We start from the raw sequence: 130137 nt of genomic DNA, 5'->3' as shown, positions 1-130137 counted from the left end.
TATTTTGGCAGTCGTTGAAACTGAAATAAAGACACTTTTCCTCTTTTTAAGCAAGTCATTCAATGAGCAACCGATCTAATGCATTTCTGTGGGTTAATGATTTGAAGTCTATTCCCCACTGCTTTTTGAAAACAAGGTCAAAATGCTTTGAAACCATAGCAGAAAAACTCTTACACATAAGTTTAATTTATTTTGCATGTAAGGGACATTTACATTTACATGTCTTGCTTGGATCTTCCCTGTAGAGACTTTGAATTTAGCAAAGCAAAAGTTATCTGTAGAAATGTAAGTGTATTGAGCCATACTGGGAGGGTAGGGGGAGTACAAAGAAGATTTTGAAGTACTAAGCATAAAAATGAAACACAATTCAAAACCTATGTGAAAAAGGAGGAAGAGCATTTACATTTTTCTGTTCCAAGATACAAATAATTGCATCCAATAATCCCAGCGGTCATGCATGTTGTACATAGCATTGTAATTAAAAATAGCTTTAGATGAGACAAAATACGCATCACAAATTTTTAAAAAATTCCCAGTTTGTTACAGACTAACATCAAATAGTTGCTGTGTGATAACACAAATATGTAGGAGGTCTTTAAAGAAAATAAAATTATGTCTTCTGTGTGAGGCAAACTTTCAACGTTAGGACAAGTCATTCTGTTTACAAAAACATTTTTCTGTTTATAAGCAACATTCCCCTTACATTCAAGCGTATTTTCAGCTTTAATTTTGTGTTTGTCACATCCATCACAGAGGTACGTGCCGTTCAGACCAGTCAGATGAAATAATCTGATGTAAGGGTGGGGTTTATCTTCATATTTGCCTTTCATAGTATAATGTGGTTATCAAGTGTCACAGTCTTAGAAGAGGCTTACCACATCCGGTGAGCATGGGGCTGTGGCCTCCTAATAGAGCTTTTCTGTTCCCTGAAATACAAATCTATTATTTCCCTCAATTTTTTCTTTGTCACACACACCAGCTTGTTACCAGTTTCCACATCATCAGTAAGAACAGAACACCTCAGGAGTAGCCATGGCCCTGAGTGAGTCACTGTGCTACTGGCAGTAGAGCAGGTATGAGAGAAGGGAGCTCCTAGTTTGCAACTGTTTCTACTATGGCTTATGTTATTTCTGTGGGGATTGCAGTCTGGGAAGAGTTTCTGTGTCTGGGGAGGCAGCACCAGCATGGAGAAAACCCAGGTGCTTAGCAGCCCTGGCAATGGCTGAGGAATGGCCATTGACTCACAAACTACAACGTGGCCTCAGGAGGCCAGGAGGAGACTGAAAGGAGGAGTGCTGGACAAGTGTGAGACCTTCATAGCGTACCACAGCTTTTAATTTTTTTTGTAAATCTATCATAGATGTCAGAATTTTAATACCAATTTTCCCACCTTAGTGGTTTTTAATTGTCCCACTAGAAAGTAAATTTGACCTCTTTTTCTTTCGCCAGTGGATACAGTTTATCCTTAACCTAAATGCTGACAGCATTACATGTATGTTTTATGTTGCTTCAAGTATTTCTGGAAGATTCTGAGTTGCTTTATGACACAAGAATTAACAATTTTTGGGCAGAACAGATCAGAGCAAGGTAGCATTTGAACAGAGAGTTACCGCATGTGAGTTGTTCTGCAGTAACTGCACTGTTGGAACTGTCTGCTTTTTTAGCACAGCTAAGATACACATTTTTTTCTCTCAAGCTCCGAACTTAGCGTTGAACACTGAGGCTGCAGTGGAAAGGTGATAAGCAGTAGGTCACCTAAACCATGTGGCGAGGAATTGGCGGGGTGGATATCTTTACAAATTCTATGATGCTGAAGATGACTGAAAGTCCGAGGTTTTTGGTCACAATAGCTGTATGCTCTGGCCATTTAGATCTAGTTGTTCAGGGAAGAATTGTTAATAACTAGCATTCTTCAAGACAAAAATTTGCAATGCAGCATTAAAAGAGAGCTTTCCTTAATCAGCGGGAGCAGCGTCTGCCCTCACTAGATTGTGCAAAGACCATCTGCCAGTTGACTTCCAAGTGCAAATACAATCTGTTACTTTGTCAAAATAAACAAAGTATCTATTGACGGAGCATTTATAGACTGCTGACTGCCTAACTCTCCAGCTATTGGAAAAACAGCCTGTTTATGGCACTCTCACTTTTGGACAGAAGCTGTTATATCTCAAACATGGTAATGAATATTTCATAGCTTCAGAACCAAGAGATAGAGCTTTACTCTTGCTTAGGCTGGCAGTCATCCAGGGTCATGCTGGCAGTACAGTAATGTCAAGTACTCTGAAAGCTCTGTCTTGTGGGCACACATAAACCAGGAATTTTATCGAATCAGTGTAAGCGTTGTCATGTCATTAGGATGACCTAATACAATCAAATCTGATGTGTGTATATATTATGGCAGTAGAAAACAGAAGTAATAACTGAGTTCTGTAGATAACCTGTATTTCTGTGATGACTTTTTTCCCCCTCTTTGAGACATTTTTTAGCACCTTCTCCACCCTCCATACTGCTTATGGGGTTATTATGCTGATAGGCTCTGTACAGTGAGCTTTTCTTCTTAAAGAAATCAGAAAAGCTAAATTCTAACTTTTTTGAAGATTCTCGTAGTGTTTTTTAAATTAGATCATCCCATGTACTTTAGAATTAAACATTTTAGTGTGTGTCACATTCTGACATCGTGTTCAAGGTAGACTGATGGGTAGGGTGTCTTCAAGAGTGACAGACTGGCTAACACATCAGCAAGAAGGAGAGAGGTCTTTCCTGCCCAGACACCAACTGATTCTGAAAGTTAAATGCTGCTTATTAGCTTTAAAAAAAAATTAAAAATTGAAAGAGTGTTTTCATTCTTGTTATTTAAAAGGAGTCTTTTAGTCCTTGTTACTTATCCTTAAACACATCAGTGCAGAATGCAGAGATCATTGTCTTGATTGGACAACTTCTTAGTCATATAAGTAAAAATACTATTTTAATACAAATATTTGAATAATCATGGTTATTCACAATATTTTTTTGTCAAATAGATATTTACAAATATATGTTTCAGAATTATGGAAAAAAGAATAAGAGTACAAAACCCGGAAAAGAATACTGTGTTCAGTTGAAGCATACACTGTAGGATTCCTCTCTACCGCTCAGAAACAATAGCCAGAAATGGGTAAGGTATACGAAAAAGCGGTGTGGTGATCACATGTCAGGAATTCTAGCTAAGAAAACTCAGGGGCGATAGGAGAAGGAACACAGCTGATTCTCTTAGCTTGTTGCCCTGTGCCTCCAAAGGAATGCAATTTTGATATTATCTAACAAAAAACCTATTTCAGTTTCTGAGTTTGATAAAAGCTGGATGGATAAAGTGATAGATTTGTAAGTGATGCATTTGGCCACAGATTAATATGATAACCAAGCACTGCCAATCTAAGAGGCAGAAAAGCCTCCACCTCTGTAACGCACTTGAATTTCTTGACGCAAACCATTTGAAAGAAAACGTTTGTGCTTTTACTGTAACACAGTATTTTAGTGCAGGAAGTGACACATTCCAGCAGGTGTCAGGGTACTTCTGATGCGATTATGTTTTGGCATTTGTAGAACTACGTTTCTTTTCTAGAGGAGTAGAGATGTAGTACTGTCATTGCACCATTTGATCATCCAGTCACTCACCTACAGATCACCCCAGATCTGTACTGCAGGATACTTTCTTAGCAAACTGGCATCTCACGTATAAAACTAGACCATATTTCCCACTTCTCACAGTTTTGCAAAGGGATTTTCTGTGGTTGTGTCTCATCAGTTTTTTCCTGTGCTTGTAAAAAAGTTTCCCCCTTTGCAGTTACACTCTTTGGTATAGTTTGCAGCTGTGATACACATTTCCTTTGTCCTTTGGTGACAAGTACAAGCAAGTTGTCCTCCTTAAGATCCAAGTTCTTTTCAGAGAAACTTCACAGGACAGGAGAGCACTGCTTGTTTGTCTGCTTTCATAACTGTTCCTCAGTTTGATTTCAAACAGTGATTTAGAATCGTTAAAATAACTGACTATTTTTTCCTGTAACTACAGAGCCCTTGGGAAATGAAATAATATTTCAAACTGTGACCTATAAATAAATGAAGAGAAATTTAAATAAGCCTACCTTTGGGTCTCATGTCTGTCTGAGGCAGTACTCGGGAAACCTCCAAAACATTTATTTATTGCACAAGTGCAAGATTTTACTGCTCTCCCAAGGTAAAACAACATACATCCAGGAGCCATCATTTTGGCAAGACGAAAGTGACCTTAAAGCCTGAAGGAATGACGGAAATCATTCAAACACATTCTCCTTTCCAAGTCAGAGCATCCAAAAACATTCCTTTTTCTATATAACTTAATGCATCCATCTCTGATAAACATCCGGATCCTTGAGGATTCTGCCTCGTGATCCTAGGCTCATTATATCTCTCCCCAGAGGAGGTCAGGGGCGATGCACGCACTTTTGCTCTCTCGCAACTCAAGAGCTGAAGGTTTGTCAGCAAATCACTTTCATTATGAGGAATCACCTCTGTGTCAGTATGCCTGTTCCCTTCGGGCTAACACAGACACAGACCCAGGCATACGGGAGAGCAGGAGCAACCAGCAGCCTCTAAGCAGAGCGGGGAGGGAGAGGTGGATGTTCCTGCAGCTGCCTGTTTCTACCCTTTGGCTGCAGAAGAAGCCACGGGAAATCTGCTCCCATGCAGACGTCTCCTTTTCAGATATCTGAAGTTGGATGAGAGGACTGTACCACTGTGGGGTACGGTGCAATCATCGCAATAGCTGTCATGGCACTCTAAGCCAAAGGCACCTTTCCCCTTATTACCATGCCTTGCCAAGCCCAAGTCCACTTGACAGATTCTGCTGTCTCTAGACCATTTGCCAAAGGCTTAGTCGTCTGATTTTGTTATTTTCCCCCCACATTAGCAGGGATTCTTAGAAACTGAGCAAACATTTTACTTTAGAGAGCGTCCTTTAGCAAATAGCCACGAACACTTGGATTTTGAGATAGACGTACACCTAGTTATTGATCCTCTCGCTTTTGAGAAAAGCAAGACAATACACAAAGCTGATAATCATGATCATTTCAGCGTGGGGGCATAACTAGAGAGTCAGTCTCTACTTTCCTCTGGTCTTGGTTCAGTCCTCTCTGGTTGCGCTCACTCTCTCCATTCCACATTTGTGTTTTATGGTTTACTAATTGCATGTATTAAGAAACAGCTCCAATAAGGCTATTACTGCAGTAGGAGCGATCAGGCTGTCTTTCTCTCATGCAGATTCCCTGGTGTCCAACAGTATAGCTCAGCTGAGGTTGCTGCATTTCCCTTAGCAGAGGCACTAAGTAGAACTCTGTCCTCTATCCCAGCCATCTGTTTTCACAGAGGTAGTGATAACAGTATTTTTGAGAATTTGACGTTTGCCACCTAGTTCCGTAGTTACTGGGGCTGACTGGCAAACAGCAGATGGCGAGATTTCCTTAGGTTATTAACCTAAAAACCATCACCGCGTGGGAAGACGATGTGCAAGTGAATTTATGGTTTGTTGTTTGCATGAGCTGTCATTCACAAAAGACAGAAACTGTATGTAAGTAAACAGGTATTTTTATAAAAGGGAGAAGAAAGTATGTACATCATACATAACAAATGCAGATTGTACTGGAATATGTGTGGCACACAAATTGAAATAGAAACCTCACTAAAACAACGACCCAAAGGAGTAAAGCTTCAACACAAGGCACAGGGAATTCATCAAACTTCTCTTGCAACACGTTGGGGTGACACTTTTAAGTATGGTGTCACGTTTACCATTGCAACGACCATCCAACCAATTTTTTGTTACTTCCTGCCTGTTTTTTCAGCCCTCCTCTGGTTTTCCAAAAGTCCATTCCCCAAACTATCTTCCTCTTGGAATCTCTCATCATTCTTCTCATAAAGATGTCGTGAATAGGCGAAGGTGTTTAGAACAGCAATATATCGCTCTTATGCAGCACTTTTCATCATAATATAAAAGAGCACCTCAGAATAAGATAAGGACTATTTTCTTTATCTGATAAATGGATACTTGATGATTAAATATATGAAATTTCCATCTTTTGCAAGAAGGTAGAAATGCTTCAAAGGCACTATAACTAAGCAGCAGCTTACTTTTACAAAACTGAACTTTATTTACTACTGAGTGGGGATTCAGTGAGTTCTTTAAGCATACCCCTGTTTTCAAGCACAGGTGTGGTTTCATTGAAATCACTGGATTAGTTGATGAACACAGGAAATAAGTAACTGAGGCACAGTTTTTGTTCTGACATAAAAATTCATAAGCAATTTTTCATTCATATGGATGGAAATCATTAAACAATCCCTTTCCTTGTACATGTTAAATGTTTAATCCTTTAGTGTCTCTTCAATTTTTGTCACACTGAGAAAAGATTTGCTTAAAAACATAATAGAGGAAAAATAATTTTAAAGAAAAACAAAATAATGACAATATTTCAATTCTGTTATGATCAGTAACTCCTTATGGCACAGCTGTCTCTGTCTTTTGAAATATTGCTAGAAATGGTCAACATGGAATTCAGAATTTCCAGGATTAAAAGATAAAACACATCAACATTATCATATCACCAAGGAAGAAGTGGAAAAGAAAAAGCAAAAGCTCATTTTGGCTGAAGAAGTTCCTACTGAGGTTGAAAAGATTGTGGGAAAGGACAGCCCTTTCTTCTCTTAATTCTAGCAATTATTTAGTGTGGAATTATCTTGAAGGCCAAAAAATTCCAAGTAACTAAACTACATCAAAAGGAATTGAAATAATGTCTTAGAATCTGCACAATAACAGTAGTAATTACTGGTAACACAAAAGTATATTACAGCACTTACATTAATGAATGCCAAATAACATTGGGCATTCAATATACAGGATGAAAATTCAATATAAAAAGATATGTAAAATGTGTATTCAGATTTAAATGTCTCAGTCAATCAGTATTTATAAGAGATGTGTAGAAACAATGCCCTGTCAAGATTTACTCATAACTCATCACTTTACTACAGTTATATTAAATATTGTACATTCTATGTCACTAAAGGAAAAAAAAAGTAAAACCTCTCTTGCAAAATTCAAGGAAACCAGATATGTAACAACAAATTGCTTCAGAAATCATTCTTCTGCGGGGATTAGGTCATTAGTGTTTGCGCAGCGTTGGCTGATGGGCAGATCTTTGACTAAAAGTGTCCCAGTATCATAGAATTTGGTGTCCAAATTGTACAAAGATGAGAAGCAGGGGCAGTGCCAATGACGCAAGCATTCCAGGTGTGGGGAAAGTGCATCAGGGAGGCTTTCTGTTGCTGCGAGGTCTCTGAATGCTGTGGGGATATCTGATTGACACCACACAGCTTTCTTGGTAGAGCTGCTTCACCCGGATGAGGGACGCTCTCCCGCCCACCTCGCAAGCTGGGGCACTCAGAACAACGCTCCCACAGGGGATGGTGTGGTGCCTGGTGGACGTTCTCTAGAGCAGGTTGCAGGCTGTGGCCTGGCATGTCTGCACTGGCACCCCATTCCATAAAGTTGTACTTTTAAAGCAAATCTCTTGGTTGTGCCTGCACGCTGTACTTGGGCTCACAGCACAGAATAGTCTCTGAATATACAAAGTGGATTCCCTGAACTGGGAGGTGAGCTCCAGCAGCACCGCCTCATGTGCCCGAGCCACTAATGGCAGCCAGTCCACTGGAGCAGTCAAAAATTAAACCTCCTGAAACAAGGTAGGCCCTTGGCAGGACCTGTTTTGTTCTTCAGACCTACTCTTCTCATACTGCACTGACTGGTAACGTAGATATAGCCTGTAACTCAGGCACTGAGTTGTACTGCTGAAGAACCCATGTCGTCTGAAGGCTTTCCCCATAAATCGGAACCTCCCCTCCCATCACTGTGCTGTTCAACCTCTGGAGTCAATTTTGCACACTAAAAGCTATGAGAACATTGTGGAGTCAGGCCATTCCACCCTGCATCAGAGGGATGCTCAGTCCTCCTGTTATTGGAGAGAGGAATACAGCAATGACAAGGTTCGACTCCAGTTTCACCTGTCTTTAAATTTAAAACAGTGAGGGAGAAGAAGAAATAATAGAGTAATCCTGTTTAGTTAGAGAAGTGGAAAGAATTATTGAGGGAGAGTGTGTGCTGCAGCTGAGAAGCAGCCTAAATCAGGCCACTGGAGTCTTCTGATGTGGTGGGTTCTTGTTTGCTGCTTCTGCGCCACCTCCCTCCTACATGCTCACTTGGGTACCTCTGCTGCTGGGACGGTCGCGGACCATTGGTCCATGTGTGCTGAGATAGCCTGCTTCCTTTGGAAGGCTCCCCAAAAGGGTGTAAACTGCTTGGTTTGTGGCACTGCTGGTGGTGTGCAACACCCGGGTAAAAGCAAATCTTTGCAGGAGAGTAGAAGGGAAGATTTACTGAAGCAATATTTTGAAACATGACTGTGAGAGAACAATGGAATTATCACAAAATGGAATTTCACACTCCCAGCAAAGCCCCACCAGAGACAATGGACTGACAAACGGCGTGCCGTGGAAAGCAAGAATGCAAGTTCCGCTCCACAAGTTTCACCACCAGTCCTCTTGTACCTACCATTAATATGTCTAACCCACTAAATTCTGTGACAGCAGTTTAACAACATCATGTTTTGCAGTTAAAGACAAAAAAGTTTAGCAGTTTTTTCTTTAAAAAAAAAGATGCAATATTCGGACTAATTCTAAGTCCATTTAAAAAAAAGAACAAATTTATTTAATAACTTCAACAAGCAAACAAAATCATAAGAAAGCTATAAAGCTAAACTGGTCTTGCTGCCTAGCATTTTAAACAGTTAAAGCTTTACAGTCAACTCCAAAAACTATCAACAAACACCTACAATCTTAATTAATGTTTTGCCATGATATTTTCATCAGAAAATGTTTGACAAAGAAGGAGTACAAGAAGGGAGGAAGTATAGCAGAAAGGACAGATAATGAAAGTGAGTGGAAAAATGATCAATATGTGACCAATTTTTTCTGAAAATGCAGAAGAGCAAGTAGCCACTTTGTCTGGGATAAAGACATCTGGAAGCAGTAAGGACAAGAGCAGGGCAAGGGGGGAAAACCCCAAAAAAGTGTAAAAGAAGGGGAGAGCCTCATTCAGCAAAGTGTTTGCATGTAGGCTCAGTGTGAAGCAAAGCCTAAAGATAAGCTCGAACACGAGCGCATTGCTGGATTTCGAGGAGGGAAAACAGTAGCAAGAGATGGCAATACTTTAGTAGGTACCTACCAACACCTTGCAGTTTTCAGGAAAACATGTTTCTTTTAATTGCTGTTTCAGAGCTTTCTAGCTAAGCCTGAGGTTTCAGGCTACAGAATGCTACTGAAGAGAACACAGCGGCTCTTGCCAGACTAATTTCTTTACGACAGACAACCTAAGATTGGAAGAGACCATTTTCAATCTATTGGTCCCTGACATAGGCCTTTTGAATTTTGTAAATACAAAGGAAGAATTTTGGAGAGACCATTTTGTCTGGGAGAGGTCACTGGTACCTGGTCCCTAGGTGTGGCCTGTGTGGAAATATATATATACCCCCCACTAAAAACTGTTTTGCCTATGGAAAGCACTGGTTTACTACTGAACTTAGGGAGAAAAAACATGATAGGAATGTCCTTAGGACATTTCGGGTGAGGAACTTTCACAAACTTATTCCAAAACCCAGCCCGTTAAAAATATACCTAGAAGAAAATAAAAGAAAACAGAAAAGAGCAAACAAATTGCCCCCAGAAAAACCATGAATAAAAAGAAAAGTAACATTATCAAACTATATATATAATTGTTTTCATTAAAAAAGAAGGAAAAAAACACACCTACCGCCTGCAGTTCTGGTCAGGTTGTCCCCTCCTCTCCCCACAAAAAAAGTAAAAATAAAAAAAATACATATAAAATAAATTAACCCTTTCATCAGTCTGGTTCCTAATTGAAACAATTGCTTCCCCTGCTACTCTGTTTACTGAATACATCTGTTAGAAGCCTTCAGATAAAACTGAAAGCAGAACTTTTTTCCCTGCTCTTTGTAATCCTGGAATTATTTCGGCAGCAGACGTTCCCTGCACTGGTGAGAGGAGATGGGTGCCGGGTACAGGTGTCCCAATCAGTAGGTCAGGATTCTTCCAGCTGAGTTGGCAAAGGGTGTTTGAGTGAAGGTTATTGCCTTCCTGGGACTTGCTCTGATTTAAAAGACATCACTTTTTTCAGCCCTTTCTCTCTGAACGGTAATGTGAATTGCTTATCATTTAGTTCTGCCTAATAATTTAGATCATATCATACGTTAACTCTAATAATAATGGCCCTGGTTCACCAGAGTACTTAAATGTGCAAATAGTATCATTTAGGCCAATGGGAATCATACGCTCAACATTAAATGTGTGTTTTAGTGCTTGGGCGAATGGGATTCCAAATGCACTCGGTAAAGTAGAGATGTTGTATGTCGTGTTTGTAATACACGTACTTAATAATTAATTTTAGGGTTTTTTAATATATTGCAAGAGCTGTGGTGGAAGGACAATGTAGTGACCATGTGAACAGAACTTAACCTTCAGCAACGGCAGCTGAGTAAGGGGTGCCAGATTTGCATGGCAGTTGCTACGAAGTATCCAGAGTTGTATGTTCTGCCCTTCAGGCAGCAGGGAAACCTCCTCTGCACCCCTCAGCACTTTGCCAGATCCTTACTGCCCTTCAGTGAAAGTATTAAAGCAAGTCACAGCGGGATCTAACCCTCGCAACCCTTATTCTCCATGTGGAAGTACATCTGGTGAGACGTACCCACAAAAAGGGCTTTAGTGGGCCAGCAGAATAATATTTCTGGAGAGCTCCAGACAAAATGCATTCAGTGTGCGTGATGGAGACCAAAGCAGAAGTGCAGGAAGCAAAGGCAGTATTCAGTGAAACCAGATTTTTTCCACACTCCACATTTTCCCCCTCTGAAAAGGTATTTTGTGCCTTCAAAATCCAGTATGCTTTTCCCATTTTGGCACAAAAAAGTTTATTTCTTTCTAACTTAACAGGAGAAAAAAGTTTGTGATGAAAAGATTAAAGATGGAATCATCAATGATATAGGTGAAAGTTTGTCATCTGGTAACCAGAAATGGTAGCAAAAAGTTTTATCATGTCCTCTCTGAGCAGCACTCCAAACTGGGCATGTGGGGTTTGACCGATTTTTCTAAGGACAATTGTTCAAGATGGATTTCTTTGCTGGATCAAAGCATCCCCCCACAGAAACATTGTCTATGTCTTGCACTCATTTACTCAGCAGCTGCTGGAAAACGAGCCTAATTCTTCATCTGAAGAGTCTGACCACAATAATAGAATGAAGTGAAAATGACCAAGGAAAAAGAATATAAATGGTATCATCTTCAATCCCTGCCACTGGCCTCTGGGAGAAGATGGAAAGCAAAGCAGAAAGCATTGGCACGCTGAGCTCCCACAGCCCCAGCAGGCAGCATCTGGGCACAGATCCCTGGTGCACAGCTGAAGAACTCCTCTCAACCCCCAAGGAGGGAACTTGCAAAACATCTCCAGCACATCTTCAGTAAGGTCCTTCTTCTCCTTTCATTCCGGTTTCGTTTCACAAGATGCTCCACCCTCACTCATCTCACTTTTTGGCTATCAGCCAAGGAGTTTGACCCTTTAAGTGGCAGACAAACAGTTTCACATGAAAACAGCTAGGCAGAATTAACAGTCAGCAACAGTAATGGCAACCCAGTTGCAGGTTTTAGTAGAGACAGACCCTGAAACCAAGCTGTCAGATTCAGGGTGGTGCAAACCCAGCTTCTACCATTTGGTGTTTTCTTGAAATGCAAGGAGCTAATGTCTGGGGAGAGCAGCTAATCAGTGGAATTTCACTGACTCGCAACCTCTGGTTTATCCCCAGTGGCTGATGAGATTGTATCAATATGATGGGGTGTAGGAACCGCAGTCTGAACCGATTATCTGTCTACTTCAGTTAAGAAACCCAGGCTGTGGTCCGCAGCAACCACAGGGAATGATTGTGGCTGTTTTCCTACCTTCATGACAGGTGAGTGGTTATCTTACACATTACTTTTTCCCCGGTGCTCAACCGGTTGTCTTTCATCTTCTATACTTCAGTGCAACCGGTGCAAATAATCTCGGGTCCTTTCCCTCTCTGTGTATGCCACGTGAAGTGCTCTATTTGCTTGGTAGTCAGCCACACGAGACACTCATGACTCAGTGCCCAACAGAGACAAAATTGCACAGCAGCGCTGTGGGCTTGCCGAAATACCCACACACGCTAGGCACCCATCTGTCAGTGCTTACTGTCACAGGCTGAGCTCACAAAAGCATTCAGGTGTGCCGCTCCTACTCAGGTGCCTGCTTCCTAGAGAAATCTGTGGGGATGAGCTACCTCCCTGTCCTTGAGAATTAGGTCTGAGCTGAGTTTTCTCTGCAGCTGAAGTCTATCAATCCCTTTTGCCGAGGTGCAAAAGGAGCTGCTTGGTTTGCAAATGAAAGTAGAAATTAAACAAATTTTCAAGTCAGTAGACTCTACTCCAAAACACCAATCTCAAAAAGGTTTTAACATGCTTTATGCTGAGTCAAGTTCAGCTTTTTAAGTGAACCCAAATGGAAGCATTGAAGAAGTCTCTGCAGGGCACAAACTCTGCTGCCCACAAAAAGCACCTCTGGAGTCCAGCAGCTAATTTGAAGCCAAACCAACAGTATGAACAGAACGATCTAAGATGAAGAAGAAAAAGGTGATGAAAGCAGGTGCTCACACTGTGTGTGTGTTTTGCTGACAGAAAGTAGCCAAGTCCTAGGGAAGCTGTGGCACCAGAGTCTCTTATGGTTTGCCCTGGTCTATGTTGGGAGCATCTCCACCGATAACAGAAGAATTATGTCAGGGCAACATCGAAAGTAAAGGAAATCAAACCTCTTTTGCTCAGATTATCCCTCCTCTCCTGCCTCTTTGCTGACACAAGTCAGGTACCTTCAAGAGTTCTGGCAATTGCATTTCAAGGTCCCCTGTGCTTCAGACAAAAGCTTTCTCTCTCACAAATTTATCAGTCAAAAAATAGCCAAAGAAATAAAACAGATACAGCATCATCTCGAGACTCCCTTACCTTTCAGTAGCTGTGTCAAGACAAGGTAACAGACGCATGCTTTGGTTGCTTTTAAATCAGACAAACCCAAGCAAAGACGATCCCATGCAATGCCATCACATATAACAGTTACAAAACAAAAATACACTGCGGACACCGAAGGGAACAGGAGGCACTGGCAGGTCCTTCTAGGGATCCGTAAGTTTTTGAGGGTTAGAGCCAGCATCTTTAGAAGGGGCTGACGCATTCAAACTATGTGCCTTGTGGGCTGAGTCCTACAAGACCAGAGTAGAAATTCATTGCTGCCCCTACTATAACCTACCAAAACCTGGTTAGAGCTTTAGTAACTGTTTTGTGTTTAACAGGTGTGTCATTAAAACACCAAAGTTGTATGGCATTCATTTAAATAAGGGCTGTTCCAATTAACTTTCACAGCTGCAAAGCCTTACAACAGGGAGTGGGATCTTATATTAATGAGATATATTACTGAGAAAACAAACAAGAATCCCTCTCAGCTCTGCAGTTCATTTTCTTTCTGTGCCATTTCAGCTCTAGTGCCCTGAGCATTTCATGAAAACAACACGCATGGAAAAGTTTCATCCAAAGGACAATGTTGGCACGAGGAGAAATGGTTGTAAATATCATGAATTAGTTTAGGTTGAAAGTCACAAGGAGTGTCCTAACTGCGAAAGCAATCTGAGTTGGAAACAGCCTGCGAGACAGGGAGGCAAGGAACAGCAGGTAGTAGAAACCTCACTGATTTTCAGAAGATCAGTAAATTTCTGAAAGGGTGAGGTGACAAATGGATTGCAGCAGTCAGGGACTGGGCTGGGTTCCTCGGGCAGTCCCCGGCAGGCCTTTTCCTCTGCGTACAACGGAAGCGCATCTTTTGGTCTGTTTTTTTCACTCTGATGGTGCTAAAAGGTTGCATGGAATTGGTTGGAAAAAAATACCTCATTAATGAGGTGAATAGTTGAGCACAGGGGTTGAACAGCTGCGTGCAGGAGGTGGTGGTGACCACTTCAGCTAGCAGAGCTGTAGCTGGGAGAAGCCGCTGTGAACACAATGTGTGATCCACACGTACAGCACCACAGGAACTCTGGTGGTAAAAACCACACAGCCACCCCACGGGAGAGTGTGCCAAACTCCTTGTGTCCAGGCAGCACCACACGAAGGGCAGCACCTCATGTGTTTCCCCACTAGGGTCTTTAAATATGGACAGCTTCTCTCAACCCCCCTGAAACTTCTGGGTTGCAAACTGTCTTTCCCCCGTATGTGAAGCACCAGGGAAAGTGGACGTGTTTTAGGGAACAGATTTAGGCTTCCACTCCTTTGCTGATTTTCTCAGAAAAGTATATGTGACATTCATGTTAGTCTGATAGTACAGATTTTCTTGATGGGTACTTTAGACTTGAGACATTAACAAAGGTAGGTCAAGAAGGATAATTAAGATGTACATATGCAAATTATAATGACATGCTCTGCAAATTTGCATGTGACCTTTGGTTAACATTTAAAAAGGCCATGTGGATTGATTTATCTAATAAACATTCATTAGGATAACATCGAGGTATTCTGCCATATGCTTAGTTTTAAATGAGGCTTTAATTAAGCTACTTGCAGGCTTACAATTTAGAAAGATGTTAGAATTTCTTGCCGACCAGGGCTTGTTGTCATGAAGGTTATTCCAGCTCATGGGAGGTGCTCTATTTTATTTTTATTTATTATTATATTTATTTCATTTTAATTTATTAGTATTTCTAGCTTATGGCATGTGCTCTATTTCAGCCAGAGGCGAAACTGAGAAATTCTGTGTGTACATGCTAACTCCACAGCTCTTGGGGAAGGTGTTACCATTCCTGCAAAGCCAAGGAACAGCCTCTAAAGCAGCTGGTGGGAGGCTGCACTTGACTGAATCTGATCAAGAAACAGACCTCATCTGATAATTATTACTCATAGAATCTCTGCATTCCCAGTGTACCGTGGCTACTGCAAGGTGTTTCAGCAACACCCTAATTTAGTCACAACAAATTTGTTAATATTTCACTTTAATAAAAAATACATAATATTCTTGAATGATTTCAGGTTGAAAAATGAAAATGACCTTTAAATCTATACAGGGCCGTACCTTTGGGCACGTTTAATGCAATAATTTATTAAGTTCCTATATTCATCATGTGTGCACAAATATCATGTAAATATTACAGCTGTACTCCATGACAAGACAAGCATAATGCAGTCATAGAATTATACAGAGAACTGACAAACAGGGAATAAGGGAGATCTAGTGTTTTCTGTACAAAAAATACGCAGCTTTTTGATAATTTGTAAAAATGCATAACTTTTGGCATTTCAGAGAAGAACACTGTATAAAAATAAATATTCTATGTACAATAACACACACAGGCCAGTCCAGGGTTAGAATCATCACTGCAAAAGAAAACACAAACGGGTGTTAGTGACAATTCACTAACAATTGTTAGTGACAGCTCAGCAGGGGAAGGACCACTTCACGGGATGGAAGGACAGTGGGACAGTGATGGGGAAGTTGGCCCCGGGGTCTCCAGGAGGAAAAGAAGTGGTGCTGGGCACTTTTCACTTCCCCGGGCAGCGGGGATGGGAGGTTCCACCCATCTGACTCTCCACCTCCACTTCTTTCCTGTCGCTGTGGCTTGAGTTCTTGGCATTAAGGCACACAGCAGGTGCTGAAGGTGGGCTAGACCCTGGGGAGTGGCACAGGGTTCAGAGGCAGCTGAACCATCAGGAACAATGGGAGGGTGGAGCGGAGGGGTACTTACACCCCCCTTTCGGCGCTCGCCCAGAATCGAGGGACCAAGCCCGTTCCCTCAGAGCCGGCCTGCCCAAGCCCAGCGCTGCAGCCCAGCTGCCAGGCCACCCCTCAGCGGGCGCACTGGGGGCTCGGGTGTCGACAGCCCGGCGCGGGCGCACAGGGGCACCAAGCCGTGGCTCATTCGCTCTGCTGAAAGCAAGCCCTGGACCTCTGCCCCGCTCTCACAAGCCTCCCGTGGCACCCAGGTCCCTGGGGTACGCCAGCTCCCAGCCTCTGGGAACAGAGCTGACTAGGTGGAAATCTACTCTTTGCATGAGTATTAGAGCATTTCAAGGCCAGACAGCTCAAAGGCCACAATACAGTTCTCTGCTTTTTAGCCTACAAAGCTAAACAGCAATACATAAACAAGGGAGAGTTCTGCTTGCTGCTTTTCAGGGGTATGGTCCTGGAAGCCCCATGCATGTCTCCACACCCCTTTTGCTTTTAGCCATACTCATAAAAAATCATCAGCAGGACCTGTAGCACTGCCAGCGTGGCACAGCCACAACATTTCCAAGATTATTTTACCTTATTCCAGCAGCCTTGAACTGGAAGGCCGTCTTCCCCCTGCAAAAAAAGACGGATGAATTAGGACATGGGAAATAGTGCAGAGATCAAGGAAAGAAGTAGTGGGTTAGCTATTACAGCTGCAACAAACAGTCTGAAGCAGGGCTGGAGGAATAGTCAGAAAGATATTCCTCACCCCTCTGGGGTGACCCAGGCTTCCAGCTGACATAACCAGTGCAGCTTGAAGCAAGGGCCAGGGCTGAAGAGGGTGGTTGCCTGCAGGCTACGCAAGGAAAGCGTGTACATGAGGTCCCTAGGCTTGTTCTCGTTCCTCACTGAGGAGTGTTCAGCCAGGCTTCCCTGAAAGAAGGAGGGTACATGGGAGGTCCCATTCAGCCAGAAAAATATCGCAGGAGGTTGGCAGTGGAAAGCGCAAGATGGCTGGTTTATGTCCTCAGGCTTGACTCTGTAACGCTGAGGTTATAAGCAAGGCAGAGGCAGCATTAAACTGGGGTCCTGAGGAGCATCTGGGAAAAAACTCCATTTCCTTTCTGCCATGTTTGTTAAAGGGTTTGCTTTGTCATGTGAGAGATTGCCCAGCTGTCCTCTCTTGCCTCTGAGAAGATCCTGCTCCAGGGAAATTAGGAAGGAGAGCAGCTGGGCAGACCCTGTGCTTTTTGAGGATGTCTCAGCTGGCTCCCTGAGAGGGGACTTTTGCATCAATACAGTCAGTGAGATTTCTGTGAAAACCCCCTGGCATTTCTGCAACCCTGAAGACTTGGGCTACACGTCCCGAGGCGGGTGTGTGAATATTTTTTTTTCAGTGTTGAAGAAGACTGGATACTTTAAGGGCTGTGCTACTAAAAGATTGAGACTATATGGTTGGGAAATGCTTTTGTGAATAACTGCCATTAATTTCATCTCAGTGCAGCCTTACTTGACGTGAGAAAGCAGGAGATTATTTCAATGGTAAGGTGCTCTTGAGCAGGAGATAAAGTCAGATGTAAAGAGATACACCTCTGACATGAGAAGCCAAATACTTTTGCTGCATTTGCATGTCAGGTTTGTGGGCTGTTGTTATTCCCCAGGAAGACTCAAAAGCAGGGAGTGAAATTGTACAAAACACAAAGGCACATTTCTTCATTCAAATGACTCAGTTCTCACTTCTTCAAGTACTGCGTGAGAAATCTGCAGTGCATATCATCCCATTTGAGAAGGGGAAAGGAAAAAAAGCAAACAGAAAAACAAATGCACAGTAGTATACTGAGAAATAACCTATTAAAAGGAGATGCACTTTCAAGGGACTGATGCAGTGAATGTTGCCACGATGCTACACCCGTACTGCTTTTCGAATGCGTTTTTTAGACTGTGGTCTCCTTGTGATATTTCCTTCCCCCTCCACCCCCCCCCCCCCCCCCCGCCCCGTGTGGAAATACTGAGTTACATGTTAATTACTGGGTAAATTGTGGCGTTTGCATTGGTACATAGATGGTGGTAGGAATGACTGGTGTAGTGCATTGCAGGAGGAGATGGGAAGTTAGGTGCATGAAGGAATGGGAGGCCAGGGAGTTATAGCTTAGGAATCAAAGGAAGACCAGGGTCACAAGGAAGTGTTTGCTGCAGGCGAATTTGCCGAGAACGGAAATGCGGCATGCTTATTAGTACCAAATATCTCCTTCCGCATAGCTCAGATGTGTAAAGCGTTAGTTCATGGCCTCCATAAGTTACACTCATGGACATGTCAGCTGGATGCGAAGCTTTTAACCTAGTTGGATCAAAAAACATGCTTATTCACATTCCCAAGCTAGCTTGCATGCCAGAACACTATATATACCAAAAAAAAAAAAAAAAGGCGTCTGTATTTCACCAGATTTTCTGGCAAGTTTCCCTTAACAAAAATAGGTATGAAGAGAAGCATACGTTCTAATATGGCCATGCGGGGTGAATTCTAAGTGAAAGCTGAGACAAAAAAAGAAAGGTAGCCTACCAGGGCACTGGTAGAACTCTTGTGCCTGTGAAATCAGGTGCTTTATTCAGCCACAATTTATTCAGCTAAAATTTATTCCATAGAAACCTGGCTATTACCAGTGGGCGGTGAAACACATGGCTCAGTGTTTTTTCTCCTTTGTGGGCTGTTCTGGGCAGGTATTATTTCACCTGTGGGACTAGCAGAAGAGTTTCTTTCTGTTACCCAGAATTTACAGAGCAGCAAATGAGACTTTGCAAGTGGTCACCGTTACAGTCACTGCCCCAAAGAGACAATGGCAGCGCCCAAAGGAGGGAGTGCTGGAAGGAAGACTAATGTTAGCTCTTCACAAACGTCAGATAACAAAGGCTTTTAATGGCAATTTCAGGGCTAGTTTCTTCAGGAAACTATAAAAAACCTTGCAGACTAAATGTGGCTTTTTTCTTTGGGACACATTTCTCCAGCTAGTTGAACTAACCGATATCCCATCCCTTGTAAATGGCATCAAACACCTTTAAGTGAGCATGAAGCTTGGGATGACCTTCCTCAGGCAAACCTAGTCATGCCAAAAGGGGGTGGAAGGGAAGAGGAGTACAAGTTTCAGTATATTGTGGAGATGTTGAGACTGCTGTAGGAAGCAAAAACCTCACCTGAATGCTACGTCTCCAGAAAATCTCAGAGTAAATTAATAGATTGGTGATGTTTCATGGGATACGTAGAAATCAGATGAGTTTAAATGTTCCTGAATGTCTTTGTCTTACAATACTTAGGTTAGAAGAGGCACTAATACAATGATCATCCTTTAATACTTGAAGAGGCTGGGTATTGGGAAACAGGCAATGCCAAATCCAAGATTCTTGGGTGTTATGAGTACCATTTGGGCTGCTGGGGAGAGTCACAGATAGGAACTAACTAGCAGGAATCAAGGGAGATAAGTGTCCAGTTAATGTTTAACATGGGCTTGCTAACAGGATACCTGTTTTTTTCAGTCGTCTTAAAGTATAAGGTGACTGAGGTAGTACCGAGCAGTGTCAGGCTGTGCTAGCCACATGCGAACACTTAAATATAGAGTTAATGAAGGACAAGAGCATTGGAGCTCCTTGCCCGAAAGCCAAGCCAGTGCAGAGGCAGCTCTTCATGTGTTAGTCTACTGAAAGCTGCCAAAGTGAAGGCAAAGCAAGAATTGAAGCAGTTGTAAATAAATTCGCATTCCCGCTACCCTTTTCCTCATGCCATAAAGTAATGCTGACAGCAGCTGTGAATCGTAGCAGGAAGGGAAGGGCCTGTTTCTGACAACAGCAGCGTGAGGAAGGTGAGGTGGAGATAAGTAAGGAAGGAATTGCCACGGGTTTCTAGGGCATGCAGCTATTTGGAGGTATCAGAAAATAACAACTAAGATACAACAGCAAATGAGCATGCAGGAAAGGGAAGGTACGCCATACCAATGGGCATGGGGCATCCAGGCCGTCCAGCCCAGGTAACCCCGGCTCACCCTTCTCGCCTTTAAAACCTCGGAGACCCTGTTTATGAAATCAACCACTATCGTTATTTCAGTTAATGCCAGTCACCTCCATGTCACGGGAGGAGAGGCTGAGGCCCCACTGGGACCGTCGCAGGGCACTCTGCTGCATACCCAGAACAGAGAATGGCCCATGATTTCAGTTTTCATTTTGTTGGTGTAATCAGTAGTAGCAGTTTCTTCTCTGTTTTTCTGTAATCTATGAGTCAGGAGATACTTCTCTGAGTTAAATCCGAGAGCACGGGAATGGTGTTTCCTCTGTTCTGAAGTCATCCGTTCTACCTATCCTCACTAGCAAACCCAGCAACTGGATTTCTAGATTCATGATCCACAAGCACTCCTGGGATTTATGGCAGTACTACAGATTTTTGGCAGCTTTTGCTGCAGCATATGAGTTTAGATGAAAACATACACATATTCCTACATTTATTCATTTGTCTAGATTTATCGACAATATATTTTGACAGAAACATATGCCATTTAAAATAACTGAGATTTTTTTTCCCTCTGGGTATTGCAGCTCGAGTGCCCTGTGTAGCTCTCAGGCGATCGCATCAGCCGGCCGTCATTCCAAAGCAAGAAAAACAGCATTCAAGTTTTGCCGTTACATAGACATGATGACATTAAACATCTCCAGAGAAGAGCTGTAACTAGCAGCAAAGAAGACACAGGGCTCTATCAGCCAAGGAGAAAGCCCTGGGCTCCCAGCACATGGGACACCCCCCATGTACCCCAAACCTGTGTGAGCTCCAGAAGAGGAAGGAATATAACCATGGTCACTCAACAGCCTGATTGCTCAAAGGATCAGCGGTTCCGCACCGAAGAAAGCAGCTTTGCCATAGGCTGCAGTGGGAACCAGGCTGGGCCTTATCCATGTGTTGTACTTTTGCAAGACCATTATTTATGTTATGACTTCCTTCTTTCTTCCCCATCAACAAATCTTAAAATGATACATTTGATGAAACAGAACATACCAACGGACAGGGTGCATCTAATCCAGGCGCTCCTTGGTCTCCCTTATCCCCTTTAGACCCTCTAGAGCCTTTCTTGCCCCTCTCCCCCTGTAAATAATAGTTTAGTCCAAGAAAAAAAGAATACACAAAAAAGCTTTAGGATCATCCATTTCAAACAAATGTCAGCGATAGTTTTAAAAAAAGGATAAACATTTAGGAAACATTTTAAAATAAATCTCCCTCTGAGATGTTAAGTGAAAAACAACGTATGGAGCTGCTAACCGCTACTTAGCTGCATAAACACATTGGCCATTGCTAAAACCCCACACTGACAGACTGTAGGGGCTCTGCATCAAAGGGATTCCAAGTGCCTCTGAACCTCATGGGCAGGCCTATCGTCAGCCAGTGGAGCACTACTCCTCCTCCATCAGTACCAGCATTATGAGACCACTTCTCTGGGCTTCCTATACATCCAGCATAGCATGCATCCAGAGAGAGAGGCACCGTCCGAGAACTGGCTGACCCTAGACACAGAGGATGGGAAGCACTCCTCTGGCCGGCAGCATGCCGCCCCATTTCGGTCCCCAGCTGCCTGGGAGGGTGCCTCCTCTACCTCAGGAGCTCCATTGAGGTGCCTGGTGCCTTGGACGACAAGACCCACAGCAGACCCCGAGCAGGATCTCCTGCTGTAGCAGGAAGGCACTGCTGGCCCAGACTCCTTCTGCTGATCGCACTCTTCTTGCTACTCTGAGTTCTCATTCTTAAAAGAAATTCTCATGCACAGGAGTGATTTTAGAAGCTTTCATTTAAACTGTTTAATGAACACTGTGTTTGCTACCAGGGGTTGCTAGATTTTCCTTAAAAGCGGGCTGGGGGGGGGGAGCTGGTTTGTTGGTTTTTGATTTGGTTTTTTTTTTAAGATTTAAAACTACTTCTGTATCCCAGAGCAGCAAAGCTTTAACTTGAATGTTACACTGAAGCTTTAGGCTGCATCTTACAGTGGTTTGTGCACTGGGTTGTGTCAACATTTCTCAATACAAAAGAGCCAGAGAATGAAGGAAGGACTTGGCCCCCACAGTCTGCACAGCCTGGTTGTCCTTTGGGATGCTCCGAGTTGTGCTCCCCCAGACCAACCTGTGAGGGAAGGGACTGCTCCTAAGCAGCACAGCCATAGGGCAGCGACTGGTCCCTGCCCTCTTGGTTAGCAGCACAGACGCACCCCAGGAAGGTATGAATCTTACCACAGTTTGGTATTACAGTTTTTCTGCGGGCTCCAGTTACAACAGAGCCAGGGCAAGGGGGAGAAACAAATTAAAAAATCATAGCCAAAGAGGACACTTGCTCTCTTGTGGAGGGGCAGCATTTTGTCAATGAAAGCCAGCCACAAAACGGGCTGGGGGAATGCCCACGTGCCCTGTTGCCCCTCCTTACCAAGGGAGGAGACATCCCACCCGTAGCAGGTCAGCCAAGGCATGGTATAGTGTGGGTATCTGACAGTTACATCTATACCAAATCTTTCTGTATGTCACAGGAAATTCTCAAAGCTACTGAGCATAAAACAGGGGAAGCGGCTGCTGCACAGGGAATTGAATTTAGAGTCCTTGTGGGGAGGGTTAAAGGAATTAGGGGATAAAATCAGACAGCAGAGGTTGCTGTTTCTTCTTTAAAAAAAAAAAAAGGGTGTTAAACTCAAAGCTGGCAAGAGAAATGGATGGGAGAGGAGAGGCAATGAGGAGAAGTCACCCAGAACCAAGCACTGGAACAGAGAGGATAATCCAGGAAAATGCGGCATGGGTTGCTCTGGAGGAAGGAGGAAGGAACCAGGAAGAAAGGCAGAAGAGGAGGAAGGGATAAAGGGGACAAAGGTGGACCTGTAGGAGCGAGGAAGACGCACATACACACAAGAAAAAAACACAGGCATTAAAATAACAGTGAAGATATCAGCTTGGTAGCACAAGTTCAGGGTTTACACTTTTTCGGCTGGGTTACTTGCAGGGCCATCTGTTCCCATTGCTACCTGGTGCCACGATACTGCCTGCCTGTCCCCAGGCACAGCTATGCTGTACTCCCACACCAAACAAAGGGCAGCTGGAGCATTCCCGGGATTTAAAAAACACTACTGTGCCCAAAGGAACAGAGAGGATTTTGGCAAACTGTTTGGGAGCTTAACAAAGTGGATACTCATTTTTAACGTGCTGAACACCGAAAATCTTCGTGTTAAAGTTCCATGGGTACTGCCGCTGTCTAAAACAGAGGCATTTCAAATGAACACATCTCCCACTTCCAAAGTGCCCGGTGTTGTAACCCAGCCCCCTGGGGAACAGGTCAGAAGTGGAGTGTTGCCTTCTCTTTTTCACTTCACAGCTTTCTTGTTTATTTTGAAATCTCCTGGCTGAACAGCTGCCACAGTTGGCCAACAGTTAACCTGGGAGAGACTGTCCTACACTTGTGAGGAGGTTCTGACACAGAAGCCGTGTGTCCCACTGTAGGGGAGACCAAGCGCTCAGCTGGGAACATGGGGCTGCAGAGCAAATCATGGGGAACCGGCACAGTGTCCAGTTCTGCTAAACGTTACTTTAAAATGTCTATAATGACTTCAAAGGGATGGAAGCATTCAGACAAAACAGTTGTATAAAGGGGCACTCCAAAAGTGTTCTGTTTAACTCCTGTTCACAATTTTTGAACGGGGGCAGGAGTGAGGGGAAGCCCCTGTGCAAAGATGCAGTGGGAAAAGTGGTATTTTCTGGGATCCCAGCAAGTGTAAAGATATTGCACTTGCCCATTTATGGTCTCAAGTCTCTCAGACTTTTTAATTTCAAAATATTGGTTGCAGAAGTGCCTGCATGCTTCAACGGGCCAGCAAAACTCCCTACTTACACTTTCCAATTCATCCTCTGCAAGGAGGCACAGTTTCTCCCAGATTTCATTTGCTTTTATGCAAGAGCTCAGGGAAATCCTATCTACAGCTAATGAAAGATCCTTCTTGTAAATAAAATACCCAGTTTAAAAACCAGCTGAAAAGGTCTAGGAATTCTATTAAAGTTGTTTTTTGTTTAGAAGCCACACAAACAAAACAAAATGCATTTTAGTGAAGAGGAAGTTAAGAAGCAAAGCCAGAAACGCAATGATTAAAAAAGGGGAGAACTTTGGAGCTCCCATGAAACTTGGACCTTTCTCCCCTAGTTAAAGATGCCAATTGGCTACCGCTTTCCAAAACTGCCCATTCTGTGCAGAGTGAGGTCAGAAATACATTGCAGATAAAGGACACAGAACACTCACTGTATCAAAAGCAAATTCATATAATGAAATCACATGCACTATAAAACTTAATATTTTCAGATAAACTTAGGTGATACCAGAGCCTTATGAAGAGAAGGTGTATGTGTATGTGTGAGTACATGCATAAGGACATACACATGTGGACTGTTTTGAGCAGCTTGACATATTTATACAATTGTAATCTTACAAAGACTCTAATTCACTATATTTCTAAATATAAATTATATTCAACTATAGCTCTCAACTGTTTCTATCAAAAAGATTCAGAGCCTTAACAGGCATGAAATTCCTTACGTTGAGGAAAACCTGCTGAAAAAGCAAGGAGCTTCTCAACATGTGCTTTTTAGTAATGTTTATCTTTCTATCACACAGGTGGTATGACAGAAAGCCATTCACTTTACTGGTTTTGGCTCAACTCTTCACCATCACAATCATTCAGGACAATGCCTGAGAAGACTTCATGTCGGATTCTTTAAGGTAGGCAAATTTAATTTATCTTTTCCAAATTTTCATCTTCCACATTCTCTGGAGGATCTTTTGCTAGAGGGCTACCTTCTTTTTCATGCTGCAGGGGGAATTTAAAAGTAACGTAAGATTTGCTGACTCCTCCTCATCTAATTCTCATGGGAATCCCTACACACATCAGTAAATAGATATGCAGGATTTCCTAAAGCATGTCACGTTGGCCAAAATCTACTGCGCATGAAGTCCCATGCTTCAGCGAGAACACAGCTATGACAACAACAAACACATGAGAAAATCCCTCCTATAGCTTTCAGCTAAATGTACCACAATGTCACAGGTGATTATACGAGCTACAGGTATCACCTTCTAAAATACAAGTTTGTAAAGTTACTTATATGAAGGTCTCGCAGACAGAATTACATGCTGGCTACTTGAGGTTGCTCAGGGGTTAACCGGTCTATCACTGTGTGAAGACGTTAGTAACTGAATACAAGAAGTTTGCCTGGTAACTTACCCGGATCCCTTTGTCACCAGGTAGACCTTGTAAACCCTGAAATACACCAGCACAAGAAGAAATATTTTAAAATGAGTAGGCCCCAATGTATTCCCACTCAAAAAGAAGAATGGATGCCTAAGAGTTTGGTTTTTCCATTTGTACCAATTGCTCTCGGTAAAAAAAAACAAAAAAAAACAAACAACAAAAAACTTTTCCAGTAGACAACCTCCTCTTCACCTCCATTAGACCATCCAGGTTGTAACACCACTACTAGTCCTCTAACCGTTCTTCAGATAAAAACCAAACTAGTTTAGAGAATGCAGTCCCTGAAAAAAGCAGCAAGCTTCCCTTTTTGTGTTAAACAATGAAGCAGCTCCATGACTACACAAAACTAGGGTTCCCCCATTAGGGCATTAACCTCACTGAAGGCAGCTTTTGTCACTGCAATGACAAGGCAGGGCCCTCTCAGACAGCTGGAAGGCAAGTACCCAAGCTGTGGAAAGGTAAATGGAGCAGATGTGCTCAAAAGCAGCATTTTGGATAAGATACATAACCTGGGAGTCCCACACAGCTTCTTTTGGTAGTCTGAGGACCAAGGTGAATTAACAATTTCCCTCCAGCTTCGTCCACCTCATCCTGAACCATGAATCTGAAGCTACTAAGCTCTTTCTGCTGGTCCCATAGTGAACACAAGCTTGTAACTTTGGTTCTTTAACACCTAATCTAGCTGAAATTGCAAATACTGTGTTACAGCAGCATCTTAAGCTATCAACCGCAGCAAGGAAAGAGGCACTGTAGATAACAAATCCCTCATATTCCCATACTTACAGGAAGCCCTGCTGGCCCCATTGGTCCTACAACTCCAGGATCTCCTTTACTGCCCTGAAATAGAGACAAAAGAGCAGAAACTGTTACATTCCCTGGCTACAGCAGCACTACAGAAGAAATGTAAAGGATGCATTTCAAAGCATCTAAGAAGCCCAAGGATGAGATACTCAGAAAACCGAGGCCCAGCTGAGGGTCTGCTATGCACAAGGAGAGAGCATTTCCAGCTCTAGAAAAACCTAGAGCTTCTCTGTCCCAGGGAGCTGTGGTAGCCTCAAAACAGTTACAGAGCATTCATCAGTTCTGAAGCAAACTCACCCTTTCTCCTTTTGGTCCTGCTGGTCCTGAAACCCCAATTGGTCCTGGAGTACCCTGTAGTTGTAGGAAGGAGAACACATTAGGACATTTTTATTCTGAGGACTCATTAAAGCCAGGAGACACTGCTGCTCCTTTAGGAAAAAGCACAGCTGGGAAGGACAGTCTGGTGGTGGAAGACATCTAGCACCACTACAGCTTTCAGTGTTGATGGCGATGGGTTTGAAGTAGTCGTTAGAGGCAATTTGAAGAATGTGGGAACTGCTATGTTAGATCACACCAGCACCATTTTACAGAGCCTTATTTTTTAATTTTGAAGCTATCTCTTGACAATTGTTACAACAGTCATTTCTACCAGTTCCACAGGAAGAAATATTTTCTCTCTAGTTTATATCAGACAAGGCTGAAAGCTGTAGCAGAATAAAGGCTGTTTAGATATATGATAAGCAATTTTCTTTTCTTTTTCTTTATTTCCTTGTTTTCTTTTTCCCCACTGGAGTCAGTTGAGTTGAGCAAAAATGAAAGAGTTTACATACTTGGTGGCAGGCAGCCAATCATGCAAGCTGAAAGATAGCATGATGCAGAGATGAATGCAGATGCTCACATACACAGATGCAGACTAAGAGAGGTATCATTCAGCCCCAGTCCCTCTGTTCCATTTTTGCCACTTCTGTCACTCCACCAGGTCCTCAGTCATGCTACCAGGAAAACCCAGTCTTTTTGCCAACCCTTTGACACAGGTGCCATCTCCCACTAGCATGCCAAAGTTGCTTCCCAGTGCTGCTGAGCCTTGCCTGGGCTTTGGGAAATGAACCCAATCAAAGCTTGTCTTTCACATGGGCAATGCAGCAGTTAGGCTGTGGTCCTTCTGGCTAAGGAAAAGATGCAGGCACTTTCAACTCTGTACAGACTCCTTGAAATTGTAGAGCATTCCCTGTTGGAGGGTCTCTTACAACTCTCCTGGCCCACATTCTGCAGTCTAGCTAAAGTATAGCCTTGAAATCTGTAGCATGTAGTACACCCTCCTAACTACATAGTTTAGGTAGGCATTTACCTTCCTAACCCTACATCACATACTTTTAGATTGGCAAGAACTCTGCTAACCTTTCAGGTATTGATCTACAATTCCTTCATGGAGCCTCAATAAAGGGGCACTTCTGAGGCCCATTACTTGCCTTCTGGGAAGAACAAAGGAGGAGGTTTCTGGAACAGGGAAGTCTCTTTCTAACAGCCTTAAGGAAAAGGGTCTTCCACGTTTTAGTGTGAGCTTGCAACCCTTAGTCACTAAAGTAACCCCTCTGATGTGAGCAGGATGACTCATGTGGGTCACGAGAGCTTTTAAGACAAGACTGAGATCTACAGAACAGAAGTGGAGAAGTAATTCATGCAGTGCACAACTTTAATGCAGTGAAGGAAGTGAGAAATATCAGACTCTCCTTAGATCTATGCACAGGAGTTCACATAATGGAAATCTTAGTTGCCTGCAAATATGCATCATATTAAGATCATTTAGTGCCATGAAATACATTGAGATCACACCTGTACTTTTATAAAATTAAATCTACAATTTTCCAAAACAAGTGAGTGTAAAAGCTGCCATTCAGATTGCGTTCGCAAGTTACAGAGCAGCTGAATTATTTCCAGTTATTCTTTTTAAATAGCCAAATGGATTGTACATGGGTGATACATGATTTCCCAAGAGGAATTAAAAATATTTGGCTCTTATTTAGCATCTGTTGCCCCAGAATAGCAGAATGATTTGCAGAACCAGGTTAGCATTACTTGCCTCATTCTGAATTTGACAGACTGAGAAACTTAGGCACAAGTTGTTAATTTCCCTCACATCTCACAGTAAGTTAGCAACTAGAGGTGGGAATCCTGCATCTTCCTTCTCCACTATCAGATGTTGCTACCTCTCTGATGTGCATATTAGACCAGAACACACCCCACTGCCCCCACCCCCAGGTATATGGGACTAAGGAAAGCATGTTTGGAGTTGCTGAAGTTGCATGGCATTCTGCTGCTGAGAGGTGATAGGCTAGTCCTGCTTGCAGAAGGTCTTTTAAACGCAACTTCTCCCCATGGCAAGGTGCTTACCAGGCTATGGAGAGACTCCTCTAATGCATACCTGCAACCCATGGCAATGCAGCCCTAAGTGCCATGTGTGAGAACAATGCTCACAGGACAAAACACGCTGGCATTATTATGCCTGAGAAAAACCTGAAGAGCTGCTGTTGTGAAAAGGCAGCAAACAAGGCTACCATGGAGAACAACAGGATGGAGACCCCTCATGATAAAGAGGACAGGAGAACAGAGCATCATGGAACCATGCAGAGATTTCATTCATCTTGTTATTGAGATAAAGTGGAACACATAGGCTGTGATCCCAGGATCCGGACAGACTTGTAGCATCAAAAAAGACAAGCATGTGACATCACTTCTCAGTCTAAGTTTAAGCCCCCTCCCAAGCCTGCTTTGGAGAAAAGCAGGTTATTCCTGGTGTAAACAAGACTCTGGTGGAAAAGACAAGACCAATCACGATACTGGGGAGGAGGAACATAGGGTAATGGAGAAATGGAACTCACCGGTGGTCCAGGCCTGCCGTCTAAACCTGAAGCACCCTGAACAAATGGGGGAGGGTTAACAAAAACAAGGCAAGAGGAGAGGGGAGAAGGGTGAGGGGGAAAGGAGAGGGGAGGGGAGACGTGAGTGAAGCAGTGACATGAGACAAACATATGCTTGCAATAAACAAAAACTGAGGTCTCAAGGACAGGTGATGGTACTTACAAGCAAACCAACAAAAACATAGAAACACTGAATACATACAGTGTTGACCTGCAACTTTCAGATCCCCTCAAAATGCAAATTTCCCTCTCTTGGTGCCACTAAGAAAATCTCTGAGGAAGAAGCAGTTCTGTGACAGGTGATGAAAAGTCCAGTGTGACAGTGGAGTTGAAACCCACAATGCCTTAGTGGCAGGTTGGGCAACACAGATGAGACACAAGGCTCAGGGGCTCAAAGGCCTGTGGTCATGGAGGCATTTGCAAGAAGTGCAGAGCCATCAGCAGTTCAAGTTCCTACCAAGAAACCCAGGTCCTGTAGGTGCACACTTAGCCAGTTGCAGGCTGGCTCCACTCGGAGTCTCTTGGCCGGAGGAAGAGGTGAGGAGCTAGCTGTTTGGAAGTTTACAAAACAGGTGGCTCATCTTCCTGTGTCACCAGTGCAGACTTAATGCCAGACAAAGTGTCACTTTTCTGTCCCTTGGCTCTTGCCCTGAATTTTCTCATCCATAAAACCTAACAGTGTTTCTGCCCAAGGCCCATCTAGCCCAGTGTCTTGTCTCCGGCAGTGGCCAGGAGAGAAAGGTTTGGTAGAATATAAGTACAAAATACTGAGTTTTCCTCCACTTGAGTATGACAAATTCCTTAGCTTGTTGGCCATACAGAGACCACCAGTGCTGAAATGTGCTGAAAATTCTGGCACGGTGTCAAGCCGTAAGTCACACATGAAAAGGCAGCAGATCCATCTCTGGGGTTTTTAGAGAGACTGTCTTTGAAATATGTCAGTACCTGTTTGGCACTTATTAATACAACTGCATTTAATTTGACAGGCTGAAAACACACTGGATCAGGCACGGAGAAGCTTGTGAAGAGAGTTAGGTAGCTCTGAGGAGGAATACAAGGTCCACAATTCTCTCTGATCTCACTAACAACTCAATAACTGTGCTTCCTAGTTGGCCAGCTGATAGTGTTGATCCCAACACAAAACATTTCCTAAGAGGACACTTCTGAGGCAGTCTTTCCCCCCTCACAGCTCAGGAAGAGTGATGTGAAAAGCCAAGGGACCCTGGTTTCTCATGGGGCTCACTGCCGCAGGAGAACCAGCTAGCGCATTCCTTGCCACACTGATGAGCTTGCCAGGATAATTGGTGGGGCATTTTCTGCTCAGACTGTCACAGGGACCTCCTTCCCCTATCCTGATACCACATAGACTTGAAGGAATAACTGTTTATTATAGCTTATGAGCTTCCATTTGCATTGCTCATGGCAAAATGGGACTGGGTTTTTACTTCTCACTGCTTCACTGAAGCACAATCCTTTGCATTTGAGCCTTCTGAAAGCGTTGCTTTCTTCCCACTGGCTCTGCATGGACCCATGGTGATACACTCATGGTGAGCTCACTGGAGTGCCTAGAGTTAGATAAGATGCTTCCAGGCCCTGGAAGGTAAATGCTGTATAGCACAACCAAAAGAGGAAAACATTTTACAAACGAAGACATGCACATTTCAGCCAAAGTCAGGGACAAGGGATCTGGGTAACCAAACACAGGCCGACAAAATCACACAGGACACAAGATGCACTTTGCAGTGCTTGTTTCCAGGTAGTACGTTCAGCAAAGGGAGAGGGCATGCTCTGCCACTAGTGCTTTTTGTGAGGAGAGAACTTGGGTCTGGCAGAGCAACTGAGTGGAACGGAGTTACCACTGATTCATTAGCAGCTGTTAGCTCAGATAGAAGGGGAAGAGGCTCTTAGCAGATGTGAGCTAAGAGTTTCACAAAGTCTTCATGGTTGTATCTAAAGCTTCTGTAATTTCTTTATAATTCTACCACAGTTGCTCCTTGCTAAGCTAAGTAGTGCACTAACACTAGTCTAGGGTGACCGAGTTCACATACAAGAGGGAACATAGCAGGCTTCGACCATGCCAGGGATAGCATCAATTCCATTGCAGAAGTAATAGGAAAGTATTGACTAGTGAAGAAGCTGGACGCATTCAGAGCCACCAAGCTTTTGTACAAAGCCTGGCCCAGGTGACAAACAGTTGGGAATGAGTTTCCTTTGCCACTTCTTTTTGCCCTCTGTTTCTGGTCTTGCGCCATTGCCCCGAAGTGCCAAGAACTCACAGGAAAGCTACTGCTGGTTTTTCCCAGTCCTGCTAGAAGCGGGAAGAATTAAACAGATTACTGATCTAATTTAACAGATCTAAAACATGAAGGTTCTGTACACAAACTTTTAAGTTTAAAAAGCAAAGGCACAATTATTTATAGATCATCTCTTTCTTTGATTTTACATATCAAATCCCTGCGTGCGTCTCCTATTGAGGGATCTTCTTACAGCTGATATAAGTTTGGCTCATAAAGTGCTGCTTGCTTCCTGGATACTTACGGGTAATCCCAGTGGCCCTCTGTCTCCTTTTTCACCCTGGGCTCCCTTCTCTCCTTTCATTCCGTCAATCCCTGCTTCCCCCTAAAGGAAGGATGGAGCAGAAAATAAACCCACCATAACACCACTTACATAACACACATTCCTCCCTTCAGAGAGTGCCGAAGCAGCAGAGACAACACAAGAGGCAGCAGAGCAATGCTTTAGCCTGATTCTCTGCCCAGCCTGAAGAAAACCAGTATCAGTCCAATGACCTCTGTGTGAGCACCTGTTTGAAGTCAACGGCAGTAAGAGGAGATTCAGGCCCAGAGGGTAAATATGGTCAAAGGGGAACTGAGCTCAGTTCTGTGTTGCTCTCTCTGCTATTGCAGGGACTGTCAGGTAAATATAAGTAACCAGACATTATCTGATAGAGGGGGTTTTATGCTGTAAGATGGGGATTCACTAGAAATGAATGACTGGTGTCTACAAGCTTTGAAGAAAAAGGATGCTGAAATATTTTGGAAAGACTTAGGTCTTTAGGTTTAGGTTCAACAAGGGCAAGTGCAGGGTCCTGCACCTGGGGAGGAACAACCTCATGCACCAGTACAGGCTTGGGGTGGACCTGCTGGAGAGCAGCTCTGCGGAGAGGGACCTGGGTGTCCTGGTGGACGACAGGTTAACTATGAGCCAGCAGTGTGCCCTGGCTGCCAAGAAGGCCAATGGGATCCTGGGGTGCATCAAGAAGAGTGTGGCCAGCAGGACAAGGGAGGTTCTCCTTCCCCTCTACACTACCCTAGTGAGGCCTCATCTGGAGTACTGTGTCCAGTTCTGGGCTCCCCAGTTCAAGAAGGATGAAGAGCTACTGGAGAGAGTCCAGCGGAGGGCTACAAGGATGGTGAGGGGACTGGAGCATCTCCACTACGAGGAGAGGTTGAGGGAACTGGGCTTGTTCAGCCTGAAGAAGAGAAGGCTGCGAGGGGACCTTATAAATGCCTACAAATATCTGAAGGGTGGGTGTCAGGAGGATGGGGCCAAGCTCTTTTCAGTGGTGGCCAGTGACAGGACAAGGGGTAATGGGCACAAACTGAGGCACAGGAAGTTCCGTCTGAACATGAGGAGGAACTTCTTCTCTCTGAGGGTGACGGAGCACTGGAACAGGCTGCCCAGGGAGGTTGTGGAGTCTCCTTCTCTGGAGATATTCAAGACCCGCCTGGACAAGGTCCTGTGCAGCCTGCTGTAGGTGACCCTGCTTCGGCGGGGGGGTTGGACTAGATGACCCACAGAGGTCCCTTCCAACCCCTACTATTCTGTGATTCTGTGATTCTGTGACTTTTGTAAATGCAAAGGCATCAGTTTCAAAATTTGGGAAAAAAAATCCTCATTCCTTTTCCAATGGAGTTTTAAGAATTCTTATAAACCATAAAGCAGTATTAAACAAAATACTCTGTTTTCATAAATTTAAAATGCAACTCCAAGGTTTTCCTCCCCCACTCCAGTTCATAGGGTATTTCAAAACACTACCGTGGTTGCATTTTGAAGCAGAAGTGTCAGAAGCACCAGGTTTGCACAGGAACAGTAAGCCTGCTTGCCGTGCTCTGCTACAATTGTAGGACAGCACATTGCTGGCTCACTCCACCAGCACTCCAGTTTCCCTACAGCCAGGTGTCACTGCCCACTGCTCTACAGCACTATTTGCCTCAAGCACATACCTGGAGGTGTTGCTTGTTTCTGACATGTCTGCAAAGAATATAAAATGCTCTTCCCTCCCACCTACTGGAAGCCTTATTACAGAAAGACTTATTACAAATGGCAGGGATGGAACGAAGACTTCCACATTCGGGACATCTCGTTGCACCTGCTCGTTAAGCCTACGTGGATCCTCTGTTCAAGGAGCAACTGGTGCAGTACTTCCTCTGTCTCCCTCCCAGTCTGTGCTGTGCGAGACTGTCACCTGCATTTGTTTGGCACACACTCCAAAGACAACTGCACCTTACGGAGGTTTCCCGGACACTTGACAGCAGTGGATAGTGAGCTACAGACAAGAAAGGCAGATAACCGTATCTCTAATCAACTCTCAGGGAAAAGATGAATCAGGATAAATATGCTATCCTCCTTAGCACCCAAATAGCACTGATAGCCAAATACTAAGCATAACCAGAAGAATTAAGACACTTTCCACATTTTCCAATCTTTGTCAAGAATGTCAGAGAAAAAACGCAGCTCTCCTTGAGCATTTCCACTCAAATCTTTTTTTCATCTAGGTACTGTCATACGCAGGCAAACCAACGGTGCAAGCGGAGCATAAACACATTTGGACGGAGATTAGAAAGCTTCTAATCAAGAACAGTGAAGTTCTTGAGTGGCTTTACAGCAGAATTTACAGGGTATGGAAGCTGGCTAATTTTAAGCTAGAGCTCAGTTACTTAAGATTGTATGACAGGCTGTCCATCCCGCTGTACAGACCTGCACCCTTCAGACAAAGATTTCAACTATGTTCTCGTGGAAAGATTTCCAAGGGCCATTGGCTTCCCACTCCTCCGGGTGAAAACTGGAGAAAATTACCAATTTTCTGGGTCCTAAATTGAGACCTGCTAATCCATTTCCTTCAAGAAAATATTCAGAAGTATTTGTCCTCTTACCAAGACGGTAAATAACGTTTGCAAGCTAGAAAGTAGTTACCGAAAAATTCTTGCACCTAGGCAGTCTAGTAGAATTTCAGGGTGTAATGTTTTGCAGCCTTACCTTCGGTCCTGGGAGGCCCTGAAGACCCTGTGTTTGGGATGAGAGACAAGTTATGAGTAATGTTTAAGGATGTGCTTTAACATCTAGGTATCCCGGTTCAGTGTGCAGCATAGAGTTTTTGCTTTCTGTCACACAGGGCACAAAAGCTTAGCCCAGAGGCCTCTTTATTTGCGTAGAGGGCACTTCATGTACTGTTCTTATCTGGTAATGAGAAGGCTCTCGCCAAGAACAACCTGGCAGTAGGCCAGGCTTGCTATTAAGACTATTTCTGCAGTTGATCCCTTTAATCCCATCCATCCCCTCTTGCTACTGTCTTCCCTTTCATCTCAGACTAACACAACCTTCTCTCTTTACCTACCCAGCCCATCATAGCTCCGACTTACCCTGAGGGGTAGTTTTGGAAGTGATACTGAGCGTGTTCCTGTTTCAATACTGCAGTGTTTCTGACTGTTTTATCTCCCCAAAATCCTCCCCAGCCACTTCCCACTCGTCCTAATTCCCAGTGCCTTGCTCCTCAGGTGAATCACTCAAAACTTACTGGAGGTCCTGGTGGGCCTTGGGGTCCAGGGGGGCCAGATATCTAGAAAGCAATGCAAGAGAAGTCACTGTCATAGTCTGCTGCCCTCAGAGATGAAGGGGAATTGCTCAGAGGGGAGGCAGAGCACAGCGTGTGGCAGAGCTCTACCAGGCTTGGAAACCTAAGGACTGCGTTAGGAAGTGGCAGCAATCCAGGACAGAGTGGCCAAGAAGCAGCAGCAGGACTCTGGGGAGTGTTATGCAGCAGTTGCAGAGATTTAGGAGGAAGGAGAGAAGTGATTTTTTTTCTTTTTCCAGGAAAAGTTCCACTTCCACTATTCTACCACTGTTCCTGCAAGGAGGCACAAGGTCAACAGCTGGCAGCTCTTTCAAAAGATAGGAAAGAAGATGTCTGGCTCCACACACACAGAAGAGTGTATTGATAGCCTGTGGGACTCCTTGCTGTAGGGTACTACAAAAGCTAAGGGTGAGCTTTGAGGGGAGAATGGACAAATTCATGAACCCCAAATCTATTGAAAAATATGTATGTGTAGGTACATGCAAGAACTGTTCAGGAAATGCCACCACCGCAAATGCCAAGCAAATATTTGTTATGCTTTCCACAATCGTCTGTTCTTCCCTAGGCATTCGTTATTGATTGCTTGTCATGAGATAAAACGTTCTCATGTACAGGAAAAGGAGAGCACTAGAGGCAGTTGGCAATTCAGCCCCACAAGACGAGGCTTGCTGTCCTCAGTGGAAGGTGTGTCATTAGAGGGTAGGATGTGCTGGTTTTCAGCAGCACTGCTGCCAAATCTTCCCTCCCCTATTGCCGAGGTTGCAGAAGAAAAATGAGAAAGGTGACCTACCAATTCTCCCGGATTTCCTTTGTCTCCACGCTCGCCAGGCTCGCCCTTCTCTCCCTGCACACAACAGACCCTGTCACCACCAGCTGCACTCTGGAGTCTCGCTCCATCAGAAGCCGTCTGTGAACCACCCATGTGCTGACAAGAAGTTCCCCAAAGGAGGAGTGGGAACATACCGTGTATTTCACAAACAGCACACCTGTGCTCTCCTGCACCTCTGCTTCCAGAGGAGGCATCCTACAGAGCGGGAGGCCTCCAGGAGTGCCTCTCATGGCTGTGCAAGCAGAGTGCCACAGGACTTTGCCTTTCCCCAACACCAGCCTGACACCCCTCTGCTGCTCTACAGTCTCTGAGAGAAGGAGCACGGCAAGCACGTGCCATGCTGCCAGCAAACCAGGCATCTCGGCTGACCTAGTCACGCGGGCTCTGTGGGCAGCTGCCAGAGCCCAGTACCTCCAGAGAGCAGCGGGAGCAGATGCCCACCTGGCCACCCGCCTGCTGCTGGAGACCTAACCTGATGGACATTCGGTGACACCCAGACACCTAATTCTAAGGGGTAGGGGTCTGAGGGTCCCAAGATACTCAGCACTTTGGGAAATGAACCCTTGTGTGTTCCTCTAAGCTGTTTTCTCTTTGCCAAGCAGGAAAGAACAGCCTGTCTTTTTCACTCTTACTGTCAATCCTGGAAGTCCGATGGGACCCGGCAATCCTGATGGTCCTGGCATCCCTTGGTCACCTCGTTCACCTTTCTCTCCAGTGGGGCCATCAAGACCCTATGGATCAAGAAAGACATGGATTTTTTGCAAGACTAATTCAGATGGACATAAGAGACATCATTTCAAGAGCTAAGACTGGTTCTGGTCATCCCAAGAACACACTGGAAATCCCAGAAAACCATCAGGTGCCCAGGAGTTCGCTACTATCGAAACTGGATGTGCAAATGCCTGAACATCCTCCTGCCATTGTGGATGTGCCAGTCCCTGGAGTGCCCTGGGGTGGGGCTGGGGGACTGCTTTCCTGCCACCAAGTTCTGTTCACAGTTACGCGTTTGCTGGAGTCGGTGCTAGAAATCACTCCCCAATAGCCAGCTGTTGTCACAGCAAGAGTTTTATCCTAGTATTCTTGTACAGAGGCACCAACTTGTTGCATAAAACCCTCTTGACTAGTGCTGGGGACACAGAATTTGTGACAGACTGAAGCTGGGAGACTGGGCACTCTGCCCCAGTTAGTGGCAGGGATGTAAGGGGTTACCCCATGCGGTTGCCCACCTAGGAGGGCACATGTGTCAGTACCTCAGCTGCCTTGCTCACAGTCAAGCCTGCTTGCTCACAGCAGCATTTCAGTTTAAGCAATATGCCACACAGCAAGCTGAGGAAGTGACACAGTGCCCAGAGAGTAGGGCAGGCAGTTGGGGACAGCCACTCTGGAAAGATGGACAACACATCTGCCAGGGAGCTGAGACCTTGCTTCTGTATTGGTACACTTCACACAGCAGCAGTGAAGTGCATCCAGCACCCACCTCAGAGGGGCTCTGAGGTATCTGAGAAGTCCCAGGGCCTTGCCCCGTAACCTGTATAGCCAGCAGTGCTCTGAGAGGCTTTGATTTACTCACCGGTGAGCCAGCTTGTCCTGGCTCTCCTTTATTACCCTTTTCTCCTGTGACCCCGACAGGGCCTGGCTCTCCCTTTATTCCAGGTGGTCCATCCTTTCCAGGCAGCCCATGAGGGCCAGGGGGGCCCATTTCTCCAGGCTTGCCACGTGGTCCCTAAAAGAAATCCACACAACACAGAGTGAAACATTTACAGATAAGCGCAAGGTTACTCCTGCAGAGCAACTCCATGGCCCAGAGCCTCTTTCACTGCTCATCCTCCTACGGTAATGCCATTTGAGGAGTCACAGGCAGGACAAAGTAGATTTGCCATGCTACCCCAGCCACTCCTTATAAGTAAGGACTTTGATAAAACATTAATGCTCATTTTTGTGAAGCAAAATACCTTTTTCTCCTGTAGGAAAAGCAACTGTGCAATGTTAGTGGCAGAGATGGAACATACCAACTCCAGATAAGACCACTGAATGACAGAGCAATCCACAGAGACACCATGTCTTACCTTTTCTCCATCATGTCCTGGAGGACCTGGCAAGCCAATTTCACCCTGAAACACAAAATTGTTACTCTGGCAGTTTGAAAGCAGCTATTCTTACTCCTCCATGGCACTATGATGACAAAGGGTGGGCTTTACAGAAATAGTCTGCAGGGACTCTGGTAACTAATAGTCACAGAAAAACAATCATGGAAACCCCTGCTGAAACAGTGTGACTTCCCAGGAATTTCACCAGCTTTGTTTATCCTGACTGATAGTTCACGGTCCCAGTGGTATAACATAGTCCCCAATCAACACAATCCCCACACAAAGATCAGTTCCCATAAGCTGCTTCCTAAAGGGGAGGGCAAGTAGAAAGGATCCTTCATCTTGTAGATAAGGCATTATCATTGTGGAAAAAGAGATTTTCAGGATATCCTGCATGAGGAGGAGTGGTCGAGGACAGCAGGACAGTCTGATAGTGCTGGACAGGGAGAATAGGAGCATTGGGCAGGAATTCTGCCGGGACTGCACCTGTGTTTCCCTTAGCTCCGCAAGTGCTGAATTGAGCACATACCTTCTGTCCTGGTGGCCCTGGAGGTCCAGCCACACCCGGAAGTCCTGGGGGTCCCTAGATAAAAAAAAACCTCATTTTTGGATTGTCAACAGGACTTTATTTTCATGTTTTGAAACTAAACAGCTCTTCTGAGTTTAAGGGGAAATCGCAGGGGTATTTTCCCAGCAACTCCTAAAATTGTATTTGCTTGGGAAGCCAAGCAGTGGAGAGTCCTGAGCGAGCAGCAGGCCAGTCCAAAGTGAGTTGCAGATATGTATGTCTGTTTTTTCATTTTCATGGAAGAAAGCAAAAACTACCACAGCTATCTGCTCCTGAAACTGAGATAAACTGAGCACAGTTTTTCCCTTCCTATCTACAAAGGCATGCTTTTAGAGTAGAGACCATAGGAAACACTGTACAAAGATCCCAAGCACAGTTTAAGTAGAGCTAAATGGCCCTAGTATTTTGAGCAGATTTCCTGATCAGTCTCGGCAGTTACCACTTTAATGAGACTTAGGGAGTAGTTTGGCCTAGCAAGTGACGCTACTTACACCTGTGCTGCCCTGTCATCCTGCATCTGAAAAATCCATCTTTTTTCCTAACCAGGTCTCTTGTCCAGAGCAGCAAAGTACAGGACACTTTTTCCGATATTTTAGCTCAAAATAACTACTTTGCCTCTCTTTGTCTTCAAAGGTCTTGTAGTTACTGCTGTTGCAAATGATTGGTTTTGTACAGGACTGTAACATCAAGCCATACTTATCAATGGTGAAAATGCGTCCTCCCTTCCCATCACAGAAAGTGTCCACCACAGATTGCCAACAGAAGCTTTCTTGCGAGGCACCCAAGGCCTCCTTTTTCTTTGCTTCGGGCAGCCCCCCTTGCTCTTCCCTGCCCCTTCTGAGCATCCCTCTGTTCTGAGCAGTGTGTATTACCTCTTAAAGCAGAGAAATAAAGGGCCTGATTAGAATTCAAGTGCTACAATCAGAAGACAAGAAGAGCTGTTCCTTCAGCTGTCAGCTGCCTCAACTTAAGCTCCCAACAGCAAAGGCCAAATGTTTTAGCTGCACCTAAATTATCAGGCCAGCTGCTCAGGATGAACATATGGCTACTTGCTTAAAACCACACAGCAAAGCTAGGAACTCACCATCAAGGCCAAAGTTCGTATTTCCTAGAAAAAAGTAAAAAAAAAAAAAAAATCAAGAAGGAAGACAGCCATTTGAAAACTAAGCTTTTTCCTGGGGGTGGTTTGTTCTCCACTAATGTAACACCAGCCCAAATGAGCAAGGAGCCTGCAAAATGAACAAATGCAAAAGACCCAGCTCTGAGTCCCATGGAGCTGTTATTCTACAATTTCTCCTTTTTCCAAGTAGAGCCCAGGCTAACCCAGAGCTGGGCACAGCTGCTCGCTCGCCGTGAACCACCAGTACGCACTTCTGAGGAAGCTTTGCAGTCCTTTTATTGACCATCTACTCCAAGTCATGGACGACTCCTGAGGGCATTCACATGACCTCTATGTCCACCAGTGTTAATACATCAACTAAACAAAGTGCACAAGTATTTAGCAGAACACTGTATGCAGTGAGCTGTGGGATGAAGGGGACTATGGAAGAGCTCAGTATTTCCTTTTGCTGCTACTGCTGAGGAAGCAGATCTACATTGCTCCCATTTTTCTGCATCCCCTCGGAAACAGTAAAGCACCCATCAGTCACCTCATGGGACAGGAGGGCAGTTGCTCACCTGGAGAGCTTCACTGATGTTACCATCGTAGTCCATCATTTCATCCTTCCCAGGCTCTCCTTTGGGGCCCTGCAAAATACCAGCTCTTTAGCCAGGGCTTGGGGATTGCCCTTCCCATGAGGCACTCAGAAGTGTGGTTCATCCTGAAAAAGGGGTCTCAGAGGGACCCGTTTCATGAGCCTCCAGTTTTTCGCTTATCAAACAAAGCTCTTGAAAGCACACTTTACAGAGGGACTACTACCAAAATGTAGCCGGACAAGCCCAGATCACCATGTCATGACCATCTAAGCTGGCAGGTCTGGTAAGTGGTGAAGCTGAGGCCAGAATCCAGGCACCGGATCATCAGATGTATGGCCAGACTTGAGCATGCACCAGACAACGCCCTGCTGCCCTTTGCTGATATGCCAAGGGCCTGAGTTCAGACTGGGATGTCCAGACCCAGCTCTTCCTATGACTGAGCTGAGCATTCACCCTGAGGTGGCTCAGAAGACTTTTCCCCCCGAAGGTGGTGTTGTCTTCTGATGAGGGTATGGAGTGGAGAAGTGGCCTGTCTCAAACTTAGCCATTGCCCAGCTATAACCACTTTTAGCGATGGTGAGAACTTCTGTCAAGAAAGCAGAGGCCCAATCTAGACTGTCAGCATGGTCCCACTATCCTTAGACCCCTTTGAAGTGCCAAAACTCTTCAAGTGTTAGCAAAGCGACACCTACCCTTGGGCCCATGGGTCCCTGGTCTCCCGGTGAACCAGGTTCGCCCTGTAACAAGAAGAACATGCTGTTAGCAAAGCCCCTCCCTCCACTTGCTGATATTCCAGGAACTGTTGTTCTCTGCTAGTCCTCTGAAACAGTCTGGGACTAGACAGCTCAGTTATAAAATGTTCCTTTTCAGGTAAATTTTGTACATGTAGGAACAAATTCACAGTTACTGAACCCGGAGTGGGATTGTGCAGAAGCACTCTGTACCTTTTCCCCCTGTGACCCTGCAGCACCAGGCCGGCCAATGTCACCAGCTTCTCCCTGAAAGAGAAAGGGAAAGGGATGGGTTTGTATTGCACGGGGGGCGGGGGTGGGGTGTGACTCCACCGCTGGCTTTGCATTTTCAGGAGGAGGAACTTCTCCGGCCAAGTGTCCCTGCTGTGCCAGCATCTCCTAGGGTAACCCAGAGCTCCTGCCGTGACCTCACACCAGGTGCCCTTCTCTTCTGCCCAGGGCAGAGGGAGTATTCAGCATGAAGGACAGTGTCTAATTCAGACGCTAAGTAAGTGCACAGGAGGGCTGTTCCAAGCACATCTGAGACAGGACCTCAGATTTAAGTGTTCTTGGTGTCCTTTGCCAAGGGCCAGGATTTTACTGCTGCTGCTCCTTGAGGAGGTAGAAGAGGAAGGGGAGACGAGGCTTGGAGGGCCTCCACCCTGCCTCCCTGGGTCCACCCTGCCTCAGGTACCACAGGGACTGGATAGCCAGCACTGATTCAGAGCGACTGGTTTCTCATAGAGCCTAGAGGGCAGTTATTCCAGCACAAAGCCGGTATTTTCCTCCCAGATACATAGTTTACAGATTTTCTCACCTCCAGCATTTAGACCAACAAAGCTGAAACACCCTACAGAACCTGATATCCCTTCAGCAGGTAATCAGAGGTGGGCACAGGTGAATGCAACCTTTGCCTCTTCCTACAGACCTCATGTTGGGCACAATCCCTCACAACTCAGAACTCACTGGAGGAAAAAACACTCACCTTTGGTCCAGGGGGCCCAGGCAGACCTGGAGGACCAGGTTCTCCTTTACCTCCCACCAGGACATTCTCAGCATTTCCCTTCTCTCCCTGTTTGCAAGGAAGAACAAGCCATGTGTCACAGCTCAGTCTCTCCGTCTCTATAATTTCACTTTCCATACTGTCAGCTTAGAGAGACAGAGCCCAAGACAAGGTCCATCAGCTGGCCTCTTGATAGCCCAGAAACATCACTTCTCCCAGAGCCACCAGCTGCCCAGGAACCAGGTCAATATAGTTCTGCCTGGGGGCTCCACCTAGAGCCCTGCCAGCAGCCACAGGTATCGCCATCCCTTTGGCTGCAGTCCTGCTGCTTGGCCCTTATTCCCCAGGGCCATGTAAAGCTGCCTGTGGACAGACCTCATCCCCTGCCCTCCAGTTTGATCACAACTGTTTTCTTCTGCTGTTGAAACTGAGCTGATAAAACCACCTGACGATGGCTGATGGCTTTTTTTGGTACGTCTCCCTCTGGAGCTGTGGTCATCAGCCAGGCAGTCAGCCCTGCAGACCACATCCTTTGATAGAGCAGATACAAAGGCAGTAACAGGAAAGTTTTACTTGCACCGAGTTGCTATTGCACCATTGTCCTTTCCTGAAATGACCACTGTCATTCAGTGCACTGTCCCCTTTCCCAAAAGAAAGACACCCTGTGAAAGTCTGACTTGAAAGGTGTGATTTCTGTCCACACCTGGGAGCACAGAGAAAAAGCCACAGTTTCAGAGCGTAGCTTTAGTGACCTGCCCTGGTTCTCTCTGAGCACAGGACTACTCTTCCACCTCAGAGTACAGCAGTGCAGATTCCAAAAAGCCCATCTCCTTCTCACATGTGGATCTTGGAGTGGGAGGGAGGCTGAAAGGCCGTGTTATATCTGAGGTCATGCTTTTAAAGGGGAACTACTAGCACACAATTCTGTGATCACATTCCCAGGACCACAGCCTCCCTTTCACTGCATGAAGGCATGCAATTCCTCACAAAAGGGCATCCTTTGTGTGACCCCATCGCATCCCTGGCTGGGGCTGACATCCAGCTGAGCTCTGCAGAACACGCTGTGGTAGGCTGCGACAGTGATCTAAGAGTGCGTGAGATGTACACTGCTGGCACAGGAGCAAGGCAGGAAGGGGGATGAGAGTTGCAAAAACAAACCAGAGAAGATACAAACCTTTGTGCCAGGGAGTCCAGGAAGCCCAGGGTCACCAGCTCGTCCCTTCTCACCCTGTTGGCAAAACAGACATGGCCGGGCTGACTCTGCAGGCCCTGTCCTGGAGGAGCAGCCAAAAGATGAGCTGCTCCTCGTTTCAAACCTTCTTTCCCTTCCCTGGGGGATTTTATTTTAGGCATAGACAACACATCGTCCAGCAGTACCTGCTCAGGATGGTGAATGTTTTCTCCTGCCCTTTTGGCTATCTCTGCACGTCATTGCCATTTCTCTCCAAGGGAAGGTGAGTGGGAAAGGGATCCGGTATCCAGAAACCCGCCTGTGCATCTTCCTTATCACTCTGGTCTGCTAAACCCTTTTCCCTGTCAGCCCTTCAGCACACACTCTCCCCATTCTGTATACCCAGAGAAGCTGTTGCCCAGGGCAAACTTTATCTGGAGTGCAGATTTTTCTCCACGGCCTGATAGAGTTCAGCTCTTTTCACAGGAATTGCCCACTGCTTGAGTCCATCACAGTTATCACACCTCTGCATTACACTGTGAATTACACTGCTTTGCTTTGGCAAAGATCTCACAACCAGCATTCCCACATCTCTCCTGTTCCCTAACTCCAAATCCCAGTCTTATCATGCTCTTAAAAAAAAAGCAGTGCAATGTCTCAGTTAGCAGCCAAGCTCTGTGACACATACTGGTGGTGAAGAGCAGTGAAAACAGGAGTGGCAAAAATGGCAAAGACAGAAGATGATGGTGTAGAACCCTTGATATGATGCCTGGAGAGCAAGGCCTTCAGGCTGAGGAGTATGGAGGATGCCACAGGGCAGTGAGCAATGGAGGGCATCCAGCGCCCAGCATTCACTTGGTGAAGTGACTTTGCTTAGTTCACCGTGACAACTGGGTCACCTTTCAAATACTGGGGCTCAGTTAGTGGCCTTAACATTGAAGTAAAGTTCTATTCAGCCCATTCCACCCAGCTGCTAAACCCATGGTTTCCAGCTACAATGTCCTGTTTGGGAGTCTGCATTTTACCAGGACAGAGTGATATCAGAGGTTTCTGTTACCATGAAGAGAGGTTTCAAATGTGTCATCAGAAAAAGGTGTGTTCTTACCTGCAATCCTCACACCTCCAAGACTTAACAATTTGTATAGATTACCAAGAACAATTCAAAACTCCTTTCCCCTGGCAAGTGCTGAGCCTCTCTCCACAACAGCAGCACACCGGATCAGCAAGGCTAACAAAGGGCTCCTCTTGGTGCCACACCATTGCCTGCAGAGGCTGGTGCTGCACACCAGTCTTGTCAGAGCTCAGGGGCACACATCTGACATGCAGGGGACTTGCATCAATGATACAGAAACAGACATGCACTGGTGGCTCCGTGGAAAATAATTAACTAGCAGCAATCTTTTTTTTTTTTTTAGGCAATTCTAGAGTGCAGTGACCCCTTGCTCTAAGGTAATTTGGCCTCCAGACACCTGTAAGGCCCCCTGCCAGAACATGCACATCGCTGTCATAAATTAATGCTTCTCTCACTCCAAAGAAGGAAAGCATTTGCAGGACCTCATGCCCAAGGAAAAGATTTGGCCTTTGGGGTTTTTGTAAGCATATAATCTCTAATCCTGTCTCAAGCCTCTGTGAATCCCTGATTCTGCCTTGCTCTGCTTTTAGTATCCTACTTTTCATTCAAGGACTAATTTTCAATACACATGCTCATAAGGGCTACTGAAAACATCCTGTACTACTTGATCGACGGTGTAAAGAAGTGGAATCCTTGATGAGGGAGGTCAGATTACTGAATCCCTGTTTAGGGTGTTATTTCTGGAGCCAAAAGATGGAGCACTGTCCTTAGCCGTTCCCAGGACAAGACTACATCCCAGGCATCTCATGCTGCCCTGCCTGCCACCAGTCCCCCACCTCCTGCAAGCAGGAACACGCAAACACACTTCACCAAGGGGAGCAAGAGCCAGAAAGGGACACATAATCCCCCGCAAGCATGACAACGCAACACAAAGCAGGCTCCCGCCAGCTCCCACTCGCAGGAAACACAGCACTGCCAGGACACCAAGCCCAAACACACAATGTCCTACCCGCTGCCCCCTCTTCCCTGGCAAACCTGGGGGGCCCATCCTCCCTGGGACTCCAGGATCTCCCTTCGTGGGGAAGAAAAGAGACAGAGAATGTGTCTGTTATGTGGCTGTCGCATGCTGTAACATAACCCAGTGAGCCTCAAACAAGACCAGCCAGCTGTTCAGAAACCAAGCCAGCTGCTTAGTGATGGAGAGTGATGGGGTATTTTTGTACTGTGCCCACCACGGGAACTCAAACCAGGTCACGCTACGCTGAGACAGGGGAGACTACAGGGCAGCTTGTATGGTGCATAATAGAACATCTCCCTGAGGTAACACGAGGACTTCTGGTGGACACAGAAGTACTGGGAGGCAGAAGGAGACATGGGAAGGGAGAGATCAAACATACTTGCTGAGTGAAGTGTGCTGTGCATGTTTTGTGGAGTAGGGAGAGATGGAGGAAGGCAGCTAGAGGGTATTACCATCAACAGACAGGAGCAGGAGGGAAGGAATCTGTTTGTAGTAAGGTCCCTCTCTCACTCGGCTTCACTGTGTGCTGCTACCATTTTGCTTACACTGGCAGATACCATTAGGGCCTGGGTTTGGACACTGGGAGGTACAGAGCCATTCCTCAGCTCCCTCAGCTGTGCTGGGAAGGGAAAAAATACACAAACAAACCAGAAGTGCAGGCTCAGACAAAAGCCTTCTGAGAGTACCTTTTCTCCTGGAGTCCCGGGCTCGCCCTGGTAATAAAGAGACAGGAAAATAAAGTGAAAAATCAGGAGGAGAGAGTACAAAACCTCCTAGAGCTAGCAGAGTGGAGGAAAGAACGTTCATCTATGGAGGCCTTGGGCTTGTAAATAAGGGCATGAGGATGCTTTGAATGCATATTATTATTTGTACCTGGACTGTATTTTATCTTCATTAGCCAGTTCCTAGGCTGCTGTAAGAAACAGCATGCCCCAGGCGAGTGGCTTTTCTGAAACTGAGGAATGACCTTGCAGCATTTCAAGAGAAGGTTTACCAGATACAAGAGAGCACAATAAGACAAGACTCATCTGCTGGCGTTAAGGAATTTGCCTACTCCTAGCTCCGTGTGCGCAGGAGCAGAACAAGGCTGCGGGTTGCAGCTGGGGGAGGCTGTGTTGATATGGGATCACTGCGGCAGCAAGGAGGAAAACCCTCCCCACCAGCCCTGGAGATAACTTCTTTGTTGCTGCCTGTATCCCCGTCAGCTAGAGAGCATCAGGACAACAGGCTGTTGTTTCATTACGGATCTTGGATCCCCAGAGTACCCTCTAGCCCCCTAAAGCTGCAGCCGGCGCTTCGCTCTGTTGCCATCCCGACAGCGGGGTGAAGCGTCCCCAGCACCCCAGCCCCGCTGCGCAGAGAGGCGCGGAGGAGCAGGGCTGCGGCTGCCGGCGGGGCTGGTTTCCCGGCCCAAGCCAGCAGCAGTTCTGACGTTCCCCTTTAGTGGGCGCTGTCCCACCATTTTCCTGCGCCCGGGGCTCTCCTCGCCCAGCCCCCGCCCGACTCCGGGCGCGGCAGCGCAGCGCGGCACCCACCTTCACCCCGGCGGCGGCCGCCCCGGGAGCGCCCTGCCAGAGAGAGGAGAGACAGGAACACCGGGTTTGAGGTGAGTCGGACACAAACTTCTAAAAACAAAACAGCATCAGCCAGGTGGAACCCAAAAGGCAAAATCCACGCCTTGTCCCGAACGCCGAAGTGACGCTGTAACACCGCACAGCACGCATCCTCCTTCCCTGCGGAGGTCGCTCACCGGCGGCAGCGGCTCTGCCGCTAGCGAGCTCCTCCAAAGGCGGACGTCGTGAGCACAACCCAGCAAGACAACCAGATTTCCATCTCCCCCCGCCCCGTTTTCAGTCCTGCAAGTGAAGCAAAGGTCGACAAGCAGAACAGTGTCAAATAACCGAGGAACGCAAAGTCAGACTGCGGACCAGAGACCCAGTTCAGTGCTTGGTCCCAGACACATCAGCTCAAGCATCCCAAGAAAGGCCAGCTCGTACCCCAGAGCCTTGGTCTTGCCGTTTCCCCTCATTCTGGTTTTTATCACAGAAGACAAACCCTGCAGTAAAATGTTTTCAGGAGACCTCTGAAGCCAGCCACCTTAAGGGAAAAAAAAACTTCCAAGCACTGCAATTCAGCCATCATTCTGCAGCACTGAGCAAGCCACCGCCATGAGACCACAGAGTCCAGCCTGCCCCTGCAATCCGAGACAGGCGCTTCGAAACCCCGGGAGGCAGCTGCGCCCACAGGGACACTCACATTTCCCTCGACAGCATTGACGCAGAAAGCAGGTCTTCCCTATCAACCCTTTGCTCTGAAATCTCTGTGTGCCCTGTGTTAGTATCAGTTAGGTCCTGGTGAAAAGGTCCAGTTACAAAAGCAAATATGAGGGATAACAAAGGTCTAAAGAGAGGGGAGGAGGTGAAGTAGTGTTAGAAGGTGCGAAACAAGAGCGGTTGGGATGTAGCACATGAGGCAGAGAGGAGGACTGGGAGCGAAGTTCAAAGTGAAAAGAGCTCAGAAAACTTCAAACAAGGAGAAGTGGGGAGCCAGAGAGCAGCAGGACCATACCTCTCAGCTTTCTGAAACAGAAATCAGGGACAAAGCTAAAAAACACAAGGACAGAAGATGGAGATCAGGGATTCTATGCAATAAATGGGGAAAAAAAGCATTCCAGATTGACTCAGGGGTCAGTAGGTTTTAGTGAATACGGACTAGAGTCATGAAAGGGATTATGTGCAGCAAGTGGCTTGGGTTAGGCTTTCGCAGTGCATTTGGGATGCCTGTTCCTCACTCTTTAGCCTTTAAATGGCAGCAAACGTGGATGATGTTATTTTCTAGTATCTATCCTAAAACTGCAATGCACATGCATGCAGGCTTGCTCACACACCGGCCCTGATTCATCGCTGCATTAGTCCAGGTGCACACTTGCACAACCCTACTGATCTCAGCGGACCAACACACATCGCTGAAGGCTGCGGCCGCCGCTTGGGACCCCCAATTTACAAAACGCCAATTCCCTAGAAACATCAGCAACTGGCCGCTCTCACTAGCATAAAGCATGAAGATCCTGATGTTGCAAGACAGCATCGGACTGGGCATGCCATTTGCTTTGTAAAATGCGTATCCCCCCACCATCTGCTTCATAAATTCGGGCCTACATTTTGCAATTTAAAAGCAGAAAGGATTCAGCTGAGGACGGTCATTGACTAACAGACACACACACAAATCCAGGTGATGCTTATGCATCAGGGACAGTTGAGTGGTATGGGTGAGATCAGGCAGACAAGCATCACTCCACTCTTTACAAGGTACCTTAGCGCCATGTCTTCCTGGCAGCCCTGGCATGCCTCTCTCCCCCTGGAAGCAAAGCAAGAAACACAGAGAAAGAGAGCAAGAGACACGAGATGAGTCCTCCCAGGGCTCTGTGAGGAGCACCCAGGACACAGGTGATGAGAAGGCCTCCTGGGTGAGGTGGGACACAACCCGCTCCCCCACCTGGCTCTCACCAAGCTGACCACCCTAGCCAGCCCCAGTTCTCATCGGTGGCCGCTCTCAAGCCTGTTGTGTGCAGCAGGACTGACCCCTGCTGCGGTGCCACAGCAAGAGTGCTGGGAACAAAGGCAGTCTCCGTACCCTCCTACCACATCCCGTGCCGTGGTATTCTGCACGCAGGGAGTCAGTCTGCAGTGACTACAGGGTGAGCAAATTTATCTGGAGAAACAGAGAATCCAAAGGTTGCCTTGTACCGTTAGCCTGAATTTTGTCTGATGGTAAATGGAAACTAAACCTTCTTGAGACAGTCTGCTTACCGCTGCTATTTTGCTCTGGGTGTTTAGTCCCCGTTTGGAAGGACTGTTTAGCAGGGATATATGTGTATGCTTTTTTTAGAAGCACTTTCTGTGATTTGGCATCCTGTGAACTATATTTTGTAAAATGCCATCTAGTACTATAATATACAAGACTTAGGCACTGCAGGCACCTCCTACCCTATGCAGGATACTTAACTAGGGTATTTTCAGCCATGAGAAAATTAAAGGAACAATTATGAATGTTTTGTACTGGAGGAGTGGGGACCACTCTCAGTCCCTCCTTCCCAACTGTGCTCCCTGTTTTTATTCTTAAATGAGACCGGCAAGGCAGGGCCAATGCTTTCTGCTGGGAGGCACCCACACTACTTGCAGAAGCTGCCTCCACAGAGCAGCCGTGCATTATTTAGCCCTGCAAAAGCACAGCCACCTCCATGAGAGGGAGCAAGGTAGGTCTTTACAGGGGGCAGGTCACGGAGTAACCACCCTACCCTGCATTTTCTGATGATGGCCTCAGCTCGCTTGCACAGCCCCCACCAGCACCGGCAGAGTCACACAGACACTAGAGCTAATTAGAGAGCAGGAGAAAAGAAGATGACACTGCATCATTAAAGAGCAGAAAGAAGCCCCAGAGGCAAAGCCAGAGAATAAGCAGGAAAAACAGCTCTCCAGAACATCTTTAAACCCCTACATTTTTGAAAGACATTGTAATAGAGTAAGTACCCACCAGTCTGATCCCTTTGTGATCTCCCAGTGCCCTTTGGGCCTGAGAAGGGCTGCACAGGGTGCCGTAGCCAGGCAGCAGCAACCCACTAAAACCAGCACTGGAACGGTGCAGCCAAGCCAGAAGCTAGGAAACATCACCAAAGGCAGATATGAAAGGCAAAATGCCCAGCACAGGTCCCCAGTGGGGTCCAGGAATTTGGTCAGCAGCATTTGACTGGCTGGCTTCACTAAGGGCAAATCATGCCTGGCAAATCTGGTGGTCTTCTATGCAAGGTTTACTGCATTGGAGGATAAGGGGAAAGCAACTGATGTCATCTACCTGGACTTCAGTAAAGCATTTGACACTGTCCTTCGCGACACCCAACACCCTTGTCTCTAAATTGGAGCGACATCGATTTGACGGATGCACCACTCAGTGGATAAGGAATTGGCTGGATGGTCACACTCAAAGCGTTGCGGTCAATGGCTCGATGTCCAAGTGGAGACCAGTGATGAGTGGTATTCCTCAGGGGTTGGTATTGGGACCAGCACTGTTTGACATCTTTGTCAGCGACATGGACAGTGGGACTGAGTGCACCCTCAGCATGTTTGCCGATGCCACCAAGCTGCGTGGTGCAGTCGACACACTGGAGGGAAGGGATGCCGTCCAGAGAGACCTGGACAGGCTTGAGACGTGGGCCTGTGCGGACCTCATGAAGTTCAGCAAGGCCAGGTGCAAGGTCCTGCACATGGGTCAGGGCAATCCAAAGCACAAACACAGGCTGGGAGATGAAGGGATTGAGAGCAGCCCTGAGGAGAAGGACTTGGGGGTGCTGGTTGACAAGAAGTTCAACATGACTCAGCAATATGCACTCACAGCCCAGAAGGTCAAGCGTATCCTGGGCTGCACCAAAAGCAGCGTGGCCAGTAGGGCGAGGGAGGTGATTCTGCCCCTTTACTCCGCTCTGGTGAGAGACCACCTGGAGTCCTGCGTCTACCTCTGGAGCCCTCAGCACAGGAAAGACATGGACCTGTTGGAGTGGGTCCAGAGGAGGCCACAGAAATGATCAGAAGACTGAAGAACCTCACCTAGGAGGAAAGGCTGAGAGAGTTCAAGCTGTTCAGCATGGAGAAGAGAAGGTTCCAGAGACACCTTACAGCAGCCTTCCAGTATCTGAAGGGGGCCTACAAGAGAGCTGGAGAGGGGCTTTTTACAAGGGCATGAAGTGATAGGACAAGGGTAATGGCTTTAAACTGAGAGTAGATTTAGATTGGACAGAAGAAATAAATTCTTTACAATGAGGGTGGTGAGGCACTGGAACAGGTTGCCCAGAGAAGCTGTGGATGCCCCTTTCCTGGTAGTGTTCAAGGCCAGGTTGGATGGGGCTGCGAGCAACCTGGTCTAGTGGAGGATGCCCCTGGCCACAGTAGGGGGGTTGGAACTAGATTATCTTTAAGGTCCCTTCCTAACCCAAGCCATTCTATGATCTCCCAACTCACCTGAGCTGATTTAGGAAATACCTCCATGCTCTCCAGTCTCTCTAGAAGAGTTAAGGTACAGTTCTACCCTTCAGCAGAGACAAAACACACTCTATTCCCCTACACTTGGTGTGAGCACCTACTCGGTGCCAATCATGACAGAGCATGCCCCTTGCTAATCAACTCATTAACAGTACTACCTACGGGCTGCCAATTACAACAGAGACCCTTCCCTTTTTGATCCTTGCTGTGAAAGGCAGATTATGAAGGGGTTACTGAGCAAGGCTGTGGGCAGTTTCTTCATTTTTCTTTCCTCAGAGCATGAGAGAAAGCCTCTTCCTAAGGACCTTTCAAAAAAAAAGAAAGAAAATGTCAGTAAAGCTGAATGTGATGGCTAAGCTGGGGGCAGTGAGTCAAATGCTTATTCCAACGACCCAGGTGATCACAATTACTGTCTACTGACCTTCATGGGACAGAGATGTAGGTCTCAAGGTCTCAATATGATCAAAGTGTAAATGGTGGCCACAGGAGAAAGCAGCTAAGGGAGAATTTATGTTGTGCTCCATCTGTTGCTGGGTGGGGAGAGGTCTGTGTGAAACCAGAAAGCCTCTTCAGGCCTAAAATGTTCTTCGTTACCAGCAAAAAGAAACTCCCTGGTCTGGTGCGGCCTTCTGATTACTACCCCCTCTTGGTAATGCAGGTTGGCGGGGACGAGATAGCAGAAAGAAGTCCCAAGGCCATCAAAAGGGACTTCAGGGCACTGGGGCGACTGGTTGAGGGATCAGGGGCGCAGGTGGTGTTTTCCTCCATCCCATCAGTGGCAGGGGACAGCACTGAAAGGGGCAGGAAAACTCACCTGGTTAACAGGTGGCTCAGGGACTGGTGCCATTGGTCAAATTTTGGCTTCTTTGATCATGAGGAGGTGTACACAGCACCGGGCCTGCTGGCAACAAGTGGAACTCAGCTATCACAAAGGGGAAAAAGAATTCTTGGCCACGAGCTGGCGGGGCTCATTGAGAGGGCTTTAAACTAGGTTCGAAGGGGGAAGGGGATATTGCCCAGCTCACTAGGGATGAGCCTAGGCTTGGAATGCCAAGGCCAGGGGTGAGATTGACAGCCCAGCTCAAGTGTGTTTACACCAACGCACGTAGCATGGGCAATAAACAGGAGGAGCTGGAAGCCATTATACAGCAGGACGGCTACGACTTGGTTGCCATCACAGAAACGTGGTGGGACAACTCGCATGACTGGCATGCTGTCATAGATGGCTACAGACTCTTTAGGAAAGACAGACCAACAAGGAGAGGAGGGGGAGTTGCTCTATATGTGAGGGAGCAACTGGAATGCATTGAGCTTGGCCTGGGGGCAAATGAGGAACGAGTTGAAAGCTTGTGGGTTAGAATTAAGGGACAGGCTCACACGGGTGACATTACGGTGGGTGTATACTACAGGCCACCTGACCAGGAGGAGGAGGTTGATGAGGCCTTCTACAGGCAGCTGCAAGCAGCCTCACAGTCACAGGCCCTGGTTCTCATGGGGGACTTCAACCACCCTGACATCAGCTGGGAAGACCATACAGCTAAGCAGGCGCAATCCAGGAGGTTCCTACAGAGCATCGATGATAACTTTCTGATGCAAGTGGTGGAGGAACCAACAAGGAAAGGTGCGCTGCTGGACCTCGTGTTAACAAACAAGGAGGGACTGGTGGAGGATGTGAAGGTTGGAGGTGGACTCGGCTGCAGTGACCATGAAATGGTCGAGTTCAGGATCCTGCGTGGAGGAAGCAGGGCGATAAGCAGGATCAAAACCCTGGACCTCAGGAGGGCTGACTTTACCCTCTTCAAGGAGCTACTGGGAGGAATCCCGTGGGCCAGGGCTCTCGAAGGAAGGGGGGTCCATGAGTGCTGGTCGCTCTTTAAACAACACTTCTTCCATGCACAGGAGCAATGCATCCCCCTGAGAAAGAAATCGAGCAAAGGAGGCAGGAGACCTGCATGGTTAAATAAGGAGCTTCTAGCGGAGATCAGGCAGAAGAGAAAGGTCCATGGAATATGGAAAGAGGGACAGGCCACTTGGGAAGAGTACAGAAACGTGGTGAGAGCATGCAGGGATGCGATGAGGAAGGCCAAGGCTCACCTGGAATTGAAGCTGGCAAGGGATGTCAAAAACAACAAGAAGGGCTTCTTCAACTACATCAGCAGCAAAAGGAAGGCTAGAGACAACGTGGGGCTGCTGCTGAATGAGGCGGGTGTCCTGGTGACGGAGGATACGGAGAAGGCAGAGCTACTGAATGCCTTCTTTGCTTCAGTCTTCAGTGCTAAGACTGGCCCTCAGGACTCCCAAGCCCCGGAGGTAAAAGAAGAAGCCTACAAAGAGGAGGACTTTCCCTTGGTTGAGGAGGACTGTGTGAGGGATCGCTTAAGTGATCTGGATGTCCACAAATCCATGGGCCCCGATGGAATGCACCCACGAGTGCTGAGGGAGCTGGCGGATGTCATTGCTGAGCCACTCTCCATCATCTTTGAGAGGTCCTGGAGGACAGGAGAGGTGCCCGAGGACTGGAGAAAGGCCAATGTCACTCCAATCTTCAAAAAGGGCAAGAAGGAGGACCCAGGGAACTACAGGCCGGTCAGCCTCACCTCCATCCCGGGAAAGGTGATGGAGCAGCTTATCCTGGAGGCCATCATGAAGCAAGTGGAAGAAAAGAAGGTTATCAGGAGTAGTCAGCATGGATTCACCAAAGGGAAATCATGCCTGACCAATCTGATAGCTTTCTACGATGACATGACTGGCTGGGTAGACGAAGGGAGAGCCGTGGATGTTGTCTACCTTGACTTCAGCAAGGCTTTCGACACAGTCTCCCATGATATCCTCCTAGGGAAGCTGAGGAAGTGTGGGCTGGATGAGTGGTCGGTGAAGTGGATAGAGAACTGGCTGAATGGCAGAACTCAGAGGGTTGTCATCAGCGGCGCTGAGTCTAGTTGGAGGCTGGTGACAAGTGGTGTCCCCCAGGGGTCAGTACTGGGCCCAGTCTTGTTTAACTTCTTCATCAACGACCTGGATGAAGAGTTAGAATGTACCCTCAGCAAGTTTGCTGACGACACCAAACTGGGAGGTGTGGTAGATACACCAGAAGGCTGCGCTGCCATTCAGCGTGACCTGGATAGGCTGGAAAGCTGGGCAGAGAGGAAGCTGATGAGGTTCAACAAGGGCAAGTGCAGGGTCCTGCACCTGGGGAGGAACAACCTCATGCACCAGTACAGGCTTGGGGTGGACCTGCTGGAGAGCAGCTCTGCGGAGAGGGACCTGGGTGTCCTGGTGGACGACAGGTTAACCATGAGCCAGCAGTGTGCCCTGGCTGCCAAGAAAGCCAATGGGATCCTGGGGTGCATCAAGAAGAGTGTGGCTAGCAGGAGGAGGGAGGTTCTCCTTCCCCTCTACACTGCCCTGGTGAGGCCTCATCTGGAGTACTGTGTCCAGTTCTGGGCTCCCCAGTTCAAGAAAGATGAAGAGCTACTTGAGAGAGTCCAGCGGAGGGCTACGAGGATGGTGAGGGGACTGGAGCATCTCCCCTACGAGGAGAGGTTGAGGGAACTGGGCTTGTTCAGCCTGAAGAAGAGAAGGCTGCGAGGGGACCTTATAAATGCCTACAAATATCTGAAGCGTGGGTGTCAGGAGGATGGGGACAAGCTCTTTTCAGTGGTGCCCAGTGACAGGACAAGGGGCAATGGGCACAAACTGAGGCACAGGAAGTTCCGTCTGAACATGAGGAGGAACTTCTTCCCTCTGAGGGTGACGGAGCACTGGAACAGGCTGCCCAGGGAGGTTGTGGAGTCTCCTTCTCTGGAGATATTCAAGACCCGCCTGGATGGGGTCCTGTGCGGCCTGCTGTAGGTGACCCTGCTTCGGCAGGGGCTTGGACTAGATGACCCACAGAGGTCCCTTCCAACCCCTACTAACAAAAACAAAAAAAAAAAAACAAAACAAAAGCAGTGATATGCTATGCAAAATTGATCACTACAGCTAAACTGTAAATTGTAGTGTTTGACCTGGGCTCCTCAAAACAAAGAGAAGGTAAAATCTAGCTCAGGGAATTGGATCCAAAGATGGAAGCATTAAAAGCCTTCCAGAGTCCCAAACAATCCTCCTAGGAGGGAGGATGACAGGAAAGAGCGATTTCCAAAAACAAATACATGCACTGTGCGGTTGTTCAGGAGGTGCTACTGGGTGATGTCTGCCTGCTGATTTAAGGTACTTCTGCACTTCCATTTCAATTTCTCTGAGCAAAGAAGAAAGCAAGTCGAGAGAAAGTGATCCTAACAATAACAAATGGAAGTCTGTGTCTGAAAGAGGTTGCTATGGGACTGGGGACGTGGCCCTTTGGAGCTGCAATTAAGTACCAGAAAAAGCACCATGGGCTTCATGTCCATGCTTTCCGAATTGGGATGAATAAGCACCCAAGGAGGGAGGGCATGTCTCCAGGGTCACCCTGAGTCATTGCTCTCTAACACAGAACAGAGAAGGCTCTCGCCTCTGGATGACCCTGAGGCATCACCGCAAGACTTGGAGGCTTCCTCTTTGCCAGAGGCCAAAGCAAGGGCTGATCAGTCCTTGTACATGTGTGCAAGCAGAGCAGGTGTCTGCTAGCAGTGAAATGTGGGAGTACAAGCAGGGGCTGGAACACAGCTTCTCCTTCCAGCCTTTTCCCCTCCGAGGCCACGCTGCAACTTCAGTCCTCCAGTTCAGCTTAATGGGAGAGCACTTGGCTGCTGAGACAGCACTAAGTCCTGGCTCCCAAAACACATTAGTTCTGGGTGCAATTCTGCTTTCATTTACAGAGGCACAAACCAGAAGCAACGCCTTTGTGCTTGATGGAATTGCGCTGATGTGAAGATGGACACGGGGGAACCTTTGGACTTTACATGCACTGTGTTATTTCTGAGGAGGTACTGTTTCCTTGTAGGAGGACAATTGCTGCCGTTCTATTCAACTATTAGCCCAGAGCCTGCATTCCCAAAGAACACTTCTTTAAACTCAGTGTAACACTTCCATGTTAAGTTCTGAAGGGGCCTTTTCTCCCTTCAAATAGTAATCCACACAGATGAAAAAAATACAGAAAGTGTATATGCTGCACGATAAATGAGATGCATGCCACATACTAAATACTTCAAATGTATGTGTCACTGTTAATGCCTTTCAAAATATCACAGGACCAGTCTTTTCTCATGATGTTTAAGATGTATAGCATGACACAGTATGCTCTGACTGTCATGAACACTTGCCAATATTGTAATGTTCTAAGCACAGTCTACATTGAGTAATATACTTTAAATATATGGGTACAGTAAATTTCAGTCAAATAGATAACATCTGGGCATAGACCATACGAGCCTGTAAAAAGCGTGCAGAAACAGACAGAAAAGCCTGGTGCCAAACCTCAGCCTGAGTTGCAGAGTTCGAGTGGATTTGATGTGTCAGCTAACCAGATTTTACGAGGAAACCCCAACTCAGCCCATCAAATGGAGAGATGTAACAAATCATTAGCAAGCTTCATAGTCAGAGGAATGCCTTTGGTAAGAATCGAATTCCACCAAATGGATAAAGGCTGCTTTTATTGCCTGAGCTTGGAGTGTCTGCTTGTGGTTAATCAGAGCACAGATGTGTACTCCATTAAATACCCCACAGAGCCTGCTCAGACCCAGCTTCCTCTTACAACCCATCAGCCCAAGGAGCAGTGTCTCCCAGGTGATCTACCACGGTAGAAAAACGTATTTCTCATGCCTACCTTTATGCCAGCGTCCCCTTTTTCACCCTGCCCAGCGAAGAACAGAGAGGGAGGAAACAGAGAGAGGGACAGTGAGCATGAAGAGCGATCAAGCAAGCAGTACAATCATAACAGTGAGGGCCAAAGAGCAAGTAGTCGAAGGAGGGAGTAAGCGATAAACGCAACCCCAGGCCTCCAGAGAGAACTGGCTCCTGATAATTACACGGTACCAGCCTGAACACTAGCTGCAGCCCACCCCTCCCTGAGAATGCAAGCTAGTTTACGTCGCTGGAGTGGATGCTGGAGATCACCCGTACTAATGCTTTCCTATGTGTTTTGGGTGTAGACCAACCGTCAAACCGTTTCATGCACCAGAATACCTCATTCTCCCAGCCTTAATGCAAAAACATCTAAAGGCTGGGTCAGTTTTATTCTTTAACAGGGGCCTGGGCAGAGCTGCACCTGGCCCTGGTTCGGGATAGACGGGAATTGCTCTGGTCAAAAGTTGCTCAGGCCCTTTACACAGGAGTGAGTTTGTCTTTTTACTTGGCTCATACCAGTTTCTCTCCAGAGAACTGCCTCCAGCCCCTGACTCTCCATATTCCTTTAGCACATCTCTAGGCTCATGTGCCACTTATCTGCCCTTGGGAGATGGCCCCACTGACTCTGAGTTTAAGGGTTACCTTGGGGCCGGTGGCTCCAGGGAGGCCATGCGCACCAGGCAGGCCTGACTCGCCCACCTCACCCTGAGGAAGAGAAGAAAGAAAATGGAGGAAGAAGCAAACACAGTAAGCAGCAAGAAAAGGAGCCTGTGGGATGCCTGAAAAGTCAGCAAAGATGTGAGAGGGATGTCCCACACAGAGGTGCCCAGCACACACCAGCCTACCATCTGGGTCTCTCTGGGAGATGAGCACCATTCTGCATCAAGAATGATATTCAGGGTACGAAACGTATGGATGGAAGGGAGTGGTCCCATGATCCTACATCGTATCAGAGCTAACATCTTTGCTCAGCTCTTTGCCCGCTTTTCCCTTTCCTCTGACCCATTCACCAGGGAGGATTTTCTCCCCTACTTTCATTCATTCCTTCGACCTTTCCCAGAGGAAGGTCACAACCTCGGGCTCATTGCTCTGAGATCAGTGCAGGCTCTTTGCTTGGTAAGTAAATTAGCCAGACAAGTCGTTTCATGTAAGAGGAGCTTGTTGGAGAGGCCCTCGCTGCGAGGTCATTGCAGGGACCCACTCACCACTTCCGTGTGCTGAGCGCCGCCTGCCCAGTGCACACCCAACAGGACGGGCTCTTAATGGAGAAACCGACGGTTCACTGGAAGAAGAGGCAATAAATTGCGTCCGTCTGCAGGAGTGGGCTGTGGTCCACGGGGGCTATAATTTCCACTTCCTGACATAACAAAAACTTCTCAGTTTATACAGAACTAATTAAAAAGCTCTCAGGTCTTGCCATTTTGCTCACAGAGAACCCATAAAGCAACATGGAGATAACACGGGACACAGGACTCCTGCCTGCTGGGAACATTTGCCTTCCTCTTCTCCAGCTGACATCTCTTTAGCAGTATATCTTCATTCCCTCTCTCCCCTTTGACCTTCCTTTGCCTCTTTCCCCTGTCTCTCTTTCTGTCTCTTGATTACATTCTCTGGGCTTGACAACTCTGCTGTTAATTAGCTGCTGCAGAAGACATTCGGGCATTGCCAACTTCTGCCTTTTAACCTGGAGCAGGATTGACTCTTTCCTTCTTTATTCCTGAGAGCAAAACATAGCCAGGGCTTTTGGCCCTTTCCAGCCTCCTCTTCAGGTCTGGATGAACAACAAGTATATTTCAGCATGGAAGTGGGTGTAGAGAGGTACACAGATGGGGAGATGTCTGAACCATAGCTACTGGAGAGTTAAAGATATCTCTGAGTCCAGCCTCTCCTTACGCCAGTGACAACAGGGGATCTGTGGGTCTTCCCCACATCCAGAGGGAGCAGAGCTCAGCAGAGGGCTTCAGAGGAGTCCACAGATTTGCTGCTGTGATCCTGCAAGGCATCAGTACTGCTTAATTGAACAATGTTGGAGCTCCCCTGCTTACCTTTCTGCCAGGGTATCCCTGAATCCCATGGTCTCCCTGCAAAAGGCAAGAAGACAAAAGAAAGTGAGGCTTGGCCTGAGAAGGACAAATCCCTGCCCTTTTCCCTGGGAGATGCTGGGATGAAAGGGCACTCCGTGAGGAAAATTCACCTTTTGCTCAGCATGGCTCCGCTGAGTTCGTGACTCTCCAGACCCGTGGGTCACTGTTACCTGCACTGGACTGAGCCCTAGCAGGAAAGGCACAGTAAGCACTGGCAGCTGGATAACTCATGCCAGCTCTGCGGTTCCTACCTCCTCATCCTGGCTACACATCTCAAATAAAAACAAATAGAGGTGGGTGGTTGCAACTGAAAAAAACAACAACACCACCACCCCGCCCTCACACTTTGGCAAGTGAATAAATGGGAAACTGTGGTGGAGTTAACAATAGCATTGCAAAATCAGTTCCTGAAGCGCTGGTAAATGCTTTGAGAGTGGAAGAAGCCAATAAAGCTGTGTGTGGCAAAGAATTTTGCAAGAGGGCTGATGAGGCGTGTCTTGCTCAGTCTAGATGCAACTCAGATGTGTCACCTCGACAAAACCCATGAGTCAGCACACGGACCAGGCCCCAAAGGCAGTACTAAGCTGGGTTAGAAATCTTTTTCAGCTATTTGATGTAACTCCCTCTCCCCCTCCTCCACCCATTAAAATGTCCATAAGTCTCCCCGCCAGGAGCATCCACCACCCTTTATCACCTTGCTTCCTCTAAGTGAGGCTAGACATCTCACCTTTGGTCCAGGAGGCCCAGGTAAGCCCTGTAGATAAAATCAAAACAGTTACTGAAGTTGGCAAAGGTAGACAACACTACATGGATTGCAGGGTGATGGGAGATGCTGACTGCTTTGGTCTGAAATGCCCCTTTATGAAGATGATTGGCACTGGTAAGCTCAAACATCTCTGATCTATTCTTCATCTAGATGAATACTATCTTCACCCACACTCCCAAATAAATTCACGCCTATAGCACTTCGTCCCCACAGGCCTGGTCTCGCTGAATCTGAAGACCAAAAAGCTGCTTTCCCTTATGCATTGTGCTCCAGAATCTTTTCTGTTTCTCTGTCTTTTCTTGGGAAACTTGTCCCCAGCCCACTGTGCAGCTCTGGAGTAAATCAGGAATTTGCAGCTTCCTCTGACAAGCTAAATAGAGAGAATGTATTACCAAACAAACTACTTGTGCTTTTAAATGAGAAATAACCAAACAATTTGCCTGATATGAACCATGAAGTATAACGGATATGTGTGTATGTAAATATAAATAAACAAAGCATCCATACAGAAGCTGCCTTCCTGATGTGAGCAGATGGAAGGAGAAAACTACTCTAGATACACTCCGATACCTATACCACCCTTGGTGTTGCCTGCTTATAGCAATTCAAATGTTTAGTCATCGCTTCTTTGGCTCCTTAGAGCTCAAAGAGAGATGAGAATGCTTACAGGACACTCGACCCCTCCACATCGTGTGTGGAGAGGCACTTTTGCCTCAGGGGACAAGACTTGCTTGTCCTGCTAGCAGGCCTTGAAAACTCTTGGAGATGGAAACTCCTTTAACGCTGCAGTCACTGCATGGCCAGCGTGCCTCGTTTCTCCCTACAGCTCCCAGGAGCAGAGCTGGTTTCTGGCACCCACCTTTCCATCTCTGCCAGGCTTCCCAGGTTCTCCCACTCTGCCCTGTTGCAAGAGAGAGGTACATTAGCAGGATTTTTCCGCACTGTCCCCTGCCATTTAGTAATGGCTCTATTTTAAATGGTGCTTCTGTTTTCGCCCTCCTTGGCTGCTTGCTACCAGCCTGAGAACAGGATGGGGACAGGACTTCAAAGGGGACACAGGGATTCTTATCAGTCAAGTTTCTGCTGTGAGCAGGGTAATTACACCCCACGTTACTTCCTGTGACTGTCTGCAGAGGCTGAGGAGGAGGAAACGGGCCTGGTGTCACCCGCTCACACGTGCGTGTCCAGATAGCAACAGTGCGGGGCACACACCTCTGCCTTCCCTACTGCTCCCCTCCTTCCTGCAAACTTCTTCCTCCCCACGCATCCGTGTCCCCTGCAAATCTCCTGTCCATGGCTATCTCGGCTTCAGAAGAGGCAAGAAAGGCCAGAGGAAATTGTTTGCACCCTAGGGAAAGGGGAAGCAGAAGGCTTTTTCATAACTGGACTTACAGGCGGCCCAACTGGCCCGGGCTGTCCTGGGGTTCCTTTGGGTCCAGCTGGTCCAGCGGGCCCTGGTGGGCCAGGGGGCCCTGGGGGACCTTGGATTCCCGCTTGTCCTTGCTCACCCTGAGGTTTGTCAAAACAAGGAGTTATCAGCAGGCAGAGCAAACCCTGCACACCACCACCCCGAGGGCCCAAGGCAGGTCAGCCTGGCTGAAGCAGAAGAGGTAGAAGCAGGTGCCAGATTAGTGCCAGGAGAGGTTTCCAAGAGTGAGGCAGAGCCCCTCTGAGGATGGACGGGCTGCCTGGGTGGCAGGAGCCAGCTCTCTACAGATTGCAAAGACATCTGAGGCCACCTTGTCAGAGCTCTCTTTGAAAGGGATCTACAGATAACTGAGCAGTCCAGACAGATCTTTTTCTTCACAAGTCAGTCAAGTACGATTTATATGTCAAGGCTCAACATCTCTTCAGCTTCTCAGGAGGCTTTCCAAAGCACTTGATTGTCATATGTGAAGCAAAGCCTCCAGTGGCCGCACTGGCACTTCCAGGCAGAACCACAGTGTCTTACCTCAGCCTAGTTTTTTTCTCTGTGCTATATTTGTTGGACAACACTCCCTCTGTTTTGCCAAGGACCAAAAGTAGAAATGCCACAAAACCAAAAAAAAAATAACATGATCATCATGGCATTTCTGGAGCCTGCCCAAAACAGGACTATGTACGCCAGTCAGAGCCTGTTTTTGTAAGATTTAACAAGCCAGTGTGTGCAGAGCCACCTGCCATTTTAAGCTCTCTGAAATGAAGCCGTTCCAGCCGGTTCCTCCCCAGGCCCCTCAGTAGCCATTCAGCGGCTGTGGCTCATGCTTCAGCAATGTCATCTGGCCCAAAGGACCTGGACCTGGGACCAAGCGGCACTAAAGAGACAGTGGGCTGGAAGAGGCACATTTGAATACCAGACTGCTGATCTATAATTGATGAATCCAGCAAACTCCTAAGGCGCTGTGGCACCCACGCTAAGCTGTTTGTCTCATGGGCTCCCCTCTCATTCCCTCTCCCTAGATAAACTATCACAATATCCTACTGCCAACAACCCAATTTCAATTTAAATAACTCTTCTCGGTAGATCCACGGGAAGCTAGAAATCAAACATGGTCATTTCTCAATCATAAATCAGTGGGTGTGCAGTTGGGTGTCTACTGCATTTATCCTCTCTACAGCCTTATACTTTGCTACTGAGTAAAACTAAGTCTGCTCTCACGCACTTGTGTGTGCAGGAGAATGCACAAAAACTGTCCCGTGCATGTTTTCCTACCAAGTGTGCTGTTTACCCTGGCTGCTTTTAGTAAAACATGCAGATACAGGGATGTTTGCTTTATTTAGAATGATAAATGAAAGTAATAAGCTGCAAATTTCATCCTTTCTGCCATGAGCTCTATTTAAAAGAAAATTTCCAACACACGGGCCAGGCTCACAGGAAGCTCAGTCATGTGTGGAGCAACAGTCCTTCTCCTCAAGAGAGCTGCCACCTCGCCGCTCAACCCGCAGCCCACGCTGGGAAGCCTGCTGGGCCAGGCAGGGAAGGTGCCCTCTCTTTTCCCCATTTTGTAAGTGGATCCTGGCTCACCCTGTGGCCCATGCAAGGGGCCGCAGGATCCTGCCTGAGCTTCCCTATCTTCCATACTCAGTGCTATTCAACTGTCCTGTAAATGGTCTCATAGCTTGTAAATATGGGAGGGAAATTGGATCCAACAGAGACAAGAGGTTTGGAGGACACTGGTGCATATTTCTAGATACCCTCTTCCCCTGACCTCTCAGCCCAACTTCAGATGCTTCCCTCCCGTTGCAGCCCCACCTTGGCTGCACCATGGGAAGGCAAAGGGGACTTTGCCTGTCTCCCTTTGGCTCTTCCTCCTCTGTTCCCACCTCCGCTGCTGTCTGTCAGCCCAGTCCATGCTCCCGATTGAGCACACTGAAATGCAGCACGCTGCTGCGAACGGGTGCTGACACCCCAGCAGACGACAGGGAGATGGGGAGAGTAGAAGCCCTCCTCCAGCACGCAGAGTGGCTGGAAGGAGCTCGCCCGAACCCCTGTCTGCGTTGCCTTCACTCTGCTGCCTGGGACAGAATGTGCTTTGTCTAAGCGAGTGCTAGTCCATGCAGATCCCTAAACACACAAAACATTACTACCACTTCATTATAGTCTTATTAGAGCATTCAGCACAAAAAGACCCCCACAGATCTAAGTGGATGGTAAGTGATACAGTAAGTTGGAGATTAGGCATCATTTTCATCAGATGTCATTCTATATTTTTAGCCATTGACTGGAGCTATATTTCAGCTCTTTTAAACACCAGTTAGCCACCCCAATTGTGCCCCAGCGATGCAATGCTTGTTCAGCCTCCTAACACAGGTCTCTGCTCAGCCCATGCCTCTGCTAAGCTCAAGTCCTTGGGCAAAGCACTCATGCTGATGTGCTCAGAAGCAGCAGCAGGATTTTCCTCTCTCAGGCACTGGTGCTAACATTTATTTTGGAGCCTCACATTTTTTCTTAGTATTCATATGTTGGGCTCCTGGAATTGTTTGGTGCTGGCAGATCTGTAGGAGTGGATTACACTTTGTTGCACTTAGAGAATGAATACAGCAACAGCAAAACCGATCACAGCAAAATTCTCCGGTGAAGTTGGCCTCGGGGGACAGAGGGAATTTGCAGCCCTGGCTGATGACAGGACGCAGGGCAGCTATTCAAGTTTCCCACTTCATCCTGGATAAGAACTTCAGCTTTCAAAGCCTTCCCAAGAGGTCAGTCCTTGGCATGGCTTTCCAGACTGTCACTTTGAAGGGCAACCAGTGCAAGCCATGGGGCTTTGTGTGGCGTGAACGCTGAATCGATACAAACTGAACTGAGACCACAGGCTCAAGTGATAACGTTAGAATTTTGTCAGCGCTGGGCAAGGACCAGGCACCTCGTGGTAAAGGCCTGTACTGCAGACTGCGGTTCCCTCCTAGCATCTGACTGACTAGACAGGCAGTTGGGTGACAAAACGCAGCCACTTATTAGAGGGAGCCCAGCACACTTCAGCAGGGTAATTACAGCGGTTTGTCCACACGGGAAAGAATCCCAACTGATGGAATGAGGGAGCTTAAAGTGGGCTCATTAAAAGCCACATGAACTCTGACTCTGGACACTCTTATTCACTATTCCTATGTCCATAATTCTTTTTATGAATTCATTCCCAAAATAAACTAAACTAAACATGAATTATAGCTCTGGAAACCAAAATAAATGTGTTTACACAAAGATTTAATGCAGTTTAATGAAACCATTATAAGAGCTTATTTAAACACATTTTCCCAAGTGTCCCAGACTAGACTAGCCCTTAGAAGAAGCGTTTGCCTATTCATTCATCTCAGTTAAATTTTGCAGACATTAGCTGCATTTCAGCAAGAAGTTTCTAACCTCTTCTGGAGACTGAATATGCAGGAACTGACTCCTTAAGGTAGCAGACTGTTTGTCGACAGTCCCAAGAACAGTTTCATGGCCCATTTCTTTTAGTTTAAAAACCTGGCTTCACTACATTTCACTGCAGCCAAATTATCACAGCAAAGATTTCCACTGCTTCAAAGAAAGTCCCTCTGCTCTGCCCAAACCTCTTGGAAACCCCTCTGTAGGGGAAGAAAGACAGGTAGCAAGCTGATTAATCGCAAGCATCAGAGTAGGCTTAGAAACAAGGAGGAGAAGTCTACCTGGAAAGTGCGTCTCTTTATGACCGGAGGTGGAGCCAGCCGCACTGAATTGAGGAGAGGCAACAGCTGAAGAAGATCAAACCAGAAGGTCGCAGGGCAAAAGAGGCCATTAGGGCACCGAGCGTCAGAGAGAATAGCCAGGGGAGAGAACAGAGAAGAGGGCAACAGAGATATTGCCGTGAAAATACACCACTGCTTGAGAGCCGCGCAGGGAGGGCGTGGGGCACGGGTACCTGCCAGCAGACCTCTGAGCTCCTCTGTGCCATGCGTTGCTCACAGGGGGACTTGTCATGTGTAAAATTTTGACCCGGCTTCACTTGTATTCACTGCAAGACATCCCCCGCTCTGGATCTGCCAAGCTTTCCAGTAACAGGACTGTTTCTCTTAATTTCTCATCATCAGATTTGAGGCAACTATCAAAAGGCCAATTTTCTTCAAGTTTTCCAAGTGCAGTTTCTAATTTCTTTCTATCTTCCCTTACAAGAAACACAGTGTATCTCTGGGTCTCACCCTTCCTCAGAGTGTGGAAGGGAGTGGAGAGGCTAGCCGGGGCCAGCGGCAAGTGTCCTGGTGTTCTTCACTTAGCTGAGCTGGCACAGCCATCACAGCCAAGGGAGAGGACTAGACCTTGGTGCCTCTGAGCCCTGAGCTGGGTATTGCCTTGGGAGCCTGTGCTTTGCTTTTCCTTCTTTAACAGTAACATCAGCTTCTGACTGCTTATAGCCAGGAATGCTGCCTTAGGGCACAAAGCTGACCCGGACACATCGAAATCAAATGCACTAAAGCTCAGAAGCATTTGTTCATCCTTCTGCTGTATCCAGTTTCCGCTTGCATGCATGCTGCTGTCAGCCTGGCACCCTCCGTGCCGGCTCCAGGCCCAGGAATGCTCCTCTGGCCTGATCCACTTTCCTGTTCCTATCAGTTTTCCATCGAAGCTGCTCATGATTTATACCGGGAGAAGAGAAAGAGGCTTTCTGTGCTCAGGGACAAAAATGTGCCCATGTGCAACGCTTCCCAATGTGAGCCGTGCACTCAGATCTGAGAGGTGTGCCCACAGGTCTCCCACCGCAGTAAACATACACGTCCAAGCAGTGCACTTTAATCCCTTTAAACATCGTTCTTCATGTTTGCAGTGAAAGAGAGGATCCAGTCCTGTTGCAAAGTGAAGTGGCAACCCAATACTGCATCATTGCCACCCTGTGATCAGGCGGTTGTGTTTGAATGCACGGATCCCGACAGCCACAAGCCATCGCAACACAAGCAGTGCTGCTGGAAAATCTGCCAGGCTGATGTTACCCGAAGGAAATCCTTTTGTTTCTAAAAGACAGTGCAAGAGGCCCCATAGCTCAGGAGAGCTTTCAGGACTGCACTCATCTTCTCAAGGAGGATGTTGCTTTAAATCCCCATACCCCCACGCTAGGTGTGCCAAGTGTGTTTGTATGGGTGACCCAGACCCAGCTGAGCTGGCTTCGCCTGGCTCCTCAAGTGCTGAAGTGTGAAATATTATGCTGCTTACAGGGAACCAGAGTGAGGATGCTGGAAAGGATCAGGAGGAAAACAGAGAGAAGCAGTCCTGAAAACAGAGGTGAGACAAGACCCAGCAATGGATTCAGGTACAACTGGGAGAATTTAGACAATAAACCTGAAGCCCCTTCCACCCAGCTCCTGCCCTGCTCCCTCTGTGTCCCCACAGCAAGGTATTTTCAGAAGGCAGCGTGCAATATTGGATCCACATCCTCATGCCTTTGCATCAGAACTGGGTCCCATCAGACCATTACTCACAAACCTTTAGTGTAAGGATCTGGTTAGAGCGCAGGGCTGCAAGGGTGGTACTTAGGTATTCCTAGGGGACAGCGAAGACACATGACACATATGGGGTCAGTTAGACACATGGTGTTTCTGAGAGCAGACGGAGCATGGCTGGTCTCCCCTTTCCCTGAGCCGAGCACCCTTCCCCAGGGTGGCACTTTGAAGAAGCTTGAACAGCCAGCTCACACTGAATGGGTAGCCCCACACCTGGGCTTGTCCCTCACAGCAGTGCAGGCCATACAGACTCGAAACTACAACATAAGCCAAGGCACATATCCTAACCTGAAGTTTGCTTCCTATGAAACAAAGACGAAACAAATCTGAAACAACATCCCAGGTTTTTCAGGATGCTGGTTTTCATTTCATTGCCCAGCACATCTGACAAAGGACGTTGTCAACCAGTAAAGCCAGAAAAAAATTGCAATTCGTTCAAATGTATAGCATTTTTACAACAAGGCTCATCCAAATTTTCATTTTGGGAGGAAGAGAGGGAACTGCACCACGGTCGGCTTCTTTATGCCTGTGACTAGACCCTTTGGGACACCCCACCCTTGAGCTGATCTGAGGACAGTCACCCTTCCCATGAGCATGGCTCTGCCTTGGAACGACTCATGCGCTTCTTAAAATGTTGAGCTTGCTGCCTCATGAGACCAGAAGTGCCTCCATGAGAGCCAAGGAAACGCCGCCAGGCTTTGCTGGGGTGTGAGGTTTTGCATCAGCCCTTTCCCCGCTGTCCCTGTGGCATGTCACCCCGGAGTGACTACAGCCCCGACCCACCGAACCAGAGTGCCTTTGCCCACAGGTCTGAGCCCAGGCTACTCCTAGCAGTGCACAATCTGCATGTCCGTTTCCCAGTGTTGCTGCAGGTCCTGCCACTGTTTTTCACCTTGAGCACTGAGGACACTGAGAGCCAAGGGCTGTAACAGGAACCCAGGACACCTCTCGGGTGAACATTGTTGTTAGCTTCTTTTTAACATAACAATCTAGTGAGCCGGGGCTGCCTAAATAAACACAGCTGACCGGCTATTATTGTACAGGCACTGGCACATACCAATGGCCCCCATCTCCCTCGCTGCCAGCCCAGCTCTCTCCCCTGCCTCTGCTGCTCAGAGCATCCGGGGCCCTGCTCCTCGGGGGCCGGGGGCCAGGGACCAGAGCCCAGGCGATTGTCCAGAGGCCCGTCAAAAATAAACAGAAAGCTCTTAAGCCTGTCTCCCTGTACACCCAGATTACAAATTCCAGCTACTTCATATGATGTCGTTCCAGTGCATTTCCAGTGGATTTTCAGTACTCCAGTTGTTTTTAGAGCTGCTTAAATTTTACTGCTGTAATCCCCTCAAACCCCACGATGTACTCTCTCTTCTCTTGGCTGTGGTACATGCCAGCCAGGCCAGGACAAAGAGGCAAGTGGGGCAACATCCTGGCTTTTGTTAAATGGTTGTTGGCACCACCCCTCCCTCTCCGCCTCTTCTGTGCGGGCAGAAAGCCCCCCAGGCCTGAGGGGCCAGCATGGCGACTGGCTCACCAGGAATCAGTCAGAGCACTGTGGCCAGGGGCGGCCGGGGTTGCTGTTGGGCAGGGAGCACAACCCTTCCTCTTGTCTGTATGCAGGGTTGAGGCCAGCATGAGGGAGAAGAAAAAAGGAGGAAGGACGATAGAGTTTCCCCAAGATCTGCAAACCCTGCTCTGCTCCTGGCCACTCAACCGCAGCAGAGGCTGTGGAAGCAGGACGGAGCTGACACAGCATCACAAGGTGTGAGTGACCTCTGCTCCTCTAGAAACCCCAGGTTTCATTGGATTTTGAGGTGGGGACACAAACATTCGCTGCGCCTGCACAGAGAACGGGAGGGTCTCCAGCAAGCATCAATGACAGCATGTAGCTGGGAGTGAGCCCCAGTGGGCAGGAACAGACTGGAGAACCGACATCCCTCCTGGAAAACTATCTGCTGCTGTTCTGCGAAACACATCAATCAGCCGAGCGCTGCCCTCGGGGCCCTGATGACGCATCTTGTTAATGAAAGGATCTATATTTCCAACAAAAAGCCATTCAAACGAAGGAGGATTAACATGCAGGAAGGCACGAGACAGATGATAACAACACTAATGACTTACCCTGTGTGAGTACTCTGCACACTGACCCTGTGAAAGAAGGAGATTAAAAGGAAAGAGTTTAATCCACAAATAGAGAGTACCAAAATAGACACATGGGGGCAGATCCAGAAGGTGTAAATCATTGTGACTATATCAAATTCAGTGCAACTATGCCAATTTGCACCCGACAAGCATCCCAACTCCTGTCCCCTATCCTCTGAGCCCTCTGTTCTTGCTGTATTTCCCAGGCATTCTAAGTCAGAATGAGCAGCACCAAGCCCATAGAGTCCCTTCACTGCTCACTTCCAACATGTAAATTTCAACCTGTCTCCCATAAAAATTACCTTTTCTCCTTTTTGTCCTGGGGGTCCCTATCAAAGAAAAGTGATAAAAAAAGCCCTCGGTAAATGAAACAGTTCGGTGCATGAAGGGGAAAGGGATTCGGAGGAGGTGTGATTACAAGATATGGGATACTTACGGGTTGTCCCATGGGACCTGCAGCACCCTTCAAAGAAACACATTGTCGTGAATTCGAGAGGGATTCCCATTTACAGTGACAAGAAGACAAAAACTCTCAGCATATGGAGTAGGTGGAAACTCAGCTTTTAAAAACAATTGTGGAGAAATGTTCCCTAGAGAGATCTGGGTTCCCTTTGTTACTCTGGAGGAGTGAAAATACACACATGTTCTGGCTGCACCACGGGGGGGAATTATTAAAAGGAGAGGGGGAAAATCATCAGGAAAACACACCCTTATTGTTCCCAGGACCTCAACTGACAGTGCGTCTCCTCGGCTGACCCACTGAGATCGAACCAGAAGCAGCCAGGGCTGAAGCCTGAGCTGCAACTGCCTGAGCTAGGATTGCACAACAGGGGGATGTCAGCTCCCTCCTCCACTGAGGAGCAGGGAAGGGGGATCTTCAACATGTGCTTGCCAGAGGGTTATACTGACACTCAGGCTTACAAAACAGAATTAGCAGAAGAAAACATTCTGGATTTCAGTGAGCGAAGGTGACTACAGAGCTGCTAGCTTGGCATACTCGTGTTTGGGGATTTCATCATCAGAGATGTCAAGAGGAACAAGACCGCATTTGGTTTCCCATGAAGTGTGACCTAAGTTTATCATTTTCAACCAAAAGCACTTTAGTAAGATGCACATATGAAAAAGAGCTTCAAGAGGGGAAAGACAGACATTTAATATAAAAAATATGCTTTTTTTTGTTGTTGTTAGATAAGTTGAAAGCTGCCAGATGGGTTTTCAGAAATCTTTCCATCAATTTTTACTTCTGCTATGAGGCCAACCACGAAAAATGTCAGCTCCCAGAGTATATTTAAAGAACATAATTGCTAAATGCAAGGAAAACATACCCCATGCATAACTAGAGAGTTGCTGTTGTGACATGATGAATCTGATAGCCATAATGTAAAAATTACAGACATGCATCCCAGCACTGCTATTATGAAGTTACAGAATTAGGGACGCGGCTAGTGCTGAACTAAGATTGCTACCCGGCCTATGAGCTCGTTTCCAGCTGAGAGGCAACGTCATTTCAAACCAACCCATCACCCACAGACAAACATATATTTTTACCATCTCCCCCTTCTGTCCAGGATGACCCTGCAAAAGAAATAAAACATTCATCAGCTTCGGCCACTGCAGTCTCTAGAAGATGTTGGCTTAACCCGCTTACCCCTTGCCTCGGGAGGTGCCTGCAGTTACTATACCTTGTCAAGGGAGATGCAACACCATGCATGCGGAGCTTTGCTCACACACGTAACAGGACACAACTCTCTGCTACCCAAAACGCTGAGAACAAAGCTCTGGAGGATGAATACAGGGTGCAAAGGCTCTGCAGGCATGGCTGGGACAAGGTTCAGGCGGCCTCAGGCTGGCAGAGCAGCTTCATGGAAGTGCAGTGTGCTGCGCCTTGCTGGGGCTCATGTGTGTCCCCTCAGAGCAGTACAAGAGAGACACTGCCAGGTCTGTCTTGAGGGTGATGTTCCTCATGGCAAAAACAGTTCCTGCTGTAGGAAATTAGGTGCGAGAGGCATGTGCTACCAGCTCCTCCTCCATTACAGCATGGCTAGAGGAAGTGTGGTGGGGAACTTGGCTCAGCTGGAACTATAGGTTTCACGTCAGTTGCGTTCATAGGGAAGCAGCTATATTTGTGCCTAGCTCTCTGCAGGATGGAAAGAACTTGGATCTCTCTCTACTACAAAGCTGATTACAAGGAGGCTTTAAGTATGGAGGTGTTCAGGGTCCCTTCCCCTTCTACTGCAACTCTTTGCAGCACAGCAGCAAAGAAAGAAGCTGTAGGGTTTACTTCAGATGAAGCTGTTGGCTGTCTAAGGCAGAGGGCTGGTGCCTAGGGGACCTTCTCTGTCTGTCTGACTCAGGGTGGGAGTGCCTGCTAATGCTTCCCTGCAGCAGCCAGCCTGTTGAACTTGCGAAGTGCTATTTTATAGACTTTCCTAGAAATGAAGCAGCCACTCTCTGCCTTCCCTAATCTCTTGACTCCTGTATCTCCCCAAGACATCTGTGGTATCCTCCTGCCTGCCAACCATCTAATTTTCTTTTAGTCCATGCATGTGCATGGCATTGCAAAAGAATCCTCTTAAACACGTACTCTATAACAGGCAGAACAGTGGGACCTAGCGGGAGGCAGGGCAGAAAGCCTGGAGAGAAGCTGTTTGCTTACCGGTTTGCCGTCCAAGCCAATAGGGCCCTGAAATAAAAAAGGAGAAAGGATGACAAATGCTTTCTCTGGGGTGTCTGTCCATGTGCCCCAGCAAGCACGATGTGTCGCAAGATTGCACTGACTGCAGAAAGGACGCAGAGGTGAGGTGATTCTCTCTGCCCTCCTGCTGAGCCCTGGCAGGTCCCCGGCCCACTGGGTACCAGGCCAGCTTCCCGTTGCTTTTGCAGGGACCTGCTCACTGTCGGCCCATTTCAGCAGCACCGCTGGACACAAGCAGGGAAGGGAAGAGAGGAGGGATTCATGGGCAATTTGCAAAAAAACCCTCAGCATTTCAAATTTTGCAGCATCCTGTAAACTGGCTCAAAATCAGAAGTTTTCTCAAGACTTTGATTTAAAAAGGCACCCACCTTTGGGGGAAGAGGAATTTTTGCAGATGATAGAATAATAAAAACGTCCCAGGGAAGAGGTGACATACAGCTCGGCAGCATTTTGCAGGTACTGCTTGATGAGAAACAGGCTCCACCGAGCGCTGTCCCACCTGGCGCTTTCTCATGAGCTGAGCTGATTTGTTTTCTGCTCCTCCAAAAGCCAAAGACCACAAAGGCCTGGAGAGAGCTGCTTCTCCTCAGCCCAGGGGCAGCTCACAGCCCCCCTTTTCGCAAAGGGCAGAGACACAGAGCCCGGTCAGACGGCTTGGGGGCTGCCAATTCCTCCTGTTTTCCAGGCACGAGAGTCTCCCCCGCAGACCTGCTCTGGCACATCGCGTGTCCTGGAGCAGCAGCTGAGCTGCCTGGCGGGAGCAGGGATGCGGGGGTGCATGTGTGTGTTTGCCTTAGGCTTCCTAGTCATCCAGGATAAATGCACAGGAATAAATAGCAACTGTTTCAGTTCTGCAGCAGCCTCAATGCTTCAGAGAGCGCTGCCAACAACTGTAGCACTGAGATGAAATTTGCATGGTCGTCTCATGCGTTTGTTTTCTGTTCCCTTGTCCATCTGTAACTGTGATGAAGAAGAATCCCCCCTCATGCTCTTTGTCCTTTCCCTTTGGCATGACCAGGGTCTTCAGCCTAGCATGGTCCTCAGCTGACCTGCACCTCACAGGGCCCGCTTTGGACCACAGGCGCTCACTGCTATTGCAATATCACCTAAAGGCTAAATAAAGGTTGGAATTTCACCTACCTAGGGGTTATTTTCTTTGTTTGGGGTATTTCTTATGGTGGTTTTCTTTTACTGAACAGATCTGGCTTCAACTATGTTATTTTAACACTTGGGTTTTTTTTAAAGTCATTTCCTTTTGGAGTTGTACAGTTTGGTTTTTTTTTTGTCCCTAAGCATCATTTAAAAGAAAAAAAAAGGAAGAAAAACAAACGAAGACAAAATTACTTCTTCCAGTGATATCAGAGCAGGTCCTTGGTTACAGACAGAAATGATGAGATACAGCGAGCACTAATGACATGTACTAGTAATATTGCATACTCGTACCTCATAAATTAGCAGTTACACTTACCGGGAATCCAGGAAAACCTCTTGTTCCAGGCTGTCCCTGGGAAGGATGAAATGGAGACAGCAGTTTAGAGAAACTAAAGTGGATTTTGACTGACCCCAAGTCCTCTCTACGGAGTGTTTCTTCCAGTTTCTGCCCATTTATCCTGTGACTCTCTGAAGAGTTACCCAAGACTCAATTCCCCTCCAAGGGGAAAGCGTCTTGGGAAGGAGGGGAAATCTCTCATCCCCACTCCAATTTGTACAGGGCCAAGAAAATGCTGGAGCAGGTCCAGTTTGGACTGCAAGCAGTTTCCTTAAAGTTTCTACATTAATTAAATGGGTGTCCCTAGCCCATATGCTAGGGTCTGGGATTATATTCCAGAGGTTGAACTCATTTTATGGCAATTCTTGCTGCCATAAACTGGAGGCGTTTAATGCAGGGTGCTGCTCTGTGTAAGACAAACCTTGCAGGTCATGGGTGTCTAAATACAGCCATCCCTCTTCTCCTCCTCCCCTAATCTCATGTCCCAGTGCATTAATTTTCTTCGCAAATAATTCTGGAGAAGAGATGATTTTTTTTTCTTTTCTGTGTTTTTTCCTCTGAGAGCAAAGATAAAAAGGACAGTTAGGTAGTGTGATGAGAGGAGTATGAGCACCAAGTCCTTTCTCCCGCCTTTTTCTGACTAGCCAGCATTAGCTACCAGTTTGGGATCAGGTACAGCAAACACTGGCGTGCAATGTGTTTGGCAGCTTCTTCATCACCCGCTTAAAAACACTGAAAAACAATAAAATGTCCTGGCTGTTAATTTTCCATAGTTCTTCAGTTTCTGGGACCTGTGGCATTCCAGGTCAGAGTTACCCTAGATCTGTGGGTATCCAGTAAAGATACCACTTTACTTAAGGATTTTTTTAATCTCTGTTTCACCAAAAATGTATGAACCAAGTCAGGAAGCCTTATGGACTAGACTTCAGCAGATCTGGAAGCACACCCATGTAGATGGAAACAGCAAGATGAGGTAAATTATGTACCACGCTCGTCGAGTGACTGCTGCGGCATGTTGCCTTCCTTGAAAGCCATGCTACAATGCCAAAAAGCCCAGGTTTCTTATGTGTTCTTATGCTTCATTTTGGGGAAGAATATGCATTCTTAGGCAATTTGAGATACCACGACCGGAATTTGAGTCCCAGAAGTGTTTCCTAGGAAAGAGCTGGGTATAAACAAGGATTCGCTTCTGAAAACAACTGCATATGGGTGCCTCTCTGCCTTAACCAGAGTAGTCGCACGTGGTGCCAAGGGAAGGAGAAGGAAGGGACAGGCATGCTGGGCTGCAAAGCTGACGTTTGCCGCAGTGCAGCAATGCTAATCCTTTGGGAGAGAGCTCAGAGCCATGCTGGCAGGGCAAACCTTCACCTTCAGGTTATACCTTGTCCAGCCTTCCTCTACCTGCAGAGAAACTCAGTGAAGGTTTGGCCCTTCAGAGATGGGGCCAGATAACCTCTTCACAGAGTTTTGAGGGATGCTCCTACCACAAAATGCCTCATGTTGCACTGAACAATTCTGGTTTTCTACACAATGCTAGCAGGACGTAATCGTAATTGCACTGGTTTTTTGAGTTCTGCAAAATTGAACTTGGTCAGCTTCGCTTTGCAAGATACATATAAAACCACCTGGTCCCGTTGGACGGTGACCAGGAGGAAAAATAGGCTATAAATTAAAGGATCTGTCCACCGCTGCTTTCTGAAAAGGCAAGAACCAAGAAGAGCCTAGCCACAATTCATTAATTTTAGTTCCCTGTCGGACACCTCCCTGGACAAGAAGTGCTAAAAAAAGAATTAGGGAGAAAACCTGGAAATGGTGCAATTTGGCTTCCTCTGTAGACTACAGACTGCTGCCTCTTTCTCCTTGGAGGACGGCAGAGTGATTTGCACGGTATCAGGCCAAAACAACAGTTCAGCAGCGAGCAATTCCAAGAGACTGTTTTTGTTGGGTGACTGTTTTTCCTTGTCTTCTTTTTAAAATGTTGATTGTATGAAGTATGCAATCCCAGGAGCTGCCAAATCATGGAGACCGTCTGTTTCTGCCACTATCGGCGCACTGTCCCTCTCTGGCCAGATGCAGCATTGAGCTCTAGCGAAAACTTTAACCTCCAAACAGAAATCTGGAAACTATTTGTCATCCCACGTCTTTCCAAGTGGCCCCTTGGCTGGGGCTTCCGTGTTTGTCTTCAGTGCTCAGCCATCCTTTTGACCTATCACCAGCTCCCCAGGAAACTGGATCATCTTCACAGTAGGCTTTTGGGGGTGGAAGTGTGGAGTCGTGCCAGTCCTGGCACCTCAGGGCTTTGACCAGGGTAGGCAAAAGCCCATTTTAAATACCATTTGCCATCTAAGTTTTACGTTGCTTTGGAGATGCAATGTGTTCTGCACTTTCCCAAACAGCAGCAAAGGCAATGAGGCAAAACAGCAGCACCAAAGCAGACGCTAAAAATTGTCCTGCAGACCAGGCACATGCCCTTCAAGAAAACAGTGGTGCCTGTCTCTGTTTGCAGGACCTACAGTGATGGGGATTGATAACTTTTCTCTCCAATTACTATTACCACACTGTTGAGAAGGCTGAGAGCTACAGCTTGTGAGAAACAGCAGAAGTGATGGGTCATTTACCCTCCAAAATCTGCTGCTTGTGGGGCAGACTGGTCTTGCTTAGAGCTTGGCATTGAGAGACCTGCCAGTCCTTTCTCCTCGCCTGGCCACAGGGCCAGGGACTGTCTGCTGGGTATTAAACACTTAGGGAGACTCTATTGTGTCCAGGGCTTCATTTCTGTTGCTTCTCAAACACCAGTGTGTCAGGCAGGTGGGCCTTGGAACCGGCAAAGCTGTTTCTTATTAGAAACACTTATCATGGGCCTTTTGGAAAGTTAATTGGAAAGCCAGATGTAGCCAAGTGTTCACACTGCCTAGGTCTCTCTCACTTGACCTCCGCTGTGAAACAAAAGTTGTCGGTGGCCCATCCTCTCTGCAGGTCAAGGACAGTGCTCTTCACAGGTTAGTAAAAATCGGAAGAGCCCTCTGGGAGGGAGAGAATTGAGTCTCCAGGTCTTTTTCATGGAAATCTCTGGTGGAGGCTGTGCAGGGATGGAGAAGGGAGGACCGGCTGCATCCACACAAAAGCAGAGGCCTGATGGCTGAACCACAGTGCAAGAAACATTCAGCATTTAGGGCACGTAAATGCTCCAACCCTTGATGTTGGCCTTTTTTTTATGACCCTATCCTTGCAAAAAGCTTTGTCTGGCTGACTCTTTGCACCTTGCAGGGACACTTTTGCTGGAAGAGGGTGCAAAATCCTGCCTACACTCTCTTCGGCTCCCCATCCAGCTAAGGGTCTTTCCAGATAGTGGTAATTGTACTGTCAAAGAGTTTTCCAGGTTTTGGGTACTTGACAAGCACCTCTGAACAACTCTGAGCTACCTGTCTTTGTGAGTTCCTCAGTCACCAACTTAGCTCTGATCCAGCTGTTCTGCAAAATCAAGGGGTTTCTCTTCAGCTAATGAAACCAAAGGCTGAGATCAGCCAGGCAAAGGACGTATTTTCTCCAACAGTGGTAGAAGCTCTGTTGCAAGAAGGAAATATGCTACTTCCTTTTATATACAGGAATATGGTTTCCTTGCAAGAGAAGGCTTCCTCATTTGTTCTGGAATATGAGCTGTAATTTCATTATATATAGTATATAATAGCAGTATAAAACCAAGCCTGGCTCAGCATGGGAACCACATTATACAGGGTTTTTGCTGTCTCCAGCTGATGCTGTGTCTTACCGCCCCTCCTAAGTCTGCCTCTGTAACTTGCCCACATCCTGCATCAGTCAAAAATAGAAAAGTCACTTACGGGTGGGCCACGGGGCCCAATGATAGACATGCCAGCTTCTCCTGGAGCACCCTGCAGAGAGGCAAGGGAGAGGAAAAGGGGTGAGAAAAGGAGGAGAGGAAAGTGTAAAGACAATTATATTCCCATCAAGACAGGTTAAATGAGAGTGCTCAAGGTGTGAGACCTTCAGGGCTTATGGGGCAGCTGCCGTTCTGGCCTCCCCCAGCTCTTGCCCAGCACTTTGGGAGAAAAGATGTTGTTTGGAGCTATTCAGGCATGCCAGAAAATGGAAGCTGCACAGCAAGGAAAACTGTAAACACATAAAACACTTTCTAGAAAAACAGAGGTTCTTCCCCATTACAAGTGTGAAAGGTGGCCTGAAACCCTTGCTGTTTCCTTCCTGCAAGTCCAGGAGGACTGTGTCCTGCACAACAAAGCAAAGAAGCAGCGATGTGCTGGGCTCCAAGGAAATGGGAGCTGTGGGCGGCTCAATGGCTGCCTCAGAAATGCCTCACTTGTGTGCTTCTCAAACTCAGTTGGGACATGGATTAAAACAGCAAAGTCCTTGCTGGAAAAGAAAACAGCTTCCTCTCCAGTTCCTAGCCACCCACGACGTGCAACGGGCAGGACATGTCCCTGTCTTTGAAAAACATGGCATATTCCTGACAGGCAGCTTCAGAAGAGCCCAGGGCTGGGGAGTCTTGGGATGGAGCATCCTACAAACCAAGCAGTCTGTGAGCAAACAGAGCTCTCTGCGAAACAAAGCTGGGGCCTGCCAAGGACCTAGGGCTCTCACAGAGGACATTGGGGAAGTATGGGCAATTAGGAGTGATTTTTCCCTTGTTTGTTTGTATCTATCTGCTGTCCCTTCAAGCTGAAAACTTTGGTCAGAGAGAAATCCAAGGACACGCAGAGAAAAAATCGGGTGGCTTCAGGCAGTGAAATCTTCGTCTGTTAGGTAATGATGGTTGGCTCCAATGAGCAAGGAGAAGCTTGAAAGCAAGGCAGGAGAGTCTCTGTCCTACCTTGCCTTTCCTTGCTGTTTTTCTGTCTCCTATAAATAGGAGCAAATGGGCCTGGTATGGCAGTGCCTTGCACGGATGTTCCACATGTCAGGTGAATATTCATCCCTTTTCTAGTTTCTACACATTGTTATTCAGTTATTGACACCCCCCAAACACCTCCATCCTGCTGCTCCTGTGGGTATTCTTGCTCACAGCTCTGGGGAAAATACACTAATGCTGAAGTGTCAAACACTTCAAAACATGGCAGCCAGCAGTAGGGTGTTCTGCAAACCACCACTTCTTTGGAGGAACAAAACACCAATTTGCTGCACAGCAAACAGTTTGGGAGGTGGCATCCCACAGACTTAAACCATACCATCGCTTCTCCTTAGGAGGAAGAGCTCCAACCATGTCAGTAATAGGAGAGGTCTCTGTCATTTTCTTCCTCGCTACGGCTTGCACCGGGGGATTAGGCTAACCTGGGAGGCAGAGGGGAACTGCGAGTTGATTAGGGCAAGACGAGCTGCCAACAGGGAAGAAACTCAATGGTTAAAACCCAAGAAGCCTCGAGGGGAGCCCTGCATGTGCCTGCTGACTCTTATGCTGTTAGTAAATTGTCATAAACAAGGAACAAGGCGTCTTTGGAAGCTGAGTGGTAAACAGGGAACACAGTGTCTTCGGAGGCTGAGTGGCCTGGAAGGAATCTGGGAGATAAACTTGCACTGCCGGAGAAGAGGGGGTTCAGCCCGGGGAGGTGAAAGCCCAAAGCTGGCTGCAGCGGCCATAACTATGAGCAGAGGGCTTGGGATGGACCTAGAGGAGAACAGTTGAGGATTCTGGGCTGTGAGGAGCCAACTCACCTTCTCTCCAGGTTGCCCTTTTAGTCCCTGGGTCAGTGGCACCCATCACAGCCACATGCAAGAGGGTGCAGGGGGGAGAGAGAGAGAGAGACAAACACAGGCGTCAGCGGTATGGGCATGCTCGCCTACCTGAAAATCCTGGCTACAGGGCTGGGGTGAGTAGGGTGGCCTCAGGTCTTGCTCCAGCCCTCTTCCCCATCCTCATCTGGGATGCCTGAGCAAAGAGCAGCTCCAAAATACAATGCTCAGCCAGGCAGGGGATGCCCCACCTCGTTCAGAGCAGGTTTATTTGGAAAGGGCAGCTGTCGGTGGCAGGCAAGGGTGCCTGTTAGCAAGCCCACAGCCAAGCCCAGCCAGTGCACGAGGTGGCAGCAGGAGGCACCCAACCGGGGAGGGGGGGATGATGGTCCAGATAAGGATCTGAGCAACAGGGCAGAGGAGACACGGAAACACCCTTCTGGCATGTAAGTGGTTTGCAGGGCTGGCCACCGTGCTGCAACAAGGAGAGCCCCTCAGGTGTGGGGCTCAAGGAGGGTGGCTTTGCTCAGGCTGACAGCTACCAAGGGTCATCCTGAAAACCCCCCTCAAAATCTTGGGGGTTGGAAGGGGAGGACAAGGCACGTGCAAAAGGTTTTGACTTACCGGCCGCCCAGGAATCCCCATCGCACCTTTGTCTCCCTGGCAATTAAGGCAAAATCAGAGGCAATTTGAAACTGGCCAAAAGCAAGGTTATAAAACAGCACAAACGAGCTGTGCCACAGACGTGGCTTCGTGCTGCGGTGTAAGCGTCCAGGGAATTTGAGACAGGGAGACAGCAAGTTAGAGAGGGAGGAAAGTATGTTTGCATTTGCCCAAGCTTGTCTTTAAGAACATGCGTAAGCCACCAGTTCACTTGCACACATGACAAACCAGCACATCTCACAACAGAAATGACATATGGCGATTTAGGCAGCAAAAGAAGGGAAGAGTTTTCAGTCTAACAAAGTATAACACCAATTTCCAGCACTTCATAAAATCTGAGTCCTGGGAACTGGCTTCCTGCAGTAGCCAACTGACACATTTTTCTCTTTCTTTACCAAAGTCGACTGCATGTTACCTATTTATTTATAGAGTTATCACTTTAAAACAGGATTCTCTTAAACTTCAAAATACAGTCCTGTCCAGAAGCAAAAGAAAAATGTGGGAAAACAAGCTGACACAGGAAAAAGCACGTCTGGAAGAAGACATATGAGCAGTGTCCTCTACCCCTTTGAGATACTTCCCAGCGCATTGTCAGGGCGTGAGCGATCCTAACAGTAGTTCAGGGAATGACTTTGGGTCAGGTGACACTAAACAGAATCTTGTAAACACATGAACACAAGACAAGTGGCAATTTTCTTCAGCCACTTACCTACAAGGCAGTTTTCTGCCTTTTGCAGTTAAATTTAACTAAGCAATTTAAAAAAAAAAAAAAATCAACCCGCTTTGCATTCATGGTCACCAAAACCAAAGGCTGTGCAGATCTGGAAGATAGCAGCTGATTGCTGAAAGGATCTTGATGATTATGGCTTCAGTGGTCATGTAGCTTTTGCTCTATATTTTGCAAAAATGACGTGATAATAATCACTCAGTTCTGTTTCCAGCAATGTTTGGTGTTTCCTTACATGAAACAGAGTGTCCCTGTCCGTGGCTGCCTGCGTCTGTAGATGTAAACCTGGGTTTCTGCTTTCCGCAGCTGGAGACACCAGCCCCATCTGTGTCATCTCTTCGTGCCTTTCTCCATGTTGAGTCCCAACGTGTGTGAATGTAGTCTGAAATGTCTGGAAGAGGGATGCATTTAACTCTATTTGTTTTGCTTACTGTATGCAGAGGCTCCTTTGGCTGTGCATCCCAAACTCAGACATTATTGCCTGGGATCAAGCTGTTACTTGGTAAAAGTTTAGCTGTTTCACTCTGCGGAGCTGGGGAGCCGTTCAGTACTGGGGGCATTCCTTTCCATGCAGCACATGTTCTGATAAATCAAAAAGCAATATGTGCTTTGCAAAATCATCACTTGCAGATGGATGAAACACTAAACAGCTGCTGAATTTTAAATTTTGTAGATAATATATTACAGGAAATTGCTTTCTTCAAGGGTTTTAGGCAGGTTCTCAGTCCTAATAATATTTACCTATCTCTGTGTGCTGGCAGCGAGTATAACTCCTGGTATCAGCATCTTGCCCTGGGATTACTTTGTGACTGGTGGAGAACATAATGCTGAGTCTTCCTGGGCTTTTAGTCCCTTAAATGCTGCTTACTTCCAGAGCTGAGCTCAGGCTGAGCTCCCTCACGGTTTGAGGCAAAAGCTGGTTTTGTTTCTCTTGGCTCTGCTGTAGCTGGTGCCCGAGCAGGAAGAGCCCAAGGTCAGGGTGGAGCTGTGTCTGGTCTCTAGTAAGTACCTGGTGTTGGAGTGGTACATGACGGCACCGTGTCTGGTATGTGACTGCGCAGCATTACAACCCTCCAAGCAATAATAGTGAAAGGGAGAGCTCCCAGTAGGACAGCAAATAAATGCCAGATGTTTATAAGGAAAGGTTGTCTGTGACGGGGAGCCAGGAAAGAGCACTCGCGGGTGGATGGTACCATGTAGGTTGGTTACAAAGCCATGTAAAGCTGCCTACAGCTCCCACATCAGAGCCAGAGGAGCAGGAAAGGCAACAAGCAGCCTCTGACTGGAGTCGGGGGGAGAGCCAGCAGCACAGTTTGCATTGTGTTCATTAGGAAACTGGCTGTTACGGCTGTTGCGGTCTCCAGGAGAGCAGCAGTCTGGGAAGCCGGGAGCCACCACCAGGAAAGCACGCAGCTATAACCCCAAAAGCCATGCTCCGTCCCCACTCAGGACTACCTATCTCAGATGTAGATACTGTTCTTGTGGACTTTTGCATTTTTCCCAGAGTGACAAAGGCATTTTAAATCCTGCTGCAACTAGCAAGCCCCATCAGCAAGAATACTGCACAGTGCGCCTCTTCAAGCAGACCCTCAAGTTGACAAAGGCGTGTTCAAAAGTAGTGTGTTTCTCACATGCAGGAGGGTTCACGGGGATTATGTTACCCTTAGATTTGGTCCTACAAAGCTCCTGTGGTCCCTACTCTGTTACAAGCCATGTCCTGTTTGCAATATGCTATTCCACATCGGGTTTGCTATGCGAGATCACTACCTTCTCCCAGCTTATGAACCCTGGAGACCTACTGATGAAAGTACTGCCAGACAGAGCGCATGAGGGAATGAAAAAGAAAGAATAAAGCATTTACCGGGAGGCCTGGTCTTCCTGTCAGGCCCTGAAACACAAGACACAGAAACAGCTAAAGTTAGCTTCAAACTCCGAAGGAAGGGCTTGATAAAGAGACAATATAACACGTGAGGGTTTAGGAAACAGTGTGGTTAAAAAACTCTCCACAGCTCCTTGGCCATCAGCTCTTATTGCTTCGTTTCCTAATCTCCTGTTTGTGAAGTATTCTATCCTTTTGGTATGGCTCTACCCACAGCTCTCCGCACGGGCTCTGAAGGTATCTGCAAGTCCATGGAGAATGAGTTAATTACAGGGCTCTGAATTCTTCCTTAGTTTCCATCTGCTAAATATTATTTTTTCATGTATGGAATTGCTACAGTTGCCACAGAAATGTTGCGTGTTCAGGAATGGGAGAGAAAACGTCCATGAGAGGATCTTTGCCTTCGGATGTGGTCCAGACGGCGAACGAGTCCGGGAACCTCAGGACTATTGCATGATTTCATAATTTTCTCCCTTCCTTTGCCCCTTTTAGTCCCAATCTCACCAAATTTCTTACATGACTGCGGGTTGCCCTTGCCTTCACCAAAGCCTTGGCTGACTTCAGGAATAACAGTGGGAGCATCTGTTGGGCAAGAGGAGAGCATGAAGGCCCCTTTTGCTGCTGGGCTGTTGCTCATCCATTTCCCTGGCTTTTCTCCTGGTTGTCCTAGATTACAAGCAGGGCTCAGTGCAATTCTAATGAGTATTTCTGCCTATTCCCACACTCAAGCTGACACCGGCACTGGGGGCTAAACCCTGCCACCCAGCATGTTGTGTTTTGCAAGCTGGGAAAAAAAACCTGGGAGAGAGATATGGGGTCATCAGCGCTTTGGTGTCACTGTCCAGAACATTGTGTATGACAACCAGCCAGGCAGGAGCCCAGGTCTGTTGCTCATAAACTTGAGTTTCCATGCGGTTTTAATCACGAGAAGTATGAGGGGGGGGAAATATTTCCTATGACGACATGAAGGACTCTGCTTGACTCTTCAGTAGCGAACTTTTTGCTCACGGTGATTGAGCCAGTCTCGCTTGCCAGCCGATCAGAAACCCCAGAGGTCCGGAATGAGACAAGGGTGCTGTTAGCCCAAGACAAATTCCACTTTGGCTAAAGATGCTCGGTCTGCCCGACTTCCTCTTGTTATTTCCATTGGCTGTAGCATTCCTTGCAGCCTGTCCTGAAAGTCTGCATGCGGAGACAGGTTCAGGGGTCACAAAGAGCCAGGATACAGTAGCATATATTGTCAGCACTTCTCTGGTGGTCCCATGTGTTTCTGCCAGACTTCAATCTTTCATTATGATATTAAGTTTCTAATTCTTATTGCTGCAGAGAAAGCCTGGAGTGTGCGTCTTCCTCACACTGCAAAGGCGCAGACTGCTCTCCAGGAGACATCTGCATTGACTTATTGATTGCTTTCCAGTTTCTCATGGCAATAATAGAAATGGAAACACCGCTACCAGTTTTGTGCCCCTTCCCTTTAGCGTCAACAGGGATCTAATTTGAGCAACATCTCTGCCTGATCAGGGCAGACTGGCAGGGACGGCCCTAGATGGATTCCACTTGAAGCCCCCTCCAGAGCACTGCTTTCTTCCCAATAACCCAAAGCTAATGCTGAAATACATCCACTTCAGCAGCCAGTCCTGAAAAGCTCCTGGGATAAGCTATCACTGAAGGTTTGTGTGGATCAGGGCTTCCAGCTGTAAAACACTTTCAGACCTTTTGGCCTGGAAGATGCAACTTTTTGGAAGATTGTTGTCATTATATCAGGCTGTGCTCATATATCTGTGGGAGTTCAGGCTATAGCATTTTGATTTGATGAAAGGGGAAAATAGGTTGTGCAGCAATTACTTCTCCTCTGAACGTCATCTGCAAACTGTTTAAGACATTTTTGCGTGAACAGACAAAAGAAGACTACCGTATGTTTAATTTCTCATGTTCCTTCACAGAAACTCAGTATAGTTACCCTATTGTACACAAACATAAAACACGTCCTCTGGAAGGACCATGCTAGAGACAATATAGTGTTTCTTAATAATCCTGAGAGATACCAATACATGGCCTCATTCCTTGCATTGCTTCTTCTGGTTCACCGTGGGTCTCTTTATAGCTGTAAGAAAACTTCTGCAATAACCTAGCTATTTTTCTGAAGCCTAAATTTTCTGCGCTGAGGTTTTGCATTAGCTAACATTTGAAAAGGAAGCTGTCAACACAATTTTTCCTCTGAAATTGATAGTTGTGCAGCTACACTTGAAGGCCCAACCGTTCAGCAAGCCCGGGTGCACGGCAGGAAACAAGTCCCTATAGCTCAGCTCCCGCCATGTGTTTGCGATCTATCTTTCCCTTTTTCGCAAACACATCTTGTTCAGCGTGTGGCATCCAATGCATGTGAAGCGCATACAGCCGATTCCCCCAGGGTATGTGGGGCCAGCTGGTAACACACAGATATCTGCACCCCTCGTGTCTGCCATGTCCCCATTCCTGTGTTCTCTCTGTGTCAGCATCGGAAGCTGCAATGTAGCAGAGAGGAATCCCACCCCAATACCAGTCCGAGCACCCACAGTACTTGCTGTTTGGGAGATCCCAGGGTGCCACGACTGCAAAGGTGGCTATCACACTGGACACCACAGACAGGAGACTTTGCTAGTTCGTGCCCCGCAAACTCTATGTTAACAGCTTCTAAAACCATAGAGGTTTGATACTTACAGGTGGACCTGAAAGAGAGAAGAAAAATAAACAAAAATTATTTTTTTAATGGAATAAATCCTAACAAGGAGGGATAGATAAGCACGTTATACAATCTTTTGGGGTTGATCCTGAGGCTGCTCCCATTTGCTGATGCACTTTCACCAACTCCCTGCTCATTAATTAAGGTATCCCCACAATTAGCAGCACTGCCTACAGTCACCGTGAGTGCAGGGCAGCCTCCAAAAGCCCTGTGTTGGGGAAGCCATGTATGTTCAGGCTCTTGACACTGTTACACTCATCTTTCGTCCTTTGGCACACAGGGATCCCCTCCCTGAGCATGACGCTGCTGAGCATGGGGGACTCGTTGTTTATGTGACTCCCCCTCACATGCTGCCCACCCCTTCGGGTTGAGAAAGTTGAATCTGGGGAGGTGACAGCCTCTTTGCTGCTAAAATGCTTGCGCATTTTGCACCAGCATTGGTGATCTTGCAATGGCGTGAAAAGGTTAATGAGGAAACTACACTAAACACATCAGGTACATTTTCTTTCTAGTACAAGCTATTTTTCCCCTTTGTTTCTGCCTCTGTTCCCACAGGAGCCAATCTTCCCTCTTGGAAGAAATTCCCTCTAGATTCTTTGGGTTTCTTTTCTTTTGGAAAGCCTTTTGGAAGCTGCCGGTGTGCAGCACTGCATCTTCCTTGTACGGAGCCATTGTATAGTATGTATCAGGGCTTAAACAGCACATTTCTTTCATCAGTTCACATAAAAATCCTCAAAATCCTGACAGATATTGTGTGTGGAGAGAAACCCCTGGACTCACTATTTAGTGGTTTCCTCTCTGCGGGAGAAGCAAGACACACCATACAACTGTCAGGGGTTTCTACATTTTCCATACTTCATAGACACGCTGTTTTCTTTTTTTTTTTGTTTACGTAAAGTGCCAAGAAGTAAGACTAAGCAGTATAACAGGCGAGCTGACAGATAACAGGCAGCAACCTCTTCTTTGCATGGGAGGCAGATGTCACAATGAGCACCTGCATAATACGTCGTCATCTTGAAAATGCCCCTGGCTGAAAGTCCAGAAAAGAAACTGCAGACTTTGGATGAACAAATATTTTCCACGCTGGATGTCTCTCACTTAGCGTGACTTTTTCATATGAAGGACTTCAGCAAAAGGTTTGACTATCAAGTTTTGATGACCTAAAATTGCACTGTCAAATGCCACTCTTAGACTTTTGCTCAGCTTTCAAAGTGGTTGATCGAAAGAGGTTACCTCTAAAGGGTACCTCTTGTTTAAAAAAAAAAAAAAGTTTAACACCTTCATGGTGACCAACAAAGAGAGCTAAGGTCAACATTCACAGCCAGAATTCTCAACAACTCAAAACAGCTCCACCCATATTTAGGACAGGAGCTCCAGGGGGACCCAGATTTGGTTGGTCTGGAAATCGCCCATCACCGATGTTGGTGCTGAGGTCACTATTCTACTTGGTATGTCAAGTCTAAACAACGAAAGGGTTTCTAATTAGAGAGTTCATTTTGGAGGGCAAGGGCAGACTCTGATCCAGGAATCCTAATTTATGCCAGACTGGGAGAAAAAAAAATGTTTTGAGTCTGGCTTGGATGATAATAAAGTTCTGTGAGAACTGTTTTGGAGAGATTTTGTTTCACAGTGAGCGCCCTGTCACAAGGTCAATTTTTATAGCTTGCCAATACACGGACTTTATTTCCATTAGCAACACTATAGACCCTTAATAACCCACCTACCCGTCTGCGCGGGTTTGGGGCACTCATAGATTGCATGAACCAAACCATTTAGCTAACACTGAAAGAAGTATTGAAAGAAAAAAAGCAAGAAAAGCCTGAGCCATGCCTACCCTTCCAGACCAAACGTGGCCAGACAACAGCACAACCTCTAACGGTATTGCAATACCACTAAGAGAAAACATAAGCGTTTGTTTGTTCCAGAAGCTACATCCACAGAGCGGAGTAAATCAGCAATGCTGGCAGCTCTGGGCCCATCAGGCCACACACTCTATGCACATCAAAAGCAGGAGGCATACTGGAGGCCCATCTTTGTTATACGTCCTCTATAAAATTAATGGTTATGTGAAAGGCGGGCTGCACAGTCTTGTGTAAACACACATCAGTGAGCTGCAGGGACAGTCTTGACCGCAATAAGTCAATCGGTAGAGACCGTCCAGGGGCCAGGCTTCAAAAGACGGGACTGTTCGTGTGACCCAGCAAAAAGTGAAGCCCTCAGATATGATCACTTCTAAAAGCAACATCGTCTTGCATGGGCTGCAGGATGAGAAGGGAAGATGTCCCAGGGACAGTGGGGAGGGAGGAGATGCTACTGGATAAGCTGTTGCAAAGCACAGGGGGTTTTGCAAAGTGAAATAATGCTTCAGCAAAGTGGATTTGTCATGTTCTGTCACGGTGACTAACGAGCAGGCTGAGCAGAGCTTCTAAACAGGCTCAGCCTTTAATATGACAAGAAGTAATTTAATGCACATTAGAGGAAAGAGCGGGCAAAGGAGGGAGGGGATCCTCGCACCTCCGCTCTCAACCACACTAACCATGGGTGGCCGGGTTGAGTCGGCGTCTCCCGGGCAGCACTGGCTGTGCTGCGTGCAGTGCACTGGGCTTGCCCCTGGCCAGGGGTCTGGCAGAGCTGCCCTGGCCTGCTCAGGGATGCTGGCAACCCTGTAAGCTAAGGGAGCAAACCTACAAGTCGATCTGGCTGCATGGGACCCTTCATGAAAGCAACGTGAACTGCAACAGAGTCACCACAACACCACTGCCTGTTGTCCTCCATGCTTCCCAGCTCCTGCAGTCCCAACCAGATTGGGGCAGCTGTCCCCAAAGGTGGGCCAGGTCTCAGTGGTGGTGAACTCCAAAGAGCTCCACAAACAACCAAGAGCCAATTACCTCAACAGCCACAAGTGCTAGGGGGGTTCCTTCTCTCCCATGTTTACAGCAGGCATTTTTAGGGTGAGATGGAGGCAGCACTGATTAGGAGATGAGCTAGGTTCCCTTTCCATAAACAGCCAGAGAATGGACAAAGAGTCAATCAAGCAGGGATCAAAGCTACTGTGAACATTTCTAAGCCCGTTTCATAGCTAAGCCCAGCCAGCAGACAGACCCAGAGCTCCCAGATCACCAGATTCCTCAGCCTTGAGCAGAACAGGGAGCCCACATTAGTAATTAGCACCTCCACATACTGTGTGTTTTGAACCTGATCTTGCTGGGACCAGAGCAATGCTGGTGCTGGCGTGCGGGCTGCAGCACGACCGTCCACCCATGACGAGCAGCTCAGGAAGCATCTCTCCATGCCGGCACCTTGCCGAAAGGCACTGGAGGGCTGTAAGCGACTGCAACCGCTGTTTATCCAGCTGCGGGGTTTGTGGAGCAGCAGGGGATGGAGCAAACACGTCAGGAGTGGACAAGTGGGAGGAAGCAGCGACCTCCTGAAAAGAGGAGACCTCCAGAGCACCTTTGAAAATGAACATTACGAAAACAAAGAATTCTTGTAGGGGTACCCAGGGTCCGTCCAAACATATGGCCTCTGGAAATTAGCACCATCTGCACTATCCCTGCTCAGCTGCTCTGGTTTTTATGTAGATAGAAACCTTCCTTAAAGAAGCTCTGCCTTTCCTGTAGCCCAAGCAAGCAACCATGGTCTGAAGACAGGATGAGTTCACCATATTACACATATAGAGCAGCCACACTGGTGACGAACAGCAGTACCATGCCATAGAGCCCTTTCCTCATTTGTCCCTGCTCATGACCCATTCAACCAGTAACTAGCTAAAACAGAACTGCAATGACCCCTTTTCCCTCACCCTCACAAGGAGATAAAAAGCCACCATCCACGCCATAGCCTCTTTGGTGTCAGTAGAGAGGATGCTTAGTTTTGCAATTGGGGCATATTTATCCTAATGTGGAAAGTCCCACATCCCAGAATATCAGACCTTAAAAGCTGAACAGTATTAGAGCAGGTCAGTGAGACCTTCTGCTGATGGCAGAGATCTCCTCCAGCTTCGGAGACAGCAATGCTCTCTGGACTGATAGGATCACTGAGGCGATCCTATCCATTTAAGGGCATTTCCTGACATCTGGAAAAGTGTTCATTCTTAAAAGGCCCTCAAATGCTGTTGCTTATTTTTTTTTTCTCTAACTTCTTGGATTCAGGCAGTCCAGTGGCTGCAATGTGGGTGTCTTCCAGCCTGCTCAAAAGCTTACACGCAAGGCATTTTTCTTCTGCTCTATAGCATACATGAGATGAAGTGGACAGAGAGGGAATATAAAGACGTTATTGTTGCTTTATTGGGTCATCCCCACTACACACTCTGTCAGAAAGGGAGATGTAAACATGTAATCCATCCCTGTGAGGAAATACAGCCATTTCACAGACCCAGAAGGCAGTCTTAGTAAGTTAGAGAGATACAGTTACTTCGTGACATTCAGGACTATGTTAATTGCTGACAAGATAGCTGTGGCCAGGCAATTAGTTACAAAATGCTGATTAAAATGTCAGCAGCCCAAGCACGACCTTACCCGGGGTGGCAGGGAGACCCTTGTTTGTGGCCCCACAGGTGTTTGGCACAGCGTGACCCCGCTTTGGAGCAGGCAGACCCCAGATGGGTGTATGGCACCCAGCTGGTGGTCTTAGCCTTTTTTAAAGACTTGCCTTGCTGCAGTTTTCACACAACAGATTCAGGGTACTCATAGTCATTTAGAGACATCTTCCCTACCTCCACCCAGGGACAAATGATATGAGGGGAGGTGGAAGGAACACTAACTCAGAGAGCTGCAAACATAAAGGCAAAAATGTCATGTGCCTTGTCATAATTTGGTATTACTAGTTGTAGGGGAAATTAAAGACAACAGAAATCTTCAGAATAACTAGAAAAATTTTAAACAACAGTGATTACTCAAAGCACACCCTCCACAAATTTTGCTTCAGGTTTTGTCAGCAGTAGCAGACAATCTGAGTGTATAACTCCTCCCAGAGAGCATGAGCCTCTTGCAAAGGCCAGGCCTCTCCCTCCCCAAAACATCCCCCTCTCGGTTACACCCTTGCAGAGCAGCAAGAGGTTCTTCAAAGGGTCGCAGAAATGCTGGACATTGAAGAGGTTATCAAGATTTCACTGCCAAAAAATGTGACTAACCCTAAGCTGAGGCACGAGGTTATGCCAGTCACTCAAGCTCGCCTCTGAAATCAAACCCGTGACATCACCGAGACTCGGCAGTTAATATCAGCAGCTGTTGAGCATAAAAGTCACTGCTCAGGCACTCTGAGCATCCCAGCACACCAACACCAGCCTGTGCCAAGGAGAAGGCCTCAAGCACAGCACCGAGAGAAGTCCATGGAAAGACATGCCCAAAGTGAACAATGAGGTGGAGCCTCACAGAAAAATGAACATGATTAAGCAGTGTTCTCAAAAATAAAGGAGGCGGTCTGATAGCTGAATTAAGCCACAGACTCTAACTGCATCTCCAAGCATCTGCTGGTTTCAAGAGATGGTTATAAGGACAACAGGAACCACTCAGCCTCCAGAGCCAGAAGAATCTGATGAGGAAAATCTGGGCCTTTGGCATAACCACAGTGAGCCCATTAGGCAGATTAAAGTGCTCAAAGATGAGGGTTCAACAATAGACAGACAGAAATATTCTGACAAACACTTGGGAGAGCTCTTGTGAAAATAAACGGCAGGAAAGGGCCAAGAGCAGATGGCCCATACGGTACTGGCTGCACCCAGGACGAACACAGCACCTCTGGCACTGCCAGGGGAGACACAGTGGGATGGCCGACACAGGGCAGAACAATGCTCGTTTCAGGCAGGCATCCATGGGTCAACAAGCTCTTTCCAAAAACCAAACAATCACATCTGTCCCTGCCACGCTGAAGCACTTAATATCACAGAAAGCAGAGAAAACAGGGCTGGGAAGGGCCCCCGGGGTCAGCTCACCCGGTGGGTTTTCACGCTTTGGATCTGGAGGCGCCCTTGGATTTTTCCAGTAGCATTGCAGACCCCTGGATGGTAAATTGAAACCGGACAGTGGCAGGCTCACTACGCTCTGCCACCTTCTGCCAAAGAGCCAGCATACCCCTGGGGCTCGTGCAAATCGCCAGCTGCAAACCGCTGCTCTTGACTACCCCCTTTCTCTTCTGCTTCTGCCTCCCCTGAGCAAACCAAACAGAGATTAAAGGATTCCTGGGGAACAAGAGGGACACGAGATTGAGGAGCGAACATCTTCAAAGCAACCAAAGGAAAAAAAGTCTTTAACTAGCCCATTTGGACAAATATTGCTCTAACCTGTTGCTGTCCTCTGGGGATGTAGACGCCACACTCTTCCCTAGTGATCAAGTCCAGGCGATACCCATGCCTTGACTCTTAAGGCCGTATTTATTATCTTTCTTACAGGCTATCCAAAATTTCTGCTGTTGTTTAAGTCAGTCAATGACCTCTATGATGCACAGAGCAGACTCGAAGAACAGCTTTTTTTATTTCTCTCGTTTTTGCGGTTACCTTTTATGTGTTTGAAGTCTGCTGTCCTGTTCCCCACAGTCTTCTCTTGTCTTTAGACTAAACAAACCCTAATTCTTCCAGTTTCTCCACAGAGGCCATGTTTTCTGGATCTCGGTTCATTCTTGTCACTCCTGCTCAGTGGCCCATTTGCCTCTTCAAGTGTAGTTCTCAAATAGCAATCTGCTCTCTTCTTTGCTGCGTGAGTCAATGGCATACAACTTGGTGAAGGCAGAAGACATGGTGTCTATTTACCTTATCCACAGGGTCTCCATCACAGAGGGAAACTGGATTGCTCCCTGTCACCACCTCTGTCTTGCCCTTACCTTCTGAAATGTCACTTAGTGTCCGTGAGCCCTCAAAGTCTCCAAGACTTCTTGTAGCATTTCTCTAAGAAGCTGGTGTCCTCGCTGTCTGGTGTGAATGGCTCTCATGCTCCAGTGGGGAAGAAGGTCTCGTTCTCACTCACAATGAACTTCTTCAGCATTTTCTTGATGTCCTTGATAGTCCCACCTCACGCTAGACTTTCAGATTTTCATCTTGCATACCCATACATTTTATATTCATCCAGCTTTACTTTTCTTCTGTCTTGAATTTCAGCTCGCTGAGGACTTCATGAATTTCTTCAGTTGATCCCTTCCTATAACTTCTTTGCACTGGGGCGATTTTAACTCATGCCTTTAACAGAGTTTCCCTGCGAGACTGCTGAGTCTCCTCAACTTCTTCGCCAGTTCTTGCTCTCCAGGGACACTACCCCACTAATTCTCCAGCTCCTTCTATGTTTTTGAAGGTCACCTCAAACACCTGGACATTTCCACAAGCACCTTGTTATTCTTAGTCTGAAGACACATATGCCAATGCAACAAGCTACCAGTCCAGTAAAATCCTACTTCTGGCAGAGTGGATGTCTGATAGTCTCTCTGCAGCTCCCACCCTACACCCTCTAACACATCCTATTCCATGCCAGGAATATCGAAGGTGGTGCCTGAAAACTTTGGAGATCAAAACCAGTTTGAAAACTGCAGCTGGTTACTCAGGAGAAGTCTGATATTGCTCCTTTGAGGAGCTGATCACTTCTTCAGCACGCAGTCAGGCCCTGCACAAGTCCTGTTCCTCAAAGAGCTGCAGAATTAGGAAGGAACCACAGGAAATAACTGGCCAAAGTAAATCATGGCTGGGTAAACCAAAAAACAATATCCACGACACTTTTACTTCCTGCTGAAAATTACAGTCGCTCTCATAATGTCGTTGCCTGGGACAAGTAGAAAGTTGGAACTTACTATAGCTAATAATTATTTAAATAAATTATCTGATTGTGCCCTTAAAATGCAAATGATATATTTTACTCTTTTGTCAAATTGCATAGATTCATTTTCTTCCTACGTAGTTTTGGCAATTAGCAGCTTATTTTAATATCTAGTGCACTGTTACTTTCTTTTTTTTCCTAATTCTTGTTATTCTTCTCTCTTTTCCATCTGCTAACTCTTTTCTTCTTCCTTCCTCCTTCCAAAATACTTTGAAACTTTTATAACAGCAAATTATGTCACCTACCCGGGGAGGAACAAAAGACCATTGTGTTCAATTTATCTTTTAATAAACTCCTTCCTCAAATATCTCACGGGCTGCCAGTACTGTCTTCCAGACCCTGTCTCACACCCTTTTGAGTTATGAAAATGTTTGGGAGGGTCTTTCCTTTAACCGAGACACTTTTCCACCCAAGATGATTGATAGTTCCCAGTTCCCACTAATTACCCTATCAGCAGTTGGACACAAGCCTAGCCACAGCGCTCTTCCTCCAGAGGCCAGCAATGCGTCCTTGTCGCTCGTTATCCTCTTCTTCAAGGATGGAACAAACTGTCTAATTAGAGACATCATAAATTCTTCCTTCAGGCTCTTTCCTGATGCGCTGCCTTGTTTCCAAACAGAGCATGTGGAGGAGAGCGGGGCTGATGCTAGTCCTTTCAAAAGGAAAAATGTGATGGGGTTTCTGAGCCCAAGTGGGTTTGCTCAGCATGTTTTATTGCACAGGAAGAGGAGAGTATTCATTCATTCATCCAAATCTAGCTGATGCTTCTTAGCATGTCTCAAACTCTGAGAGGTTTGCTTAGCTTGGCTACCCTCTCGCAGGGCTCTGCCCAGTAGGAGCCAGGCTGGGGCAGCATGCACATATGGAGACAAACCACATTGGCTAATAGGGATAAAAGCATTCATGGCTTTCCTTACCTACAATCAACTGAGCATGCAGATCCCTTCCCTGTCACCTCCAATGCCCAAACCAGATGCTTTGCACAGCACACGCTATAGAGAGAGCCATCAGACTGGAAAGGCAAAAAATAACCCCAACCAACTGCTGCCTCCCTGATGAGTGTGGTCTGAAAAGCACCTGTATTCTCTCATCTTCTCACTGTGGCAAATCTGACTCAAAGAACAAGTTTGCTAAACTCTGTCAGGACCTTTATCTTGTTTAAGACTGAAAGATTTTTCTTACTTAGGCATATAGGTCACTATTTTTTAAGGAAGTGAGAGATCCCATGATAATCACAAGAAGAAAAAAGAGCGCAATGAAGATGGAAAAGAGATATTTTCCCCTGTCCCCAGAGAAGAGAAAAAATAACTTGGAGGAAAATCAACCGAGTTTAGAAACTAGTTACTCTGAAGCTCTTCCTCCCAGCCAAAAGGAAAGGCCCTGAGGGCACGAGGGGAAAAAGGCATTATATTTAGAGAGAAACTTCTCCAAAGTACATGGGGTGGATGACAAACATGCGCTGCAAAGATGCATGTCTGGCAAAAAATTGTTGGGACTGCTCAGCCATTGCTAAAGAACCCCAAGCCCGACCAAAACAGCAAGCCCTTACTGTTCTAGGAAAAAAGAGCCAAGAGGAAGAATGAGGGCTGAGGTCTGCAACAGTTTTCTGTATGGGAAAGGCATGTGGAAAAACCCATGTGGAGGCGGTGTCAATGGCTGAATGCATGCCAAACCACACAGATCAGGGGCCGTGCATGCCCCGTACCAGCCCTCAATCCAAAAGTCACATGTTTGAACTTCCCTTCCTGAAGGGCCCGAGAGCCACTTCCCATCACTGTCCCAAGAAACTCCAGCATCCCTGCGCATGAAGAGTCAGATTAATGCAATAGCAGAGCATAGGGATCTATCCAGGATGGCTTTGAAATTCAGGGAGAGGAATATTCACAACCATATCTGATAACTCCCATCTTCCTGTTTCCCCAGAAAAAAACCCAAAACATTTACTATAAGCACACAGGTCATCCATAAGCAAGAGATCACCACACACATGAATTGCGAGTAAATTAAGAAACAAGAGGCTACATCTTTCGAAAAAACTCCACACTTCTTTCTTCCTCTCCTTTCCTTCTGTTTTTAAGCCCACATTAACTCACACTGCACATGGGATGCCAAACAGCCTCACAATACCACAGCTTCTCCCTGGGTTTCGGACAGGTTGGGGCTGGGTAAGGCGCTCCCTGATGAGCAGAGGGCTGAGATGTGGCTCCCTCACTGTGGCCAGGGCTGTGCCGCAGACCCTGAAGTTCTGTAGGGTGCTTTTGGGGTTTCAACTCCTCTTTCATCTGTGTGGCACTTGTATACAGTAGGGTTTAAGGGGGAGTTAATCTGTAAGCAATGGCTGTTGTTTTGGGAGACATATGTACTCCCTTTTTGCTGCCAAAATCCCTCTAATAAGGAGCTAATATTTAAAAACAAAATAAAAAATGAAAAAAAAATTCCCAGCCCATTGTCTGCTTCAGCTCTGTTAGGGATGAGGCCAACACAGAACTCCCAGCAGCTGCCGTCGCCTCCAGCAACATCTCCTCCCTTGGACAGCAGTGGCTGATTTTAGAGGTGGAGAACAAGCAAAGAGCAGCCACTGGGATCCATCCACATCCACCCAGCACCACATCCCGGTGACAGGTTCAGCCTCAGGAAGACTCCTTCCCAAAGGCAAAACACTGCCTGCAGTACTCTACCTGCTGCTGGCTGAGCCACATGACAAGGGAAGCCTGGTGTGGATGGGATTGCTGGGTGGTCCCCAGCGTAACACACACACTGCCCGGAGCAATACCAAATCATAATAAACAAGTCCCTCGCACAAAGCCCTGTCAGTGCAGATTCCAGTTCGGCTGATACAATCTTCATCTTCTCTTTGAAAGAAAGGAAAAAAATAAAAGCAAAAAGAAAAAACCAGACATCCTAAGGGAGAGGAGTGAGGCAAACGATGGATTGATACTGCCCGTGTGTGTCTCACCCCCCCCCCCGGCATGGGGAAAATGTGCTGTTAATCAGCCGCCCCCCTGGGGAATACGCTGATTTAATTACCTCCTGCTTGCACAGTCCGGCTGCGATGCTGCTCACCCAAGACATTGCATGAGGAAGAAACAGACACTGAGCCTCGGCAGCTGTGTTGGAATGGGATGGGCGAGCAGAGCGGGAATCGCCCCAGCCCCGTTTTGGGGAACGAGGTCCAGGGAGGCTCTGCGAGCGGGCTGGCTCCCAGATCCACCTGTGCAAGAGGTGGATAGCATCAAAGGGCACATCACTGCCCCACCAGAGCCACCGGCACTGCAGAGGGGATGGATGCATGAAGGAGTCACCTTTCCCCTATCTGAAACAAAACCTTATTTTGGGGAAAATACAGCAAAGACGTAACAAGGGGGTTTGCAGATAGGAAAGGGGAGAAATAGCCAGGCGAAATGAAGGGGAGATGCCCAGCTAGCAGGCGTCATGTCACAGCCAGCTCCCTTCACCGGCTGCGCAGCACAGACCCCGCACGTGAGCACGTCTCTCCAGCCCTCCGATTGTCATGCCGCTGACATTTTGCAACGTTAGTCTGGGATGCGTCGGAGCATCACTCCAATGCAGGCAAATATTTTCCAGGGCTTATGTTTCACAATGCTCATGAATGTCAAAAAGGCAGTGCACAGAGGCGCAGCTCCTGGAAGGGGAGAGCTGCATCAAGTGCATCTGCCCTCGAAGCAGCTCTCTGGACAGTTACTCTGAAGCAACTTCAGCATGAGATGTGGGTTTCTGCTCTCCCACCTTTGAGACAGACAGGATGTTTAATAATTAATGGCTGTACGCTTGCCTGCGAAGGCCAGCACGAAAAGCGCTGCTGCGTCTTTAACGGCTGCCAGCGATGGGAAACTCATTGGAGTGTGTGTTCGGGGAGGGGAGGCAGGGTGGAGGAAGGTTAAGATGATTAACTGGTGCTAACAAGTTTAGGATGTGGAAGAAGTATTTTCTTGGACGTCCATCAAAGAGAGGATTGAATGTTCCCCGGGGGGGGGCAGGCGGTATGTGTTTAACAGATGAGGTTTCTGCCTCCCAAAGCCACCCCAGCCCCGCATGATGCAACCTCTCCTTTTAAACCTCTGCCTCTCGCCCTGTCCCATCAGCCGTACCTGTGGCCCCAACCTGGCACCGGGGCTGAAAGGCGAGCTGGGGGGAAGGAAAGCCGCCCCTCCACTCTTCCTGTCAATCCGTGCCCCGGGACACCCTTTGGGCACCGTTGGACCAGCCTGGCCCTTGGTCCCCACGGGCCGAAGGCACGGGCGGATGCCCGGAAGAGCCGAGCGGGAATCGGGTATCACCACACAGAAACCTGATGCCCCAGAAAGAAGGGCTCCTCCTGGGCCTCTGCAGCCCCGCTGCAAGACCCCACTCTCTGCCCCACCGCAGGGATGCCAAACAGAGTCACCCTTTCCACCGGCCGGGCCAGCAGCCTGCTTTTTACGTCCCCATTGCCCTCGAGCGCATGGCAGCAGCTAACGTTAGCACCAGACCAAAGTCCTCTTGCAAACAGCTTTGGAGCGAGCCGCTTGGCGCCTGCAGCATCTCCCTTGGCCCATCCCGGGTATTTTCGGTGCTCTTCGCCGGCTGGCGGGCACCCACGCTTTGCGCAAGGGGCTTGGACGCCGCCAGGCGCCGTGCCCCGCCATCGAGCCTGTCGGCCAGTGCGACTCGCCCTCATTCCTCCGGCCGCCACAAGGCTGCCAGGATGGGCAGCACACGCGAGACCCACGTCGCTGGGCCCGGACGTGCGTCAGCAGCTGACGCAAACCAGCCCGGCCATGTGCACACAGCCCAGGCCTGGGAAAAATCCTCCACCCCGGTAGCGCGCTCGCGCTGAATCAAAGCCGTTGCCGTACAGTAGCAGCGCAATGTGCTCTTCGGGTTTCCCCAGCCAGCTGGGATGTTTTTGCCTTGCTTTGTCAAGGCGCTGATTTATGCCCATGTGTACCATATACATTGTAAGCACAGGCACGCAATGGTGTAAACACTTCTACAAAACATCTGTACACAAACCCGTCAAATATGCAGAAGCTCCCCGCCGCAGCCCTCGACACGCATCCTGGGCACCCCACAGGCAACCTGTCGGGCCCCGGTCTGGGCCTGTTGTCTGGATGTGGCCTGGCAGGGACAGCAAAGGTCACGGTGGGACCGTTACCTGACAGAAATCGGCATAGCCACAATACTTTTCTCCTGCGTCAACCTGTGCTTCGGGCTGGACCCTGCCATAGTGGGTATCTGCTCCTGTGCAGTGCTGTGCATCCACTCCTCCCTCCAAAATCTCTGTCTTCCCTGCGCATTTAAGCCTTGGTGTCTTTCTCTGCACCATATTTTTGTCTGGGGAAGAAGTTAGTTTATCCCTGGTTTTGGATGGAGGACGGCCGTACCGAACAGCCAAGGCTTATCCAGGGCTGGGAGGTAACATTTGGAATGTGATACACAAGCAACATTCAAGCTGATGCTTGTGCCACCTGGACTCGTGCACATCTGGACACAAATGTTGACCTGTTTGCACTTTTAGAGAGAGCTCAGCTTCCAGAGAAAAAGACCCGCAGCAATTCTGCGTGTTTGGCGGAATTTCCTTCCATCTTCCAGCCAGTTTAAAAACAAAATAGCTTAAAATAATTTTTTAGAAGAAGAAAGCACATAAAAGGACAAAGAGAGGAGCCCCGGGGTGTCCAGGAGACAGGCCTGAACATGGCAAGAGGGAATTATACAAACAAACAGAAGGGTGGAAATAAACAGGCCACCCTCTTGCAGAGCACTTGTGCCCACCATCATGCCTCAGCGCCTTCCCTTTTTAATGCACGGACCGTGTCTAACCACATTTTGTATAAAGAGGGAAAGGCAGAGGGTTTTGCCTTCCTGATTCTCTCGGCGTGGTAGCACCATAAGGATGTGTTAGCCCTTCAGCCATTTTGCAGCCTGGGCAGTGCTCACAGCTGTATTAATGGCTTACACGAGCCCGCCTAGTTTGCACTGTGGCAACAGCAGGTTCACTAAAATCAATTAAATACTCCTTAATCAACTCAGCTTAAATCCCAAACACAGACTAAGCCGGATGAGTTGATGCTTAGAGGTACAAGGAACATCCTTGCTCCCTCTTTACCATCCCTCATCCATGGATGTGGCAACCTCCAGGTAACAAAAGCCGAGGCAGGGGTGGCTCGTTGAGCCACCCTGAGTAGAAGTGTAAGAGCACAGCTGCCTACGTGTTCAGAGAAAGAGAGTTAAGCGACCAAACTGTTTGTTTTTTGCCTGAATTGTTCATCCCCATCTATTCATAACTGCTCACAGAATCCTTGGAATTCATTGTGTGGTTTGCATCTTCAAAACAAATGAAACAACAGTATGCCTAAACCAAACAAACTCCAACCCCAAATACAACCAGCAGGCCAGGGCGCATGAGCAACCTTCGAGGCTGAAGTGTGTGTATACTCTGGAGGGCCCAAAAAATGTGGATGGGGGAACATGCTTAAATTTCAGGGAATAATAGAATTCCCAGGGAGATTTCTTACAAAGCGGGGAAAAAGGAGGAGAAGTATTTAAGCAATGATTATGCTGCAGTTTTTCTTCCAGATGTGCCATGCCGTGGGCATGTCGTGCCAGCAAATCACATCTTCTGACAGGGCAGCATGCTGCTCTGGGTGTGCTGGTGCCAGACACCCGGCTGCCGCGGTACAGGCACTGCTCCCTCCGGAGCTCAGCTCTCTGGCCAGCCCGGCCACGAGGACTTTGCCAGTGCTTTCAAGGGAAAAAGGTAATTCAGAAGGCTCAAAGCTTTTGCAAGGAGTGGCTGCCTGAGACAAATGTCTGGTCCTGTTTTCCCATTTTTTGGTTAGAGGCTGTCAAAAAGCTGCATTTAGACACTTTTAAAGCAGAAAACACATTTTGCATAGTCAGTGTAGAAAACCATGCTGACTTATCGTCCTGAAAATGGGCCAAACGCAAAACCGTAGCATTTCAACTAGTTCAACGCACCTCCCAACAGGAGGGCCAGGGGATGGGTGTTTCATTGTACTCTCCCACCTCACTTTCCTCATGGCTCTAAGCCAGGGCCACCGACACGGCTCGTGGCCACCGGCATTTAAATAGCCGGTCTGACCTTTCCACACCCTCGCCCCACGCCAGGGATCCCAAACACCTTCCCCCACCTCTTGGGGCTCACACCAGTGTGTTCAGGCTTTTAATCTCACAGGAGCCCTCAGATCTGTCTGAGCATCAAGCTGAAAAAGGAATCGCATTCAAAATGACAGCAAGATAACATAAGCGCCATGGAAACAACCTGGCAAGAGGCAGAGCACCCTAGCATGCGCTGCGCGGGGGTCTGCCCCAGCTGCAGCCATCCTCGTCACATCCTCTTCCACCACCCCAGGTTCTGCCCTTCCTGATGTTTCTTCAGGCCAGGCAGGGGTCAGGACGTGGGAAATCCTGCCACCTCCTGCCAGCTGGCCCTGCCAGCTCTGGGTGACACATGATGGGTGGGAGCCAAAGCCCCACCGCAGCCCTGCGCCGTTTCTTGCTGGCCTCTCCTCTGAGGGGTCCAGCTGGCACGTGAGGGGTGCACCCAAGGGGACAAGCAGAGGGCAAGCAGGATGCCTGGTCTGGGTGCACACACCACGCGGCCCACAGCCCCAGGGTGCAACTGTGACCACGGCTGCACCTTTGCTCTTGCGGGCCACTCTGCAAGAAGGGAAACAGCAGCAATATTTTTGAGTTGCGGCAGCTCCTGCTGGTGTTTCTTTCAGGTCAGTTGGAGCTGAAGAGAGTGACCAAGCAGCTTTCCTACGCCCTTGGCCAGGACAGACAGGGGATGCGGGTGAGGTTTTGTACAAGAAGAAATGCCCAGGGGACATTCCCTTACAAAGCCTCAAAGACATTCCTGGGAGGACACCAGTTCCTGGCCAACGCCAGAATCCTTGCAGCTGCCCCACACCAGCCTCCAAGCCCCTGTAACAGCAGAAGGGACATTGGTGTGTGGCGGCGCTGTGCAACATCCCTCTGACCACCAGCCCTGGTCGCCAGGAGCCCTTGGGGCTGGAGGTGCCTCCACCTGCAGCCCAGCTCCCTTCTCTGCCCCCGAGCACTGCCATGGGGACGGATGGAAAAGCCATTCGGCATCCCTCTGAGCCACTTCCCTGCTTGCACGGCTGACCGCCTCCAGTTCTGCGGGCTCCCAACCTGCCCAAGGAGAAACCGGACCAAAACAAGCATTGCGGGGGCAGAGGGAAAGGAGCCAGCCTTTTCTTTTTTTTTTTTTTTTGACGGGATATTGAAGAGTGGAGCAGAGAGCCAGCAGAGTGAAAAACCACCACGTGGGGACTGTGAAAATAGGAGCTGAAGAGAGGAAGATGGGAAAGGTCTAATAAAGAGAGTCACAGTATATAAAATACACAAGCGCCCACCTCCGCCAGGAAGGCTGTGGGAGGAGGTTTGGGTGGTAATCCCTGACTGTTTGAGACTGCCCAGGCAGACAGAGTCTGGATCTGCAAGTGGGTCTAGATTAGACCAGGAAAGCTTAGGTTTTCACCCTGTCAATCTGAAACACAATGCTTTTCCCTCCCAGCATTTTGTTATTACACGGCAGAAATCAAGAGAGGTCAGTTGGCTGTGAGAGGATCCTCAAGCCTCCTGAGCTCTCAGCCACATCCAGATCCCTTATGGAAAAGAAACACTTCCCTCATCTGAGCAAAAGTCACGAGGGGAGGCTTACTCCTAGAAATCAGACCCATGGTCCCACCAGCATCTTCTCAACCCCAGAAAAACTTCTGAAGTCTCATCCTAGCATGCAACAACCTCAGATCAAAACCTGTGCTGAGCTCCCTGACCATACTTGGCCCTGGCGTGGCGCAGGGTCTGGGAGTGGTGAATAGCTGGGTACAGTCATTGCTGTCATTGAGGCTTCAGGGCCCTTTCCATACCAGTATGAATTTGTCCCAGATCAGTATGGCAGACAGAAGGAATCACACAGATTATCCATCAGATGAAGGGAACTGAGTCATTAACTACTCAGGAAAGTTGTGCTAACCTTGGGGGTTGTGTTCTCCCCACTGAGACACCGCTGGAGAAGCCCATTGCGACCTCTGAGCTCAAAAAACACAATGTCAATGAGCGACATCTCACTCACTAGTAGTCGCACCCAGCCCCAGCCCAAGTGATCTGAAGCAGCAGCTTCCTAGACGAAGGAAACTTATATTTCCTTATCGTTTGCTGTAAATACAGCTGCACTGTTTTCCTGATCATGTTATTCCTACAGTCCTTATCACACATGCTCAGATAGCCACAGCACAGTCACACACTTCAGAGTCTTCTTGCTCCCCTATTCCCAGCCTTTCCAAACTGTTCATGTTCATAACGCTCTGTGTTCTGAAGCTCTTCTATGGCAATGGGTAACCCTGCCCGGGACCTCCACATCCATACTGAACAGGTCAGCAAATGAACTTGTCTTCCTTTTTCCCTTCTTTGCCTTAGAGGGACCTGGCTCTCAGTTAGGGATGAACTCAAATGTCACTTCTGATAAACATTTATTTTTGGTGAGGAACATGATGTGTTTGTAGGCGGTGGAGTGGGTCAGTGAGAAGTAAGCAGCATGTGCCAAGTCGTGCAACATCTTGATGCTTCTCAGTGCTTCTGAATACCTTGGTCTCCCGCAAGGGTCATGTTTTCTGGTCCTTAGAGCATTTTCAACAACAGGGAAAAAAAGTGCATTGGGGAAAACCATTCCCAGGGTCTTGGGCTGGAAGACAGACCATGTTGAAACAGCAGGACAGTGCTTTCAGGTGGCCTGCATTACATCAGCCTGGAGACCAAAGGGAAACACCCCGGACCAAAGGGTCTGAGATGAGACAATGGCTGGCTGAAGGTGCCTTCATTTCTGCACTGCTCAAAGCTAATCAAAACTTCACCTGCCACAACATCAGCTTTGGACCATAGATTTGTTTCCCTCAACGGATTAGCTGGCAGGGTAGGGGAAAATTCTACAAATAGTTTCTGTGTCTGTAGGATATTTAATGAAGACAAGCAAGTTTGACAGGTGAAAAGGAAATAAGAACCTTTATGAGATGTTTATTACTGCTGTTCTGAACCAAAGTTGTCTTTCAGAAAAACTATGAGCTTAACTTAATGAGCAGGCACCTAAGCATCATCAGAAATCCAGCACCAACAGCTGCCACAGCTTCACAAGGGATATGGGTATCTGCAACCAAGTAGATCTTGATGCTAAAATACTTGGGCAATTCTTCTATCACACACATGGTGTAGGGCGTCACATTCAGATGGCCTCAAAACTCAGTGAATCTCTTTTTTCTCTGCTCTGCATTCAAGTTTTAAGTTTCCTTCTCCAAGCTGGCTCAGAAACACCAGGAGGATATTCATTCCTGTGGTTTTATAGCATTTATATGTCAAGTCTAGGCAGGAACTTGAAAATGGAGTAGTGCTATGATTTGTGTTCCCACTGAAGGGAAAAGGCTTAAATTTAAAAACAGTTGAACTCAGTTTTGATCTGATCATTGGAGAAGAGATTCTTAGAAGACATTTCATTTGTACTGTCTTTTAAATTTAATCCAAAATAGCTCCTGTTGTTCTTTTCTGGGACTAAAAATAAAGTCCAACAGTGATCTAGACTAGTCAAATCAGGCATTTTCCAATGTTCTACAAGTCTGAATCCTGGATTTTAGTTCTCTTCCATCGCAAAATGGTATATCTTTACCTCTTGCTTTTTACAAGCTGCTATCTTATAAATCCATTATAGTCTGACAAGCGACCGTGCCTCCTATGTCTGTACATAGTTCTAAATACAACAATTATGAGACAAGATTACCTATAGCAAAGACAGAATCCTTCATCATTTCATCCACCACTATCCCACTGCTGACCACACTTAAATACACTTTGATATGCTTACCACCAGACACTGTGAAAGAGCTCACGTTGGGCACCAAATAGAACCAAGGGAGAAACCACAGAAAGTGGAACTGCTGCTTTCACATGCTCATCCAGACACAACTTTTCCCGCCTCTTTGTTTTTAAGATGAGCTTCAGCTACTCGATTTGGATATACACATTCAATCTCTCCCAAAACTTAGTCGACTTTGGATGTGAGTGATTGCTGGCACATCTCTCTCTTTTTTCTACACAGTCAAATACATCAGAAGACAATGAAGAAGGCTGCATGATTCATAGTAATGGAATGAAATGCCATTCGCAAATGTTTTTTCCATAGCAATTTGTCACTTATTGTATTGAAACCACTTCAGAAGATGTGTCTCAAAGAGCCTTTTGATATTAGCATGATTAAAAACATAATGCAATTAAGCAATCCCACAATATATCTGTATGTTATATGAGTGGGACCTTGAGTGACCACTTCATTCAACCCTCTGATAAATGGCTGCTTCTAACAGGAGGCTGTTATTCTGCAAGATGCCTCAGATAGTTGCATGACACCATGGAATTCAAATCTTCTCACCCCAGAGGCATTTGGCTCACCAAAACTGAGCTGTCCAGCTTTGGTGTTGGGTCTAGCCTACATGTCTCAAACCTCCTCAAATCAGCCAAGGCACACCTTCCAAGAGCCACTCTGCCCACTTCAAAACTGATGTCTAAAATTGATGGGAATGTTTGCTCTCTAGATGTATCTTTCTGTCTTTATTGACTATTTAGATGTCTACCTAGACGTCTATCACTTTTCCTGCTGTTTCTTCACACGCAGAGTTAGTATTTACATGTGTACCCGACTTTTTACACACATCTCCATATCAATCTCCTACACCTCAAGCACACTCTTACACCAGTATACATAACTTTGCATTGATATACCACACAGATTAAACAAAGCTTTCAACAAGATGTAGAGGAAAAAGGCCCTTCCAAAGTGCTAGCAGTCCCAGATCCCTACCTGCCGGGCAGTTGCATCGCTGGTGTGTGTCTCGAACTTCTCGATGTCTGGGCAAGTGGAACTTTAATTTCTGTCAAGGGAGGAAAAAGAGCAAAAGGATTCATTAGTACCATTGAAACTAAAGCCTCAAAATCTTGGAAAAGTGGGACTGGGGGGTGCTGCCCAAGTAGAGATGGGAAAGACAGAACAGAACAATTTGGGAACGAAAAAATGCATTAAAGTTCATAGTCTTTAACTAGAAATGTGGGGTTTGATTGGAAGCAGGCTGAGGGAGTTTCGTAATGGCCTCCAAATGTGGTCCTCCTGACAGGCATTACAAAATCAAGAGCCAGCAGTGACGAATAAAGAGGTCGCTGTGTCCTCATGAGAAAGCCGCGTTTCTCAGAAGACCCACTCAGCAGATGAAAAATGGAGATCTGAAGCAGGTACTCTTCCCCCTTGCGGCAGACTCCTAATGCTCACTGAGACACCTGGACAAACAGAACGGTCCCACTGAAAATTTGCGGCTGAAAGTGGCCTGAAAACAGCAATGGCATTTCCTGAAACCTTCACAGACAGTGAAGCTTAACTTTTCTCCAAGTACAGAGCAAAACAAAACCTATCAGGACCTTCCACAAGGTGGAATCATGTCAAAATGTTTGTTTCCAATGAGTCTGGATTTCTAATTGTGTTGGCGTATCAGTCTCCTGCTCCCTGGCCCCATCTGTGTAACTCTTAAAGGGGCAATAGAGTCCACCTGAGGCCACCGCATCTTCCCCCACTGGAAGTGTCCTTAAAACTGACCCATGTCCTGAGCAAAATGCACTTTAGGGACAGCATCCACACCTCCCCTCACTGACTTCATTAAAATAACTGTGATTTAGTGAAGAAAATGCAGATCAATCCAAACAAGTTATTCATTAATGCCTGCGAATCACACTTTGTTAATGATTTGAGATGATTTGAGAAGACTGAGCCGCCAGGGTGCCTGTGCTAAGGAGTCACTCCCTCTTCCCTTCTAACCCTCCAGCCCAACTGTTCATCCCGGTTGCATCTTCTTATTGTCTGACCTACTTCACAACCAGGGCCAACATTTAGAAAGAAATAGATTTATGTTGGACTAAATAGAAGCCCATGCCCAGGATCGTATAGAAATGACTTGATTTTCACAAATAAGTGAGCACCTTCCTTCAAGAAGGCACCAGTTTGGGGAAAAATTCTTATAGAGAGGAAAAAAAATAAAGCAACCTATTTCTGCCTTGCACGAGGGAAGGCAGAACTGTCTGGAACACTTCCATTTTTCACTTTGAAAGGACTGGCTTCCTTATTGCAAGTCAAAATCAGTAAGGGTTGTTGTGACTGACTAGAAACTGAATATTTTCAGAGCCTTTCTTTGCGTGGTAGACTGAAATGTTTTGATAGCGATTTGATTTGATATCAGGGCAAAAAGAGTGTTTCACGAGAGGAGAATTGCCAGTTCCCACACAGCATTTTATCTGTGTTTACCTTCTCAGTTTAAAAGCATAGATACGTGAATCTTTGCATTTGGGCACATTCCCATCTAGCTGCCACCCCCAGATGGCACGGCTCTGCTTCATAGTGCTGCCTGGCTTTGAACATTTTGTGCTAATGGTCAAACATGGGCACAAATAGGACAGTGGAGCCTTTATTTGGATACTCACACTGGTATGTAGACCTATGCGTTCCTGTTTCCATCTACACCCGTGCCAACCAAAATGTCTGAACACGAGACTGCCACGTTTGGGTGGGGTTGCCATGTTTGGGAATCGGGCTTAGCACAGGGAAGGAGTGATGGTTCATATAGGCAGGAGCAAAAAGCCACTTCCTAACCAGCAAGGGTCCGACACACTGCAACAGGGCCCTGTATAGGGCAGAAATCTGCAAGGAAACGTAACAGATCCCTGCCTCACCAACTTCCCAGGCACCCCAGGGGCCAAGGGGCCAAGGGGGAACTGCCTCGGTGGGGTGGGGAAGGCAGCGTTAGGGCTTGCTACTAGAAGCCTTGGCTGGGCTGCTCTGCCAGCACACAAGGAGAGAAGCAGCATAACTGGACTTATCAGGGGAAGTGATGACCCAGCAGGACTTGAGCATGACCGGGAGAGGAACAGGAGCAACAGCACTTCCCCACAACTTTATCTGCGAGCTCAGAGTAAGTGGAAACACCTGGACAACTGAAACAGCCTTCTCAAGGATGGGGACCCCTCAGGAGGGAGGTGCAGATGCTTCTGGGCAACACTGGGAGCACAGCCCTGAGCACTGGTACCATGCAGCCATTAGGCACACACAGGCCCTAGGCAATTTCCCCATCCCTGGCCATCGCAGTACCTCCCTGGAGCCCAGGAGCTCTGCACATCTCTGGGGAGTGCAAAGGGCAGTGGTGCCGTGGGATTGCTCCCCTTCAGTGTGAGGCAAAACCTACCAGGAATTTAGGAGCGCCTGGAGTTCAGTTTCCTGCATAGTCTATTAAACAAACATTGACTGCAACAGAAAAAATCCTTGGCTTCTGGAGACCTCAGTTCAACTTTGGGTTGAGATGGTGAAACAAAATGAATTCCCAGCCTTTTCTGCTTCCCTCATTACCACTGTGCAAAATACTGCCCGTTCCAACACAAGAAGCCAGCTTTGCTCAGGAGGGTGAAAAGAATGGGCTTTCCTCTAAAACTGCCCTTTCCAAGAGAAAACTTCCATTACCAGGCACCAGAAAACCATTCAATTCTAGGGCAAGGATGACTTCCATAAGCAAAAATAAAAGAATGTGGTCTCTGGGAATCCAGTGTTTGCGATCTTCTTTCTGGGGTTTGCTTTTTTGCTTGGGGACGCATAGAGCATTAAGCATCAGAGCAGCAACTGGCTACTGCTTGCACTGGCAGAAATGCTGAAAACACTTCTTACAGAGAGAATTGGCTTGTCAGCATAGCCTGCTTGCTCTTGCCTGTCATGTTTTCCGGTGACATAATGGCTGTACCTTCCCCCTACACAAATGAAAGTGGCTGAAAAAGCCTTTGCCAGCACCAGGGCCACTGCCGACCAGCTCCCACGTGGGGAATGCGCATGTCTGTGCATTTAGGGAGCCATCACACATCGCTGAGTGTGGAGGAAAGCGGAAGACCCTCTGCCTGCAAGAGGGCAAGGGCAGGAGGGTCAGGCTGAAACATGTGCTGGAAACGTGCAATAAAGCTAGCACGGGCTTTTCCCATGGGTTTTAACTTGCCCATAGCGTGACGGGACAGGGCTGGGTTCGGTGGACAAGGCAGTGAAAGCGAGACCTCTTCTGATATTAAAGGACCATGGGACCATGGCTGTGGCCTCCTAAACCTTGCAAGTGCCCGTCTATTTTGGATGGGCACTTGAGATTAGGTGAAAGAGAGGGCACTTCTTCGAAGGGGGCAGATTAATAGCTCTTTAGCAGACGTAGTTGTTTGCAGTCATCCAGGGAAGTGAAATCATTTCCCACCACTATCTCCAACAGCTAAAAGAAACATGTTGCAAATAGATAATCTATTACAACCATCAGGAGGATTTCAAGGGCTGGTGGTTTTGTTAACTCTCATTGTTTTATCTTCACTTTAGCTGTTTTTTCTTAAAGGCCCAGCTCCTGGAATCACAGGATCATGTGGCACAGAGCAAAAGTAAGCAGAGAGCCCTCCTAGATGGAGCAAAAAGCTTGGAAATAACACCATCTAGGTTCAAGCATTGCAAGCAGCTGGAAGCAAACAGGACTTAGCTACCAGAGGAATTAGAAGAAAAAATTAGATCTCATGATTTTAAGGAGGAAAACACTAAGCTAAAGATCAAGGCGGGGGATGCTTAGAGCAGTCTTGCTGACACTGGGAAGCAGAATTGACCAGTGTTCAAGTCATTGAAGCAAAAAGAGGCAAAAAAAAATGACAAAAAGAACCTTTAAGTTAGGAGGGAAACGGAGTTTTCAAGTGTCCCTCCTTTGCTCCTTTAAGTGAGGAGAGAGTCCCAGGAAAACGAGCCTATTGGGAAAGCAGTGAGGATTAATGCTCCCTCCCCATCCATCGCACAGCCCCTGGATCTCTTCAGTATCACTAAAGACATGACAAGCACCTGCATCACAGCCCCCTGAGAGGCTGAGCACACTCATCATGGTGCAGAAGGGCAGCTGATTTTCCCTCAGGCTTTACACGGCAACTACTGTTTTGTTACACACACTTCTAACTCTTCAAGCACAAAAATCCTGTTTCTTTGCCTAGCAGCAGCACTGAATTCATCCTGCTCTCCACCCTGCTGAGCTTTTGGCAATTGAAATAGTACCAAATGTTACCCGGCATGGGAAAAGACCTTGTTTTCTTCTTTGGAAAGCTTTGCTTCTCCTGCAAATGCCAATAGTGAGTTTAGTTGTGCTCTTTGTATGAATTTCTAATGCCCCATAAATGCAGAGGAAATTTACGTGGAGCTAAAGTTCTCCCTTAACTACCTGTTTCTGGCCCATTCCACACAGTCGTTTTTGTGGGAAAACAGAGTCAATTTGTGTCTGGTAGAAAACTCCCCTCTGGTATTCACTGACACCAGGCAGAGGTTTACACAGTAGCGAGTGAAGCAGCTCTGGCCGGGGCTGCTTCTGGGAACGCATCTGCCACCCTCTCCTTGCTCACCCTGAACTGAGATGGAAACACAGCCACAGCCAGGCACAGGCGCTCCAAAACTGGGCTCCAAGACCAGGAAAACACCCCCACCAGCTGGCTTAAAATTCACTTTTTAAACAAACGAACCCAGCTCCTCTTCCTGCCAGTTTGCTTTATTTTTGCTTGTCCAGAAGAAGGGCCCCTAACAGGGCTTTTGTATTTTTCACTTTTCAGTACAATCTGTACAGTGTCCCCATGGCTGCTGGCAGACCCCTGGGGATCTCTGGGGCACACCTGGGCACAAACATGGCACCGTCTGGAGGACACCATGCATGCTAGCTTGGAGCACAGAGCAGTACAGGTTCTAAGCATAACCTTAGAGCTCCTCTATCAGCCCTCCCAGACTTTGCTTCTTCACGTCCATCCAGCTGAACTTCACAGCCATCAGAGCTAGAAATGTGCTCCTGTGCCCATGGCTCCCCTCACCTCCCACCTCCCTCTCCAGCTCAGACCAGGTCTTTCCAAAGCTGAGGTTTCTTTGAAGCTTTGCTATTTTATTTTGTGATGGATAACACTAAGCTGGCAGCTGTGAAACGCATTAAGGTTGAAACACCAGGAAACTCTGCAAGGATGTGGCAGTGCAAGGCAGCAAGGGGCTGAGCAGGGGAGAATGAATATCCCACTTTCACGTCCGTCACAGCAAGCCCAGCCACAGCCCCTGTCCCCCAGTCTTGATCAGCATTTTCTCTTGCTTTCCTCATTTTTCTAACCCCATCCTTTCTCTGCCCCCCTTTATCTTCCCTTTCTCTCTCCATCCTTCCTGTCCCTCACCAGCCAGTCTGGGAGACCCATCCAACTCAGCCCCACTTCAGACCTACTGAAAAGGAGGACCAGGGGGATTTGTTTTTCTTTCCTAAGCAAAAGCCTCTTATGCCACCCCACCATCTGTCCACCAGCAGACAGACCCCTCCTCTGCACATCGAGCTACTTGGCCCACACCAGTGCCTATGGCTGAGGTGTGGAGGTCTGAAGCAGCTGTTTTTGGAGTTTGGCTGAAGCGGGCAGAGGAGTCGGGGAGGGTCTCCTCCTTGGGGGGCACAGCCCTCCTCCTCCCATAGCCAGCAGACCTTCCCAGGTATAAACAGACAGGAGACCTGGGCCAGGCATCCCTGTTCCTTCACAGGCTCCAGCACCTTTCTCCAAGATGTTTCTGAAGCTGTAGACCAGTGGGGAGCTGGTAACCCTGGTGGTATCCAGGAGCAAGCACTGGCCGCTGGACCAGTGGCTCCTGTCCCACGACTGCTCCCCACATTAGATGCAGGGGGGGGCTGAAGCCACCCCCAGGGGCTCAGGAGGGGCTGCTCAGAAAACAGGGGTGCTACCGGGCACATGAGCATCATGAGAGCCCCATTTCCTCGCTAAGCAGGGCTATAAAAAAGCGGAAAGGTGCTGCAGCCAACAGAGCCAGCAGGACACAGGGGGCCATCTGGCCCCGGGCACCGCTCCCAGGAGGCGTCCTGTGGCACATCTCAAATCACTTGGTAGAGATAAACTGCCAGTTCCCCAGGAGACTCCTGCCAGCAGCAACAGGGAGGAGCGCTGCACGTTATACCCTGCCCAGTGGCGGGGAAGGAGTCTCTGCATGAGGGTGCAACTGCGCAGGGCACAGGTCCAGCCACTTGCAACACGTCTGCCTCCCCAAAATTTTTTCTCTGTGAGGTATTGCCCCATGGACCCTGTCTCCCCCTTATTCCTCATGCAAAGAGGCCACTCAAAACCGCATGCCTCAGCTCATACAGTGTTTGCTAACTCGAGGTTCACAGCTTTTGGCTGCAAACACCAGTTGATCCAGGGACTGCTCCCACGAGAGCTGTTAACGGTAGCCGAGCCTGTCAGCTGTAGGTTTAAACTCCCTGTGGCAGACCTTCACTGCTCCTAGAAAGCGTGGAGGGGTCCCCAGGTCCTCTCAGGTGCCAGGCAGCACTGCCCTGAGGCAAGTCCCAAAAGCAACCCCTCTGAGCATCCTGTTCCTCACCTCATTTGGCAATGGCAGCACACAAGACTTTTTCAGAAACAAAGAGTTTTTGGGCTAGCCCCGGGGATCTCTGCAGCTTGTCTCATGCCAAGGCTGGAGTAAACAGAGGAAAGGAGAGGTGAGTGGAAATGGCCCCATCCCTGAACCTTAGCCCCAGGCCTCCCCCAGAGCTGTGGAAACAGGTCAGCATGGATCTGCCTGGAGAGTTCAGAGACGTGAGCCACCATCTGCTCCCTGACGTGTCAAACCTGCTTCAAAGCAAGGAATCCTGCAGGGTACCCTTCCCACCCACGGTAGAGCAGCCCAGGCAGCCCCAAGTAGCATTAGCACAGCAAACTAAAAGGTGTCAGCAACAAAAATCTGCACTTTGGGGCCTTCTTTGTTGACCTGCTGAAGCTCAGACTTCTTCAGGCGTAGCTCTCCTCAGTCCTCAGAGGAAGAGCCCCCTGGCTCCAGCAGAGTTTGGATGGGTCTCAAGCAGGCATAGCACAGCCATATGGTCTGCACCGATGCTCTGGCAGTACCAGAAACTATCCTAGCAGTGCCAGTGTTTCTCATTTTCCTGAGCCAGGAGCTGTGGAAGGGGTCAGGGCTGCCATGGCAGCGAAACCAGCCTGTCACGACATTGGTGTGTTTGTAGTTACCTCCTCCTGTAACCATGGGGGCTGTGGTGTGTCTTGCCTGTCCCTCTCCCAGGGCTCAAACCCACACTGAATTCCCAGATTTAACCTCTAATTCTCTCAGCAGGCAATGCCACTAGTCACCAAATGGAGAGGGCTGGACACTCTTCCCTCATCGCAGGACCAGGGATGAGATTTCCCCTGTCGCAAAGTGCAGTGGATGAGCCACAGCATGGGCTGGGGCAGAGGGAAAAAAACGCCAGGCAGATTTGACAGGTGGGAGGGACCTTAAGGCACGGGAAATTCAAGCTAGCAGCATCACTTGTGCAGAAATACATTTTTAAAGGAGGAAAAAAACTAATAGTGCAATTATGCGAGCATGCACATACCTAAAATCTATAGTACTGCAAATTATACATGCAAAATGAAAGGACACCGACCTCATCAAGCAGTTGGTCAACTCTTCCCAAAATAGCTGTCTCCATTTGGTCTGCTGAAAGCCAGGCAGGGAGCTGTGTCGGTCTGTCCGCTTCCAAGTGGGACACCCGGGACTGCAGATCGGAGGTCCGAAAGTACAGTAGGAGACTCAGCACTAGAGAGAGCAGGGAGATGCCGGGCAGCCCCGAGCCCAGCAGGAGAGGGAGGCGGCAGCATCTCTCCCCATCGCTGGTCCTGGGGGGAGCCACGCACCCCCTGTCAAAAGCTGCTTCGCCGACGCCTTTCCAAGTCTTCTCCTCCAACATTCCCTCCCTGTCCTGAGAAACAATAAATAAATAAATAGAATAAATAAAGCCTCACTCCTACTCCAAGAAACACAATCCAGAAGGCATAGAAAAAGAGTGTCCAAGGGGATCCCAATGCCAGCAAATAACAAATAACAGCAATAATGACAAAAGTAGATGAGGGAGTCTAAAAAATAAAAAGAAACCATACACACATAAAAGGGGTGCAGAAAAAAGGGATCCAACTGCAGCAAAGAGTGGGAGGGGGGGAAAAAATCTGATCAGGATTTTTTTTTTTCTCCTGTGATTCAGTCTTTTGGTTCGCTGGTAGCTTTTTGTTTCCTTCTAAGCTGCCAGTTTCAGTTCCTTCTCAGACCAGCCAGGAGCTCACACATGAAAGTCCCCATTAGAGAGAGGTAATTCTCAGCTGCTCCGGCGACGACTTTGTGCTCTGGCTGATCGTGGCTGCCCTGTAACATGACACACTCCCTCCAAACTACAGAGCTGGGATGAGCGAGCTGCGCGGCTTCCCAAAGTAACCTCCTCTGCTCGCCCTCTCTCTCCACCTCTCCCTTGCTGTATGATTTATTTATTTATGCAAAGCGCTGGGGTGGGATCGGGCAGTGGGACGCCCCTGTCCCGCTCAGTCCCCAAACCACCTCTCCGTCGCCAGCTCTTCCCTTTGATGTGACTCTCGCCGAGGTTATTTATAGCGGCAGGAAAGAAACTGTAAAGCAGAGGCTGGGCTCACACCAGCCTGCGTCTTTCTTTCCTCTGTACAGCGTAAGTCACTTTACGGGATGGTGAAAACGGGCTGTCACGTCCTCCACACAGACTCTGGGGCAGCCCTGAGCCACCAGCGGTGGGGTATTGTGACCCTGATGTTTTGAGGAGAGCAGCCAGGCAGGGGGAGAACCAGAGGGAAAGGTGTGGAAAAAAGAGCTGGCAGCCGAGGACTCTGCAAAAGACAAGCAAAGAGCAACACGGAGCAACATCCCAAGTGGGCAAGCTGCAGTGCGAGGGGGAAACTTTTTGGGCTTGATTTGGGCATACGATGAGTCTGGGGGGCACCAAGGACATTCAGAGGAATTAATCTGCTGAGGCCCTCTAGTGAAACAGAGCTTCCCATCACCTCCTCCATGTCCCGCCGGGCACGGGGCGCCGGACAGAAACCCCCCTTGGTGGGGAGCAGCATCCCCACTACGTGCCGTAGGGCAGCTCCGAGCCACGCGTCTGGGAAACAAAGCCTCCTTCTGTTCTTCGGGAGCTAGGGAGGCCCACCACTCCCAATTTTTCCAAGCATAACTTGAAATATTTTATACTCCAGGGTGACATGCAGGCTCTGCTGAGCCCCTGCCTGTCCGTCTGTCCATCCTTTGATCCCCTTCTTGAGCTCACACAGCAGCAAGGCAGCACGGGGACTGTTGTGGTGCGCAGTCATTAAAAGCCAGGCAGCAAATTGGTCTCTTAAAATCTAGCTCCCTTGCTGCTCTTTCACTGTCATTTACATGTTTTAAATGAAGATTTTGCGTGCAGTCTCTGCTGGAAATTACTGGCAGAGAAAACTCATATTCATCTCTCGCCTGGTCTCTGTTTCAGAGGGCTGGAAGAAACAGACCTTCTGGGAACAGGTTAAAGCGAGCACGAGCTGTTTCTTCTCCACCAGACAAACCCTTGGAGGGCCCAGTAGCACACAGCCCCGATTCTTTTAATGGCCTCATGCCTTTCACAGCCACTCGTTTCCCGAAATGGGGTTTTAGCGTCTGCGAGGCAGGAAATCCTTTCTTTATTTCTTTTAGCAGGTTTCTTGTCATCTCGCTGCTCAAATTCACATTTCTGCTCTGGCACGCATGGAAAACACCCTTCTGCTGGCTGCAGCCTTTCAACAGTTTCTCATATGAGCAAGGCAGAGCCGTATAACCGACAGACCCGGCAGATGCAGGGTGTCTATTTGTTTGGGAAGCACAGCCGCCCCAGTCTCCTGCCCCGGCTCAGTTTCTTCCCAGCTATGCCTGTGTTAGTAGTCTATTTCTTTGTGAAAGCAAAAGGAGTCTTTGAGGCTGTGGCTTTGCCAGAGAGAAATAGTGGTCCATGGAGTTACCTGAGATGCCGCCCGTCATCACAGCAAGTGGACAGTAAGAAATGAAGGGGAGATGCTTAGAGGCTGATGATACAGTGGGAATCAGAGATCTACACAGTAAATAACAGTTGGCAGCTGGGATGCTGGGCATCTTAGAGAGCTCTGAAGTACGTACTTAAAGCCTGGGGTTGAACTACAGATGACTGCAGTTACCTGCCTCTGTTACACATAGCTTCACCAAAGGCTGTCTTTCTCTCTCTCATTCTCTCCTTTATACCAGCCCAAGCACTAAAATCACAAAAATTCACCTTCTAAGCTGAAAACGGAAATCTGCTGGGTGTCTCCATTTCATTTCCCCACACTGGCTGGGGAGAGCTCTCTGCTCTTTCACTCTGATTTGTGACAGAGATCCTGCTGTCCAGACACGAGCATTGCCTGAATGACTCTGTAAGTGCCTTTTCCTGCCTCCCCGCCAGCCCCTCTGCAGCTGATCAGTTCATTTAGGGGGTATGTCATAGCCACTGCAGGCTGGGGAGCTGCACTCGGCCGGGCTTCACGTGAAAGCCTTAGCTACAGATGTGCAAGAGAGAAATTTTTCTATCCGTGAGGCATTAAGGAGCCCTGTCATCCCATGCCAATACAAATGGGCTAATTTAGCTACGAACCTGAGCCAACTGCGCATGTCAAGTCCGCAGCACTGCTTGCCAAACGAGCTGCCTCCAGAGACGGGCCCCGGCATGTGGACTCCTTGCTCCTTGAGTTGAGCATGGCTCAACCTTCAGCTCTCTCTGAAGCCTCAGAGGAGGTGGGTGCCGGCCTGAAACCAGTCCACCTGCAAGTTCGTGACACTTGAGGCTGGTCAAGTAAGAAGCAGATGCTCAGTTGCAATCAAAGGGCGTGATTTCACCGACCAGTGACCGAGCAGGCTTAGACTGCCCTCGATACGCCAAGCTTGAGGCTACATCCCTTTTTCCTCAGGGAGGTTAATGCAATTACTTACAAGGACAGTAACCACACATTTCCACAGCTTCTAACACATCCTCTGGCACAGTTGTGGACCTCAGCACAAACATACAACGAAATCTGGATCAAATACAAAGCAATATATACCTCCCAAAGCAGCTGAACCCCTCTGTACAATGAAAGAAAGTGTTTCACTTCTAGCACATCACACAGGGTCAATTCATGTGCTGGACATGGATACGTACAGGTATGAAAGCCTCCAGGTTCTTCAGTCTGTCGCTGGTACTGGCAGTTTGTCCTTCTCAGGGGCATTGGTACTTGGGCAAAGTGCTTTACAGAGGGCTGGCCATTGCTGCTCTGCAACAGACACACAGTGCTCACAAAGGGGCATGATGTGTGAGGATTTCTCGCAGGGTACAACGTGGTCTCATTGCGAGAGACCATAAATCCTCTTTGATCCCAGGTAGGTAACATGGGCATGAGCCACTCCACACTGCAGGCCAGAAATGGAGGAGCCAGGCATGGATGAGGTTCTCGCTTCTACGTACATGGTTCAAGCCAGCAACGTATCTACAGCAGTCATTGATTTGGCCTGGAAAGGGGTGGGCAACAGCAGCAGACCTTCCTCACTTTCCTAGGTTTTAAGCAGAGCCTTTCATAAACAACAAAACAAAACAAAGTGCCCTTCTTGTCATTAACTGGAAGTTGAAGCCAACTGCCTGGAGACAGCCGTGCACTCAATCCCATCAGTAATCTCCAAAACTGCCTGAGGAGAACTTCCCCTTTTCAGGCCATTTACTTGGGAAAAAACCCCACCCCACTTCTCTCTTTCTTTCTGTTTTTTTTTGTTTTGTTCCCCCCCCCCACCCCCCCTCAGGAAATGTGGGGGTCTTGGTGTGCTCAAACGAGCCATTAACTAGCAGCCAACATCTCCAGCTATTGTAAATATATTAACTCAAGGCCTTTCGCTGCGTTTATTAGACTCAAGAACAACATCTGGAAACAGATGTTTTCTGAGTGCAGAGGAGAGGAGGGAGGAGGGGAAAAAAACAAGGGGGGAACAGAAGGATTCTTGCAAGTGGAAGTGCGTGGGTCTGCAGACCATCCCGTTGCAAAACACTGCTCAGATGGAGCATTGCGAGGGGCCGAGACCGGTGCAGCCATGTCTCCCCTAGGCAAGGCAGTGAGAGCAGGACATCTCAGGGGGGTCTGACAGAAACAGTGATGGGGAAATAGAAAAACTTGTGTCTGCTTTCAGGGCCCTTGTGACGAACGGTCAGAGCACTCTCACAAAAATGGGATATCTGGGGAGGGGGGCGATTTTTGGCCTGTTTTCCTTCCCTGGGTATGGATCTTCCTAGTCCTCAGTTGCTCCGTGTCCCACAGAGCGCCAGGCTCATGGCGGGGTAAGGTCACCTCCTCAGCAGCTTAGGAGCATCTGCCACAGGGACCCACGGAGTGGGCAAGGTCTAGGGTTGCTACAGGACACCACCACAGTGTCACATCTGCCCCAAGCAGCCCATTCTGCTTGCCCTTTGAGGAAGGAAACCTCCCAGCCCAAGGACTGTGAAGGACCAAGGGGTCCTGCTCTGGCTTGGAGTCTCAATGCCATGGCTGAATTTTACACAATATTTAGGGAATTATGTAGTGTTACTAGGGACAAAAAGCAAGCAGGCACATGCATACTTAAAAATATATTCCATGACATTATCGGTAAAACGCCATTCTCAACTAGATCCACTTTGCCTTAGGTACCAGAGATACCTAAGGTACAACAAAGATCTGAGATCAAAGCTTCCTTGCATTTCTTTTGAGCGAAATGCAGTTGGCACCCATACACATACACTTGCTTTTCATAAAAAAAAAAAAAAAAAACAAACAAAAAAAACCCCACACAAGATCCACAACAAATAAACACAAAAAAACTAAAAACACAACCTGTATTTTTGTCATCTTTAACCCCAGGTTCACCTCCAATATCTCCAGCCCTGTCTCTCCTCTGATCTGCAGCTACAAATACTTTGCTGGTCAGGTCAGGAATATTGAGTATTACCTACCTAATTTGACTGTTGTTTATAGGAAGTATTAAGTAGCCTATGGAGCAGAACAATTCCTGCCCGAGGAGCTGCTCCAACCCATTGTGGAGCTATAGAATAAAGACACATTTTATCCTTTGGGAAAAGGGTTATGAAAATACATGGAAAAAATGTACTGTCCGCGCACAGTAACATTATGGCTGTTTTCAATCACTTGGTCTCCTACCAAACAAAAGGGCTCACTGCACAATATGAACTCCGAGCCTTGACAACAGCAAGGGCAGGAAGGAAGAAGCGAAGCTAGTAGTATCTGGTTGGGGCTTTAGATTTTCAGAACTCTAACATGCCTGAGCTCATTGTTGCCTCCCTCCTATCAAAGCCAAACCAGCTCCATGCAGCTGCGGTGGTGGGAACCTGTCCCCAGAGCTGCGCGAGAACAGCTGAGCAGAGCCGGGCTGCGCCTGGGGAAGGAACGGGAGCTCGGCCACCAGCAGCTCCCGCAGAGGCTGGGTCAGAGCCTTCAAGGGAGAATGAAGCAAACCTGGGTTTTGTATGGTTGGGGGCCAACCCTCCCTAAAGGCTGACCACCCCTCCTCCCTCACCCCCTGCAGAGGGAAGGCTTTGCAGGAGGAAAACCAGGCAGCAAGCAGTGGACACACACAAGCTGCCCACACTCCTCGTGTTTTCAACTAACCTCTCACCTTTTGTTCAGAAGATGAAGGGAATGGCTCTGAGCAAACCAGGGTCTGCACCCTTCTTCATGAAGGAAGGAACTTTTTTCCCTCAACAGACGCATTTCACGGCCAAGTTCAGGGTGGGGAGAAGTTTTGCTTCTTTTCAGCAGTGGTTTGTTTATTTCCCTCCCGGTCTGGAGCTGATTTTTAGTATGTTGTGCTCAGCACTGTTGGAGTCTGTAGAGATGGTCAACTCTGCAGTCTGATTTTTGTTATCATCTTGGTTCTTACAGAGCTTGGGTGAGAAAGAAAACCTAATGAAGAACAACATTTGCAACAAATAAGACCAGAAAATGCCTCCACCCCTGCAGCACTATGCCCCCATACCTCGCTAGCCTAAAAATACACACAGCAGCCTGAGGAAGATGGGTTTTGATCAGGTCTGAGATATACCTACCCCAGGAAAACTGCTCTGGAAATGCTTGTTTTGGTGAACCTGTGAAATCCCTGGTGCAGACCATCACTACAAGCTCTCAGCACGGCTAGAGCAGTGCAAAGCATTAGCCATAGCAAAGAGGCGCTCAGACTGAATGCTCAAAATCTGCTCATAGAGGTGGAAAAATAAGGGTGAAATTTTCCTTCATGAAACCATCAGAGCAGGCTCCAAGGGTGAGAGGCAGCTATCGCTAGAACACGCTGCTCTCCAGCACAAAGCTGGGCCTCTGAGTAGGAGCTCCTCGGTTGCCTGCTGCAACGCCCCCCCAGCCCCTTGCTGAGCAGAAAACCTCGCTTTATTCAAGCCAAGCTCAAGCACTGCATGCTCAGTTAGTTACTCATTGACCGAAGTGCTTGCCACAGTGCATTGGTACGCGTGGGACTGATCAGTCAGAGCACCAATTTGCATTTGGATTTACCATTAAATAGTTTAGTGAGAGGCTACTGCTGAATGCTGTCAGCCACGCTGCCCAGCTGGGCTATTGCGTCCAACCCCAAAGCCCACCCTCCTCCCACCTCCCTCTCACCTCTGCAGGGCATAGAATTCGCATTCATCCTCCACTACCAATATCCATACACACACATCCCCTAAAAAACCCTTCACTTCACCTTTGGCAGATGTAGATCAAGCTCATGTCCAGGCTGCAGGCAGCCTAGGACAACCAGTCATATGTGGGGTGAACACGCTATAGGGTGAGCTAGAAACCCCCAAATCCTGGGGCCAAGCAGACCTGCCTAGGGGAGACCAGATGCTGCACGCATACCCAGAGGCAGGCAGAGCTGTGTCACAGCTCCGTCTAGGAAACCAAACCCTGCGGTGCCGGGGCAGGCGTGTGTCCCTGTGCAAGCAGCCAGGGAACCCACAGCAGCTTTGCACAGCCTTTGAAGCTAATGAATCAGAGCTGGGAGGATGGGAAAACCCAGACTAAGTGTCAACTGCACTGGGGAAGCAAAAATAATGAAGCAAGGCTCCCCTACAAGATGGATTGTTTTAGAGTCCAGGAGTGAATGGGAATGGATACTGCAACCTCAGGAAATTGAAAACAACTTTTGGTAAATACTTCCTCTTGCTCCAACACTTGGTCTTTTATCAAAACTCATTCAGACCCTGACAGCAGCGCGCAAAATGGCTCTGCTCCGTCATAATGCAAAAGACAGGCCCAGTGGCTGGGAGATTAGCATCTAATGGAGCAGAGTCAGGTCTGATTTCCCTGGAAATTGCTCACAGAGGAAAGTCGGGAGACAAGGAGCACCACTAATGTCCTTCTGCAACAACACCACTTCCCCTGCACGGGGCAAAGCCCTCACTCATGCCCTCTGCCTCCCACACTGTGGCTCCCCGAAGCTCGTCCCTGCACTCCAGCAGGAGGGAAAGACAAGCAAAAGTTAAGAAGGAAGGACTTGAGCCCCATCCCTGGGAGCAGATTGATGGTGTCAGAGAGCAGCATGGCTCCCTGCGCTGGGGTTTTCCTTCCCACCACTGTTGCTTTTGCAGCACCCGATGTAAATCTTCCTGGCAGGGTGGTTAACCTGCCTTGTTAAAGGCAAGTCTATCAATAAATCCTCAGCTATCTGTGGAGTCTCCTTCAGCTTGTTGGGTTTTTAGTTGTCACCAGCGGTTTGTCTTCTTTTAGCAGCATCACAAGGGGACTATGGAAAGACGCTTTTCCACCCTGAAGGTGCTCTGGCAAGGCCAGTTCACATGTTGGATGCGCAGGACACACCCAGGGCTCCAGTATTCCTTTGGGGCACCACATTCCCATCACGCTGGGGCACACAAGGGGCATGTCCAAAAACAAAACAAGCTGTTTTCTTGGCTCTCTAAGAGGAAGTGCCCAGTACCTCTCACTTGGGACTCAATAAAGCCAATGGAAAAAACCCTTTCTTAGCTTCTCTAGGCTTTGCCACTTGTGTCTCACGCCGGCTTGACATCAGTGGAGTCACTCCAGATCTATGCTGATTCAGAAAAAGGGAATCTGTTGTGACAGGTCCCAATGAGAAAACGGGACAGCTGGGTCCCCTGGCCACAAAACTCAGTATCCATTTGGAGAAGGCAAGCCCCCCATTTTTACTACAGGCTTGTGAAACTGCCTCTTGATGCATTATAACATTCTCCCTCTTTCTCCTCAATAAATCAGTGCTATACACTTGGTATGCAAAAGAATAAAAGTAACTGGAAGTTACACTTGAGCACTGGTACCTGCTTCAAATTTGAGAGGCCTGGTGCTGATTACAAACAGCCTGGAATAAAGTATATATACTTACTAGATCAATATTAAGAAGTAGTAAACACACCCTTGCAATTTCCCTTTAAGCACATTAGCCTGTAATGGTGGTTCACATCCTTCACGTTCAAAATATCTTTTTTTTTTTTCCCCTCCAAATGCTGCTAACAATGCAGAGAATAAAAACGCACTTTTCTGTTTTAAGAGGGGTCAGCAGGAAAACAGAGTGAGAGCCCCCCCTTCACAGGTGCTGCTGCCCACCACCCTCTTCGCAAGCACCCATCCTGCCTGGGTCAGGCAGCACCCTGCACGGGTAACGTACAGCACCGTGGGCTTTGTGATGATCAGGGCAAAGCCACCATAACCCGTGTCATCCGTGAAGGTTTGGTTCGCCTCTGAGGGCTGTTGCATGTCAGCGAGGGGAGAGCTGCCTCCCACCAGTGCCCCTCCTCGGCAGTGGGGAACGGTGCTTGGCTGCTTGCACAACTGTCTCTGCATATTTGGAGTGCAGTGGTTAGCATGGAGGCTGAAATATCACGCCTATCAGTAGGGCCCTGTGAACAGAAAATAGCAGAGGATCTGGTGGCAGTTTCCCTTCAAGACATACAGGAATAGCAGCACACATCTCTGCCGGATCATATGGACTGAATTCCTCAGCCCAAATCCTTCAGCTCTGAATTCTTCTGCAAACCATTTTTCCCCCCCTTGGCTTGTTTGTTGTTTCAGGACCACTAAATTATCAAGAATGGTTTATACTGTATAACCACCCTGTCCTTATTTGTGTTTTGGGGAGGAGACTCTGATGAACAGCCAGATCTAATTTGTACTTTAAATTAGCTTCTAGGCCAGTCATGCCTTCCAGATGGAAAATCCAGTTGCACTCACCAGCAGATATCCCGGTGCTTTCAGCTCTCAAATCAGTTTTGTCCAAACCATGCTCTGGCATGTAATTTGCTCTTTTTTTTTTTTTTTTTTTTTTTACAACCTAAGAGAGGCTGATGGTCATTGCAATCCCTGGTGAGACAGCATTGCTTTCCATCACCTGTACCAGTTCAGCTGTCAGCCCTGCCTCACTGTCCTGTTGTTTTTCCTAGAAGCCTATCCAACAGCTGTAGCAGCTTTATAACTGCCAGATTTAAGATTTGTCTCCCTGGGAAAGTCCTTTCAGGTTGCCTTTTCCAAAAGTGACTCTCTGCTACACTTGTTCAACTTGTTTAACACTACTCCCAATCAAAAATAATTTTAAGAAAACAAACACCATGCTTCTTTTCACACATGCAAAGATTGGGTTGGCGCAAGATCCTCTTGTCTCCTGCCACTGCAGAATCAAGGATACATTCAACCTTGGTTTAGGTTACAGCCAGGGCCTGGCCGGTGGCACGTTATGCATGGCACACTAACGTTGCTCACAGCCACAGAATGCACTGCCATTGACAGCAACAAGCCTGAGCTGTCATTTGCTTTCTCAGGGGCTAGCGAGGCAAAGTGGCAATGGCCTTGAGGCAGCCCCCAAACATGGCTAGGAAGAGGTCTCTGGGTTGTCCTTTTCCACGTGTCCAATTTGGGGACCTGGTGGAAACAGCAGCCCAGGCTGAGATACACAAACTATATCTCACAGACAAGTGCAATGCCTGGGGCTGGCCACTCACTTGTGTTCGTCCACAGGGAAACAGCATTGGAAGATGCCCATCATCTGCACAGAAGGCAGGTGTAAGCTTGCAGCAAAGGTAGCCTCAGATAGAAGATCTGCGGCTTCCTCACAGTCTGTGTGATTTTTTTTTTGTCCTTTTAGCCTTTCTCTCACAAACCACATGTAGTTCTAGAGCTGTACGACCTGATGGATAGACAAACAACTTGGTCCTTTTCCCAGCTCTGCCATTCTTCTGCTTGGCGGCCTTGGGTATGGCCTTTCATTCTTTGTGTCTTTATCCGTTTCCTCCTCAGTAAAATGAGGCTACTTTGTAAGTTGCTTTAAGATAAACTGCTGACCAGGGTTATCATTCGAGGAAAACAAATTAATAAACTGCCAGCCACAAAGAGTTTCAAGCTGGAGTTATCCAATCCCCACCTTGCAAGTCCTGAATCTCATGCTGCCCATGAACACATCATCTTCCTGGTCTGGAAAGACTCCTGTCATCAGGGCATCATTTAAAAGCCTGCTCATGTTCATCTCACACCTCTAAGAGACGCATGCCATGTATCATCCAGGGAAAAGCAATGAGTGGTGCTGCGGGAGAACGGGGAAGCCCTAAGGGGCAGCACAGAGTGAGCCTCCCTCACTCTTAACCCTTTGCCTGGTGCTAACAGAAGAACCACCACCCGGCTCCAACTCCTCTGCATCCTTCCTGAGCCTCTCCATGTTTTCAGGGTCTTTGTCTGCCTAGCAACATGCATGGGACTGAAATGAATTTTTGAGGAAAGGTTAAGATCAAGCATCCTTGGGGCCATTACCTGTGGAGAGCCAGAGCTTGCAAGGAAGGTTAGAAGATTGTCAATCATGCTATAGATGGGCAGATCACTCCTGAAAGGCTTAATGAGAAACCCACCACTAAAAGCCAAAGCTGCAGCTGAGAATATTTGGGTAGACTCCACCCTGATGGGCTTTGCAATAAGCACTGCATTACACAAGAACAGGACCACAGTCGCTGGACTGGACTGAGAGGGTCAGCCAGGTGCATTTCTTGTGTGGGATAGCCAAGGTGTTGAGCAACACACAACAGAGAGGCAGATCTGCTGCCAGGTCTCCTCTACATAGCCTAGCAGTACCCACACATTCCTGAGTCTCCATTTCCCAGTACCTCTTGTAGGGATGCACATTTAGCAAAGAAGTGTAAACCACCATCAAATCTGAGTGGTTGCACTTTACAGCCACTTCAGTTCAGGTCCAAACAATCGCACAGAGTCCACAGTAGCAAAGACCAGGCCAGTATATTATTTTAAAGGAGCAGTTTGTTTTGGTTTCACTCCCCTGCCCACATCTCTCTGAAATTGCCCTCTGTTTGTTTGGGATATTTGCAGGCATGCAACGTTTTCCCAGCTAACTTCGCAAGGGACATCGCCGTCCTAACAAGCTCTGCCTTTGACTCCTGTGCTGCTGTGGCCAAGTCCTTGGACTCTTCTGCGGAGTAAATCAAATGACATGTGCAAAAGCAGACATGAAAAAATAACATATGCAGAAGGACTAACATATTAAAGTATGAGCAATAACTGCAGGTGTGCAAGAGAGCTCCAGGGCTGACGCTTACTTCTCCACCAGATAAAAAAAAGTCTTAAGGACCAGGGATATGCACAGCAAGATCCAAGTCAAACTCACTTAATTCTCCCTTCTCACTAGAAACTGGCATTTTGGAAAGTGGGGAAACTGCAGCACCGTGAACCAAAACCACTCCCAAACACTCTCAGGTTGTAAATAGCACCCCCCAGCCCTGCCCCTGTTTGATGCTCCCCTCACGCAGGATCGGGAGGCACAGCAGCAGGGACTAGAGACAACTGGTTTCTGACAAGATGGAAAACCAATTTCATGAGGGAAAACAAAAATCAGGCTTGTTTCTTGTTTGTTTGGCACCTTTAGAAAAAGGAAGGAAAACAGTGACATTTTTGATAAAAAAAATGCCCAAATGCAGAAATCATGAAAAACAAAATAAGGTAGTTATGTCTTTTGACAAAACATGTTGGCCAACCACACTGCTTTGTCTCAGTCAGACATGGCTCAGCATTAGCAAGGCTCCTCACAGACCATCGCTGCCAACAGCCACTGAAAAATCCTGCCCTAGGGTGGAGCTCACACCGTCCCGCTATTTATATTAATTATCTGCAATTTGCATGAATGCCATGATCTAGGCAGCATACATATTTATCTACCTGTTAATGCTGTGATGTCACCTGCTGCACACCAGGGTCACTGGGTCTCTCTTCTTGCTCTGCCTCCATAAAGATGGGGCAAGTTTTGCAGCAGCAGCCTGATATCTTTTTCCACTCCTGCCCTACTGTGCCAAGAAGCATCCATTGTGGATCAAGGCCTTCTTCCCTCAGGGAATTTCTTTCATAAATATCTTCATACGGCAGATTTCTTCGGGCTGCCCTTTCAAAGAGCCATGCGGGGGTACTTGTGGGGAGCTGGTTTTGGAAGAGCAAACAGTAAGCAATTAAATATTGTTCCTAGTAAAAAGCTAGGGCTGTGCTAACAGCAAAGCAGCCCAGCAAGCTGCCTCATGCTCCCAGCCTCACTAGGACAAAACTGTGAAGAGTGATACAAAGCCGTAGTCTTCAATACTCCCTTTCAGACCTAAAGCAGCTAATCTCCATGGTTGTAGATAAATCATATGTGATTCCACAATAAACCGAAGGGAGGGATACATTTCTTGGCGTAGCTGTGTCTGAATTCACATCACAATAGTAATAAAGTTACATTAACTTCAGCTAATTTTGCACATATCTATCAAATGTCCCATTGTCAAAACAGGTTGTCTCACAAAATAAGTTATTAGTTGCAAGCGTCAAAGCAACTTTTCTTCCTCCTTAATTAGACAAAACACATTCTTGCCCCAGCAAACGAACACATTGTTGGGTTTCTTACATGAGTACAGAAACCCAGGAACATTAGTGCCAAACCTGTGCAGCCCCATATTCATCATCAAAGCATCTAATGCTCTCAAACTGAAAACCCACACAAATACTTCCTTTAACTCGCTTTCAACAAAGCAACTAAACCAAAAGCCTCATGTGGGTCCAGCAACCTGAGCCAGTGTCTGCAGGGCTTGAGCCCATGCCTCAGTCTGTCACTTTAACTTACAGCCATGTAGACGAAACCGCATTTCTGTGCTTGCTGTCCTCCTCTTCCTCCTATAAATGACGTGACCCAAGAGCTGACTGTGGCAAGTCGACCAAGCCCTGCTGCCTGTCGCCCACCCAGCCGCTCTCTCACACACACATCACCTCATCAGTGGGACAGGGGAGAAAATGGGATGAAGCAGCTCGTGTGTGGAGACAGGGATAGGAAGTCCCTTACCGGTCACTGTCACAGGTAAAATAGACTCCACTTGGGGGAAGTTAACTGGAGTCATTGCCAATTAAAATAGTTTTGGATGGTTAGAAACAAAGGCAAAATTAAAACCTTTTGCCAAGCGTGCGCCGGTGCGTACCTGCCCTATCATGGCATCTCCACAGGTGGCAGGGGACTCCCTGCCCCGACACCTGGTGCACACACACACACTGGTGCTCACAGGGCTGTTCCTCACTTTTTCCCTCATTCCCCTCCTTTTTTCAGCATTTTCTACGTTCCTTACCTCCATTTCCGCAAGGCGTCACACCAGCAGGGGTGAGGGGCTGGGCTGTGTGCCACTGTTAGAACCTGCTGGAACCGGCCCTGCCTGGGGCAGCTCCCACCTCTCCTCAGAGACCCCTCAGAGCCGCTGCCGTCCCTGGGCCCAGGCACCCAGCCCCAGGCAGAGGGGACCTGCCTGACCACGGTGGTCTGGAGACCTGGGATAAACAGGTGCCCACGCTCGAGGAGGAGCCCGCATTTCCTCACAGGGACCATCCAAGGGCTGCAGCTCTTCACCTTCATCCAAAGCCACCATCTCCGAGGGTCTCGCCACCCTGCACACATGTGCACCCGTACACTCGACGCACCACTCTCCCCACCTCTACCCAAGTTTCCAGAAATTATGGTAATTAAGTAGTAATTGCTGTGCTTTCTTTCCCCCCACGTCCATATGTTTTCACTTCAGCTGTACAGCAGAAATATTTCCTGGCAGCTGTCTTCAGCTGAGTGCAGGGAGGGAGGTAAGCTGGTGGAGAGGAGAGACCCATGGAAAGGACACACTCTTTGAGCCCCTTTGGAGGGCAAAAAAGAGGAAAGGGGGAGGAAAGGTGTTATTGCTTAGTTCTTTGTGTCAATGATGCTAGGAACAGTCACGGTGAAGGCAGTGAGCACCCACCCCATCAGCTCAGGTGCCCTGCACCTGGCTGCTCTGCTCCCAGCTGCAGCCTGCCTCATCAGGAAAGGTGCCCATGGCTGGGGTCAGAGGAGCTTCAGAACAGGTGGAGCAACTTTACAGGAACCTGACTGGAATAGTAACCCACTGACAAATCCTTCCAAGATGCCCAATTGCAAGAAAAGGAAATACCAGAAAAAAAGGGCCCAAACCCAGACCTTCAGCCCTCCTGGCTGTGGCCATGGCAGTTTCATGCAGAAGCACTTCAGTTGTCCTTTGCGTTTTGTAAACCAGACCTCTCCTGCTCCCCCATCCTTTTTAGCCCCTTGAATCACAGACTGTTAAAGCCTGGGCAGCGCAGCAGGGATGGCCAAGCACCAGCTCTCCACTCTTCCATCCAGGGTGGCAATTAGGGGTCATCAAACAAAGCTGGTGGGCAGCTGGCTTAGCATGAAAGAAAGAAGTCAGGCTTTGCCCAAGGCACAGCCAAGATGGGTAAAAATGGCCTTCACCACCAACAGCCAAAAGGGCAGGGTGGTTAAGAAGGTCTGCGCTCTTGGGGTTGGGGAGCACTTTCACACACCGTTTTCCAAGCCCTGGAAACCTGTCCCCTGAAATGCCTCCTCCTGACTGACAGCCCTCTGCATTAAGTCTGCAGAGCCTGTGGCATCGCTGCAACATGGGGTGAAGTTGATGCTGTCTTGACTTTATTCATTCTTTCTTGCAACGAGCTCGCATCTCTCCCACGTGTCCCTGTTCACTTCTGGATGCTGAGAAAAGGTCCTCATCTTCACTTGCATGTTTCCTTGCCTGAAATCAAACAAGGAGAATCCCTCCCAGAATTCCCACAGCAAATAGCAGTGCAGAAGCCAAACCAGAAACAGCAACCTTAGCAAACACCATGCTGGCCTCAGCACAACGCTCCTGACTGGGAAAACACAGGCACACCACGTACGTCCCCACTGCTGTGCACTCGCATGCAATCTGCAGGCCAAGGTTTAACCTCCCCAGCCAAAACCGGCAGCAGGGACAGGAATCAAAGGCTGAAGATCAGAGCTGGAAAAATCAGAGACCACAGCAAGGATGAGATCAGGATCCAAATCTGCAGCATGTTGGGGAGCACTTGGAGCTAGGTTCAGAAACTGAGCCCTGGCCGACAGCTTGACAGCTCCTCTTCAGTGGCAAGGGCTCACGCCATCACGTTCCTGGGCAGAGCTGGCCTGCGCCATGTGAACAATATAAGATTATGTGGTAAATATTGCCTGTAAGCAGCTCTTGCTCTTATAAGCTAATTTCACCTCACCCTCATTCTCCACACACGCAGAGCTTATTTCCCTCTCTTTCTGTCTGCAGGACATGAGGTTTTCTCTTCAATATAATAACCCTTCCAGCAGATCCACTTGTACTTTTTTTTTTTCATATCTTTGCTGGGACACAGTAAAAAAAATTTGCAAATCTGTTTTCCATGGCATATCCTCCAGACTGCACTGCTCCTTTCCACAATCCCGGCTTTTCTCCCAAATCCCCCTTGTGACAAAATATAACGTTTGTTTACACTTGAAACACACTCCTGTTGTGTTCCAGCCCCTGTGATGAAGTACAATGGCAGTGTGACCAGTCCTGCCATTTCCAGAGGGAAAGCCCAGTAATAAATGACCATCAGAGCCCCAGTTAATCATTCTGCATGTGTTACCATTGCACAGAAGCCAGCAAAGTAATAAAATTGCCAGGGCCTGTGTGAACTGCTGTATTGCCCAAAACTTAATCACCTGCTGCTACAGTATTTCCATAAAACCCCATCCCTTCTCCTTCCAGGCCACTCCATCCCCACATTTACTTTGCTGCACCACAGGCTTGAAGGGCAAAGACCCTCACACAGGCTTTGCCATGTCCTAGAAAACATCAGAATGTCTCAGCTGGGCACCTGCTTCTATTCTTCACCTCGATAGCCTGCAGAAAACTGCAAAAACACTAAAACAAGCATCACTGTTAAAAACCAGGCCAATATAGCCACATTCAGTGCATGGAGATCTGCCTTGCTTAGGAATATCCAGAAAATCCTAATCTGGCAATATCTTCTTCACCTTTCAGGTTGCTCTAGGTCCCCAGTCTCGTGACGGGAGAAGCTGAGCCCCCTCCTTCGCTCTTACAACCATGTGTGATCAAGAAGGTCGCCCTTGCGGCCGCGCTTCCAGGTGGTCTCGACTAATCCCACGGAGTTAGAGCACAGCACGTAATCAGGAGCTTGCCTGTGCAGTCAGCAACTGGGAGCCCCAGACATGCTGTATTTATCTGTAAATCAAAGTGAAGCTAAGCAGCTCCCCAGCCCTGACAGCACTGGTGTGTCTCCCAGAACATATTACAAATTATTTTTATGAGATGCCATGTGTCTTTCCACATTGGACAATGTGTTTACACAAGAGTATCTTCCGAAAAAATGCCAGGGGCTGTCCATTGGGACCAGAACAAACCTGAGAGGTTTTTGTTTTGGTCCTGTTTTACTTTTCATCTATCAATAGCCATTGTGCTGTTTAAAGAACTCAGGAGAGTTTTGTTAGTGGGAAGCTTTTCAACGCTTTGATTTCTACTTTTGCCCCCCCCCCGTTCTTGCTCTGCAAAATGCCACTTGCAGTCATCCATTTTTTTTTCCCCTAGGTGGTTATGTTAAAACTTCTGGCCAAATCTCGCCCTCAGAGATGTGCATTCAACAGCCGGTAAAATCAGTGGCTTCTTTGCGTGCAAGTTGGAGGAAGGAATTTGGCTCCACCGGCAGCATTTTCCGAGCAGCCGCAGAGTGCATACCCACCAATTGTTCGGACTCGCCCTTCAGACACCATGACCCAGGGGAAGCCAAATTCCCAGATCCCTGCAAGCCACATCACCAAAATCTTCACACTGGTGAGCTGCGCAGGAAGCGTACCTCAGGCCTCGGCACTGGAAGGGGGTGTAATACATGGGAGCCAGGTGCTGGCTTTGTTCTCCAGGACCTCACCACCTTCCTGGCCACTACCCTGCTCAGCTGCAGGTAGGGTCAGCAGAATCACAGAATAGTAGGGGTTGGAAGGGACCTCTGTGGGTCATCTAGTCCAACCCCCCTGCCGAAGCAGGGTCACCTACAGCAGGCCGCACAGGACCTTGTCCAGGTGGGTCTTGAATATCTCCAGAGAAGGAGACTCCACAACCTCCCTGGGCAGCCTGTTCCAGTGCTCTGTCACCCTGAGAGGGAAGAAGTTCTTCCTCATGTTCAGACGGAACTTCCTGTGCCTCAGTTTGTGCCCATTGCCCCTTGTCCTGTCACTGGGCACCACTGAAAAGAGTTTGGCCCCATCCTCCTGACACCCACCCTTCAGATATTTGTAGGCATTTATAAGGTCCCCTCGCAGCCTTCTCTTCTTCAGGCTGAACAAGCCCAGCTCCCTCAACCTCTCCTCGTAGGGGAGATGCTCCAGTCCCCTCACCATCCTCGTAGCCCTCCGCTGGACTCTCTCCAGTAGCTCCTCATCTTTCTTGAGCTGGGGAGCCCAGAACTGGACACAGTACTCCAGATGAGGCCTCACCAGG

General features: G+C 47.7%; 1 protein-coding gene across 2 annotated transcripts; it reads right to left on the bottom strand.

Moving 5' to 3' along the window:
• Positions 1 to 15150: 15150 nt before the first annotated feature.
• On the bottom strand, positions 15151 to 112710 carry COL13A1 (collagen type XIII alpha 1 chain). 2 transcript variants are annotated; one of them, XM_075423144.1, is made up of 46 exons: positions 111886 to 112710; positions 104202 to 104271; positions 84491 to 84498; positions 81773 to 81799; positions 79146 to 79181; positions 78504 to 78530; positions 76661 to 76711; positions 72801 to 72836; positions 71294 to 71320; positions 70186 to 70212; positions 69074 to 69100; positions 68940 to 68966; positions 68617 to 68643; positions 64696 to 64761; positions 60964 to 61080; positions 60431 to 60472; positions 59533 to 59559; positions 58767 to 58802; positions 57364 to 57426; positions 56702 to 56728; positions 48239 to 48283; positions 46462 to 46494; positions 45613 to 45639; positions 44918 to 44980; positions 42840 to 42893; positions 41648 to 41734; positions 40876 to 40929; positions 40624 to 40668; positions 39914 to 39982; positions 39321 to 39344; positions 38198 to 38251; positions 37648 to 37692; positions 37152 to 37304; positions 36214 to 36312; positions 35543 to 35596; positions 34696 to 34737; positions 34158 to 34184; positions 31437 to 31517; positions 28860 to 28895; positions 26278 to 26331; positions 25963 to 26016; positions 25153 to 25188; positions 20916 to 21002; positions 19865 to 19942; positions 16478 to 16516; positions 15151 to 15549 (listed from the first exon to the last, which is right to left on the bottom strand). In XM_075423144.1, exons 1-46 carry the CDS (start codon positions 112186 to 112188, stop codon positions 15547 to 15549), a joined length of 2514 nt encoding a protein of 837 aa, XP_075279259.1. In that variant the 5' UTR covers positions 112189 to 112710; the 3' UTR covers positions 15151 to 15546. The 2 variants fall into 2 exon arrangements, with proteins under 2 accessions (XP_075279259.1, XP_075279258.1); XM_075423143.1 differs by lacking the exons at positions 19865 to 19942; positions 84491 to 84498; positions 104202 to 104271; positions 111886 to 112710 and having other exon boundaries at positions 81773 to 81797.
• Between the last annotated feature and the right edge of the window lie 17427 nt (positions 112711 to 130137).

This window comes from Opisthocomus hoazin, chromosome 6 (assembly GCF_030867145.1).
Source record: "Opisthocomus hoazin isolate bOpiHoa1 chromosome 6, bOpiHoa1.hap1, whole genome shotgun sequence".
NCBI lineage: Eukaryota > Metazoa > Chordata > Aves > Opisthocomiformes > Opisthocomidae > Opisthocomus > Opisthocomus hoazin.
This window is presented reverse-complemented; position numbering and strand designations above follow the sequence as displayed.

Coding starts and splice junctions, on each gene's coding strand:
- COL13A1 (XM_075423144.1), bottom strand. CDS start 112,188: ATGTTGGAGGAGAAGACTTGGAAAGGCGTCGGCGAAGCAGCTTTTGAC. Junction 34,185..34,695: donor AAGGCCCACCAGGACCTCCA/GTAAGTTTTGAG, acceptor TCCCAAACACAG/GGTCTTCAGGGCCTCCCAGG. Junction 19,943..20,915: donor TAGATGCACCCTGTCCGTTG/GTATGTTCTGTT, acceptor TTTCATAAACAG/GGTCTCCGAGGTTTTAAAGG.